The sequence below is a fragment of the Alosa pseudoharengus genome, unplaced genomic scaffold, assembly GCF_046254945.1.
Source record: "Alosa pseudoharengus isolate Yale_2024_CS ecotype anadromous, Long Island Sound unplaced genomic scaffold, YU_APseudo_1.1 YU_APseudo_1.1_scf_2, whole genome shotgun sequence".
Classification (NCBI taxonomy): domain Eukaryota; kingdom Metazoa; phylum Chordata; class Actinopteri; order Clupeiformes; family Clupeidae; genus Alosa; species Alosa pseudoharengus.
The window spans coordinates 15691045-15819258 of NW_027468663.1; the positions used below are offsets into that span (position 1 = coordinate 15691045).

Here is a 128214-nt window from a genome sequence, read left to right on the forward strand (position 1 = left end):
ATGGGATTTATGTTGCTTAACGTAATGCCATGGTCATTTGATATGAGATGCTTGTACTCGTAACTTCGTCACTCGTAACTTTAGGACTCCTATTTTTTTTTTTACTAAGAGTAATTCAGGAAGCATTTTAGCCATAAAAGTAGCGCCTGTCTGTGACAGCTTAAGCGAGGACTCCTAATAAGACCGATTCACAAACAATGTTTTGTGGTGGCATTTCACGTCGCGATGTTTTGAAATGCGTCTATCTAACAATCACGAGGGAACAATTTTGCATTGTAGGCATAACTAAGGGATGCAGTAACACCACCAACAACAACCAAAACTAGCCTACTCATTGTTTACATGTACATTAAATGTAACGTTTCATTGTGAATCAAATTAAAAGATTCTCCTCTTTGCAAACGTTGGCATAGGCATATGGTGACAGATTCATTTAATAATGTTGCTGCGTGAATCACGGTAAGCGCGAATGAAGTGGCCACTTCTTAAGGGACTCACTGTATGGAAGTAGGCTAAGTAAAATAGAGATGTTTAAAATAAGATAAAGTTAGGATATGCCCGCTTGACAACGGCAGAGATAAATGGCCTTTGGCCATAGCAACCATCCATTTAGAACGAGTGGCCTTCATAGCAACCAAGGATCTTAGCTGTGATTCATGTAGCTACAGTCAGAGCCATATAAAGGTAGAGTTGCGACAATGGGTGTTCAAAATTCCTTTATATGGCTCTGGCTACAGTATGCATGCAATGTGATGCCAAGTATAGAAAGGTGATGAAATATACAGAGACAGGTCAAGAAATATAGTGCAATGTAGACAGTAGTATACAGTTGATTTAAAGAAGGTGGTTTAGAGTAATATGAATTAAATATAAATATGTGCAGTGTATTAGCAGTTATCTCATACAATAAGTAGAATAATGTATGTAGATGTAGCAGTAACATTATAATAGTAGAAATAATAATAGATATATGCAGTGTATTAACAGAATATAATAAAACAGAATAAATATGGATATTCAATATGACATATATAACAGATATGTACATAACATACAGCTATGTGCAGTGTGGAAACAGTGTCATTGTAGTGCAGAAACAACATTATAATAGTAGTAAGAATAAGTCTATGTGCAGGATGAATAGTATAAAGATCAGTAGAATAACTATGTATAAATGTAATTACAGTAGATTTGTAAATAAATAGAAAACTATGGGTGAGAGGGATAAATTAATTTTATTTAATCGTAAAAGTAAATTGCATTGAATTAAATTGCAATTAAAAATCTTTCCAGTAGGCTTTAATGTCACGCAAAAAGTACAACCAAAGCTGAGTTTGATCACCTAGAACGTCTAAAGAACCAGAACTTGAGTGTAGTTTTTTGCTGGGTCCCAGGCCATGTTGGTCTGAGGGGAAATGAAAAAGCAGAGAGTGATGCTAAGCAAGCCCTCAATGAAGAAGTTACAGAATGTCAAATCCCTGCCCCAGACCTTAAACCTATACTGAACTCTTACATCTCAGATAAGTGGCAATCTGAATGGGATTAATGTACCAACAACAAGCAAGGAATGTGAATTTTGGCACATTTTCATGATCCACTGGGTCGTTATGGGCCACACAAAATACGGTGTTGCTAAAATTACTCCTATTGTGGCTATTAGAGACATGCGTTCATGAGTATCCAGCTACATTCAATGAGTTAAGTAAAATACATTCACACACACAAAAAAAACATCACTAATGTTGTGGACATTCCTTTATTCTGAGATACATCAATAGGCTCTCAAAACAATCCCAAACAGACATAAGGTCTTTATAGAGCAAATCCATATAGATTATTTGTCAAATAAACCAGTAAAACAGAATTAGGGGATGGAACATTCACACTCATAGCTCATATTTTTTAAAATAAATCAGTGAAAAAGTATCCTGACAAACAAGCAGCATTTTAATGCCTTAGTCATATTTCATAATTTCAAATTTTTCTCTAGGTTACCTGATAGCCCAGTTTGAGAGGTGCAAGACGTGTGACATTATTTATTTTTGCAGCCAATCACTGCTGTTGTTTTATTTTATTGATTTGGTTTTAGTCATAGAAGCTAAATTCGAAGGCAGGCCACAGGTAAAATCCATTCACCCCGCAAGGCAATAGTTGAATAGAGCTTTTGAGGTATTGCCACTGCTCCAACACTGAAAGGCAATGTTAGAATGCTTGGATCAAGCCAGGTTCAGCATAGCATATGTCACTGTCTGCTCATGTTGGTGACCGGACCAGGGCAAGCACGCTTTCGCAGTTCCCGCCGGAAATGCAGTCTAGTTAAATGTATAACGTTACAGTAAGAACATCATCTGTCTGTCTAAGTGCGAGAGAGAGATAGAAAAGGGGGAGAGAGAGACAGAGAAAGAGAATAGTTCAAAGTAGGCCCAGTGGTCCAATAAGCCTAGGCTTAGTTCAAAGGGAAAGCTATCATATTTATTTCGTTAACGTTTCGTAAAACGTAAAATTCACCCAAATAAAATGACAAACATATAGGCCTATAAAACAAACAAATACATAAATAATGCTAACCTAATGAGATGGATGGTGTTGCTTTGCAGACATTAATTTCTCAATGTCAGGTTCTAATGATGACAGCCTCAATCTGAGATCTGGTTCAATATTAAGTCTGTTTCGATATTTAGTCTTCAACATGACAAGGGATGAAAATCCTGATTCACAGAGGTAAGTGGTTGGAAAAGGCACAAGCCACTTCAGAGCTTTGTCGGACAGCTCGGGGTATTCTGTGGAAACTTTCAGCCAAAAAGCAGGCAGACATCTATCAGAAAAGTCAATTTTTAAAGCACTGTCACAGCCCAGATAGGAATTACCTTTGGACCGGATCCGCATAAAAGCCTCTAGATCCGGGCGTAGCTTACACACGGTTTCTGGCTATGGACCAGATCTGTGCCAGTTAGACTTTTCAGCTTAGCATTCAAATCCAAGCAGTGCTGTTTTTCTAACAGTCAGCAGATTTGGCCCAGATCCACTTACCACATCAGAACCAAAGCTTCCACAAAGACAGATCACTGATGTGGCCCACATCTGTAATACGGACCCAGACCACCTCTAAACTTGGACTTGTTGCTAACGTTCTAGAATATGCATATTTCTCACGCTGGTTTACTGAACAGAGCTGAATGCGCCAAGTGAGTGAGGTCCGTCCGCTTGAGAAACATGATGCTGATTTGGCCCTCATCAGTACCACGGATTACAGCCACAGGCACCAGAAACCGTTGGAAAAGAGCAAATAAAACTTTTGTGGGGGTGCCCATTGCCAATTTCCTTATTAAATCCTGATTTGTTAAATCTTACAATTGAACACTCCCAAGTAGCTTACACAAAAATGGTTAATTCACTAACAAAGTATAGGCTTGTCGTAAAATGGAAGATTCACCACATAACTAAAAAAAATACATTAGCAACTGTCCACTATCCAGGAGCAATGGTATTGCCATCGTGGGAAAAAAACGTCGTGGGGGGGTAAAAAACCGGCACTGGCGCACATAAGAAGATGGATGCCAACATGAGTACGTATATTGCTTTTTAATACTATATTTCGTTGTCAATTGTGTGATTATGGTGAATATAGTGTGAAATATGGGACTATGAAAGTTTCTGCTTTAAGTTTTTGTTTGCCCCATGCCACTATTTGCTGCTAGCAGCTATTATAAACGTGCTAATTACCAATCATTTCGTTCGAAAATTCTTAAAACAACGATGTTTTTTTAATACTTCAAAAGAACATTTGCTAAATGAATCTTACATTTTTCAGTAGCCATAGGTGTGTAGATTTGAACAAAATCTAGTTTGGTTCTTACCGGGACTTTTTACTGCCTGAAATATCCGATTTTGAAATCACAAAATCAGTTTTGTGACCTGCTAAAATACATTTCGTGACTCACCAGTTTGCGGAATGAATTAGCCAGTGGGTCCATTTAGAAGTGACACTTCATTCACAGAGGTGTGTGAAATATATTGCAATTTTTCGCCACGAGGTGGCAGCTTAAGTCCGCTGTAGCATTGCCGGTAAACAGGGCTGCTGACTGCATTCAGAGGCTTTGCAACGGCAGTGATTGGCAATGAGTGCTCATTCAAAGTCTATGCGCGTCTGTGCAAGTGAAACTGACAAACTCGTGTGTAGGCTAAGCAACGATATTTAAAACAATGAATGAAGTGGATTCCTGTTATGTTCATGAAAACAGTATAGCGATTGGATAGCCTAATAAATCGCGACTAGTTGTTGGCCTAGCTCATATCACTCGCCTCGCTGGAGTGCGCGCATATAGGCCTATGCGTACTTGCCCGTCCAAATAGAGGGCTTTCCTTTGTTTCACGGATCTCTGTGATTAACGGGAGGCGCGAATGAAGTGGCCACTTCTAAATGCTACCCACTGGCCAGTTAATTCTGCAAACTGCTGACTCACGAAATATATTTTAGCAGGTCACAAAACTGATTTCGTGATTCTATAATGCATTTCGTGACACATAATTCATTAAGTAGCCTATAGCCTAGGCCTATGCTAGGTTACGAACAATCAATCAATGATGCAACTATATGATAACTGAGCTATAATTAAAACTAGTTTCCTAATCTATGTGTCGAGCGGGATCAATCAGTCAAAAGATTATCATTTACTTTTCTATCCGGCTATAAAACGATCACTGAATGTAGCAGGGAGTTTCTTGTAAGGGCCTGTTTACACGTATCTAGATATTTGAATAAACGCATACTTTTGTATGCGTTTGGCCCTTTCGTTTACACGTAATCGGAGATTTATCTCCCTCAAACGCATACTTTTACAAACGCACTCCAAAGTGAAGATTTCTTAAAACGATGACGCGTTCAATTGTGTCGTGGGTCAATTCGATTTCATATGTGCAGCAAAGATTCTAGAGCGGAGCTTTTGACGTGCAATGCAGTGCCTGCCTGAACATTTACATTTCACACAAACTGTAGCCTACACACCACACGTGATATGCGATTATTTTTAATATTTCGCATACTATTTCGTGCTCACCTCACACAGGTTCACACAGCAACTGTCTGTTGACTTCTGAGTTAATTATAGAGTTGTTTAGTTGTTTACTTCATGTAGCTAAGTAAGTCTCGTCTTGTGACGCTAACATAGCCTAGGCTAGGCTAGGCCTACTCAATGGATTATAACATGTTGGATTAAGTAATCTTCATTTCCAAACCTAGAGGATGTACATGTATGTAGAAGATAAGGTAGGCTATGTTTGTTATTCTGGCCCGCTGTGGCATGATTAATTGCTGTATCTGAGAAGTTATGCTATGGTGAGTTTTAAATGGGTTTGCTATTCTGGTTAGTTTTGGCATGACATGCGAGTTTTTGCGTTATTAGCACATTGAAACGTGTTGTGATGTTGGCTCTGCATGCTTCCAACACTGTCATTAAAACAGCCTCATTCCCCCGACCTTCTCAGTTAAAATGTGTGCGTGCAGACTAGCCAGCAACTCATGGATACTCAATATCCTACCACACTTACATCACGGCAGTGTTATTACATGTCTTTATTAAAATGCAGATATATTCTCATGAATTAGCCTAGGCCTATTATTGGATGTAATTAAGATCGCAGGATGTGTGGGCGTACTGTATACACGCACGGCATTCTAAATCGCCTGTTTACGTTGTGGATAGCTAAATAAATGTAGCCTAATGTTTTTAACCAGTCTTGGGTGTCTTTTGGGTGTAAAACCAATGAGAGTGGCATTCGTCATTCCAGCAAGCAGTGCAACATAACAGCTCATCAGTGTTTTCATTACTGATTTGGTGTAAGTGGCGTTGATATAAAGCAGGCGTCGCCAACCTATTTTCATCCAAGAGCTGCTTTGACAAAATGAACATGGGCGAGAGCTAATGTTTATAGGCTATTAGTAGGCTAGCATGTAATCCGTGCCCTCTTGAACTTTCCTCACTTTATACTGTACTAAGAGAAAGTAGCCTAGTTCTACCTCGTCGGTCCACATGTAGGCTATGAGTTGCTTTATGAGTCACTTTTTGCCATAATTTCTCTTCGGTTTAATCAGCCTAAAACGCGTAGCCTTCTGTACATTTTAAATTTACCTAAGTTTATTCTCGGATATGCAATTGAACTTTGACTGGGATAGTGCAATCTGTTGGCCTGGCGTGTTACAGACGCCGAGTTGTGTAAAGTGAACAGTGAGATGTTGGTAGGCTTTTGCACATTTTAATCGTTCCTTGCCACGATATAACATAACTGACAACTCATCTCCATCTCATATTGTGTATTGTTGGCCTATCATAGCCTACTGTGTTGTGCATGTAATTTCTGCCAAACTGATAAACTAGCACTGGTAAACCAAAGCGTCTTTCCTCTCCTGCTATTAGGCTAATTGAGGGGAGTAGGGAGGGCAACGCAGACAAGTATCGTAACTCCCCCATTTCCACCGGTCCCGTATTTCCGCCGTCTTGCGTGTATGTGTCACTTAATATCCATTTCTATACAAACCAAGACAGCGGACTCCTATAGAAACGCAACTACCCACACCATAGGTGTATCTAAATTAGCTATGTACCAAAAATGACATTTTACCGTGACTCGAAGAGCTGTAAACAGTGTTTAAAGGCTGCGTGTACACAACCGCTTGGAGCTCCAGTGGAATTTTAATTTCACGACGAGAATTCTCGGTCTAACCGTCCATGTGCCGTTGAAACGGTGGAAATAGGCGACCCATCAGGCCAGCACTATAACTCTGAGCGTGGTAAACAAAATCGGATATTTCAGGCAGTAAATGGTCCCGTTAAGAACCAAACCAGATTTTGTTCAAATCTACACACCCATTACTACTGAAAAATGTAAGGTTCATTTAGTAAATGTTATTTTGAAGTGTTAAAAAACATCGTTGTTTTAGAATTTCTGAACAAAAGTGGCGATAATTGGGGGTGTTACCATAGATGACCTAGACGACACTTTAGGTTCTACATAAACATTCTCCTTTGGAATCATTTTGCGTTCTAGTGTGTATGGATATATTTTCTAATCGAATGTCGTGTAAACGCGATTAAAAAAACAAACGCATACAAAAATATCCGTTTTTAAAAAAAATCTAGATACGTGTAAACAGGCCCTAAATAGCTCCTTTAATGTGCACTTGTGAATTAAGTATTACCATGGGAACCGTTCTATTAACACTTAGCCTATGTTGTATGTTAGAATATTCCAGCCGAAAATTACTTGAGCCCGAGCTGTTGGATGATCTTTTTTTTTTTTTTACCGTTTAGGGCCTACCTGTGGTTTTTATACGATGTGACTATGCTTCACGATAGGGGTGTCATGTTTCATGGTCTAACAATACAATTAGCCTAGTTTAAGCCCACATTCGGTTATTTTTTACCGATCAACATTTCATCACTGATTGAAAATAAAGAAAGGGTGAATAATAAATTATATTTAGCATAGGCCTAATGTAAACCGATATTGCCTGCCCATAGGATGCCCTACAGTACAGTGCACACTAACGTATAATCTTGTTCAATAGGAGCGGTACGCAAGTGTCCAGTGACGGTCCAGGCAACAGACACAGACATCCAGACATCGGGACAGCAGCTGGAGCTACTCTGCGAAAGATCTGCCGAGGCCGCCGAGCTGTTTCTGACCAGTGAGCTGCCATGCCAACTGCCTGGAGTCTGGATTGAGCAGACTAACGTTAACGTTGAATGACTGCATTACGGACCAACTACGTCGCTGTTAAAAGTCCACCGAGTTGCTGATCTACAAGATCGCCCATGACTTCGGACTGTTATGCTTCCAGTGATCTCCAGACTAACAAGGCCTAACGTTCACGTTATCTCCAGACTACCAGTGAGATGAAGAACTTTGTTGGCGTTGCATGCATCGGTTGTGGAGACACAGCTGTGCGCAGTTTCACGCGAGTCATCATTGCCCTTGGACATTTTCAGCCGGTTGGAAATTGGACTAATTTTTATTTATTTATTAATTTGTTTGTTGTCTGTCTTGTATGTTTAGGTGTCACGGGTACGCTGGCGACTACGCCGCTCCGTCCGCTAATGTCTTTGTTAGTCTATGTGTCATGACAATGTCTTATATGTGGAGCGCTTTGGGTTGCACTCTGTGCACGTTAAATGCGCTATACAAATAAAACTGACTTGACTTGACTTGACATCCACCAGTGCGCGATACGCTGGTTCGCCCTGGCGCATGACCGGGAGGGGGGCCGTAGGCGCCAGCGCCAGCGTGAAGAACAAGAAGAAAGCCAGCTAAATTTTGGATTTTATGTTTTTTGTTCATGTTTTGAATGGAGGGGGGCGTAGCAAGAGCCAGCGCGATGAAAGAAGCCAGCTAAATGTTGGATCAATTGTTCTATGTTCATGTGATGTTTTAAATAAAGATTTTTTTTTTAATGTAAACATTTTCTTCGATTCTGATGGGGTATTGGGCTATGCAGCAAGCCTACAGCAAGCGACATGTGCTATGATTGTTATAGGGCAATTCCAAACCTTGGCATTTGTATGATAACATTAATTTTTTGTGCATTTTTTTTCTCATTTACATTCTTCAGCCAAAAATAGCAAATGCTCAAATTTCATGCAATCATTCACATCATAGGCCTACCATCACATTTTATTGGCGTTATAGATGTTACAAAAAAAAAAATTTCCATTGCCCTATATTCTGAAATGTATACTTTGTGGATGGCCTATGATTATTGCTTCTGGCTGTAGGGTAATTAAATATAAGGTAGCCTAAATGATAGACTAAACATAGGCTAACTATAAATGCCGAAAATAAGGCATATAGCTGGCATCGATCTGGTACGCGGATCTAAGCCGCTCCTGTACGGGACTGGGCCGTGTCCGTTTAACAGATCAGACGCGGATGGAATGTTAGGTGTGGGCCAGCTCCACCCCAGTGTGGTTTTACTGTTTTGGTACGAGAGTGGGCCAGCGCTGACCCATGTCCGATGCAGAGCCATGAAACGAATCCTGACCACTTTTGGCCCGTTGTGCGTTTGGACGCTGGACCATGTCCGTGAGATGGATCTGGGCCGAGTCGCATGGTAGGTGTGGGCCAGATCCACCCCAGTGTGGTTTTGCTATCTGGGAGGACAGTTCGGCCAGGCTGTCTTGGTCTCTGGGGGTGAGGTTTGTCAGGGTGTAGTCATCCATGGTGGCAAACGGATTTCTAATCCAGTTCGCTGTGGTGTCGGGGGTTGGGAAATAAATCCGTAGCTGAGTTTTAAGCAGGTGCAGGTGCTGTCTGATATCTTGCACAGCACTTGAAAGATGCGTGTCTGAGCTGTCTAAAACATTTCTAAAGATTTAGAAATTAGTCATAGTTTGCCTCCTCCACGCGCCTGGCCCACATCCCGATCTTCTTGATTGCTGCTTCAACTTTGTCTTGCGTGTGAAAAAGAGTAACCGACTTCCCCTGTAGGCTCCTATTCAGTCCATTCAAGTGCTCAAAAATGTCAGACAGATATGCCAACTTGGCAACCCAGTCTGCATCATTGAATCGGCCAGAAAGGTCGAACTTGGAATCAAGAAGAAACAGTCTCACCTCATCGCGCAACTCGTAAAGCCTTGCAAGCACCTTCCCTCTTGACAGCCACCGGACCTCCGTATGGAGCAGCAATTGTCGGTGCTCACTGCCCATCTCGTCGCATAAAACTGAAAACAGTCTTGAATTCAGCGGGCGGGCCTTGATGAAATTTACAGTTTTTACGGCTTCATCCAGAACAGTTTTGAGATCAGGAGGCATTCTTTTGGCTGCGAGAGCCTCTCTGTGGATGCTGCAGTGGATGGATTTCGCTTGCGGAGCAACTGCTTGCACACGTTTAACAAGGCCGCTGTGTTGGCCTACCATGGCTGCTGCCTATGAAGGTATATTGGGTGCAAAAGTGGCGAGCACATTTAACTGCAGATTTTGCATGTGCACACTAAAGTCGTAAATGTGTAACAGTAAAGTTGAAGTTGTACATATTTTTTTATATCTTGTTAACACAAAATAGGGGCTACGGGTTCACAAATCCTTTTTACAGGTACACAAATTCTTTTTACAGGTACACAAATCCTATCCTGTGAGTCACAACTTTCAAGAGTCACGCACTCGACACTTTTGCTCCAATCGTTGCAGCGCAGTAGGTGCGAAACACATTTGCACATCCGTGTTTCATAATCTGAGAACATGCACAACATTCGTGCATTTGTAAACCCAAATGTGAACTAATGCATCCGAAGTTGTGCATCTGTGAAATAATTTCTCATTAATAAAATTCTACAGATCGCTTTGATTTTCTTGCACGACTACAAGTCAATTGATACAAGTGCTCGAATCTGCTTCTACGAGTGACGATACTTTTGCTCCTGGCTAGGTGATATAATAGGAGCAAAACGATTTGTATGTGTGCACGTCGAGCGAATCGATCGAGAAAACAAGGCGGCCGGATCTGGATCGCGCTCAGAGTACATTGTCTGCTCATAAGGTAAGTAACATGATAATAATATGAAGAAAGTTATCTTGTTTGTTGGTTTACATTATGATGACAGCTATGTTTAGCTTAGTTTACCTGCTTGCTAAATCCTCCAGTGCCAGATCAAGCTAGCTATCGCTAGATAAATAACTAGTTTAGAAGTACAGAAATATAACACTGCCCGTCCAAAATCGTTAGGACACACAATCTGACACAATCGTTCTGCAATTTTCGAACAGCTGACTTGTATCTTGCACGAAGACTATTGGATAGTGCAAGGCAAGTTAGCAATTGTTTGCTGTGCAGACATTATGAATAATAAGGTCGTAGAACTTAACACCGCACACCGCAACATTTTTTTCCTCGCTTTGTGCAAAGAAAAACTATAAATCGTGTGTCCTTCATTGATAAGGAAACATGCTGAGGTTACTTACTTTATGAGCAGGCAATGGTAGTCTGAGCGTGATCCAGGATCCAGATCCGGCCGCCTTGTTTTCTCGATCGATTGCTCGACGTGCACACATACAAATCTTTTTGCACCTATTATATCACCTAGCTAGGAGCAAAAGTCACTCGTCACTCGTAGAAGCAGATTCGAGCACTTGTATCAATTGACTTGTAGTCGTGCAAGAAAATCAAAGCGATCTGTAGAATTTTATTAATGAGAAATTATTTCACAGATACACAACTTCGGATGCATTAGTTCACATTTGGGTTTACAAATGCACGAATGTTGTGCATGTTCTCAGATTATGAAACACGGATGTGCAAATGTGTTTCGCACCTACTGCGCTGCAACGATTGGAGCAAAAGTGTCGAGTGCGTGACTCTTGAAAGTTGTGACTCACAGGATAGGATTTGTGTACCTGTAAAAAGGATTTGTGTACCTGTAAAAAGGATTTGTGAACCCGTAGTCCCTATTTTGTGTTAACAAGATATAAAAAAATATGTACAACTTCAACTTTACTGTTACACATTTACGACTTTAGTGTGCACATGCTAAATCTGCAGTTAAATGTGCTCGCCACTTTTGCACCCAATATACCTTCATAGCTGCCCCGTCTGTGCTTATTCCCACGCATCTTGACCAATCAATCCCATGTTCTGTGATGAAACCGTTCAACAAAAAGTGCCTCTGCGGTTGTGCGTGTCTGCAAAGGTTTACAAAAGAGAAAGTCCTCCTCTATTTCTCCGTTGTATTCATACCTTACGTAGGCGAGCAAGTTGGCGAGGTTCACTATGTCCGTGGATTCGTCGGGCTGAAGAGCAAAAAATCGACTGGCTTTGATCCGCGATATTAGCTGGTCGTTTACATTGCTGGCCATCTCCTCGATTCTGCGCTGCACAGTGTTGTCTGATAATGGAATCAAGTCCATTTGCTTTCGCGCTTTGTCACCCAGCATGACACCCACAGTCTCTTTAATAGCTGGCAGCACCACCTCCTCCCCGATTGTATGTGGCATCCCTTTTTTAGCTATGATTCGGGACACCCGGTATGAAACTTGCACTGCTTTAGCAGTAGCACCACCTGCAGATGTCGATTCCATCACTTTCTTGCTTGAGCGGTATTCCTGAAGCTTATTTTGGAAAAACTCGACTGGCTTGGACTTAAATTCCCCATGCTTGGTTTCCAGATGCCGGCGAAGATTTGACGGTTTCATGCTCTCGTTAGCCAGTGCCTCATAGCAACAAACGCAAACAGGTAACGGCTCGTCTTCGGGGCCAGAGTAGCTGAATCCCAGTGCTAAGTAGCTTTCATAGTATTTTCTTTTCACCCTCCTTTTCTTTGTACCTTTATGAGGAATCTGGCCCGACTCACTGTCAATCTCTTCATTACAACTAAAGTTAACATCTGCCTCTTTTCTCTTCAGAGAACCTGTTGCCATCCACCGATCCATGTTGTGGTTCTTCTAACCAGTTCTGACCGTTAGCGGCACTGCACTTGAACGTCACAGCCTAGCGCCACTAGCCTTTTAGTCACACAATAATCACACAATAATGACTATTTAATTTAAATTTAAATTTGATATGAATACATATTCTTAGAATATATGTTAGAATTTCCTGGTAAAATGAAGGTTTAAAAAAAATATTATTTTATATTTTATTTTGCTTTTCCACGGACCACCTGCAGTACCCTCACGGACCACTAGTGGTCCGCGGACCACAGTTTGGGAATGACTGGCCTAGTTGGTGTATAGTAATTAATACACCTGCAGATATTAGCTCTACATTCACCATATTACAATACACTATTTAAATTCTGCGGAAATACATCCTGCACTAGCTGAAGGTAAGTGTAGTATTTCCACAGTGGAGGCACCGCGCTACTAAATTTGTATTTATAATTATTCATATTCATATTTACCATTTATACTCCTACTACACAGCTATACAGTTATATCTATGGTATCAGGAATCTCAGCCAACTCACTATTCCACCGCTGAGATTTCAGGATCCTGTCGCGCCATTATTTAGTGTCATTTAGTGTAACTAAGTTAACCTTTACTGTGCTGAGTGACTAACACTCGTTAAAAAGGGCTTTCACTTAACACATACCCCACAAATGCAGTCATCAGAGTATTTCTGCAGCTGACAGAGTTTACAGAGTTGTGCTGGGAGTCTGAGGTGTATGTGAAGAGGAAAGTTGAGAGTACAGTCCCCTATGGTGCTCTTGACTACCTGCTTAGGCATACATCCTCACAAACTGCGGTCTGTCTGTCAGGTCTATGAGCAGGGCCAGACTAGGACAAAAAAATTGGCTCTGGCATAATTGGCCCATGAAGAGACCCTACAATCGGTGAGGCACATCCACTAATAGGCTACACAATCCTGGCAGTACCCTTAAAGTGTAATTCCGGAGTATAAACAACAAAAATAAGTTAATTGGTTGAGTTTTGAGCCAAACCATTTATTTGCGTTATCACTGAATGGGCTTAGTGAATGCTAAGGGGATACAAACACGTCAAAAAACAAACGCTATTTCATATCAACAATGCTCAAAATAGGCTAATTACACTTCTGTGGTAGTGTGGTAAGGGTCTCTGGAAGCAAACTGCAGATCTGGCTAAATGTAAGGCATGTTTGTATTCAGCAAGATCTGTGCAGCGCTGCAAGATTGAACGCATCCACTGATTTGATGTTATCGGACCAGGAAGCCAGGACATTTTCTTCCTAGGTCTTGTTATAACCTCACTGTACACTTTCAAAGTGTACAATACTTTGGTTTGTCTGTTTGCTGTTCAGCTCATTGGCTCTATTAAGGTTTCCCTCAGCCTAGGCCCCATTCGCTTTGAACCCAGTGATGGTCTTCATTTCTAGCCACACATCCCTGTTGTTTTGCTGGAGCTTGCTCTCCAGCTTCATCCTATAGGCCTTGATCTCTCTCTCTCTCTCTCTCTCTCTCTCTCTCTCTCTCTCTCTGTGTTTTCCTTTTAGCTCCTTCTGCACATTCTTAGGTTAACTGTCTGTTCCTATCTCTGAATGCCCCCTTCTTTCTGTTCAGCAGCTCCTTTACATCAGTGGTTCTTAAACTTTTTGTCTGGCGACCCCCCCAAAAAACATGGGCCAAGTCACGCGACCCCCTTCTCTCTAACCGGCGGAATTTGGTTTTGAAATGTTGTGTGATGGGCATTGGAAGCAGAGGCAGAAAATGTCTTCTCTCATAGGTAGGCTATGTCAACATCAAAGGCATTATGTCACTGGCAGCCTTTGACTAAAAACCTTTACAAAAATGTCTTTAATTCAAATGCAAATCATTTCGCGACCCCTCCAATATTTTTGGCGACCCCCCTGGGGGTCCTGACCCCCCAGTTTGAGAACCACTGCTTTACATCATTGGTTATCCAGGGCTTGTTATTGGGGAAGACCACCCTGTCCTGGTAGGCACAATGTTATTGAGTCATTCATCCCATGGGGCTCACAGAGTACATCCCAATAGCCTCAAAACCCCCTAGTGTTTCAGTCAGTCCCGGAGACCACCTCCTAACAGTCTGTGTGGTCACAGACTGTTTCTTAACAACAGAACATCCTTACAGAAACAATAGGGCTTTGCGTCTTCAGTGCAGCAGTCTTAATTAAGCAAGTACAATGGCTACTTGAGGTCTATTTGTAGTGCCAATGCTCAGACTGATTGGTGTTCAGTTTTCTGTGTACGTGTTTTCAGGTATGTGTGCAGGTATTTCCAATTAGCAGATATGTTTTGCAAGAATAGAAGTGTTTTCCCAAGGATAACAAGAGATTTCATTTGTGAACATTGTCTAATGTAAGAAACAGTGTGTTGTGTTTTGCAATAAGTGTGCTGAATTGAAAGCAAAGTGCAAAACAGAAAATGTGTTTAAGGTACAAGAGGTTTCGGTTTTGAAGCTTTGGACTAAGAATGTTTATTTTTATTGTGTAAACAATCGGCAAAACTGTATCCTATATTGTCTCTGCCTGTATCTGTTTGACTTCCTCAGAAGCAAGGGTATTCTTGTAACCGCAAGGGGGAGCTGTTATAACACATTTAGTACTTACTGTATCTGGCAAAGAATACACATAAGCACACAGAAATGAGACATTTGAGGTAAAATTGGTGGATATGCCTTTTGCTGTCTGTAAGTCAGTGGCATTAAGTTGGGCAAAGTGTAGAAGTTATTCAGTCTTCCCTTAACTGTATAATGATTAATGCTATCCTCACATAAAAATAGAGTTGAAATAATAAACAGTTTACCTTATACTGTGTGGAAATGTGTAATACACTTCTGTTTTTTTCTCACCATCAGAATCAGAATGTTTCACCGTCAATCAACACAGAATGTTTATTTTGTTTTATCTCTGTACAGACAGACAGAAGCTCTGAGTAGGGATCGACCGATATGTTTTTTTCAGGGCCGATACCGATATCAATTATTACCAAAACAGGAGGCCGATAACCGATATGTAAAACCGATATGTCAGTTGTCAAAAAGGGGGGTAGATAGTAAAGACGATATGCTGCAAAAATTTAATTCAAAAGCATTTAATTATGCAAACTTTTCTTTCTTCTTTTGATACACAATTGTCTATCAACTTGCATCACTTGCAAGTGTATATCCTGTGTATCATGTTCAGTGTTTCCCACAGAATTGGATTCAATTTGTGGCGGTAGCTGACTTTGACAACGGGGGGGGATTAAGATCGTCTTGGTAGTGTATAGGTCTAATTGAGTGCCTGTCACTTTAAGACGTTTGAGGGAACCCTTGCAATTGTAACACAGTTGAAAGGCTGCTGATGTGTGGATGCAATTCATAACGTTTTCTACATAGTTAAAATAAAGGTTCGTACTTCTCCTTGGGACAAGCACTTTTGAATTTTGGAAAACACTTTTCCATTTACATCGGGATTTTGCAAACATTCAGTGTCAGAGTCAATAAAATGAGCCCTTCAACGAAATTGACAAGCAGCTGTAAGTAGGCTAAGCATGCTAAATTAGACATCCAAACAGTATTCTAACGTTAGCTTTGAGATACTGCTTGATTTCATAACTTAACTTAGTTTAGTCTCTTCAATGTGGCCTACTATGTTGTGATAAGACCTTAGCAGAGTTCACTTCAATGCAGCAGTTTTGAACAAATTTGCGCAGCTAAGCGGATTTAATAGCCATTTAGCCAGACGTCTTCTATGCAATGCTTCTATGTGGCAACAACAATCCTTCAACAATCGTGAATATTTTGTTAAATGCACATGCAGAGAAGTGACAGCGGGCTACGAGAGAGAGCGGGGCGGGGCAAGGAAAGGCTGCGTGCTCAATGGCAATGCAAGGATTTGACTTTATATTTAATTTAAATTAAATTAAATTAAACATAGAAAATTCATCTGTGGCGGCCGATTTTTATTTCGTGGCGCCCCGCCACAGATTAGTCAATGTATGGGAAATACTGATATATGCCTTTCAGCGTGATTTATTTTTGTGGAAAAAATGTGCTGGACTGGGCGGCGGTCATATTTTGTACCGCTCTGCGGTACATCTAGTTATAAAAATGCTAAATATCGGCCCTAATAATCGGCCAGGCCGATAATTGGTCGACCCCTAGCTCTGAGGCCATGTGTTAAATTCCCTTGTATAAGTATATAGCAGTGTTTTTCAACCACTGTGCCGGGGCACACTAGTGTGCCGTAAGAGATCATCAGGTGTGCTGCAGAAAATTACCCAAATGTCACTCACTGGTCCAGAAAAGCAACTGTTGCATCAAAGAATTTATAACCACATGCTCTCATTGATTGTATGATTGCACTATTTGTGGTATGCAGGCATTGTACAACGGGGGCCCCATATCCAGTATTCACAGAATCATCACATATCCAGTTCATAACAACAGTTAAATTAGATATAGTCACCTACAAATGAAACAGCGCGCTTGTTTTATTGAGCAGGTCTTGCATAGAAGCCATAATAAGGCCATATCTGTGTATTATTTGAAATTTTAGGCTATGGTATGTTTATTTTTTATTCACACAGGATGTTAGTGTGCCATGGCACAAAAAAGGTTGAAAAACACTGGTAGTATATATACTCTTTTGATCCCGTGAGGGAAATTTGGTCTGTGCATTTATCCCAATCCATGAATTAGTGAGAAAGTTAGAAACACACTCAGCACACAGTGAACACACAGTGAGGTGAAGCACACACTAATTCCGGTGCAGTGAGCTGCCTGCTACAACAGCGGTGCTCGGGGAGCAGTGAGGGGTTAGGTGCCTTGCTCAAGGGCACTTCGGCCGTTCCTACTGGTCGAGGTTAGAACCGGCAACCCTTCGGTTACGAGTTTGAAGCGCTAACCAGTAGGCCACGGCTGCCCCGTATTAGTGTTGCATCTGATAACATGAGGAATTAGGTGTGACACTGGCTAATTGCATTAATGCATATTGCATTAATGTTAATTGCATTATTGCATATCTTCACCTGCACTTGCATCTTTAGCAAACACTCTTTCAATGCAACAGCAGCTATTTATTTAAAGACACGTTAGCTGACCAAAGCGAGTGCTTATAGTTATGAAGAGGTCTATCGAGAACCCAGATAAGATGATGACATCAACACGTGACATCAGCAAGTCTAGTCTTTTACTCAGCCTATACTGAGTGACTGGGTGACATGCCAAAGTCCTCTCGGTGGATATTGTCTGCTCCTCATTTTTTCACATTGTTTGTGTTGAAAAGCTATTTTATCTCATTATGAGTATTTGATAATGATTTGTGACCTTATCAGTTATAATGCAGATAACTGTATTCTTCTTTTTTCTTTTCGTCGTTCAGGGTGAGTAAATGTTGAACACTCCTCTTTGAACAAGCAAAGTTTTGTAGAAAAGCAATGTCTTAATATACTAACAATCAACTAACAGCTCACGATCTTTCATTTTGTCAAAATGTTCATTCAATAAATTCAATGTATTCAATAAAGACACACACACACATACACAAACAAGAGGTGGGAGGAATGGAGATGTGTCTTTTTGAGTATGTATATTGGTGAATGTTTTGCATATAAATACAAATGTGATTATGTTATGTTAAAGTGTCTCCAGGTGTGACAAGTGCTGTTCAGCACACAGTGAGAAGAAAGGAAGGAGATACCGTTACTCTGCAGACACAAGACACTGGAAACAAGGATAGGATCACATGGCTTTTTGAAGGGAAAATGATAGTGGAGAGTCCAGCCACAAAGGGAGATGTCTACAAAAATGATACAGACCCATTTAAAGGCAGACTGCAGCTGGATAATCAGACTGGAGCGCTCACTATCAGATCTGTTAACTCTGATGATGCAGGCATATATAAACTACAAATCTTAAAAAAAGGAGTCATGTCCACTTGGGAGTTCAACTTCTCTGTGTACGGTGAGTCTAACCTCGGGTTATGTTGCTGTATAATTGTATAAATAAAGTTACACCAATTAGACTTGTATCTCTGTTAGCTCCTGTAAGGTCTCCCACCTTCAGAAGGGGAATTTCTCAGAAATCCTCTCAGTGTGCAGTGGAGTGCTATGTGAAGAATGGCAGTGAGATGAGCCTGTCTTGGTACAAAGGGAATGAGCTGCTGAACGAAACCAGCGGTCCAGATAACAAGACGGACCCTACTGTCACTCTGATGACTGAGCAAGAAGATAACGGCACCTACTCTTGTTTGGCTTCTAATCCAGTCAGCAATATAACAATCCAACTCAACATTTCTGAGGTCTGTGTCCAAGGTAAGTCAAGCAGCTATTCATAGAACATTTATGATTTTTCTTGCCGTATGGTTTGTGGAGCATTACTAATTATTTGTTAAGTCATGCTGTAAATACAATTCGACATAGCCCACTGTAAGCCCATTTAAATTTAAACCCCATTTTCATTTTATATTTATTTTAAGAGATCTTGAGAGTTTGTCTTTATCTTGAGATAACGAAACATGCGGGGTGAGGTAATGACACAATTAGACTTTTCAGGGAAAAGATAATTGTTTTCCAATGAGTAAAGTAAATGGCCCATGTGTGGCATGCTGCAGGCTGTACAGAACCTCATTCTGGGTAGACTGGGGAGCAGGAGTAGCTTATATCAATTATTGCATCACATTTCTCAAGGCTTGGTGCTAGGTTGCCTTGCTAGAATATCCACATTGGAAATTTTGTAATAGCCTGACAGAATATTGGCTTGACTTCACATTGACAAAGACAAAGTCAAAGATACGATCGAGATATTGAATTAAATACATTGTTATCTTGAGAAACAAATTATTCATTATCTTGTGGTAATGACATTTCAAGAAAACATGGCATCTTAAGTAAATATGAACTGATGGCATCCTGTTTCCATGGTACCTAAGCTCTTTACATCTTTCACAGCTTTAGACATTGCCACAGGTTCTACATTCCTACAAGTCCTTGGAGGGCTATGCATAATTCTGCTGGTTGGCCTCCTTGTGATGGCATTATATTGTATACAAAAGAGAATCTCCGTAATTAAGTTTGAAGGCAAGTGAAACATCTTATATACAAAATAAACAAATACAAATACCATACATTATGTGAATTATATGGATATATCCAGGCCTATGATAATGCAAACAAAGAAATAACTTACATACCTTTTCCTATTTCTTAGCTGACCACAGTGTTGAAGAAATAAACTATGTTGATATCAACATTCCGGGAAATGCATTAAAACCCAATGTGCAAGTAAGTTGATAGCTGCAAAGAGGAAGTTAGATATCTGTATATTTCATTTTTGTCATGATTTTTCCAAATAATTTAATATCTGTTATGTGTTTATTAGTTTATTAGTGAATTTAATAATGAGGTTATTAGAAACTCAGTATTATGCAAATAAAATCTCCCCATGTGCTCTTCACAGATCGAATTCACCAGAGAAACTGAAACAGAGAAGTTGGTGCAGTGCTCAGATGACATGGTAGTGTACTCAGATGTTAAGACTCTGTGAGGTGGTGAGAGATTATATTATAATATAATATAATATAAAAGTAAGTCACATTGTGTTAGTGTAGGAACAGAAATTTGTCTAGAGATTGGAGAAATTAAGTCTCAGCCAGCCGGGAGTAGAGTCAAAAATCTCAGAGAGCTTTATTCACGGAATCCGGAGACCTACGTCGTGTTGCTAACAGATGCAGTCTGATGTTACAAACAAGGAATCACTTTTTATACCCTCATGACAAGACAAGACATGACATCTCCATTAATGGTACGCAAACCATTTTACGACCTGGGGCCTCATTTATAAAAGTGTTGCGTAGAAACCATCCTTCAATTGATCTTAGATAATTTCTGAAATGATCGTACGTGTGATTCAGAGAAAACGAACGTACGCACAAAAAAACGTGCGTACGCCACCCTTCCAGATGTGCCCATTATAAATCACAAATGAACGTCAACATGTACGCAGCCAGATGGTTTTAGGTCTCCGCCTTGTAAACACCCCCTCATCAATATCAGTAGCATATGTTTTAATGAAATCAATGGCCTAAAAGCTGTAGCTTATGTAAAATTATATATGGAAAACATTGTATAGGCCTAGCCTACTGTATGCCATCTGATGTTAACTAGCCTATATGCGTCAGTTTGAATAGCTTAACTAATTATGTTTTTTCCAGCAAAGCTTTCTGGAAAGAGATCGTATGCATCCATGTCCATTGTCCTCTGCTCGCTTTCATTCCTTTTGCTTGCAGTAATGTGAATAATCAACATTTAGTATGTTAAGGCCTACTTTGTAGAAGAAAAAAAAATGGGTAGGCCTAGCTTATGAAGGAAAGACCTCTAGGCCTATATAATCCTGTATGTTATGGTACAGTAGGCTACTGTACGTTTCCAATATGACCCAGGGTAATATGCTGATTTAGCCTACAAAACAGAGGACTAAATTATAAGCATGATATGTCATGTAGGCTTAACGTTTCTTTTAGGGTAGGCTATGTTTTTGCTGAAAAAGTAGCCTAGTTCGCCGGTCATTATTCATTCATTCTGCATATCTTTGCTATCATTTTCTTTCAGTAATGTCCAGTGGCTTAAACATTGTCCTTTATTGTTTGCTTTAGGCTTACCTTTATATTTTATCCTACATTATTCAACTCATGTATTGTCATCTGATCTTGGGCACTGCCAGTCAAAAAAAGCAAACAGGTGCGCGCTCTGCACCTCTTTACGCAACTCCGACGCAACACTAAATATGAAGATGCCCTGCTTTCAGGGGATAACTTCCGTCCCTTGGTTGTGTAGGCTATATATGATATAAAATATCTATAGCCTACATAGCTTACATTCAAATATTACCTTTCTGTTACGAAGCTGGGAATAGGCCTATGAGCGCAAATTAGGATGCTTATTGCTTATTGCTTATAGATTGCTTATTCCAGGCACACTAGGTGATGCTGTGGTAACATTTTGATATCAAACTGTTACCCTTTGATAGCTTACTCATTTGCACTAGGAATTTTGCTGAGCAGACACACAGCATTGAAGTGAGGAGAACATTTTTAAATTTCATGGGTCAGAGTAAATTTTCATGTTGGTGTTGTTTTTGTATTGAGAGCTTGTAGGATATTAGTAGTTCAAAAACAAAACACTCATTAAAAAGCCAAAGGTAGTAGCTTTATTTTGAGTCATATTTTTGCTATCAAGTTAAAGCCATGTGGCAGCTAGGTTAACATTTTTGTCAAGAGGTCAGTTGGGGATGGTTGTCACATAGCTCGTGGGGTTGGTTGTCACATGTGTTTGTTGTCACTGTGACACAGTTGTCACTGTGTTTGCAACTTTGTTTGCAACTTACATGATAATAAAGAGGTTTTAGCACTGAAAATTATTTTCATTTTATTTCTCAACACAGTAGACAATTCAAGTAACTGATCACCTCCTTTAATCCCATTGTTTAAACATAAGGGGCATTGATGACAACTATCATAGGGGTGGTATTCATATTAAAACGTATTTGCAGTTTCTAGCTTAAAAAACTAAAAAGTTATACATCATTTTTTAAGATCCCATTTTAGCACTGAAATCCCATTGAAACTCTATAGGGACAACCAACCCATTACCCTGTGACAACCAACCCCGTGATGGGGTTGATTGTCACATTGTGTCAGAGTGTCTTTGATGGTTAATTGCTCCCTGTTACAATACATTCTAAAAGTAAAAATTATACACATTTAAAGCCAAGACCCCAAGCTTTCATTTCATGTAGGAATTACTGCTGAAAGAGTTTTTGAAGATGAGCAATTCATGCATGAGTAAAAATTGTGACAACCAACCCCGGTCTCCCCTATCCTATATTCCCAATACTGCACAATAACCTTATCAAACTGTTCGAATGCCTTTTTTGTGAGAACCGGCAAAATTGTAACACTTTTTTATTTTTCCAATTCAAACTCGATTTACACAAAGACGATAGACTTGAGAGATGTGAAATTTGACCAGAACAGAGTCGTACATGTCTACTCCATGAAAGTTGAAACAGAATTTAAAAAATATGTTATAGTTTGTCAATAATTTAACATGTACCTTTATTACAACCTTGACGCAGCCATAAAAAAGTGCGGTACAGTTGTAACAGTATAGCGTCATGAATGTAACAGTGCTAAAATCATGAATCCTATAACATATTTTAACACAAAACACTGCTGGGTTAAACAAAGAGCATCTCTTTTCATATAAAATCAACAAAAAAACTCCAAATGTATGACTGTTACAGCTAATTTATTGCATTATTGATTAGCCATTGCAGACCATATGTTACGGTGTTATGCTAGCTCACAATAACCTTTATGCTTATTTTGGCCATATCTATGGAGCCCAGGAGGTGTCACTGCAAGATATTTTTGTGTATCGAGAGAATGTGCACTCATTTTACTAAATCGTGCACACGTTTTACTAAATTGTGCTCTCAATTTAGTAAATCGTGCGCATGATTTAGTAAAACGTGCACACGATTTAGTAAATTGTGCGCACGTTTTACTAAATAGTGTGCTCATTTTACTAAATTGTGCTTTCAATTTAGTAAAACGTGCGCACAAGTTAGTAAATTGTGCGCACGTTTTATTATATTGTGCGCTCAATTTACAACAATTTAAATGAGAGCACAATTTAGTAAAATGAGCGCACAATTCACTAAATCGTGCGCACAATTGACTAAATCGTACGCAGGTTTTACTAAATCATGTGCACGATTTACTAAATTGAGAGCACAATTTAGTAAAATGAGTGCACAATTTAGTAAAATGAGCCCGCGCTTTCTGGATATACCAAAAAATACCTTGCAATGACACCTTTAGGGCTCGTACATATCCACTTGATAAAACCAGTAAAGTTGATAAACTGCTTATTTCTTACATGTCTGAAGCATTTGGTCCAACAGTGATATTTCAAGTTGCTGTGTGAACTTTAATTGGGTGGTCGCAGCACAAAAATCATAATCCATAACTCGCAATGAGAATGTTCGCGCATGCGCGATAAAATCAGTTCATTTTGCCATAGAGACTGGTGTTACAACTGACCCGCACAGGTCATGTTTTTATTTTCATTTAATTGCATTTGCTGTGACTATATAAATCAAATGGCACTCATATTAACTTGAAACAGAGGGATTGAAGATATGAATGACATGCTATTGAAGTCCACACGCTGAAATTTCACGAAGCAAACTTGAACAAACAGTTGCGGTTAAAAAATAAATAAAAAATCGCGATGCTTGAATTTTGCACCTTTTTGCTTAATATCTCTGGTCGTATTTATAGTAGACCATTCATATTTGGATGGCTGTAAGATTATACATAATTACATGATATGTGTCTGTTTCCGTTTCCGTAGTACACCATATCTTGAGAATAAAACACTGTTACATTTGTACCGCTGTTACAATTGTACCAGTTCTCCCCTAGGTCTTGGTGTTTTTTTTTAGATATTATGAAATAAGTAGCCTAAGCTATATGTTTTTTCACTTTCTTAAGTGGGCTATAGTTCTCATTAGCAGTTTTATGCCAAACCATGAATTAAGCTGCGTCCAAAAACGTCTTTAAAAATCTTCTGATATTGATCATGCATGGCAAAGAAAGACATGAGATCGTTGGTCTTGGAATTTTGAAAATGCATCGCACTTAGACCTCAGATTACTTGCAGTAGGCCTACCCCGGCATTACCACAAGGAAATGGTCGTACATCAAGTTTGAACCTGACGTGGAGATAAGCAGTTTTCCACGTCAAAGACGGTTTTATAAATCTGAGCGTTGGCATGGATTTGAGCGTAGGCTACGCACGGTCTAAGATCAAATCTGTGCGTAAGAACGCTTTATAAATGAGGCCCCTGGTTACTCAAGCAGTTGACCATATCTATAAGTTTGTATCCCCTAACGACCGACATCTATGGAATCCAGTCAAGATTGACCCCAAGACAGTAAATAAGGTCTTGGGCGCCAGCCCGCCGGAGCAGAGGCCTGGCCGTCCTTCTCTAAGGCACACACAAGCAGCATGATTTCAACACCTTGAACATGGCATTCCACATAAATCTCTCCTTCTACTTTCTGCTTACAGCAGCATTTCCCTCTTTAACATGTTCACAGAGCACACCAAAAGACTAAATGGATGAATATAGCACACACATATATGGGGAACACCTTTAAGGCCACAATTTCTTACTACATTAGTTCGCTGTGCAGGCTAGACATTTGATAATTATGAACTTAAACCTTTTGCTTTTCTCTTTGTGCTACTCTAAATTTGGTGTATTTGGGGTCCACAGTCCTGTATTTCATTTACACATTCGGTAGTTCTGTTACTTATGTAACAAATTCAACTTATATTTTTGTATTTTAATGTAAGATTCCCAGACAGGGCTTTTGTCCCGACTGAGAAAAAAAATTGTACAATTTGTTTATCCATACTAATGTATGTTACAGTTTTTCTCAGTCGCTTTGGTGCTTTTCTCACATCACTATTAACATTTGCACAGCAGTTAGTGCAATTCTCAAAACAATTAGTGCAAACTGCAAAACCTAGTGGATGACCTGCAAAAGCACGTCACTTGCTTAAAATGGATAGTCCATTCCTCAAAAGCAGGTATTCATGTCAATGAAACTGTCAGTGTCATCAAAATGAGAAGTCTTGACACCATCGTTTATGAACAAGATAGTCAAATGGCTTTGTCATGTTTTCATTATGACAGTTCTCTCAGTGTTTTCCAATGCAAAAAAAGGTCAGAACTCGGTGACACTACCTGAACATGCTCAAGACAGCACTATACAGTACTTGTACAGCCATTTGAAAACTACAGTAAAGTTACACATTGCTGTAGTTAGGTGAGTAAGTGAGTACAAGACACTGAATACGTACATTTTTACTGTATGCTCTTTGCAATTCTACAGCATTGTGACATAATTTGATAACTAGTTCAACAATTTTGTATGTAATGACTCAAGCAATGAAATGAAGACTATTAGTTTTATTGTGAACGACTATTCAGCATTCATAAGTATAGTTCATTTTGACTGACATGACATAAGCAAATGATAATGTTAAAAAACAGCAGAGAATTGTATGAAAGCAACTGATACATGTCCAAAAGTATTTGCAATTTGTTCAGAGGAAGGATAAATTGCTACTATGATGTGCACAAATGACTAAATGTTGTGGAGGTTGAACTAATAGTTATGAGAATTTTCATTCTGATCTGAAAAAAGCACCAAAGCGACTGAGAAAAACTGTAATGTTGTGAATGTTAAGTCCATACATAAATGCAGTGTTGAACCTGAAAACTCCAAAGGGTCTTGTCTCAACTTTATTAATATGTTCATGAACCATGAGTTGTGCTGCAGCCGCTGTGGTTGACTTAGAATGTACATTCCTTTGATCTCACAAATGGCATCAAAACAGCTTATTTAACACATAGTGTTGGTGACTATGATGACACACAGTGAACTGTTTTTACTAGCTGATTCTAGTGTTCGAAAAACATTTTGCTAAAGGTCCTACCCCTGATCACACAACCTCATCAACACACAATATATATATATTTATATAAAAATATAAAATATAAAATCAAGCTGGTATTTTCGTTGACATATACTTGAACCTCCTCACCACCCCAAGCTGGTTAAGCACTCTTAAGTCAAGGAGCAACACAGGGGAAAAGATACATATCTAGACACATACTGTTTACTCACAACGTTTTTTGTTCCTGAGATTAACACAAAGACAAGTCACATTTCCTGCAATTTTTGAAATCTCTACTTCCTGACAAATTACTTACAGAGGACAGGCAAACAGTCCCAATGATAGAGTACTGTTTTCGCATGTTTATTGTTATTCATGTTCTCTCATATACCGGGTATGTGTTTTTGTTTTCTTAGAGGCTTACTTCTTACACAAGTTATAACACAGGACATAACAGAGAGGGGAGATGATGGTCTACTTTTCTTTCACCCTGTTTGCAGTGGGTACACATATCGCAAGACCGCACATTGACATTGCTCAGTTGATGTCAGTATATTTGTGTTGATGTGTTAATATTGTATTTCTGTAGCCAGTGCAAACAGTTTCATCATGTGAATAGTTAGGTCAGACAAATTTGTACTGATGTGACACGAAATAACACAATTGAAATACTTTCCGCTGTACTTAATCTGACAAGGCAACTGAGACCAGGGTCTTAGTGCCAGCTGTGCACTCGAGACTTCCTGTAGATTAAAAAAAAAAAAACGGCACAGCGGTCCCTTATATCCTGTGGTTGGATACACAGTAATTTGATGATTCATATCATGGTGGGAAACAGTTTATGCCTCTTTAAATAAGACATTTATAAGGTCATGTTATACCTTTAGACAGATTATAATAACTGAAGATTACTTTATTTTTTTATTGAGAAATTACACAGTATGTCAGTGTAGCAATATGGCAGTTGCTTAAAACATCTTGGATTCAATAATTTATTGAATTATGATTTAATGTTTATTCAGTCACACTGTCTTTGTGCAGCCCATATTAGCCTATCACAGGGGATAACAAATATGTAGCAACACTATTTGGAGAGTTACTGTGGATTGGAGTGGAGTTTTGTGGATGATAAATAATTATTCCTGTGGGTGCCTATAATTTTAATGTTTGCAAAACAGTTCTGACCACTGACAACTGTTTCCTTGTTTTCAATGTAGAATGTAAACTGTTGCCATGTCAAACTAAAATAAACTAGCTAAACAAAGGGCTTAAATGCAATGTAACAGTCCCTGGTTCAGAAAAGGCACACACCACAATATGGAAAGTACCAGCTCTTCTCAGATGTCTCTTCTCTGTGGCTCCTGATAGGTTTGTAAGACTTGTTCATGCGATCTGCATGAAACCTGCACCATGGCTACATTTAAAACCAAACAGGAAGTCACCGCCTTGTGTGCTATACGGATGACATAAAGTAGCTGTTGCCCTATATTCGGTGCAACATAGATACGCTGTATGTTGATTACCCGTCAGCACATATCTAACGGAATTACCCAATCTGATTGCAAAAATAAAGGCTGTTTATTATTCATTATTACACAAATGCTTTACATAAGAATTTATAACAATAACAGAGGATATGTAAAAGTGAGTGATAACAGAACCTGTTGGCTTTGTTTTGTTAGACCAAAAACCAAGACCAATGATGCACCCTGCTATAAACATATCAGTAGTAATGGTCTTAGTACAGCCCTGTAGGTTGATTATGATTGATTTTAAAAGGCAGAAATAAGTTCACAGCATGTCTAGAGACTATCTGGAAACTCTTATTGTAGCAGTTCCAGTAATCAGAGAGCACTGATTGGATGTTTTGATTTCCTGTCAGGAGACATCAATGCCAGTGTACTTATTGATTTATTTAGCAAATATTTGAATTCTTATTTAGCATCTTTGAATTATTATGTCAAATAGACTATACCATCTGATTCACTGCCTCTGAAGTGCTCCACCAGCAGGGCAGCCATGACCACAGTTACCAGGGCAGATAGCACCAGGCGCACCACAATAGCGTCGCAGCACTGAGAACACTTTCCACCTGAGAGAGCGGAACAGAGAGAACAAGGAACATGCAGTGAATGTTTTTTCTATCATTGCATTTTTGTGCTGCACTACAAGCTGTACCTGTGTGTTGTGTGTAGAAGGAGGTCCTCTGTACCTAGTAGGACTGTTTGGTTGTTGACTGGATTAGCAGCCACACAGGTGTAGACAGTGGTGTCCTGCTCTTCAACCACCAGGGGGAGCCTGAGAGTGATGTTGATGTCTGGACTGCTGGTCTTGTTCAGCAGCTCATTCCCTCTGTACCAGGATAGGGTGACCTCTCTCCCATTCTCCACAAAGCACTCCACTAAAACAGCCGATGGCCTGATGATTGATTGATTCCCTGGTATGGTGCTCAAGACAGGCTTGGAGACTGGAGCTGCATGGGCAAAGAGAAACTATTGGCAAACACAAGCTGTCTTGCCATGAGAAGTTAACCCATGACTGGTAAGCATCTGCTTACATGTTCAGAGAAATAGTGGAAAGGAAAACATTTAAGACACACCATAAACTGCACACTGAAACCACGTGACGTTTGAAAACCCTCCACCTGTTACATCAACGCGATAGATTCCTGAGTCTTTGGCTGTGGCATTCCTGATGGTCAAACATCCTCTTTCTTTGTCCAGCTGCAGTCTGTCCCTGAATCTCTCACTGAGCTCTGTATTTATGTCCATCTGGTAAATCTGGGCTATCAGAGTGCTTGGATTCAGATGACCATATGACCAAAGAACCTGGTCATCTAACTGAACCTTCTTGTGTGCAGATGTGTGAAAAGTGAAGCTCTCGCCTTCCCTGATCTTCATCATCTGTTCTTCAGATTCCAAAGTAGGCAGCAGAGCTGGAAACAGAATATGAAAACAAACCACAGGAATGAGAACCAGGTTGGGTTTGAGCGGAAATCACAATAGCCTGTCCACTCCACTGCGTGGGAGGTCAGAAAGAGGTCATGGAAATTTCACATGTATGTTTTGTGAATCCCTTCAAGCTTTCTATTCACTTATATGAAAACAAACAGTAATTTAAATGTGAAAACCATCCTCAAACCAGATCCATCTATTCACATATATTAAATATCTGAATATATGAAAGAATGAAAGTGGTCCAGATTGATATGTTTTGAGTTGTATTCTAAGGTTAACATGTTCATAATGTCACTAAATTTGTTGCTGTGATACAAATTGATATGAATTAATGAATTAAAGTTTCAAAATCTATTTTCTTTTTGCCTCAGTTCTGTATTTCAGAAGTAAAATATAAAATCAAACCAAATCCTTTACCTGTAGCAAAAGACAGGAGAGCCAGAGTGACACGAAGCATCTCTGTGACGTGATGGTTGCATATAATACAGCCTATTCATTCTAAGTGCAAGTTTAAGTTGAGGTGTTTGAGGAAGTGGGGCTATTCTCCTCCATCACTCAGACTGTTAATGGAAAATGAGAATGCTAAAAGGGAACTAAATCACCACAAAGTCTGTCTTTGAGAAGAGCATTTGAAAGGTGTAACTAACATAACATGTACATTACACTTTCTTCGACAGGTGTCAGATGTACTTGTGGTATACAGATGTAGACAGGGTTGAACAGCAAGTCTATGGCAATTCAGTTAAGGGTTATATAAGGAGTTCACTGGGACAGAAATGCTACTAAGGATCCTATGTAAAAGAAGTCAGAAACCAATTTGACCACCGTAACTGTAGTGCTATTTAATTTAGTATGGTAGTTCAAAACCATACCGTATCAGCTTTGGGGGTCATACGGGGGCTTCAGTTACATCTCTGATTGGCCAGCAGAGTTCGGGAAAGTGCCCCCTCTCTGAACTGGAGCTCACCGCCGCCTGGTTTGGAATAGAAATTTGTGTGATGGTAGAGATGGACATGTTTTTCAGAAAATATCTCACACCCTCACACACATACTGAACATTCAAATGACCCACTCATCCTAGATACAGTATATTTATTTTGTATACTTACAGTTGCATTTGTTTTTAAATACTCAGGAGTCAGCAAAGACCCTTGTTTTTATTATGACATTGACATTCACAAAAAGAGGCTGTAGACACACAACAGTATGTAGGTATCATAAGGCTCATAAATAGACCAACACAAATGTTACACAAATAGCAATTTAAATGAGTTTACTGTGAAAATGATGGCCTCTGTGCTGTCAGTGAACACAGGATGTGGTGGAATGGTTCTTGCTTATCCTGTAAACTAAGTTCACATTTAAGCTTTTCACCCTCTCTTCTTCACATATCTGTTACACCATTGAGTAACAGTCTATGCATAATGTGTGTCTGCACGTGTGTGTATGTATACACACAATACATTGAAGAAGGAGTATCTAGAAGGTATATATACGTATGTTGAATGAACAGTAATTTAATTTAACAGCCTACATTAAAATACTTGACAGTATCAATCAGACATATAAGACAATGTCATGACAGCAGCTGAAAAACCTTCAATTGGCATAAGAGGCTTCAAAGTCTTTTTCTCACCCACGTTTTATCTTCCTTTTTTACCCCTCCCACCTACTGTCTTCCTTGCTCTCTTTTCTGCATCTATTTGCCCTGGGCTGACTTGCTCCTTCAAAATTCTGGCGGTTTAATTGTTTCCCCACCCCCCTGAAGTTCAGAGTAGTAAAACAAGCAGCAGTAAGGTGAGTACACAAATTTACATTTATTATCCTATCTTTCCGTAAAGCACTGAGCATCTTTTAGTTCACTCTGTTTGCTAAACATTACATTTTGTCTCTGAAGGATTGTTTTATTGCATTTCTTTCCCTATTCCCATTTTAATATCCATCAATGAACACGTCTTCAGGAACCTTAGGTTTCCAATTTTAATATTACATGTTCTAGGTAATATTTACATGTTTAAAATAACTACACACAACATTTGTGTGGAATGGTTTTAGCGTTCTGACACAGAAAGCTTTGATAATTATCACAGCCTCAGCAGCATCTTTTTTTGTCTCTGAGGTTATCAGTTCTTCTGGTAGTGTGCACTCTGACCTGTGTTTGTTGACCACCACAGGCCATGTCTCTGTGGTGACATCTTTTTTTTTATCTATATCAATATCCTGTTCTGTAGCTTATAGCAGACCATGTGCTTGTGTTTGAGGTTTGCCGTTAGTCTGGTCATAGTGACAGTTGTAGTGATTAACCAGTGAAGAGATTGTGTGATGAATCTGTACACAAAACACAACATGGAGAATACATATACAGCAGAGGGAAATAAACATTCTTTTCTTGATTTTGGCATGTGTGGGTTGAGCAGGAAAAAAGTAGAGGAGTGAACCATATCTAGCCATACTCGTCTCAAATCGTGTTTGCTTGCATTCTGCCAGTAGTCTCCTAAAATATGCAGGTATAAACCCCCACAAGTGCCTTAAATCAGCACTCAAATAAAGACTATGATATGGTATTTGAAGACATATTGTTCCACCGAAGACATTGCAACAGTGGATGTGAATGACGGTAGGCGTGCCATGTGCACTTTTTATTTCCTGTCTTGCTTTGCAGATGGAACAGCAAAGAAGCCACTTCCTGTGTGTGTTTGTGTAGGTGTGTTCACTTGTACTCAAAAAAGGCAAGACTGGTTGCTGCTGTGACCTGTACATCTTTAGACGTTATTCCTTTAATAGTTTCCTTGGTCTTCTGATATGGAAGCCACAAGTTAAGTTCAAAACTCTGAAGTCATAGTCTTGAGACACTAATTCAATATGCTGAGGCTAAAAAAAAAGTATGGCCAGCAGAATCAATAGACATTACCCCAAAGCTTATCATATGGAGGCCAATCCATTAACTTTTTGACGTGAACTGCGAAATTATTTTTCTAAAAACATCTCTATGGAGAATCACATTCACTTCACTCAGGGTTAGGAATGAAACCAGTAGGGGGTGATGATATTTCTCTGCCTTTATTCTGCTCTTAATCCGCTATAGCTACGCAAAAGTAATTTTAGGCAAGTCCCTCCACTCGGCGGCCATATAGCAACGCTTTTTGGGCACTAATCGGGCATCCTATTCAGTAGAAATGCGTGAGCGCAAGGCTTCACAACACCAATCTTGCTCCAGCGGCGAGTTCACAACACATGATCGGCAAGATGTCTTCACAACACACCATATGATTGGCTCAATGTATTCACATGTCGACGTTTTGCCGAGGAAGGGGTGTGATATGTGTTACAAACTAGCCCCATGCATTTCTATGGAGGGTATTTTGAGTGCTGTGTCTCCTCATTAGAAAGTCTCTGGCTACGCCTCAACTCTGTAGTCTGTACAGGAATGCTAAGTGCAGACTGATGGCAGAAATGTGCAGAAAACGTCATTGCTGACCTGTTGAATGTAAACCACAACGGTTAATTTAAACACCATCATCATTTATCATCAGTTATTATATTTATTTTAATGAAAAGGAAAGGGGATGTCAAACTCATATTAGGCAGTGAGCCGGATTTGTTGAAATGAGATGTTGTGGGGGCCATCATTGTCATTATCATTTTTCTGCATGGGTATCAGTGTTGTTTGATGATATACTCCTTTACTATGCCCACTTATGAGCAAACAAGTACAAATCATGTACTGCAGTCATATACTGCTCGTTCTCTCTTGAAATACCCGACTTTTTTCAGTTTTTTCGGCCTCTTCTTCCTTCCTGAGGATGGTTTGTAGTGTTAGGTTTAATCAGTTATTAAATCATAGATATTTTTTATTAGACATTGTTGAAGACAACTGGATGCGAATACCAAAATATCTGGGGGGAGCCTGTATGAAACCTGCTGACGGGCCTGATCTGGCCCACAGGCCTGACACCCATGCGTTAGACGTTAAGTCAGCTGCACACAGACCTAAGCCATAGTCCTTATGGGCAAGTCCCCCCACTCAGCCCTCTTGGTAACACACTGCGGGCAGTTAATCAGGCAGCTATTTTCCTATTCAAGTGAATGAAGAGGCATACAGGAAGGGGTGGGATATGTGTAGACTACTGCCATATTGATGTTACAAACTAACCCCATGCATAGATGATTCTTTGAGTGCTGTGTCTTCTCATTAAAAAAGTCTCTGCCTAAGCCCATCTGGAATGCAGCCCACGGCATGTTTCCTTATTGTGGTTTGCTCACCTGCTCACTTAGCTCTTAAGGGGAGAGGTTAAGCTAACAGGGGAAGTCACTGCATCAGAACACTGATAATGATGTCTAACCGCAATTTAGTCTTTATACGTTTTCAGAAGTAGTTTTCCAACAAGGTGTTTTAAAAAAATACATAAATATATTTATATATTTGTAATCTGCAATTCATATTTTTCTTCTCCTCTTTCAGATATAATGAAGCCCATCATTTCTTTAAGCTGGTTGAGTCTATTCTTCCTTCTGACCCTGTCTGCCCTCCAAGCTCTACCTGTCACCACACCAACCACCACCAATCTGTCACGAACACCAGCAGTCAACTTAATACAACCCTCAGGCAGTTCAGAAACTCACAACAATACAACTAATAACACATTACCCTCCATTATTAACCCCAATAACAGGACCCAAGAATCCAACCATTCCACTATAGAGCCGGCGAGGGCCTCCAAAACCCAGGTGACTACAACAACAAACAATCCCAGAACCATTACTCCTGCCGGAGTAACTACTGCCACAGAAACTTCTACCACAACAACTACTACCACAGCAACTACTACTACCACAAAGGCTCAGACCTCAGAAAGAGGGGGAGCTGGCACGGCCGTGGTGCTGGTAGTTATTGTGCTAGTGCTTTTGGTTGTCTTGGTGATCGTCTTCAGGTGGACGACCCGGCAGAAGGGCAGAGTAGGGGATGCCGCCCGTCGCTTCTCCACCGGCCTGCAGGGGCAACTGAGGAGAGTTGTCACGGCGATTGAGGGATGTCTAGGTGTAAGTCTGTGGCCTCAGAAACGGATGGAGAATGAGGAGGGGGGAGAGGAGGAGGAGATGAATGAGAACAACGATGCAGCAGGAGGCAGGAAGGTACAGAGAAGCAGCCAGGAAGATGATGATGAGGAGGAGGAGGAAGGGGACCAGAGAGAGGAGGATGGCGACTCTTCTGATGACTATTCAAGTCTGGAAGGCACGGATCTCCGGGAACGAGCCAGACAGAGACAGGAGGAAGACGGGAACAGTGAAGAGAGGGAGAGAAAGACAGAAGCAGAAGAGGAGCTGACGTCGGTTGCCCTGGACGAGGAACACAAGGAGGGGGACGGGGGGATTGATGTGACTGAACTGTGAAGTAACCGGTGACCAGATAGGAGGAATATTTGGCATTTGTTTTTTTTTTGAAAAAGGAAAATTTTAATGTTTGAGTATTTCAAAATTTGAACATTGTTGTCAGCTGAGATGTATCGTAAAAGCACCTATTACCGCACCTTTCGTTCGAAAATTCTAAAACGATATTTTTTAATACTTCAAAATAACATTAGATAAATGAACCTTACATTTTTCAGTAGCCATAGGTGTGTAGATTTTAACAAAATCTGCTTTGGTTCTTACCCGGGCTTTTACTGCCTGAAATATTGATTTTGTTTACCACGCCCAGAGTTTAGTGCTGCCCTTTCACACGGTTATCAACGGTTAGACCAAGAATTTTTGTCGCAAATCAAAATTCCACTGGAGCTCTTACAACACTGTTACAGCTCTTCGAGTCATGGTAAAATGTCATTTTTGGTACATAGCTAATTTAGATACACTTACGGTGTGGGTGCTTGCGCTTCTTTAGGAATCTGCCGTCTTGGTTTGTATAAAAATGAATATTAAGTGACACATACACGTAAGACGTTGGAAATAGGAGACAGGTTGTAATAGGTGACGTTCCGATATGTATTTTAACCCTCATGTAGAGTTTGACCAATCTTTGTTTTATTTTAATGTTTGAATATTTCAATATTTGAATATTGTTGTCAGCTGAGATGTATGTATTTGAACCCTCATGTAGAATTTTATCAACCTTTGTTTCAATTAATAAAGTGATATTTACATTCACTTTTACTATGAATGTACAACCATGACTTCTTGACAGCCTTAATATGATCATCTTATCCATTTCATTTATTAACATGTCACACCCCAAAGCCCTTTTCAGATAAATTAGTGATACAAGAAAGTAATTGAATTGATACTGAAAACAAAGAGAGTAAAATATCTTAAAACACTCTCCACCCCAGAAAACCCACGTAGATCAGTTAATAAATTCACAATAATACTTTTAAATTAAATAATATAAGGATAGAACCTGTATAACTATACCATGTACAACAGCATATGATAATGCATTCCACACCTTCTCATTCCAAAATCTCACAGCGAAATAATAGAATGTCCAGTGGGTTCAGGTTCCGACCTACTGTAATGAAAAGCATCACATACACACACGGATCTGATAGCATCACAGTGGTAGTAGCAGCATGGACCAGTAGTTTTCCAGAATGAAAATGTCCATAAACACAACCATAATTTCAGCTGTGGTCATCTGTTTAGTGAAAATTTCATTCAGACAGGTTCTTTTTCATTTAAGTAAAGAATACTAGGAAATTGTGTGCAGAACCATGATGAGTCACAGGCACAAATCAGCACTACCTAATGGAGACATTCATGAAATGGTAGTCACATCAGTGACAGTGTCAAAATGCTTTGGCAGTAAGGAATTGGTTCTTGACCCTTGACAGAAGTGGATTGTGATGCAGAAACCAGCACAAGAGAAGAAACGTGGCCCCTGAGATGCTTCCCTGGTCATGAGGCGTGATTGGCTGCTTCATCTCCTGTGGCCCTTCTTCTTGTTGCGACCAGGCGTTCTGATTGGCTGAGTGGCACTGTTGTCTGTGGGCAGGGCTGGGGGCGGGCTCTGAACGGGAGACTCGGACTCTCCGTCCAAGCTGGTCTTGAAGGGCTCAGTTAGAGAGAACTTCAGGGGACTGAAGAGCAAGAGGGGAAAAGACATGACTTCCAGGCTCCCTGGCAGCATACACACATCCTGTCTTGACAGTGCCCGAGTAAGACCATTACTAGCCTGTCCATCTGATACGGCATGCTACAAATTGTAGATAAGCTATGAGTGCTCATTGTTTACATTGCCACAGTAGAAATGGGTCATTCTTTGTTAAATCAGACAAAATCCAGGAAAATGGTTGCTGCACAGTCTCAGATTTTGCTCGAAGTTTGTCTAACTAATATTTAGGTCCCAAAACTAAGACCTATAAAATATTTTTGTTAAATTTTTTCACCCTTGATTTTGTATCATTTTTACTCTCAGAAATGCCTCATCTTGGAGGCAATGTTTAGGCATTCATATCTTGAAAAGTATTATTCCTAGCCTGCCCACATTTTGTAGAATGGGAGACAGACATGTTCTTGGTATGATAGGACCACTAAAAGTTTGTACTGCATGCACATTCGTTTTATATAAGGCCCTAGATATGGAAGAAAGTGCAAAGCTGGTGAAATTGTGGAGCTCAAATATTTGATGCAACGATCAATAGATCGATAGATAGATAGGATAGATAGGATAGATACTTTATTGATCCCCAGGGGAAAATTCAAGGTCTCAGTAGCATACAGACAACACACACACATTCACTAACAGCAGAAAAAGTAGCTAAAAGTATATAATAAAAAAACATAACTAAGCAATAAGGACAGTAGAAGATAAAGAATATACTAAATATACTAAAATACAAATTATACTAAATAACACTTAATCTAAATCAATTCTAAAAAACAGTATCCACATAGTGGGTGTTTAATCAATCAAGAGGCGCTTGCAATGAGGCAGGGACTGAGCCTGTGATTCTCTGTGCATAGTAAGGTAAGGTGCTCTGTGTGAGTGAGTGTCATGGTGATGGTGCAAATGAGTAAGTCAAACAGTGCAACAGTGCAAGAATAAAGTCTATATATCTATATATATAACTATATTAAGAAAAGGTATAAGTGTGGCCACAGTTCGGCTGTGACATGGAGGGAGGGGTTATGCATATGTGCTAATATAGCTCGCAAACAGTGAGGCAGAAAGACAGTGGTAAAAAGTGGCTAGTGGACAGATAGTTCAAAACATGGAGGGGGTGAAGAGGCAGACAGACTATGCGGAGAAGTCTATTGCTCCTCTTCCCTTAAGTGAAGCATTGAACAGTTCAATGGCCCTGGGGACAAATGACTTCCTCAGTCTGTTTGTTGTGCAAGGCAGTGAGCGAAGTCTCCAGCTGATCAGGCTCTTCTGCTTAACAATAGTGCTGTGGAGTGGATGACACTCATTGTCCAAGATGTTGAGCAGTTTGTTCAGGGTCCTTTTGTCAGATATTGAAGTGATGCCCTCCAGTTCAGCTCCCACTACAGAGCCAGCTTTCCTTACCAGCCTGACAAGTCGCCCCACATCCTTCTTCTTTGTGCTTCCTCCCCAACATACCATTGAAGGACCGCAGCCTCCTCAGGAAGTACAGCCTGCTCTGCCCTTTCTTGTAGAGTGCGTCAGTGTTGGCTGACCAGTCCAGTTTATTGTCCAGGTGAAGACCCAGATACTTGTAGGTGCTTACTAGCTCTACATTGACCCCATCAATGGAGACTGGTAGCAGAGTGGGCTTAGACCTGCGGAAATCCACCACCATCTTCTTTGGTCTTTGAAGTGTTGAGTTGAAGATGATTGAGTTTGCACCATTGCACAAAGTCCTCCACCAGGCTCCTGTACTCCTCCTCCTGCCCGTTCCTGATATACCCCACAATTGCAGTATCATCAGAAAACTTCTCCATGTGGCATGACTCGGTGTTGTAGCAGAAGTCAGATGTGTACAGGGTGAACAGGACTGGAGAGAGCACAGTTCCTTGTGGCGCTCCGGTGCTGCTGATCACAGTGTCAGAGAGACAGTTCTTCAGTCTGACGAACTGTGGTCGCTCGGTCAGGTAATCTGTAATCCAGGTTACCAGGTGAGCATCCACACCCATCTGCAAGAGCTTGTCTCCCAGTCTGAGGGGTTGGATGGTATAGTATGTAAAGAAAAAAATAATTATTGATACTAGCCTGGGAAAACCCAGACGAACTTCCGGCATATTTGAGATATGGTCTGCAGGTCTGTCTGTCCAAGAGCCCATTCAAGCCCATTTCCAATTTTCCTAAATCCAGGCACCAATCACCACTGTTGAGGCGACGACAGAGCACTGATGTTGAAAGCAGTTTTTTTTAAAAATCAAAGATGGCTGCTGCCGAGGAACAGCGGCGTCACTCCCTGATTGCTACCGGATGTGAGGTGCGCATGCTCATCTAGATGTGAGGTTGCCCATCTAGCTACGAACCAAGGACATCACTGCTTAGCTTTTGACTTAGACCATGAACATTCATAGGTGCCACCTACGTCACTATCAAATAGAACGTCGCCATATTCACGACAGATCTCGCCCAGTATGGCCGCCTACACTGCACATTTGAATGTGTGAGAGAAAGAGAGATATGTGGAGAAAATTTAAATTTTAGGCTCCGATCCTTATTTGTTACCCCCAGATTTCTTTTGTCCCTTATTATCTGCCCCAGGCTTGCCCCAATTGGCTTTCCACTATATATACATCTACCTTGTTCATAACCCCTCCCCTTACAGTGGGGATAGCTTGAAGGCATTCAAGAGTAGGGGAGAGCCGGGACGATTAAAACACGGGACGGGTTAGCCTACACAGCAAGCCACAGACTTGAATGTCATTATTCTCCCCTACAAAGTATTTAACAACTAAGTTCTACCATATAAATATCTATAGCTCTGAGGTGTCGAAATAGTTTCGAAGCCTCGAAACAATTCCGGCATAGTTGCTTTGAACATTTAAATTACGTTGAATTCAAAAGTGTTGCATTCTTCTGGGTTCTAAACCAGGGGTGGGCAACTAATTTCCCCAAGGGGCCACATGACAAACTGGGACTGTTGAGGAGGGCCGGACCCAAAATACCGAACTCAAGTCTGAACTCAATTCTGTTCAATTCTATTCTGTTCTTGTATAACATTAAGTAAATCATATGGTTTTGTTTACTAGTCGTAAGAACAGATGAAAATGTGAGGGAGACAAAGGAAAAACAGCAATATTTAATCTATGTCCAGTATTTAATCTCGAAAATGATTTTTTGACATTGACATTTTTTTTCAGTTTTCAAAGACTGATATAAAAAAGTACTACAATATCTATATAATTAGGCTAGGTCATGAAAATGTGAAGGAGTCAGTACAACCGATAGGCCTGTGCCACCATTTCATCAACACTCAGCAATATTTCATCATTAAATCATTGCATCATTAAATTAACTCTATGCAGAATTAGACTATACGAAAATGTGGAGCAGACAATAGTAGGCTGTCATTAGTTAATCAACATGCACAAAGAAAACTATTTTAAAAACGTAGGCTATGTTTTTGCTTTAACTTTATGCACATAACTGTGATTGGTCAACTCGCTCTGTGTGTTGAGCCGGCTGCTTCAAGCAACCTGTGGGTAGTAGCATCATACTAGTTCGCTAACAAATAAACTCAGACATATTTTGGTAACAATTACGGGGTTATCCGATTGTAAACTGTCTATCTGCCAGTAACGTTTTGAAATGAACTGCTTCGTACGAGCAGCAGTAGGAGTTCGTTCTAACAACCTTTGCGGTGGTGAGCGACGCAGACATAAGAGACACAAAACTTTGAAAGGTTTACGCCGACGTAAAGGCAACTACATTGTGTCGACGCAGAAGCATAAATTCACCAGCACATCAGTGAGGCTGTTTACGTCGTATGCATCCACGCACAAATGTATGGGCGTACAAATAGCAGTCGCTTTCAAAATAAAAACAACGATATTGATTTGCATGCATTATCTCTATGCTAGGCTCTTGACTATTGTTCTTTCACGGACCTTACGCGGGCCGGTCAGGGAAAGCCCACGGGCCGGATGTGGCCCGCGGGCCGTATGTTGCCCATGTATGTTCTAAACGGTTGCAATGCTTGTTCCTGTCGCTCTGCATAGGTCATCTCTTTCGTTACTCTGATTGGTTTTTGGTCTCTCCAATTGCGTCCGTAGGCATTTTGATCGGCGTCCGTTGGTGGCACCCTTTTGGAAATGGGAGGTGAATGAATCTTAGCCAGACATTTGTATTGAGAAGACCAGGCCAGGCTAGATTTATACCAAATGCATACAAAAGTTTATACTACTCTTAATGTCACTCTTTTTGCACCTTTTATTCCAAAACTAGGGCCTTGTAGAAAATGAATGAGAATGCCATACAAACTTTTAATGGTCCAGTCATACATGAGAACATGTTTGTCTTCCACCCTACAAAGTTTGAGCTGCCTATGAATAATACTATATTATTGCCCAAATATATTAATGCCCAAACATTGTTTACCAGACAGTGTGATTTTCAGGCTGTAAAACTGAAGTAATTTCAAGGGCTGAAAATAATATCAAGACATAGGATTTGAACAGAAATATTTTACAGGCCTTGGTTTTGGGACCCATTGTTGATTAGGGTTGCAAAGGGGCGGAAAATTTTCGGTAAATTTCCGGAAACTTACCATGGGAAGTTAAAGGGAAATTCCGGTTTTTAGCACTTTAAGGCCCTTTTCTGGTTTGTTTTGGATGAACTAGAGTGGTGGACACCGAAATTTTGACGATTGGTCCTGTCTCGACTTTTCTGACTCGTTTTGAATCGCCTTTTCACTTCTCAGGGTGGCTGGCAATGGGCATACTGTAGTAGGCTACTCAAACATGTCCTAAAACAACGTTCGTTTTCAAAACTGTGCAACTCATCGAGTGGTTAGTGGTGTTTGTTGATGTTCCAAAACAAGTAGCGTAGCGAAATACAGTTTCTGTCGTCTTTTATTTGGCATTTTGTAAAATCCCATTGATTTCTGTCATTGCACGTTGATATTACTGCGCCACCGTCTATGCTTCAGGTTCAAATACGAATCATACATTGTGCCGATATATTTGCTTTTAATAGTCAACGAACTCCACTAAACACTCTGAGTTGCACAGTTTTGAAAACGAACGTTAAGGGTTGTTTTAGGACATGTTTGAGTAGCCTACTACAGTATGCCCATTGCCAGCCACCCTGAGAAGTGAAAAGGCGATTCAAAACGAGTCAGAAAAGTCGAGACAGGACCAATCGTCAAAATTTCGGGGTCCACCGCTCTAGTTCATCCAAAACAAACCAGAAAAGGGCCTTAAAGTGCTAAAAACCGGAATTTTCCTTTAAGCTGGGGAATTTTGGAAATATTCCAAATTGGAAACTTTCATGGAATTAACTCATTGAGTGCCAAAAACGTAATATTACGTTTTTCCTTCCCATGCATTGAGTGGCAAAAACGTAATATTAAGTTTTTAGCTTTTTTTTTAAATTACGAAACTAGACACTCTAACACACCTTATATGTGATTTGGGGAACTCTGTGATGAATGGAAATGAAATATATGACTATGGAAAACTCATGAAAACGCACAATCTGGATATTTTATCTGGACATTTTATCATAACTCGGTTGCCGCTTTGGGTCGAATCAGTGACGCATTTTTGTGGGTCTATCACTAGGTGGCAGTCCCGCTGATCATCCCGGAAAGTTTACAGGCAACACTTCATATTTCATGAAAGACGATATATCTCCATTTCTAGAAAAAAACAGCGATTTTGATGAAAACTAGCCACTGTTTAGCTTGGGATTTCTCAGGAACAGAGGCGTGTAGAAATACACGGTTTGCACCCACTGAGAGCTTAAAGTCTCACCTTTTAAACGAGCCATTGTATGTGTTCATAGCTATAACACAGAATATGCTGTGGCTGTACAAAAATCATCAACAATGGTCTAGATTGCTGGCACTCTAGGACAAAGCTTCCGAAAACAGCTTTGCATTCAATGAGTTAAAAGAAATTATGGGAATTAATGGGAATTTACGGAAATTAACATGGAATTTTGGGTAATTCATACAAACTGTTTCATATACAAACATTAACATTTTGTTTCGTAATAAGCAATATGATTTGTATGTTTGGATTTTTGCTTAGCTTAGCATACAAAGCTAGCTAGCATGCTAGCGGGAATCCCATTCTCTGCCTATGGTTTACTAGTGTGCTAAACTAGCAACACTAAACTGCCCAAGATACACTACACCACTCAAAACAACAAAATCCAATTGTTTGGAAAAAAATTTCCCCATGCATATGAACGCACCATAGATTTCCTTTATGTCTAGCAGCCTATGCCGATTGCTGTGTGCATGTGATTGACATATGTACAGGGTAGAAATTTGACTAAATTGCATTAAATCAGGTTGTTTTAACTAATATTATGCTGCAAGATGGGGTTTTGTCCCCTACATTTAAGTTCCCTGTTATAGACTAACTTGCCATATTAAAAATTCCCAGTTTATTCCCATTAATTCCCGTTTATTCCTGTTAATTCCCATATATTCCCGTTAATTCCCATGGAAAGTTTCCAACTTTAAATATTCCCAGAATTTTGCAACCCTATTGATTGTTGATATATACTAGGTTTGAACAAAATCTAATACAGTGCAGCAACCTTATCTGATTTGACACGGAATGACCCAATAATAATAAGAGAGACGTACTTGTTTCTACTGATGTACTGTAGGTCAGTGTGCTAGCCTAGCACAGTTTGATGTGCAAGAAGTGTGAATTTCTTAATGGACTGTGTTCAATGATTTAATTGTCAGTAATTGATAGTGTTTGGTATGTACCCAATGGCAAAAATAAGCAACACCACACTTGACATCATGTCAAGCAGCGTATTAATATATCGAGCACATCAACATCGCAAAATATAAAACCTGGGTTAAAACCTGGGTGTTCACAAGCCTCCACTGCTTCTAGAATAGTTGGATATGCAGAAGTGACTTCTTACCTAATAGGTGTGTGAGGGCTGCTGGTGTGGCGGCGTACAGGACGGGGTCGGGGCTCAAAAGAGAAGCCCTCCTTCAAGCTCTCCAGCACTGAGGGGGCCACATAGGTAAAGCCCTGACAGAGACAAGAGGGTTCACGCCAAATCCCAATCCGTGCAAAGCAATCTGAGCAAGTTTTAATGTGATGAAGTACTGTGCAATACATGCATAGTTCATTGCCAGCTATGTGAATGTCAGGACAGTGTGAACGTGTGTGTGTGTGTGTGTGTGTGTGTGTGCGCGCATGCCTGTGTGCATATGAGAGAGACTTACAGAAAAAGCATGATCTGCACTGCCACTCAGAGTGGTGTCATCAGGGCTGTCCACTGGAGTTTGGCGGGTGAAGCGACTGTCAAACTGGCTTACATCCTCGTCTGATTGCTTAAAAGAGAATGGGAGGGGAACCAAAAGCAAGAGACACAGGAAGGAATGAAAAAAGGGAGACAGATATATATGAATATGAAAGAATAACAGAAAAGGGATAGCTCTTAAAAGACTGCCAAAGTTCTCTGCAGCGGAACAATTGGTGAGTGGTGCTCTACCAGGGTTGGCTTGTAGGGTGGCTCTATGCTCTTGTTCAATAGATCGTCCCAGTTGACATGCCGGAAGAAAGGATGCTTCTGTCAAAGTCACAAAAATAAAACATTTATACATGATGCATAGATAGTTTATCCATGCCCTGCAAGCATCCAAGCTATTCTCACATATCTGTTACAATAGCATCCTCGAGAGAGGTAATGTGATGATGGGTGCACTTGTTCACCTTAATATCTTCACAGTCGGCCTTGCTTGAGCCCAGCCTCTGAGATGGGCTCTTTTTCAGCAGCTATAGAGAGCGAGGGATAGACAGATACAGAAAGGAGGGAGGGTTGAAAAGGAGAGTGATCACAGATAAGAAGTATAGGAGGGGAAAGGGAGAACTGATGAGTAAACAAACCAGGCTAATGTAGCAGTGGATATTAGGATTTAGTTGCACCACATTTTAGAATAGAGCAATATGCACAACATGACACTGACAATTTGCTGCAACAATTTATTGATTAACTGATTAGCAGTCAACTACTGTAGTAAATTAATCGCCAACTATTTCCGTTTTTGGTTAAATCGGCCTGAGTAATTTTTAAGGAAAACCCTCAGAATTCGCTGAATTCTGACTCACTTACTGCACTATTACAGTAAACTCAATATCTTTGGTGTACGGACAACACTGATCAATGTTTTTTCACCATTTTCTGAAATATTACAGCGGGGAAAATAAGTATTGAACACGTCAACATTTTTTTCAGTAAGTATACTTCCAATGAGGCTATTTGCATGAAATTTTCACCAGACATTACTATTAATAATAGTAATCCACCCATATAAAAAAAACATTAAAGTCCATAGGTAGAGTATGTGTAATAAAGTGGAATGACACAGGAAAAAAGTATTGAACGCGCCTGCTGAAATTTCTTAAATACTTTGTGGAAAAGCCTTTATTCGTAATGACAGCTTTAAGGCATTTCCTGTATGACGAAAACTAATCAGTCACAGTATTCTGGTTGATTTTGGCCCATTCTTTTAAACAGATAGTTCTTTAATATTGAAGATTCCAGGGGTCCCTCTTGTGAATCCTGATCTTTAGTTAACGTCCAAAACTGTTCAATTGAATTGAAGTCAGGGCCTAGATTTCCTTTCTCTGAAACCAATTGAGAGTTTCCTTTGCTGAATGGTTTGGATCATTGTCCTGCTGGAAGGTCTAGCCATGTCTCATCCTCATCATCCTGGTGGATGTAAAGATTCTCCCGGAACAAAATGACTCCATTCATCATTCCTTCAACTAAAGGTCTGCTATGAAGTCTGCTAGTACCATGAGATGAAAAACAGCCCGCACCATGATGCCACAACCTCCAAACCTCATTGTTGGTATGGTATTTTTAGAGTGATGCACAGTGCCATTTCTCCTCCAAATATGGTGTGTATGTAGACATCCGATGTAGACATCCGAAAAGTTCAATTTTGCTCTCACCAGACCAGAATACATTCTCTCAGTATTTCATAGGATTGTCCAAATGTTGTGTAGCAAACTTTCAACGAGGTTTGACATGTTTTTCTTCAGCAATAGAGTCATGCGGGATGAGCGTGCATAGAGGCCATGGCGGTGGAATGTATTACCTATGATTTTCTCTGTAACAATTGTACCTGCTGCCTCCAAGTCTTTCTGGAGCTTTCTCTGAGTGGTCCTTTGGATCTTGAGCTACTCTTCTGACTATCCTTCTGACTTCCTGGTCAGAAATCTTGCAAGGAGATCCTGTGCATGGCCAGTTGATGATGCAGTGATGTTCCTTCCACTTGCAGATAATGGCTCCAATACTGCTTGCTGGATGATTCAGAAGTTTTTAAGTGCATCTGTAACCAGTTCCATTGATATGTTTTGCAACAATAAGGTTGCAAAGGTCTTGGGAGGGCTCTTTGCTTTTACCCATCATGAAATGTTTCTTGTGTGACACCTTGGTAACAAAAAAACTTTTTATAGCCCACCAGTATGTACTAACCCAGCTTATATCAATTTGCACAGATAGGAGGGATAATTTCTCTAATTACTGATAAATTCCAGTTTGTTCCTTGCCATTCCTTGCCTTTGTGTACTGCTTTTTCTTAGCGTGTTCAATACTTTTTCCCTGTGCCATTCCACTTTTTTACTCTACTTTTAGACATCGATGTTTGGATTTTTATATATGTGTGGATTACCTAAGTTAATACTAATGTCCGGTGAAAATGTCATGCGAATAGCCTCACTGGAAGTATACTTACTGAAAAAAATGTTGACGTGTTCAATACTTATTTTCCCCGCTGTATATACCAAACAACTACCGTATTTTCCGGACTATAAGTCAGAGTTTTCATAGTTTGGCTGGTCCTGCGACTTAGTCATCAAAATCAAAAATATATATCATTTAATATGTTTTTAAATGTTAAGTCAGTATGAATTAACATGAACCGTGTACAACCGCGAGAGGGCACCTTAGGCTTGTAGAATAAGATCGGGAGCTTGGTGAACTTGCGACAGGTCAGACACTTTTCCGTACTTAAGCCCAAAAGTTAGAGGGGGTTCGGGGGTGTCACCACCGGGAAATTTATTAAATATTGTTACGTAAATGCACAAGTTCTGCGCACACTTTCAGTCAGGGATTAGGGCTTGCACTATGCCTAAAACACGCGTGCATACCATAAATCCTCAAATTATGGCCGAGCCTCAGATTCAGACAAATAAAGGACGGCCCCCAAATAGCCTACAAGCCAGGGTAATAATTGCCTACATTGTTTCAATTTACCTCAATGAAATAAAAGAGCTCTTCTTAATATTTTATATTGTTGGTTGGTTTAATACTGTTACCAATGAAAAGTCACTGTCCTACACTGGGTCTCCAACATGTTGCTCTCAAGCTACCAGTCGCTTGCCGCCCCCTTCTGAGCTTGCCAGAGGCTGAAGCAGTACTAGCCTACATTTAAACACAATTGTTGCCGCAAGGCATTCCAACCTACGAATTAAAAAGTAAATCATGCATAATTCAAAAATAACTCAATTTCCATTACAGCACAGCGCACGTTCAATGAATGAATGAAAGCGGATGCCTTGTCTCGCAATAAACAGCGGGTAGAAATCTCTTACAACTACATGAAACTTAATAGTGAACCATCAAATACCCCCCAGATTTCAGTGCCCATCAGTCCCAACATTTAGCAATATAGGCCTAATCAAACAGTCCAAAAGTAAATTAAATCCCAAACCAAACTGAACATCTGCTTTTGATAGCCTACCAGTATGCTGCTCCAAATGAAACGCATGTCTCAAAATACAACATATGTAGGAAATAAAGGCCTGTGCTTTGCACAGCCATAAATAAGGGGCAGCTGTGGCCTACTGGTTAGCGATTCGGACCTGTAACCGGAGGGTTGCCGGTTCGAACCCCGACCAGTAGGAATTAGTGTTGTCACGATACCAAAATTATGACTTCAATGCGATACCTGCCATAAATATCATGATGCTCGATACTGAAACGATACTACGGCGAAATCCTAAGATATCTGGAAAAGAAAGGACTCATACCTCCTCCAAGTGTATCGAGTCATTTGTGTTGAATTCGGTGCACTTTTGTAGTGTGCAGGTCTATTCTGGGTTCTAAACTTCTAAACTTCCTACATAATTATTATTTTTTATAGTCAGTAAAATAGTAGGCCTACTTTGTGTGATTAAGTCCTTGTTATAGTTCATTTGTTGTGTTGTGTTTTGGCAATAAAGTAGCTTTAAATAGCCAAACTAGGCTAGATCTAGGTCAGTGTTGAAATTACTGCATGCAAATCACTGAATGCTATGCAGAGGGGCCTAATCTTTAGGCCATCTGATGTACAGTATAGGCTACCCTAGGCCTTCCCGTGTTCATGGGATTTCTTTGACAGTTGCAAAGGGAAAAATGTGAGGATGGTCTTCTTTGCGCCCAGTGTACAAGTACGACGTTCCAACCACTCAGGTCGTCAGATATGCTTACACCATTACCTGCAATATATCTGTGTGCATTACATTACGTCTATTTCTTTGATAACATGATTTGCTACCACGTAACAATAAGCCGCTATTATTATTAGGACTCAACACGCTTTGATGGTAATATGCTGTGGGCTTTAATTAGCGCATTTCGGGTAGCCTATCCTACATCTGGGCAATAATTATTGAACAAATTGCAGTCTACATGCCATGACAAATATTACCAGTAGTACTGACCGAACATGAAATAGATTGTTTGGTAGGGTTGGTAATGTTATTCTGGCGTGAACATTGCGCTTTCATCACGTTAGCACCCTATGATTACAGCTCGTTATGTCTCGTCAAAATTCATTGATGAAGGAAGGTTCGCTTTATCCCAGAGAACCATACTCGTTTCACTTTCACAAAACAGAAGAGAAGAACTTGCCACTAACCATGTAGTTGTGTTTTCTAGCATATTCGTTAACCTGTCGTTCTTTGAACTCTTTAAAAATGTTGGGATATGTCTGCGAGGTGTTTAGCCAAGTTCCATGCGTAGCATACTGCTTTGACTTTGAAACAAATTACTTTGAAACATATTTTACAAATGGGCCTCTGTGTACCTGATGGCTTGCCTTCACTATTTGCGATGTATCCGAAATAGTTCCAGATTTCACATCACCTTTTGTTTTATCCACAAGGCCGAGGACTGTCGGCAAAGAACTATGTTGACGTTGCTGCGCACTCACTCACTCAGAGCTGCCTGCTTGACACGCCCACTTGCCTAGATGCGTGCAGGAGCAGTGAGAGCAGCAGTTCACACAGACCGTTATTATTTTAATAAAGTATCGATTCTAAAAACGTCGGAAATCGTATCGTTTTTTGCGTGAAGGCATCGTGATACCTTTTTAGTATCGATACACCGTGCAACACTAGTAGGAATGACTGAAGTGCCCTTCAGCAAGGCACCTAACCCCTGACTGCTCCCCGAGCGCCGCTGTTGATGCAGGCAGCTCACTGCGCCGGGACTAGTGTGTGCTTCTGCTCACTGTGTGCTGAGAGCGTTTCACTAATTCAGGGATTGGGATAAATGCAGAGACCAAATTTTCCTCACAGGATCAAAAGAGTATATATACTTATACTAATAAAAGACCCCGGCCATAATTTGAGGATTTACAATAGTCTGCCTCCTAAACATTCCTCACCCGTTATCCAGACATGCATGGAATCATCTGAAAACAAAACTCAGAGCCAGAGGTTATTTTGAGAATGAAGACGTTCTCTTTTAGCATTGTCCTAACCGTTAAAACGAAGCAGGTATGACAAGGCATTGCAACAATGTTTACACGATAAGGTTGGCTGCAAAGATTATGCAGACTGTTACGATTGATTGACTGACTCACACACACACAGAGATTATCGAAATAAAATGCTGGACGCTTTAGGCCAGTCTTTCTATGGGTTTAGTTAAGGATGGGGCTATAATGAGACCACACTTTCAGTGGTTGGTGTAAACCGGGACGTTTTAGTGTCCCGACAGACTTGGACACACAACTTGGGACATCTGGTCGCCCTATTCTGTGTGCTAGTTGACTAGTTAACTTGCCTTTCCAGATTACATGTAATGTCCATACTGGTTAAGAAAGGTACTGTATGTGAACAGTCTCTAGGGTAGCTTCCTTATTATAGCGTCAGTGAAAGTTTGCACGCTCTTTTAAAACGCACATCTTTTTTTCTCTCTCGCTCTCTTGGGTAGCCTGCCGAGAATTTGCTCTGCTGCCGGCTTGTCCCTCCACATCGCCCAAAATGCTTGATTGCATTGCATTCTCCACATTTTAGCTAAATTTTCATGTACCACATCAGCATTTTTGTTCAGTGAATCTTTTGTAAATTGTTTTACAATTAGCCTACCATCGGGCCCTCCTCGCCTCAGCTTCGCCATTCACTCCTTCGTCTGCACGTCCTTTTAAAAAACGCATATTTTTCTCTCTCTCGTGAGCATTTAATCTGCTGCTGGCTTGTGACTGCACATCGCCCAAAATGCTTGATTGCATTGTATTCTCCACATTTTTAGCTAAATGTTGGTGTACCACATCAGCATTTTCGTTCAGTGAATCTTTTGTAAATTTCTTTACAATTACCTTCGGGCCCTCTTGGCTGCCTTCGTTATCGCTGCCATTCGTTCTTTCGTCTTCATTAAAGGAACACGCCACCCAATGTCAGTAGTAATATATGTTCTTACCTTAACTTTCACGAGTTGAGTCATACCTCTCCCGTGTCCGTACGTGCACTCAAACGCTCTGGTGCGCGGCTGGACTGTGTTAGCATGTTGCTATGCTATCGGGCTTTGACGGCAACTAAGCGTAGAAGTAATCAAAAACATCCACGTTTTAGCAACTTAAATACAGTTGCACGAGTAGTTGATAGAAATGCTACGGCCACGCAACGTGAAACGTGGCGATTTTCCAAGCGAATAAACCGGAGAACTACAATGTGTGGCGCAATAGCACTTGGGAGTACTTCGACCTAGCGTAGTAGTATTGTTAACACCTAATTGTAGATCCTACCCACCACAGAGTTTAGAATCCATGCTGGATCGACCCTCAGCCTCTCCCTCCCCTCTGAGCGAGAGAGAGGCACACACACTAGAGATGCGCTGATGGGCTATTATTTCAACCATAACTGCATAGCAAAACTTATCATCCATCAGCCATCCATCAACACCAAAGTTTTTTGACCAATTTTGACCTGGTTGTTTTAATGTAGGCTATATGGGTGATGCAGCGCTGCTGACGTGAGGCTAGAAAGCCCTTGCCTGTTCTAGGAAGACTGATCCAATGCAGCAAATATATTAAAAGGCTAAAGTCGTACATTGGCTATGTTGTAGCCTATCCCCAGAATATCAGCAGCAAACTCAGTCTCTGTCTCGCAAAACAGTCTCCAAATAAAACGCACATCGGCCTGTTGCCTTTTCTGCCAGCTTGTGAAAATATATCGTCCAAAATGCTTGATTGCATTGCATTCTCCACATTTTTAGCTACATTTTCATGTACCACATCAGCATTTTTGTTCAGTGAATCTTTTGTAAATTGCTTTAAAATGAATTGCGCTGTCTGTCTGAAAAAGACGCGCTCCTGCAGTCAAAATGAATGGGAGTCTTCAGAACAGGCTTTCAGTCACCCTGACATAACAGTGTGTAAAGTAGCCTATAATGTGAATGACTTGTTATTTTATCAAGGATTTCTTTCTTTTTGCAAAAAATAAAGTACAATAGGCATTAATTAGTAGGCCAGGAGCATGTTGAAATTATGTGGCAAATTGCGTTTTTTATTACAATGATAAAATTGTAAAAGGACGTGACCGAAGCTGAGGCAAGCCAGGCAATAGGCCTATAGGCCCGACGGTAATTGTAAAGCAATTTACAAAAGATTCACTGAACAAAAATGCTGATGTGGTACATGAAAATGTAGCTAAAAATGTGGAGAATGCAATGCAATCAAGCATTTTGGACGATATATTGTCACAAGCTGGCAGAAAAGGCAACAGGGCGATGTGCGTTTTATTTGGAGACTGTTTTGCGAGACAGAGACTGAGTTTGCTGCTGATATTCTGGGGATAGGCTACAACATAGCCAATGTACGACTTTAGCCTTTTAATATATTTGCTGCATTGGATCAGTCTTCCTAGAACAGGCAAGGGCTTTCTAGCCTCACGTCAGCAGCGCTGCATCACCCATATAGCCTAGCCTACATTAAAACAACCAGCGGATGGTGGGCGGGTGCCGTTTCGAAGATTGGTCAAAAAACTTTGGTGTTGATGGATGGCTGATGGATGATAAGTTTTGCTATGCAGTTATGGTTGAAATAATAGCCCATCAGCGGATCTCTAGTGTGTGTGCCTCTCTCTTGCTCAGAGGGGAGGGAGAGGCTGAGGGTCGATCCAGCATGGATTCTAAACTCTGTGGTGGATAGGATCTACAATTAGGTGTTAACAATACTACTACGCTAGGTCGAAGTACTCCCAAGTGCTATTGCGCCACACATTGTAGTTCTCCGGTTTATTCGCTTGGAAAATCGCCACGTTTCATGTTGCGTGGCCGTAGCATTTCTATCAACTACTCGTGCAACTGTATTTAAGTCGGTAAAACGTGGATGTTTTTGATTACTTCTACGCTTAGTTGCTGTCAAAGCCCGCTAGCATAGCAACATGCTAACACAGTCCAGCCGCGCACCAGAGCGTTTGAGTGCATGTACGGACACGGGAGAGGTATGACTCAACTCGTGAAAGTTAAGGTAAGAACATATATTACTACTGACATTGGGTGGCGTGTTCCTTTAACATTAATATTTTTGGCCTCTATGTGTCCAGTTACATAGTCTCCGTCTGTTCTTGGTCTTGGATTTTGTGAAATACCTTTCTAAATAAATGCGACTTATAGTCCTGTGAAACTTCTTTCCTCTTCATGACTCACTAATCTGACTTATAGCGACATATAGGGTGACCAGACGTCCTCTTTTGCCCGGACATGTCCTCTTTTTGAAACCTAAAAATGTGTCCGGGCGGAATTACAAAGTCGTCCGGGATTTTGTTTATTTTAGCCTCAAACGTGTTTACAGCGAATTTGCATTGCTCTCTCTTTCATTCATGTTTCCAGTGCCGGTGTTGTGTGCCTTCTGGTTTTTCCCACCTACTGGTTTCCTTGCGCGTGCTCGCGTTGCTCACCACAGCTGTCGCATTTCATATCTATCCCATTATCATTACACTACAATCACTCGTAGAAAATACATGTAAAATAAAGGCTATCATTTTGCACTTTATAGCATTAAAATGGATTCGAACCTGCAATAAATACGCACACATATGAACCAAACCGACCTATTCAGCGCATTATCTCTTTGAGCCACTCCAATTCGCTGAAAACCGTCATCAATCACCTATTAATTAACCACACAAGCAACATTTTGTCTTGCATTAGGTGACACAAATGGTATTGCCTTTATCTCCTTATCTGAGCGACTATCAGGCCTATGGTTTTGAAAAGTCAAATGTTCCCTGACAAAGATATTCGTAAGAATGTTTATTGACTTGAAAAATACGCTAATTTTTGCAAACTCCCTTCATTCAACCCTTGAAGACATCGCGGTCTGGTGCGCTAAAATGTAGATCGTTTCTTCTGTCGTACCATTTAATTTCTAAGAATTTAGGTCTACTAGACTACTACTACTACTAGGCTACTAGACCTACAATAACGTCATCACCAATTTATTTTTATTTGATCAACCACAAAGAGTAGCATACTGTGCACAGTGCACTGACGGCCGTAGCAGCCTACGGTATAGTTGTTTTAGATGAAGGGCAACCACTTGTTTCAGATAGCCTGGACAACATGTTACCTGGGTGTTGCCTACGTTCTTAATTGATGGTAGCCTACAATAGTTAATTGTATCGCGTAACAGCCAGGTATTAGTTGGCTCAAGGAGTAGGGAATCAGGCTGGAGAGAGTCGTGCATGTATTGCTTTTGCGGTATCGAATCCAGTTTAATGCTAGTTTTCAAAACATATTTTGTCCGAGTGGCTGTAATGTAGCCGAGCGCTCATGGCGTATATGAAAAGCGACTTCAAACCACCTAAAAACAACTTGTTTGTGAATGTCTGACAACTGCTGCAGCGCATGCACGCGCAAGGAAACCAGTAGGTGGAGAAACCAGAAGGCACACAACACCGGCGCTCCGCACACGCACATCACGCACTGCGCGTAGGGTACCAAGTGCCTGGGGGGGCACCAAAAAAATCTTGGTCGTGAAAAATCATCACAATAGGCTACTAGTATAAATAACAAATAAAATATGTATAAAGCATGTTAATATACAAAAGCAATACAAATGTAATAGGCCTAGACTAAATTAGTCAAGAAAAAGGTGAATCTCCTGTGAGGCCCTCTCTCCAGTCTCCCTCTGGTGCCCCCCTCCCCCACCTCCCAGTGGTCTGTTCGATAACGCCTCAATCTTTAGGCAGACACCTTTGACATGGCCTCAAGAGTCGGGGGCGGAAAAAAAGGAAAAAGAAGAGACAGCCAGATGATACTCGTGCGGCGCTTGCAGGTAAGACAATGTTTTAAATAAAAGAAAAATGTTAGTTTTGTGGCCCTTGCGTGTATACATGTCTATGCTTTAAACTTTGTAACGTAAGCTCCTACTAGCCATGTTCATGTTCAAGTGTTACGTTGATTGATGCTGGCTAGCTAGTTATTTTACGTTGTGGATATGGATGGATTATTGAATGCAATTCAACACTCGGCTGTTTTCTGTTAACGTTAGCAATCGTTGCATAAGACTAGCAATCCTTCCTCAGGTTGCTAGCTAGCAATGGTATTTCTGATTATGCTTCTTGCTATTTCTTTTAGCCATCAGATATAGTCAGATAACGTTAGGCTATTAGCCTAGTTTGCTTTGCATTTCAGGACGCTTTTTCGGCGTTTGTTATCAATTATGATCAAACGATCTGATTTTGTAGTGAAAAAGTAACGCTAGGCTACTGTGACACTTTCATAACGTAGGCCTAGATGAGTGGGAAACGGCTCTTGTTAAGGTGAACTTTGGAAAAACCCTGTAACTGAACGTGATGTGATTTTGCCAAATTAGACAGCTTTAGATAAGTTTAGTTGTTCTATGTGGTTATTTTCAAGAGGTTCATAGAGGGCGACATGTGTTGGTGGAACTGCAATTAGGAAAAAAAAAAACACACTCAGTGTTTGTAGATTTCCATATTCACAGAGTTGTCAAATTATGTACAGAATTATTATATTGTGCCTAGACCTCTTTTAAAGGTAAAATAGAGTTTTGAATTTACATTTTCACATAGTGTCACATGTGACACATATAAACCTAAAAGACTAGCCTAATGTGTGCAATATCTTTGTATGATGGTTCAATCAAAAATGCATTTCAGTAGAATCCCTGAATATTTTGTCTTGTATTTCTGAATGCAGGGTCAATGCTAAGATACATGCAAGGAGCAACTCAAGGCCAGGAGGAAGCATTAGATCAACCATCAGTTCTAGTCCACAACACCAGCCACCAACCAGCTCTGCAGACTCTGCAACAGCACTCAGCCCTGACCAACAATCATCAAATAACCCAGGTACAGATACAAGTCGACACACAACCGCATCTGCTTCTGAAGGCAGAGTGAGTCCTGTCACTGAGGGGCCATCAGCAAGTGATCTGCCCCCTCCAACTGATCCTGCTCTATGGTCAGCTCACATTTTAGATGCTGATGTGTGGAAAATGTGCGGAGAGGGCCTTTTAAAGTCAGCTCTGATTTTGTAAATAAAGAGAACCTAAGACATTCTGAATGGTTGTTATTCCTTTGGTGGTGGTGGTTGGTTGGTTGGGGGTTGGGGGCACCACCAAGCATTTGTGCTTAGGGCACCCAAATGGCTAGCGCCGGCCCTGCATGTTTCATTCATGGATAGCCTATATATCTATGTCTTTCATTCACATACTAGTCACGCACTCCCCCTACAGTTCGCTTCGCATTGAGTGGAAAGTGTACGGTGTTGAGCCTGACCTTAGCTACCGTCATTGGTCGATAGTAATCTCAAACATTTAATTGGTCAGTCAGTCACCTCAATAGCGCAAACTTCCTTGTTTAGTGTAAGTTCACTGACGAATTAAAAACGTAAATTTCCATGTTTTTGTCTCGGTCGATATCAACAGCTGAGTGCCTAACCTGCAAAGCAGGCACTTACATGTCGGTCGCAAATAAAAGGTGCCAACGACCGACCTACAGGTAGGCTACACAATATTCAACAAAGCATCGAACGGCAGCGAGGGGTGAGAGCTCATCAGCTAAAGTGACAGAGTTTTTCGACCTTTTAACATTACGTCTCCAAAAACATTTTGATGGCACATCAAATCATAACCATAGACTGTAAAAAACATAACATGACGAACACTTCTGCCATTGTCTGAGCGGCCTTCTCTGGACGATTGCCGACCTAGCAACTTTCTAGCTTTGGTTAGGAAACTGCACTTTGGTTATCCCTTTAAACTGCCTTTAAAGGATAGCCTGCATACTGACAACAGCAGATGTCAATAATCCTCTATGTAGGCTACTGTAGCCTATATGCAGGTGAATTAAATATGTTGGCATAACACAAGGGATAGATGTAGGCCTATTTCTTTACAAAAAAATATCTAATAATAATGGATTGAAAAGAGGTAAGCCTAATAATAGACCAGACATGATTGAATAGATATAAGAAAATGGACAACATATCCACATCAGTCCCCATCAACACAACTGTTTTCACAAGTCAGGATTATTAAGCTCTAAAACAGATTGTTCAAAATTATAGAGCTAGGCTACTGTAAAAGATTCAGTTTGTATTTTCAGAAAGACCTTGGATCAAATTCAGAGATATGCAACATTAAAGATGGGTTGCCATCCAAATATATCTTGCGCGTATAGAGCTAGCTTTAATTGTAATTATTGTTCTTGCACATTGAAAACTTTCAAGTGTTCAAAATAGTCTTTTGAGGCAGTGTTTTTCTGTTAGCGTTGGGCCGGCCAATCAAGCTCATTATCATACATAGTCACCATGTTATAAGTTATGGTTTCATTGCCCAGTTAGTTAGGCAGTGCCCTGTTTTTTTCTTTTGTTTGGTACAGGAAATGGATATTGTAACAGAAAGTATGCAAAACCACACAGTGAGCAAGAGCCAAGTTCAAAGGAAAAACTGAGAGGTAAGAATCAGCACCTTTTTGATCATGTCGCGTGCATCTGGAGTGAGGTAGGGTGGCAGATTCAGCTTGCACTTGAGAATCTTGTCAATTGTCCTCTTCCTGTTCTCTCCAGTAAAAGGAGGCTAGTAGACCAAGAGAAAACACATAATTATACCTGACACAGTGACTTTCCAGGGCTAAATAATATAGAACTACAGTACAACACACAGGTCAGTCAGAAATTTCTGAAGATGGAATTATGACTCCTTCTTTCTCAACAATCGATTCCTCTTATACTTCTTTCCTTACTCACCGAGCCTGTCATCATGTCATACATCAGGGCCCCAAGGCTCCACCAGTCCACTGCTCTGTTGTGTCCTGTGCGTGTGAGGATCTCTGGAGCCCTGGCAGGCAGAAAGGCAGACAGGCAGACAGGCAGACAGACACAGACAGACACTTATTTCACCTCACAAGTCTTACAAATGGGTCATGATCAGTAACAACAGTAACATACATTTCAATCAGATAATAGTCTATCAAATTCACTAACATTAAAAAAAGCAGCGCCACTTAAGTTGACTTCAGTGGAGTCTTTTTTCCATTATGGCAATGCATGAAGCAATGCCAAAGTTCCAAATAAGTCATGACAAACCAAGGCAATGGTATCTGTTCTAATAATCATGAGTCTTTGTTATTGCTGACATCTGGGTAGGTAGATGGTAGTGATGCAGGTCAGAGTTTTTTTATATCCCGCAGCCGCCCAACCCATTTTGGAGATCCAATCCCCCCACCCAACCCGACAATATATGCATTTAATATCGACCCAAACCCGATCCGCCAATTCCTAATTAATGTAATTGCATCAATATCATGTAGCCAAAATGAATGTTAGCCTACTTTACTTCACAAGACACATGTAGGCTAACAAATAAATAAATGCAGTCAATGTAGCCTTGTCTAAAACACTATAAGCTATGTTAAACTACCTATTACAACTGGAAACATCTGGGGCCCTATTTTGACGGTTGTTTTATTTTTCCAGTTGTTTACCCTCACTTTTTGTAACTACCGGTATAATAATCTAAAATAGGACGTAAATGATCAATAATGGAAACATATGATTGTTATCATGTTTCTGACTATATCACCAAGACCTATGTACAGGACCACAATAAACAAGTCGTCTTGAAACATCTATGATCATAATGCCATGGCAAAAAGACTTCTGTAATACGAATAAGATTATCAGCAACGTGTGCGTGCTTGCATATGCGTATGTGTGTGTGTATCCTCTGTGTAAAGCTGAACTCACATGTACTCTATGGTCCCACAGAAGGTGTGTGTGACTGTCCCGTCATGAATGGACTCCTTGCACAAGCCAAAATCAGTGAGTTTAATGTGTCCTAGGAGTCAGAAGGAAAGCCATGTGAAAGGAAGGACATGTAGAAGCGGTAAACAATATAGGACCCCAAAGCCAAGGCTCCTAGTCATGCTTCATTGCATGACCGTATGGACATACTCACACACACACCTTGATGGTTCAGCATAATGTTTTCCGGTTTCAGGTCTCTGTATATGATACCGTTAGAGTGGAGGTGGCCAAGAGCCAACGTTATTTCTCCCAGATAAAAGCTATTGGGACACACAGAGCGAGGCAAGGGTAGTTAGGTTAGGTTACAAAAACAATTACTCATACATAACAATAAATACACTGTTCAATTCTGGTTATGTTAAATCAGTTTATGTCTTATATCTAAATGAGAATTTAAATTTGAGAGGGAAAGATAGAGAGGGGGAGAGAGAGAGAGAGAGAGAGAGAGATTTGTTTGTATATGCACACAGTATGTTTTCAAGTTCCAAGTTTCCAAGATTTTTATTTATATGTTTCATCTACTTCTTGTGAATGCCAATCCATTAAATCTCACTTAATTTTCTTGAGGTGTAAGGCCCTTTACTCACCAGGCTGTGTCTTCCATGAAAATTCCCTCTTTCTCCAACTGCATGAATAGCTCCCCTCCTAAAACAAAACAAGGAGACAGAGCTGAAATCTAAGGGCTTTTCTCTTATCGAAACGACAGAAAGAAAACATGTTTAAGTCAGACTATGCATCTCACACATGGATACAGACAGTGGTAGCACAATTTCAGGTAATGTTCATAGTTCGGTCAGTCCATGGATATGTTATAGACAGACAGGCTATGGCTCTTTGCACCAGGCTGTCTGAGTAGAGTACGCAGAGTTACACTTCAGTGCAGATTTCACATAATGACTACCGGTATGTGGAAGCAGGCCAAGTGCCAGTCCTGACCATCTGTAGTTAGAGACCAATGCCACACACACACAGAAATACATTTAGATCAGCACGAAGGATCCTTGTCATAATCAGGGGTTTCCCTCACTTCCATCCTCTTTATGACTCCTTCTACCCAGTTCATTTCTACATTGCTGTTTCCATTCCCGAACTCCCTTGCTCTTTTATATGTGGCCCCGTTTACATGGACAGCTTTTTTTTTTTTTTTGTCATTCCAATGAAACTATTCCGAATAAAAAATATTGTGTCATCTGTTTACATTGGGTACTGGAGAAGCTACAGCAGGCAACCTGATTGGCCGTATACATGGCTGTTCAATTGGAATAAGAACCGAATACACCACCCCTTTCATTCTGATTAAAATTATAATCGGATTAGCAGTTATATGCCGATCGAGGTGTTTAAATGTGTAATTTTTACTCCAATTGAGCCATTTTTCCAATTCTAATCAGATTAAAAGTGTCCATGTAAACCCACCTAGTCATCAGTCTCATCACTCACCACTGAGACATTCCAGAATGAGGTAAAGTTTCCCTCCTGTCTGAAAAGCATACCACAGTTCCACTATAAATGGATGCCTCACTGTCTCCAGAATCTCACGTTCTGCACGAGTGTGTGCTGTGTCTTTTGCGTTGCATACAATCTTGGCCTAAAAGGAATAGATTATTGAGGAAAGGAGAAAAGGAGAATGAGAAATATGAAGCAGAGTAAAGATATCTAAATTTGCCACAATCTATAAGACAGAAATACATCTATGATACCTTCTTTAAGACCTTCATAGCAAATATTTTGCCTGTCTGGGTTCCCTGGACCTTCCTCACTTGGAAGACCTGTCCAATAAAAAAAGTCCTTAGTGCAAGCTTCATGCTGAAGAAATACTACTATACAGAACATTGTACTCTGACATTTCCAGTGAGTTTGCCATAAGTCAACAGGAGGCATCTCTCCAAACAAATTTAACACACCCATGATTTTCACCAATGATGTCAGCAAGGCTTGCTATTGTTAGTTATATTTAAAATGTAAAACAAACGTTCCTTGAGCTAAAGGGGGCCGGTTGACATGCAAATGCAATGAAATACAGAAAGCAAAAAGATAGGCACCTTCCCATAACCTCCTTTTCCAAGAACCGTGAGTAGCTCGAAACAGTCCGGGCCAACCCTCTCGCTATCTCGGTTCACGCTGGCACTTGTCAGTTCCACCTCCTCTGTTTGAACCCTTAGGGTTGGAGATTAAAAATCAACGCGTGTGTTATTTCTTATACATTAATAAACTAAGTAAAACAAATAATACATACGGTTCGGTTTCGGTTACGGTGAAGTCACAAACTTCATCCTACAGAACGAGGAAAGGGGAAACAAGCAGTCAGTGACTGACTACGCAGCTGTAAGCTGCATGTTTAGTTCAAGAATTTCACTAACTTCAGATGCTGTGTGTGCACCTACCTCAACATCACTGACGTCTTCCGACTCCAGGTCAATGGCGAACATTCCAGCCATCCTGAAACAATCAAGCCGAGGGCTTTAATGGCCTGTTCTCGAATGTTGTTGTTGTTGTTAGCTAACATAAGGTGCTTGGTAGACCACATGCTAACTTATGCTACGGATTAGCTAATGCCTTAATGACAAAAAATATACGACTGGTCAGGCAACCAAGCGTTCACAGTGGCCTAACGTTAACGTTACCATAAATGCCATGCAAACCTACGAAACTAGCGAACCACCAATGCGAATGGAAACTTATCTATATCTAAATCTATACTAGCCTGAGCCCTCTGGACGAACATGCTTCATTTTAACTTAACATGAACGTTATCGTAACAAAGTCAAATATATCCTAGCAGAAGGTCACAATTTGCAACACGTGCTATTAACTGAGACAATCAGCCATCGGCTAGTAGGGCCATTAGTCAGTGGATCAGACCAGCAAGTAAAGTGATCATGAAGACATTAACGTTACACCCAAGCTTCAACTAACGTTAACGTCAACAGTTTAAGGCTAACGTTACGCCATAACGTTGAGACATAACGAATGGCGCTGGAACAATTTCCCCTGCATTGTCCTTTCCATGCGACTCCTGGGAATGAACATGGACGTTATCTGGAAATTAATAACCACTACTGACAACCAGGATTGCTTGATTTGATTTGACATATTCTGACTAAGCTAAATGCTAGCTAGTTAACCAGCTAGGTAACACTGTTTCGCCACTATGCTCGCCTGCATCTGCCTCTTGAAACGACTTCTACCTTCTGCTCTTTGCCACCTGGTTGCCTTTGCAAAACTGTTGGGGTAACATTAACGACAGCGCACTTACTGTTGAATTAATTCAGAAATAGTCCGGTCTGCTCTGGAGTTCAGGGAACTTCAGCACTAACTCATTGAAGTGTACGTCATCAATAAGTGACCTCGAGCTCTTGATTCCGCTCATGCCAGGCGCAAGGGGGCAGGCGAACGTTCGGAGAGTAGGGGTAGGGGTTAGAGCCAGCCCGTCTAAATTTCGTTGGCCGAAAATCGCGAGGTGTTTCGCTGTGTGGAAACACACCGTAACGGGAATTTCGCCTGGCCGAAAATCGCGAGGTGTTTCGCTGTGTGGAAACCCACACCCACAACCCAAAAGATTGTTAACGCGGAGCAAGATACCCCTGAGGCGAAATTTCGCTGGCAGTCTTTGGTCTCATCAGTGTCGATTCTGGCGAAAGGTTTATTTGACATTTGAACTCAACAGCCAGGCAAATGTATAACACTCATCTGTGCTTCTGAATCAACGTGTTGATTTGCTGGAATTTTGATTGGCTCAGTTTGAGCCAAACTTTCCAGAGCCAGGGCTGTAAACACACACACAGAACCTCTGCATCTAGAATAGCCTTGCCTATTTTGACTTAAGTGTAACCTGACTGGTGTGCCCTCAGTCAAATAACATGCCTGTAAGTGCAGGTAGTGTCACAACATATTTTTCAAAAAGTGAGTGTCCCAAATAATGAAGAATCTTACTATGCGGATCAGTGAGCGTTACAAATGTATTGTTCAACCAAAGATTGTTAAACCTTTATTTATGGGGCCGGCCAGAGAATGCCTAATCTGTAGACGGGTTTATGGGCCCCCCTCAGTCAAATAGGCTACCAGGCTTACGCTATGTCTGGGGTCCCTGATCACCGTTAGGTGTGGGGAGTGAAACTTGGCAAGGTTATGTCATGTAGGTCTTATATCTGTCTATCTCTTTCCACAAAACTTGCCAGAAATAATAATTTAAGGGGTTATTTTAAAAAATGAAATAGGCCTAATGCTTCCATTTGAAAGCTTTGATAATACCAGAGAGTTTGGGTTCCGCAAATGCCTATTTCCTGTTTGTATAGGCTACTTCACCAGCATTGGTCACGCTTGATTTTCCGTGTTGAAACCATAGACCTCTTTCAATTCACTGGAACAGAGACACAGCCTCAGAATGCCATATCTGTATATCATTATTTTAGGTAAGTTTGAGTTATGTTATGAATTATATGATTTGATTTCATTGGTTGTTTTAACTTGTTCTGTGTCTTTATTTGTTTTTCTAAGATAAATAACAGAAACCTCCATTATATGTATTACCAGGCTACTGGATGACGTTGAGGCGACTAGAGGCCTTCGAGATGAGAAAGGTTGATCTGGGAGGTACAATGGAAATTGAGTGCAATATTTCCTTCCATCATGACATTACTTGGTTAAAGCTGAACGATGGACAACCGCCTATTGTGTTGATGGTTACTTCGGTCACAGACGGAGAGATAACTGTTGTTTATCAAGACAAACATCATGTGAACAGTATGGCCCATGTTAAGAGAAGAATTGTGGCAATGACAATCACAAATATTCAAATCAATGACCTGGGTCTATACTACTGTACAAGGGTAAAGGACAAAGTGTTGACGTTTGGGACAGGAGTACATATATATGGTAAGAATGCTTTCAACAACAGCTTGTGGTGGCATGAGGGGGTTGGAAGTGAAAAGAGCTTTTATTACTTCAGGATACCCATCTATGACTTGTCTTACAGCTTTTGGAAATGAAATGGAACCACCAAATTCGAGCCAAAATTATAACAGATCAGTGCGCTCTGTACATTGTGAACAAGGTAAGTGGTTCTCAACAGACCTGCAGACACTCCTAATTAAACCTATTTACAGGAAAATAATGTCAGTATTAAAGTAGATACACTTGCTATAATGTTTAAAATATAAAGTATCTGGTGCAGTTGAACTTTGGCATTTATATTTACGACTTGTACACAACAGTGATTTCATTTTTATTTGTTAGTAGGACCTGCACTGCCCTCCACTGGTGCTCATCTCTCTCCCTTTGGCTTGGTCTACATGGCTGTGTCGGGCTGTGGGCTGCTTGCAATGACTGGAGCTGTAATTGTTGTTCACCTCCAAACCAAGAAACAGCGAGTTCACTGAAAGGAAAGGTTCCATATAATGTACATCATTTATTCAAAGTGGACAATATCATACAATACTTTATATTTTCTTACTGACACCTGTACTGCTAAATCATAATCATTGCTAAAAACTATAGGCCTAAATATTTGAGCCATATTAAATATGAAGTAATTCTATATTATTTGCCATAGTTTTTTTTATGGTTTTACTTGGATATACATTTTTAAAAAAAATAATTATTCTATAAATAATTTAATTATGCCATTTGCTCATTGATTGATTTTGTTGTTTTTACTTTTTGTAAGTCACCTTGGGCAAAAATGTCTATTGATCCCAAAAAAATCTGCTTGAAAAGGCTTTGTGGAATAGGGCATATTTAGTTGTTTTAAGGCACAACAGTCCTGTAAACATTTCATCAAATTCAGTAAATTGTTTTCCATGGTCTTTTCATGTGTGTGTGTGTTAAAATACTAAGGTGTTTGGCTCTGTAAGTGTGGGACAAGCATTGTGGCATGGGCCATCAACAATTCCAGCCTGTGAGCAGGTTACTTAAGCACAGAAGGGAGGCATATAGTTTGATTGATTGTTGATCTCAAATATCAAAAACCTTTTGCCATATGACATAGATAACCTTAAAACAATGATGTAGATGCCATCTGAACATAAAGTTTGTTCACAAAATGGGAAACCCCTGGCATCATGGTCAATCACAGTCCAGGGGCACAATGCCTAACATTATCTTGGGGCATAACAAGTTTTATTATTGTAATTGTTTTGTTATTGTATTTTAAGTGTGACAGGTTAAGTCCCTTTGTGTTTTGTTGGTCTTGTGCTGTTTGTGGTGTTGTTTTCGGTGCACTCACCCAATTCCAGATATGGACAATCTGTCTTTGTCTGACATATTCACTGTGAATGAACAGGTTCAGCACTAGTAAACACGTCTCTGGAATAATCACAGGCCTAGCTTATCTAGTGGAAAAACGGTCTTGATTCACATAGGCACTCACATCAACCATCTCTACTCGTTATAAAAATGTATGGATGTGGAATAGATGTAAGACAAGACTCATTGTACTCTTGGGAATCACAAACATTCTGAAATATCATGGACAAATGGTTGGTGTACCCATAAAAAAGATGATTAACTATGGAATAGTAATGTTTCAAACAAAACTTTTAAAACTTTTTCACCTTAATTAGTTTAACACATGTACTCAATCTTGTATTAAGTAGGAGACAATGGACATAAATGGAGATAAGTTGCTCTGCTGTTTGGCATCACTATGTGCACCATAAATATGGAACAGAGAAAGCAAAGGAAAGAGTTGTCCGAAGAGATCAGAAAGAACAACTTTTTGGACAAGAGTGCACACCCTGGAGGAATCCACTGTTGAAAGACGAACATAAAAAAAACACAGATGGAAACTAGCTTACATATTGTGAAGTCACAATCCTGGGAGAATTTGGGCAGACACAATGAAAATTGAGCTTTTTGGCAGCTCACAGACAAAAAAATTAACCTTTAAACACCAAACCTACTGTGAAACGTGGAGGAAGCTTGGCTATGTTTTGGGGCTGCTTTTAGGGCTGAAACGATTCATCGAGTTAATCGAATAACTCGATTACAAAAATTACTCGAGGCAAAAACCCTGCCTGGAAGCCTCGTTAAATTCCTATGACGCGCACTATACGCGCAGGGATCTGATTGTTCCACAAGGACCGTTGTTCAGGAAGCACACCACTAGCGCGTGAATCGTGATAGACATCAAGCATCTGAACCGAAAACATCTACTCCATGCTGTTTCACCAAGCGTCAATAAAGTAGCCTAGGCTATTTATCATCTACGTAGCCTATAGCCTACATTGATGTTGGCTGATTTTAATCACATACTGTATTTGTAGCGATGTCGTGATATAATGTTTAGCTTTGATGTTTTTAAGAAGTAAACTTATTCACGTTCAATTGCAAGACAATATGCCTAAAAAATAACCCCTTCTTATACACACATGCATGCACCCTCATCTTCCCTCACGCACCGGCGTGCACACACACACACACACACACACAGGTTGCTAGGTTACCATAGCAAATAGGCTCACCCCAGAAATTATTTTTTAGTAGCCTAATGGTAGGCTATTTGTTAGTAGCCTAATGGTAAAATTATTTGTTAGTACCCTAATGGTAAATGCTGCAGGTGTAGAAATCTACATAAAACGGATATTTACTTTGATGTCAGGTCTAGATTACAGCATGAAACTTGTGCATATTAATAGCCTACTGTAAGCCATTGGTTCCAACGGAGATTTTATTTGGGTCGCCAGCATAGCCTAGCGACAATTTGTGTTGTGTAATAGGCCTAGCATAGGGCCTACCTTATATAGCTTATAGTTTGTTAACAGTCACGGTTTTGTCATAACTCCCTCTATGCATTTTTGCATTTAGAATAGCTCTAAAACCGGGGGGCGAACACGTCGCAGGGGGGGCGCCAGTGCGTGGATATCTCAATCGCAAAATTAAACAATATTTCTATCGGGCGCCTACCATGGACTAGGCTGGGTGAAAATCAAAAGATTGCGTCAAAAGATTGAGCTTAACCATTGACCTCATGGTTGCAAAATGCAGGGGAACATGAATCAGCATATTATTTGCACAAACAATAACGGAGAGTAGCTCTTCAACTTTGCCCGTTAAAATGTGTATGAACAGTCTCGCAACGCATTTCATGAAGGCCCTTTGGACATGTCAGTTATTTGCACCACTGGGAAAAACGGCATTTTGTTTTAGACTACTGGTATTTCATTTGTGCATTGACAATAAAGCTGAATATCATTTGAACTAGATGACTAAACTTATGCATATGTAGAAGAAGAAACATTCACAAAAATCCATGACCTCTCTTCTTGATAGCTGTTGAAAACTGCATGGAACTGACAGGGATTGTTTTGTTTAATAATAAATAAATAAATACATTATGCTGCTACCTTCTGCTTTTCCCAAATACAATGTAGCCTACAGGTGTACCTTTCATCAGTCCAGTTGCAATGGATGGACTGTGATGAACTGCCCTACTTGTGATTGTTTAGAGATTTTAAAGGTTTTATAACAATGTTACAGATTTTTTGGCCCAGAAACAAATCTATTCACCTTTGCAGCGCCAGTAGGCTACTTTGTGTGCGGAATGTGTGCAAACACACATTCCAAACAAGCATACACAAAAGTTTCAAGAGTGGGGAATGGAGTAGAAGATGGAGACAAATTCATTAATATGATTTATTTTCGCGGAATGGATGTGCAGGACTGAGCGGCGGTCATATTTTGTACCGCTACGCGGTACATCTAGTTTTGAAAGCGACAGCTATTTGTACGCCCATACATGTGTGCGTGGATGTATACGACGTAAACACCCTCACTGATGTGTGTGAATGCTTCTGCGTCGACACAATGCAGTTGCCTTTACGTCGGCGTAAACCTTTCAAAGTTTTGTGTCTCTTATGTCTGCGTCGCTCACCACCGCAAAGGTTGTTAGAACGAACTCCTACTGCTGCTCGTGGGCGATACGAAGTGTTCTTTTCAAAACGTTACTGGCAGATAGACAGTTTACAATCGGATAACCCCGTAATTGTAACCAAAATATGTCTGAGTTTATTTGCAAAGCTTATGTTAGCGAACTAGTATGATGCTACTACCCACAGGTTGCTTGAAGCAGCCGGCTCAACACACAGAGCGAGTTCACCATTCACAGTTATGTGCATAAAGTTAAAGCAAAAACATAGCCTACATTTTTAAAATAGTTTTCTTTGTGCATGTTGATTAACTAATGACAGCCTACTCTTGTCTGCTCCACATTTTCGTAGTCTAATTCTGCATAGAGTTAATTTAATGATGGTAATGATTTAATGATGAAATATTGCTGAGTGTTGATGAAATGGTGGCACGGCCTATCGGTTGTACTGACTCCTTCACATTTTCATGACCTAGCCTAATTATATAGATATTGTAGTACTTTTTTATATCAGTCTTTGAAAACTGAAAAAAATGTCAATGTCAAAAAATCATTTTGAGGAATGAGGATTAAATACTGGACATAGATTAAATAGGCCTATTGCTGTTTTTCCTTTGTCTCCCTCACATTTTCATCTGTTCTTACGACTAGTAAACAAAACCATATGATTTACTTAATGTTATACAAGAACAGAATAGAATTGAACAGAATTGAGTTCAGACTTGAGTTCGGTATTTTGAGTCCGGCCCTCCTCAACAGTCCCAGTTTGTCATGTGGCCCCTTGGGGAAATTAGTTGCCCACCCCTGGCTTAAGGCAACAAAGAAAGGCTAAGAAAAACACAGTGAAATATTTTAAGTGACCTTCTATGAGCCCTGATCTGAATCTTACCTCTATGGATATTTCCCTGAATTTCAAAAGAAGAGATCAGAAGTACATGGGTAATTGTTACTCAACCAATGGCAGCCTGACAATATTTCACTTCCCTTTTCAGAGAAAAATTCTAAACAAAAAAGATCACAAGGAACAAAATATATGTAAACATTGATTTACTATTGCCAAAGACACAACAGCATTGTCTAGTTCAGCCAAATAGCTTCAGTTTAAACAAGTTTAATTATTTTTGTAGATATCAGAAAACCAAAGGGAGAGAAATGGTCTTACACTGGAGATACTGCTAATTTTGTATATGTGTAATATATTTCATTATGTCAATGTAACACTTAATGTAATATTTTCAACAAGCTAGTCCATATCAATGGCCATGACAGAGTTACACACATCTTCTTTTGCAACAGCTTGAATGATCAATGACACCAGCTCAACTACAGTCACTTTGTCTTGGGTCTCCTTGTCCTTCTGCCCTTCATTTAGAGGTAGTGTTTCCATGTGGAGGCTGCTGCTGTGGTTGCTGCTGCTGCTGCTGCTCAGCCAGTGCCTGCTGGAGACGAGTCCGCTTGCGGGAGTAATGCTGCCAGTGCAGGAGCTGCTGCTCATCGATGAACTTGGCGCACTGCGCATTCACCAGCTCCTTACGGAAGTGTTCATACTGCAGTAGTTCCAACATGTGTAGGCTGTGGGGGTACTTGAGAAATTTGGCATACTCCGGCTCTTTCCAGTAAAGCAAGTACTTCAAGTAATTCACAAACACCTTCTCGCGCAGATATCCTCTTTGAGCAAGAAAGTTCAGGTAATTGGGGTTGGCCAGACACTGAACGAATTCCAACTCTGATTGAAACCGGTTCCTCGCTTGTTCGTCTGTGGAATACAGTCACACAATCACATAAATAATTCATTACTGTTAAGGATAAATCAACAACTATAAGACAAATACAGGTGACAGGGCAACAGGGCATGTCATTGTCTTACATGGTTTCCTAACATTATTAGGGCAGTTAAGTGCGCCACATACTCGACGCCATAGACATATGCTTAGAACGTCTAAGACAACTAGTTAAAAAAATAAATATTACTATTTTACGTTTGCCTCCCAAACTCGAAATGCTTCCAACACTTCCAACATTCTAGTAGCCTACGACGTCCACTAGGCAAGCATTGTGAATGTCGGAGCTGATTTCAAGTGTAAGCGAAGGTTTGGCAGCACTGAATCAGGGCACAGCACGGGTCAAGATGCTAGATGTTTAGGGCTGCAGCTATCGATTCTTTTTGTAATTGATTAATCTAGCACTTTATCGATCGATTAATTGGATAATTTTTTTTTGCATTTTTAAACAACCAAAACAAATAATGCATAACAAAAATGACATGGCTGTAAAATGATCAAGCAGTTGGCACAGAGGTATTTATTCTAACTCCAACATTAGGCTACAAAACTAAGCCCATTTATTGCAATTTACCCATTTAGTGTTTATAAGTGCCAGTGCCAACAATTAAATAATGTTCAAAATGCTCTCTGTAAAATTGCAGCCTCTTGTGCATGACTTAGCTGTCCATACTATGTTGTGAAGTGCTGGGAGGGAGAAGAGGGAAAGCAATATGTAGGCTATTAATATGCACAAGTTTCATGCTGTAATCTAGACCTGACATCAAAGTAAATATCCGTTTTATGTAGATTTCTACACCTGCAGCATTTACCATTAGGGTACTAACAAATAATTTTACCATTAGGCTACTAACAAATAGCCTACCATTAGGCTACTAAAAAATAATTTCTGGGGTGAGCCTATTTGCTATGGTAACCTAGCAACCTGTGTGTGTGTGTGTGTGTGTGTGTGTGTGTGTGTGTGTGTGTGTGTGTGCACGCGTGCGGTGCGTGAGGGAAGATGAGGGTGCATGCATGTGTGTATAAAAAGGGGTTATTTTTTAGGCATACTGTCTTGCAATTGAACGTGAATAAGTTTACTTCTTAAAAACATCAAAGCTAAACATTATATCACGACATCGCTACAAATACAGTATGTGATTAAAATCAGCCAACATCAATGTAGGCTATAGGCTACGTAGATGATAAATAGCATAGGCTACTTTATTGACGCTTGGTGAAACAGCATGGAGTGGATGTTTTCGGTTCAGATGCTTGTTCTTTTCCTTTTTGAGTATGTAATGATCCTAAAACTTTACTTGAAAACTTTAGACCTTCTCTGCCATTTATGGACACCTTGACTCCGCCATCGCGCCAGCTATGTATCACGATTCACGCGCTAGTGGTGTGCTTCCTGAACAACGGTCCGTGTGGAACAATCAGATCCCTGCGCGTATAGTGCGCGTCATAGGAATTTAACGAGGCTTCGAGGCAGGGTTTTTGCCTCGAGTAATTTTTGTAATCGAGTTATTCGATTAACCCGATGAATCGTTATAGCCCTATAGATGTTTCAATTTTATCATGTCTGACATCAACAAATATTCCCTGTATGTAGTTGGCTTGCATAAAATTAGCAGTGGCTATTCAAAATGACATAAAAATGATGTGCAATGATGTGCAATAAACTGACACTTTGAATAACCCAGGGCTTCTTTGGACTTTGAATAAACAAACGACAATTCCGACTGCAAGCGATAGGCTAATGGTCCCGAGTTTATGATGATCATGAGCATCTTTCTGCAATATATTCTTCTATATAATTAGGTTATTCAATAGGCTAAACATACAGCCTTACATCAAATATTTAGGCTTATTATGTCATTTGATAAGTTACAGATGAGTGGCAGACAGAGTGTGATGTCACTTATAGGCTACCAGAGGTTGTTGAGTCACATCGTTGCAAATTTTATTTTCATTTTGCAAAATGGTTTGTCTTCTCCATCAGGAAGTTATTCAATAAGCTTAACAATAAACATATAGCTTTAACTCAAAACGGCTGTTAGGCTTATTTCATTTTGATCTGTAAAAATGTCATATGCAGTCATGCCTAAATTCTGCTTACTGAACATTAATTATAGTTTAATATATTATAATATAATATTCAGTATTCATCGAAAGATGAATAATATAATATTCAGTATTCACTGAATGTTTATCTGGAATGATGTTTCCCCCTTCATCATCCTATTTTTAAAGCACACATTCCTGCGGGCATTGAGCCATCATCGTGTTTTCTACAGGAATGGCATATTAGTCAGGGGGCCTATGTGGTTTCTGTGGGATTGAAATGTTAATTTTTGGAGAGTGGTTGGACTGTCTTTAGAGGTCATTGAACATGGAGAAAAATGATGTCTCCATTTTTTTTAACCTGTTTTAACCCTATTTTTGTGAAATTGTATATTTCACTATAATTAACACCATAAATATTGCCTAAATCACTGGCTATGTTGAATAAAGTTCACAAAACAGTTATTTTATTATTTTCAACAGTATGATTGTATGTCAGTATTATGATTGTATGTCAAACAATTAGAGATAAGATCAATAACCAATCAGTTTCACCAAATACACATACTCCATTGCTGAAAGATAGCAAAATCACTGAATCACAGATGAGACCTCAAACAACATTTAATTCATTTACATATACACAACATATTAGATCTCACCTCCACAATGTCCTCATCAAAATCTACAACTAGTCTACTAAACCCTATTTGTACTCACCTTCTTAAGACTGGTCTCCCCTTCCTGGATAATGTTTTGCTCTAGATTATAAATAATTCTGTCAGGGCATGTGTGGGATAATTTTTACTTTTCTCATTGAATGTTCCAACTAGGATGGGGGGTTGTAAACATTTCACTGTGGGTAACCCTCAGGATGGGGGTTTGTAAACATTTCTTATCTCTGTTAAAATACCAGATGGCTAAGTGATTAATGGAGGGTGACAACTTGTGAGTTTCCATGGGTGTGGGGTAAGGTATAAGAATTGGCTTCACCCACAGATGTGTGGGCTTGTTACTTTGACATTTCATGTGTGTAACATGCTCCCGGCGTCGTGAATAAAGCTGCAGTCTCACACCAGTTGTCTTGGATTAATTTTGACCACACATGTACCACAGTCGTTTAAGACATCTGTTATTAAGCTCTCCCTCAAAAAACCTAGCCTTGTATCTATACTGGTCCTCCTGGACCTCAGCGCTGCCTTTGACAGCATAGACCATGACATACTACTTAGGCTTGAAAATTTGATAGGCATCAAAGACTCAGCACTCGCTTGGTTTAGATCATACCTTCCTAACCGTCAACAATTTGTACAGGTCCATAATAAACCATCTACTCAGATTATGGTAAAATATGGAGTGCCTCAAGGCTCAGTACTGGGGCCCCTGTTGTTTAGCAGATGATACATAACTATACCTCTCCATAAAACCTGATGAATTAACCCCGTTAGCCAAACTTGACACATGTATAAGAGCTATAAATACATGGATGACGAATAATTTCCTGCTTGTGAACTCAGATAAAAAAGAAGTCATGGTTTTAGGTTCAAAAAGATGAGGGATATCCTATCCACATCACAGGCTACATATAGTGATCTTACACTGACCTCATCCACAAGTGTTAAAAACCTGGGAGTTATAATTGACCAGGACCTAGCACTAAGTAATCACATAAAACAGATCACCAAAACTTAATTTTACCATTTAAGGAACATTTTAAAGATAAGGAAGTCCTTCTCCTTACCAGATGCCAAGAAATTAATGTTTTGTCATCTCAAGGATAGACTATTGCAATGCTATTGCAATGCTATTATGCTGGTTGTAATAATACCTGTCTAAAGAGCTAACCGTTTATTCAAAATGCAGCTGCTCACACACACAAAAAATATGAACATATTTTCCCCATCCTAGCATCTTTACACTGGCTACCTGTTAAAAGTCATTGACTTCAAAATATTACTTATAGTTCTTGGTTGTTTGCCTGCATTGAAAGAGGACACCTCATGAAGAAGCTCTTTTGTCTGCTTCTGACAGAAGAAGCACTTATCTATGCTGGCAGCAGCTGCTGCTGAACAAGTGTACAAAGTCCCTCTAGATGGACTTGATGCAGTTGCAGGTGTTGCTGCAGGTTCAGAAGATGGTCTACCACGTCTTTTCTGAAGACACTGAGTCTTGCCTGCTTCACATGATTTCTAGTAGCGAATCTTAGCATGCTGCAGATGCTCACTGTTACAGGTGGATTTGTAGCAGTTCCTGTGCCAAACTGCTTTGTTCTCTTGTAAGATAACTGCACTGTAACAATGTAATCGTTGGCTGATCTGTGATCCCCATCTCTATACTCTCTCATGGACAAAAACAAGAAATTTGGCGTATGTCTCTAGTGATGGTTCATTCACCAGTACACACATATCTGCCACTGGATACATAGCCCAAAATCTGTTTCTTTTAGAATATGTGTGCCATCACCTGACTAACAGAAAGACACACCTCAGAATATAACCTAACTAGACTGTGCCACCATGGACTATGAAAATGTGCTTGCTCAAATGTAGAAGGATAGAAGGTCACTAATATCACCAACAATGAAGAACAGAGCACTATGTGCTTCAGGTTATTCTATATTCTAAATTCTATCACTGCCAGCTATCATCAGCCAACTGTTAAGGGATGGATTACTGCATGGGCCTACCGGGCCCAAGCCCAGGGGAGACAAGGAGTCAGGGGGCCCAAGCCATTGCATGGAATCATTGCCTCAATATCAACACATCATATCAACATATAGGCTATGAATCTGATTGAATTAAAGTATTGGCCATCCCCAAAATGCACCAGAATATAGGAAATCACATCAAATACATTTTTTAAAATGTCCCCCGCAACAATTAGTGGGTGGCCCTTAATACATCTGGGCCCAGGGGCCTGAAAGTTCATAATACATCCATGCTGGTAGTGTCTCACTTTCTCTTTCTCTCTCTTACACACACACACACACACCTGTCTGTTTGTCTATCTGATCCTTTACCCTTTCTTTTCATCACACTTACATAAGCTACGGAAGGCCTTACAGACTTCAGCTGGTACTATGTAAAAGTCTATTAAGTCTATTAATCTTGATTTAACAGAGATCTCTGCACTTTGTGCTCTGAATGGGTGTAGACAAGAACTGACAGAGCAGGCTAGGCCTACACTCAAGAACACGAATAGGCATGAATTGATTGTATTGATATTGAAGTATTATTTTTTTAGCGGACAATTTCGAGAATTTTAGGCACAATTTCTTGTTAAAGAGATCATCAGCCTAAAAATGTTTTATAATGTTGTATTGTTTATGTGGCCCACTTTTGCACACCTTGTAGGCACCAAACCCTATGCTATAATACCAGCAATGTGAGGTTTATGGACAAAACACCATATTTGACCTTTTCTGAATTTGACCTTTGATTTGGGTCCTTCAAAACCTTCAAAAAAAATGGAGACATGTTTTTTTTTACTCTTAAGAACACCTAGAACAAAGATATAATAGTCTCCAAAAATTAACATGCGAATCCCACAGGCCCCCAAATTAGACACATAGGCCCCCCTACAATACGGCATTTCAGAATGTTTGTAAACAATAGGCTCCAAGATCCTTCCGGGTGGCAGAACGCAAGCGGCTTCCACTGACCTTACATAGTTAAAACATTGTTGTTGATCAAAGTTGAAACAATAACGAAAACGTGTTGTGTTTGGGGTTGTGCCGCCAGATATACAGCAAAAAGTGTAGGGTTTTTATCGATGTCCTTCAGAAAGAAAAAAAAAATATCCAGCGGAACCTGTGGGTGAAGTTTAAAGCTAGTGGACGTCGTCAAAAGTAATGCTGCAGAGGAGATGGCAAGACTGCCTGGTGGCGGAGTAGCCACTTCTTACATCTGTATCCGATCCGAGCAACAAAAACCCGATCATAGACTTTTTATTTAGATAGCAGGGAAATACACCATCTAACAGATTGTAAGTCAAACAGCAACAGTCACTAAAATAACCACTCAATGGCAGGCTGAGGTTCATTTACACATAGGCTATAGTAGACTAGCCTAGGCTACTAGATAGATAGATAGATAGATAGATAGATACTTTATTGATCCCTAGGGGAAATTCAAGGTCTCAGCAGCATACATACAACTATATATAACTATGCATTTAATTTAACGTTATTGCTATCTCCTTAGGGCCGTTTGCACAAAGCACCTTAAGTTTTGTCCCTTTAGTATCAACCACGGAGATTGTTTGTTTGCTAATTTGTGCTTGCTTTTCTGAGGATGCAGATGTTGGTCAATACGGGACTGTCCAAAATAATAGCAAGCTGTTTGCACATATTGTTGATAAAATCAGATAGTGAATGACGCATTACAAATCTGAGTAGGCCTATAACTAACTAATTCATTTTACGATGTTAGCTATAGTTATTAATGCACCTACTGTAGGCTTATCAATAGCTAATGTTAGCAATGAATAACTCAACTGGTAGGCTACGTTCAACGGAGTTGTAACTAGCTTGCTAAAGTTATGCCGTAGTCTGCAACCCAAGCTTATGATCTTATCTTACCTTAATAATTTTCGGTGACATTTATCCATTCATCAGTAAAGCCATATATAGACATGAATTGAACAATACTAGCTAGTTAGATTTTATCCTGACTGTCATCAGGGCACCAAAATAAAAAATGTTTTTTTTACGTTTTGCCTGGCGAACCGAACCTCGTGTGGTTATTTAGGCTGCTAAGGTCGTTTGTGCAACGGAATTTCTTATAAGATAAGAAAATTAGAAAAACTTAAATACTTGAGGGAAAATGATAAGGAAACCGAAGTAGAATACTTAAATGTGTTTGTGCAGCCGATTTTATTTTAAGGGGGCCTTAAATCAGATTTTAAGGGAACCTGAACAAGGTGTTTTGTGCAACCGGTCTCTCATGTTATAACTATGTCTGAATATCCACCACGTCTGTTTTTGAATTAACTTAGCCTACCTGTTGAAATGTATTAGGCCTAGGCTACGGCCGACGGCGGGTTCCCCAAGCAATTTACCTCACGTAGCATTTTCATCATTTGCCTTTGATTTCGACTGACACTTCACTTCGTTCAAACTACGGGGTAGAGTGGACGCAGCATGGCTAGAGACACGTATGACTCATTGCATATTAATGAGACTTCCCATAACCGTATGAATATGAATGAGAAGTCCCGTAGCACCCCGCAAGACGAAAATCATTCATTCAAGCCATTTACTCTGTTTTCTTGATTGCTCTGCCCTGGTCAAATGACATGGAAGGGTATGTTTACTAGTAGTGCCAATGGAGAATGCTTCAGCTTTTGCCACCCAGAAGAATGTATATTGGTATTGTGACGTCATGGTAAATTCTCGTATATGTTTGAACTGGCACTGCACTATTCACAATAAGCGCCGTCGGACACACGAAATATTATTTGAATGAATGGGGGTCTCAGACTAGCGGTGTGAGGAAGGACAATTTTGCTGGATTGCGTGACGCAAAGCTAGCTTCTAACGTTTAATGTTTTGCGCAAAATGGGTTTCATCACATTTTTGAGTGAATGTTTTATAAATATCGTTACTTTTTTTTAATGCAAAGGAAAGAGAATGTAGAAGATATTCTAGCCTCTACGAATGTAATCTAGCACACAACAGAGTAGCTAGGCTAAACTAGGTTGGTTGCTAGCTCACAGATGTAGCAGAAAGCAAAACATTTAGGTCTAGAAGGTTTTAACATTAGTCTACAGTCTGTTTGAATGGTTTCACGACAACATGAAATCATAGACAGTAAAATAAAGCATGAAATAAGCCTAACGTTAGCAAAACTTACCTGTTTCCATAATGTCTAACATTAACGTTAGATCCACGTTACACAAAGAAAGATTTTAACTGAACGTTGAGTTACACACCCATATCCAGAGTTAGGTCATTCTTAATTAGCAGCTAATCCATTTTCATTGCTGCTTCTATCTAGAACGCTAAATAATGCTCATAACTATCAATGCCTTTCGAAGAGATAAGTCTTCAGATAGCCACAGTAGAGAAACTGAAGCGACGATGACGTAAATATCAATATGGCCACTAAATTATTCAAAATAAAAGCACACGGTTTTTTGGTCCACTTATCAACCTTTTCATTTACTAGGCCTACTACATTGGGACTCGTATCAACGATAGGCTATCTGAATTGATCTGACAATGATTTACCCAATGTAAGGGATTACCTTAATTGAAATAAATAAATAGACAGACAGACAGACAAGGCTACTTTATTCATCCCGAGGGAAATTAGGCATCATCTTATACAACCGTAACACAACAAACACACACACGTTATCTCATACATAAAAATCACTCACAGAAATTTAAAAATGTAAAGAGTTAAACATTTGTGAAGTGATTACAAAGGTCTGGTATGGACTGGCCATGTGATGCAATGACCATGATGAGGTGCTATGGTAGAGTGTGTGCAATGGTGGTAGTCCAGAAGTGAACAGTGGCTTTGTTTATTATTAAATATTAACTACTATGAAAAGACAATAATATAGACATAATAGAATTGCTTGAAAACAAGAAAAAAATAATATATAGGCTACTTTAAGAGCGATATTCCTTGAATTTTCCCCTTGGGGATCAATATCTATCTATCTATCTATCTATCTATCTATCTATCTATGTAACAGGGAATAAGTTGGTATGACCACAGTCCAGATTGTGTAGGAGGGCTAATATAAGGATATAAAGGATACAAGGATACAAAGAGGTTTATTTGTCACATACATAGTAATATAGCCTGTCACATCACCCCTATTCTTTCTTCAGCTTCACTGGTTACCGGTTCTGTCCAGAATCAAATTCAAAATTCTACTTCTCACTTTCAAAGTAATGACCTTGCCCTTCCTTACCTCTGTGACCTTCCGATCCCTTGCACTCCATCCCGCTGCTTCATTCATAACCAGAATCTCCTCACTGTCCCCCGCACCAGACTCCCCATGACTGTCCCTCCTTTCCTTTCTTCAAAGCTCTTCACATGACCTTTCTGTTTCAGGAACACTTCTTATCTTCCGCCACTGCATAGACTGTCTTTTTTTTCTGTCTTGCATTGTCTTGCTCTGATTTTGTAAAGCGACCTTGAGTTTGAGAAAGGCGTAAATAAAACATATTATGTATTATTATTCTGTCCACAACATGCTTTCTCCACATCAAAATATATTAGTCTCTTTTTTTAAATCGAGGCTTTCTGTAGAAATATTGGAGAAGTGCTTCTTCCTTCTTCAATAATAGTGCTCATTAACCTACCATTAACCAACCGTTCTATTAGTTTAGCCTATAGATGTTAATGCTATTGGTCCATAATTTCCTACAATTTGGGTTGCTAGCGTCTTTTCCTGGTTTCCTAATAGGGAAGATAACGGCCCCATTCCAACCAAAATTAATCTGTCTTTCCTTTATTATAACTTCAAAAGCTTCTAACGTTCCTTACCACTCAAATGATAACACACATAATCCTGCCCCAGAGCTGACTTCTTGTCCAATGCGCTATTTAATTCTCAGTGTGAATGGTACACTTATATCCTCTGATTTGTCTTTTCTCTGAATGAATTCAGCATAATCCCTTTTTGTTTCTGCTTTGCAGCTTTTCTCTTCTTCTGACAAATTAAAGGAATTAGTATCCAGTGTGCTAACCATCATTTCTACTTCCTTTAAATTTGGTATAGTAAAGAAAACCTATTTCATCTAAAAGTTGCATTCCGAATACTGCCTCCAGTATGCTCGCTTAGTCTGATGTAACCTTTAGTTTTCCCTCACTAGGCCTACTGCCTGTAATTATTTATATTCAATCAAATGAGTTCTTTTTAAAGTTCTGCACACTTAATTCCTGTGCTTGACTGCCTCTTTACATTTATCATCCCACCATGTAACTGCTTTCCTCAGAAGTCTTTTTTTAGGAAGAGCGACCATTGCAGTCCTATACCTTTCTTGAATCAATCTAAGATTATTGTCATTTTCTTCCACAAATCTTTCCCAATTTGCCCTTTTAAAAATTCATCTCCTATAGGCCTATATTTTCTGTAAGCAAGGAAATCTTGATATACAGTAATTGGGTAGGCCTACTTTTTACTTCCTGTTGTCCCCCTTTCATACATCCCACTCACTTTGGTACCATTCTAGATATTAATGTCAAATCTACAGACACCTTGCTAGTATCTATCCTGGTCTTCTGACCATCATTCGTACATAGGCTACTGAATTATGTGAAGGACGGCCGCCGACGTAGCCTGGTTAGCACGCAGACCTTCTCAGTTGTAACTGAGTGGGTCTGGAAAGGGTTCATTGACTTACGACTTCCAGGGCCTGTGTTTTAGGGACATTGGAAATGGGCTTCAATGGCCTCTCGGCCAGATGGACATGCGGAGAGAGCGAATCCCACATTTTATGTTGTGGTGGCCGGCCACCTCTGGCCACCACTTGGTGGCGCCCCAGCATGTTGCTACTACCCACGGCAGGTTGCTTGAAGCAGCCGGTTGTCAACACACAGGGCGAGTTTACCAATCACAGTCCTTGCAGTCAGTGTTGCCTCAACGCGAAGTTACAGTTTTTTGGAGGTGTACTTCAAGTGATGGTGTAGGGTTCGGAGGGGGCAGAAGCATGAAGCATGAATTTAGCCTTAGGACACAAACATTTCTAACATCCAAACATCTAACATTCAAAGGTATGAATGCAATTAAGGTAGCCAATACAGATTTTTATATTCACTAGCATTGCTATTGGGGATGATAGCATTCAAAAAACATCACCCTGTCATCCCTAAACCTGTGTGGTATAGGAAATTAGGGGCTCCATAGAGCATCCAAGAGTTAGGCTACACAATTGAACTTGACCGACTGTATTACAGACCATAAACGATTAGTGGTTATTAAAGCAAAGGAGAGAGATGAGGTTATTGGTGAGTGGTGCCATGACAATCCTGCAATATTGCCTATCAGAGCACATTATAAAAATGTCCTCTTGCTTTTGGTACAAACTGATGAGTGAGGTCCAGATGGGTTTGAGAACATCATCGATGCCATGCAAGACAATTAAAACAGTGGCCCCACTGTTGCAACCAGAGGAGCAGGAGCCCTGGCATTTAATGTAAAACCTGAATTGTCCTCATTAAAACACTGATTGTTTGTTCCTTTTATTTTATCAGGTTGACAGGCCTCAATGAACAGTGGACAGTGATCTACCTTTAGACTGACACCCACCAGACATCACCTGAAACTTGATTTATCGTTATAAATATCTTCAGGCCTAAGTTGCAACACACATTATATTTACACTAATAAACATGCTGTTTTCTCTGGAATTTATTTGTTTGACAGTGGTGGTACGGATTTCCAAATGTATGGACAAGCTAAATTTTACAATTTAAGTGAACCAGCTGATATGAGATATTTTAGAAATATATATGTCATTTGAAGAAAATAAAGGAAGGTCACATCATAGTGGACACCCGGGTGGGACACTCGGCTGTAGCAGGAAGTTATTTGCCTCCGCCTCGTCCATTAAAGGGACACCAGACAACGTTTTTGTGTTAATTACTCATCTTTGTAAGTCTGTATATGGTTAAATGACTCATTACAGGGCGAATGAAGACTCTCGCCCGCCCCTACTGCCTGTAGGAAGAATATCCCGCTTGCAAGTTCAGTGTATCGTACCCGCCGACAGAAGCAGGATCAGTTTAGGCCTACATCCTGCATCCACAGCACAGAGGCAGGCTAACAAAACGCTAGTGATTGTTGCAAACGTGTGTATAATGGCAGAGCCGGCAAAGAAGCAGCGAAAACCCTTGACGGAAGATGCAAAGAAAAGGAAAAGAGCTTCAGAACGAGCGAGGGGGAGTTTCGTAGAGAAAAAGCATCAGGCTTGCCTGGTGTCCCTTTAATTCCGTATAACGGGACAACTAGCGGTGGTTACTTAATAGCCACCCACCAGCCATTCAGAAAAGAGTATTTATTGGGGTGATAATTTAATTTAACATCTCCTCTATTAGGGTACCTGACCATTATCACCTGTCTTTTCCCCCCCATAATGTATTTTGAGCACCACACCATTTTTATATGGTGTTTTGGCATTACATTTGGCACTGATTGGGTGAATTCAGGTAGCCTAATCTGGGACAATTTTTGCAATTTTGATATCAACATAGTCTACCTTTCTGTAATCCCCAAGATGTTTTCTAAGGAAAACAATATCATACCCAGAGGAGACATTATATTCCTTGCACCAAAAAACAAAAAAATGGCAAGAATTTGATAATTTGGGCATGATAAAAATGTCGCTTGCTAATCTGGGACAATCAAATCTAATGGAATATATATTAGATACTACCATACTTTATGGTGCTACTTTGAAGCTAATTTATAATGGGAAAGGCTAGCTACCCTAGCAATAACCAGACTTTTAGTGTTAACAGACTGTTAAACAATGTCTGATCTGCAGTCCATAAATGCCATGTTTTAGTTTATGCAACTTCATTAGTCCCTATGCATATTTCCCTCATTTAAAAACTTTAAATGACTGTCCCAGATTACCCAAAACATGTTGTCCCACATTAGTAAAATCATTTGATAAAGTGAAACAGCCAAATATATTGCATATGCATATATGGTATTGTCTCTTGAACAGACCACTAACATAAATCAATAAAAAATAAGGAACCTTGTTTTATTTATGACAAATTTACATCCTTAACATTAACCTTATAAATCTAATTTATGACCACTATCTTCTTATTTTCAGCTACTACTACTTCCACTTCCTTTGATTAGGATACACCGCGCGCTGTCTCCATCTGGCGCTCGTCCTTAATCGACGACGTAGGGGTAGGCTATAAAAAGTTAAATATTATCTTAGACCATGACTCCGCAAAGCCATAACGTGAAAGTTGCTCAGTCTGGTTAGAAGTGTTGGTAAGTGTCTGCTTTAAAACATTTGGATACTCTTCGGCTACTTCTTCCGGTGCTGTTTCTCTCAAGGTAGGCTATGCTTCTTTGGGTGTGGGTCTTGAGAATTCCGCTCGTTTTGGTGAAACAGTGAGAGAGCTACTTGACAAAATAGGCTATGGAGTTGTCATTAGCCCACTACAACAGTCTTGGTTAGCTCTCAATTATGTTCACCAGACGTCATGATCCAGATGACATCGAACTCACTCACTGTATAACGAACAGTCTGTACCACCATAATCCATTTTTTAGTAGCCTAACTGGGAGATTCAGGAATAACTCCCTCTAGGTTTGAAGACGCTGCTCAGGGCGTTACAATCGTTCTTGGAACACTGAAACATATAATCTGAAATTGAGCACAATATAGGGCCTATATAGTGTTAGCAATAGGCTACACTCATTATTTAATCATGATGAACTTTGAAACCAGGTTGGAACGGAATCAGCATACTAACTGTTAGGCTACACTGGGGGGGTCTATTTTGTTGCTGTTTCACGTAGTTAGGCCATGTAGCCTACCGCCGTCATTCTCAGACTTCATCCTAGTATATTATAGGCTATCAGTGCCATTAATAAAAAATTCTGTAACCCTATAGGCATTTTTGAAGAAAGGTAGGCAGGCATGATATTTTGAAAGTTCAATGTCTTCTGATTATGAATCTACTGTATAACATTGAAATAAGGGTCTCAGTTTTTCACAATTGTTATTGAAACAATATGTGTAGGCCTATTGGTCATAGGCGAGACACTACAGGTGAATAGTGTAACATTTTTAACTTATAGGCATCTGTAGCTAATACCATGAAACTTTAGTTTGATACTTACATTAACACAAGTAACTTTTGTATTGCAAGTTTTCTGAAATTTAATATATGTAATATATGCAAATGAGTCATCCAAATGAAGTAGGCCTAATTTGCATACACTTCCAAAAACGGAAATCTGAACATTGGATTGAAGACTCAAAGTTTAATTTTGTTGTATTGACACTAGATACGTTTTACTATAGGATCATTTTGGATATCTCTTTTCATCATTCAATAAATAAAAAAGTAGTCGTCTGAATATTGGTCATTCAGTAGTCTTATATCGATTTTCGCCATAACATAAAATCTTATATTATTCAAGCTATGATCTAAACAAAATCTGCTGTAATAGCCTTCAGAATATAGATACATCTGGAGACTTTGATGTAGCTAATGCTATTGAAGTGTTTCAGAATGTGAGGAAAAACTAATTAGAAGTCAAATCAGAAATATCAGAAGTGTAGTAAAGCACCACTGCCTGCGGACGACACCAGGATGGATAGCTGCTTCTTCTGACCTCATTCCATGAAACATGAGCATCCACACCTGGCCTTTCTGGAATTCACTTACAAGATCTAGCGCTCTGGGGAAAACCCACTCTCTGCTTGCGCACTCCATAAAGCTGATGAGCTTGGTTTTCGCATTTAGAGGTGGTGGTTGTTGCCTACCTCACCAACCACACAGGGTCAGCGGTAAATCTACCTGCTATTGCTCCTCGAGAAGACTTATGCAGGAGTTAATGTTTTCAGGCGCGTGCATGTGGGCAGTCTTGCCAAGCTCTCACCATGACACTGCCTCAGGCCTTTTCGTGCTGGGCATTTTCTGAACGCTATGATGGATGCAACAGGTTTTGCTCATTCCAGGCAAGGTGGACCCAGTTGGGCAGCCCTCTGCTGTCTGCTTCGTCTGACAGGCAAAGTTAGACAGGCAAAGTTATCAGCAGTTAGCAACATGCATTTAAGAGCAACTCACAGTCACGTAGTGACAACATTAGGCTATCAACTGTGACATGAAATGTTTGCGCTGTCAACACACCTCTATGTCCAGGTAGAGACAACACAACACAATGTGTTGTTTCTAACACAGTCGTTTTAAGAGTGCCTGGTCTTGATGATGCTGCACTGGAATTGGCACTGGCAAGATCTGTGGCTACCTGGGCTCCATGCTTTTAAAAAACTGAGCTGATAAAATTCCCAACCCCCTTTTTCTACTGACTGCACACACACAGCAAGTCCATTCTTTATTTTTCAATTGAATGTTTCCTGGCCTTGTCCTGGTATAGCATTGTGAACACACCCTTTTTACAAAACACCGGAGCCTCACACCTTTAATGTTCCAATTCAGGGAGATATGACGCAGGCCAAGGTATGGACATTGAAACAACATTTCACTGGCTTTCCAAAGACCGGTGATTTTCAGCTGAAGGATGAAAGGCTTTTATCTCCAAAAGATGGAGGTATTTTTTTATATTTACATTTTCACTATTCTAAATTGGATTTATTTTTGAAACTAGTTGAAAAGATGGAGGTAAATATGGATTAACCAAGTATGTTTAATATTATATTATCCATGTTAATATTGTTTGCATTGAACAAAAGTGCTAATAACCATAAACATAAACATATTATGGTCTGTTCATTTCAGAAGTATTGGTTGAGGCTGTCTATCTAAGTGTGGATCCTTACATGAGGTTTGTAATGCTATATTCAGATACAGCATTGCAATGTTTTTTGTTTTTAAATATACAGTTAAGAACAAAATTATTCATACCCCTGGAAAATATTAATATTAATGTTGGATTTAAACGGATTAAACCACACAATGATCCAAAATCGTTAACAGAGAACAATATCAACATTTTAGAGTGGCCCAGCCAAGGTTCAGACCTCAATCCGTCAAAAAAGTGAGCACATGGCCAGAGTGATGGCAAAGAATTGTTCCTGCCTCAAAACTCGGATTGCTGCTAATAAGGTGTGGCTAGAATCATTGTGGAGACATGGAGAGGCTTGATAGGTATTATAAGAACCATTTTGAGAGCTATGAATGCAAATAAAGATGTTTCCATTTATTATTTCAAAAGGGTATGAATAATTTTGGACATTCCATTTTTCATAAAAATGTTAAAGATGAAAAAACACTTTTTTGATTCCATGTTTCTACCACATTGTGTTACAACCTTTAGCCATGTGGCAGTGTAATTTTCAGTCAGAACAAACATATTGGTTAGTTGGGTCATAAACCTCAATTCCGTGACCATTCTCTGGCTAATATGTTTTGACGACTGATTTGACTTCTACACCCTTTATAAAAAAATTAGACCCCATGTCCCAAGCAAAAATGTCGGCATTTTTTACTAGAGGGCCGAATCCAAAATGGCCACTGACATCATCATATAGTTATGTATGAATACGCTTTTGTGGCAAATTGACCATGAGGATTGTGATTCTGACATCATTTTGAGATTTAGACATCATCTTGGCCCTGAAATCCAAGATGGCCACCATCTGGTAGAGCGAAAACATAATTTCTAATATATTCATTTACTTTTTAACCAGAACACCTAGAATGATGCATGAAGACACTTTTTGTGGTAAATTGACCATAAGGATCATTTTGACATTAAGACATCGTTCTGACCCCAAAACCCAAGATGGCCACCATCCAGGAGGGCAAAAATATAAAGTTTAGAAGAAGTAATAGAAGATTAGTCCAGAAGATCATTTTCCTTTTCATCACAACCATACTCGCTCTCATCTTCCTTGCTGTCTTCAACTGGCCTTGATGCAGGTAGATGAGTTGGAAGAGCAGGGCGACAATGACCATCCACCAACTCCCATCCATGTCCGATTGGCATGGGGTGGTGCTTCAGGGAGGGATGGCGTACTAGTAGTTGGCACGCACGGAGGCAGTGTTGCTCGCGATGGTCGTGCTGATCGTATCATCTGTGTGAATGACCCACACGATGCAGCAAACTCAACTAAAGATGATGAGAGAGACCTGCGGGCACAGGGAACCCCAACACCTACATGAAATTGGATGATCCATTTCCCTCTGCCAGAGCATTTAACACACTGCTTTGTAGTGTTAGTACAAAAGTTAGTACAAAAGTTAGCGTCTACAAAAATTGATATGCAGCTACCTGACTGACATTGCACAAGTTCCACCTTCAACACAATCCAACGTCACCGGCTCATCGAGAAATTGCATCACCTCAACATCCCCCACCTCCTGCTCCTGCTCTACAAAAGCATCATCCAACCCACCCTGCTGTACTGCTCACCCTGTTTTTACACAATGTTAACCACCACCTGCAAAAACAAACTCACTAAAATCACACATACAGCGGAGAAAATAAATTTACTAACACGTCAACATTTTATTCAGTAAGTATACTTAGTGAGGCTATTTGCATGAAATTTTCACCAGACATTAGTATTAACTTAGGTAATCCACACATATAAAAAAATCCAAACATTAATGTCCATAAGTAGAGTTATGAGTAAAAAAGTGGAATGCCACAGGAAAAAAGTATTGAACACGCCAACTGAAATTTCTTAAATACTTAGTGGAAAAGCCTTTATTTGTAATGAGAGCTTCAAGGCATTTCCTGTATGACGGAACTAATCAGTCACAGTTGTGATTTTGGCCCATTCTTTTAAACAGACAGTCTTTTAATATTGAAGATTCCAGGGGTCCCTCTTGTAAATCCTGATCTTTAGGTAACTTCCAAAATTGTTCAATTGGATTTAAATCAGGGCCTTGATTTCCTTTCTCTGAAACCAATTGAGAGTTTCCTTTGCCGGAGCAGAATACATTCTCTCAGTATTTCATAGGGGCCATGGCAGTGGAGTGCATTACCTATGATTTTCTTTGTAACAATTGAACCTGCTGCCTCCAAGTCTTTCTGGAGCTTTCTCCGAGCGGTCCTTGTCTCTTAGGCTACACGTCTGACTATTCTTCTGACTTCCTGGTCAGAAATCTTGTGAGGAGATCCTGTGCATGGCCGATTGATGATGCAGTGATGTTCCTTCCACTTGCAGATAATGGTTCCAATACTGCTTACTGGATGATTCTGAAGTTTTGAAAACCAGTTCCATTGATATGTTTTGCAACAATAATGTTGCAAAGGTCTTGGAAGAGCTCTTTGCTTTTACCCATCATGAAATGTTTCTTGTGTGACACCTTGGTAACGAAAAACCTTTTTATAGCTCATCAATACTAACCCAGCTTATATTAATTTGCACAGATAGGAGGGATAATTACTCTCTAACTATGTATAGATTCCAGCTCGTTCCTTGCCATTCCTTGCCTTTGTGTACTGCTTTTTCTTAGTGTGTTCAATACTTTTTCCCTGTGCCATTCCACCTTTTTACTCATAACTCTACTTATGGACATCAATGTTTGGATTTTTTAATATGTGTGGATTACCTAAATTAATACTAATGTCTGGAGAAAATGTCATGCGAATAGCCTCACTGGAAGTATACTTACTGAAAAAATTTTGACGTGTTCAATACTTATTTTCCCCACTGTATTGCCTCTACGATAATCAGTCTCCACACACCCAACCTATCAGACATAAATGACAGAGCCACCACATGCCTATAGCACATATAATAGCAGCTGACACAGACCATCCCCTGAACCAATTCTTCACACTACTTCCATCTGGCCACAGATACAGAGCACTGAACTGGACTAAAGCCACTTTCAAAAAAAGTTTTGTCCCCACCACCATCACATTGCTGAACAAACTGTAATACTGTCACCACCACAGTTGCTAGTTTCTCACACTGGATGTGTCTATGTGGGTGTCCTAATGTGATGTGTCTTTGTACTGAATGGGGATGGGTAATGCTGGGTAGATGAGATATGTCACATAGGTAGATGGGATATACTGTATGTGTTACATGTTTTTATATGCTGTGTGGATGAGATATGTCACAGGGGTGGATGGATATGTGTTACATGTTATATGTGTTTTTATATATGTTGTTGTGCTATGGAACATGATGGAAGAAGATGTGTGGAAATGATTATCCCTGTGGGACAATAAAGACTCTTCTATATCTAAACTGTTGATGCAGAGATTGTTTACTTTGTTGGCTCCCACTGTACTAACTTGTCAACCCAGCAACCAATCCAGAACTTTTGCTTTCATCAGTCTGAGGCATCTTCTATCATCTTCTCCACTTATGCAATGCTGCGAGAATCAGGCTATCGTGGACCCGTATTCATTGATTCTGCTGATACTGATGCCTATGTCGCAGCAGCGTTAATCTCAAAGCAAATTTCTGGTATGTTCTACACCAAGAGAAAGCAGAAGATGGCAGTCTGCAGTGATCTGGTAACTGACGAGATGGCAGACTGCATTGTGTAGCTGCACTGTATGACCGGATGTGATGCTAACTCTGGAATATGGCAAGGTTAAGAAGTCAGTGTATGACCAGGTGGCAAAGAACCCTGTGGCACGACAACAGCTCTCACGGTGTGGAGAGCCTTGACTTTGAGGAGGTGTTACAGGAACTGTTCAAGTTCACAAGACATGTCATCTATGGTGACCACAAGAGTAGCACCATGGCTGAGGCATGTGCAGTGAAATGGAAGAGCATGAAAAATAAATCATTCATCCGTCTCCCCCCAGATGAAGATGGCTTACGCCAACAGTGCTTACTTGGCATATCTAGTACACAATCCCTCCCTGAAGCACCACCCCATGCCAATCGGACATGGATGGGAGTTGGTGGATGGTCACTGTCGCCCTGTCCGCTATACAAGACCTGCTCTTCCAACTCATCTAACTGCATCAAGGCCAGTGGAAGACAGCGAGGAAGATGATAGCGAATATGATTATGATGAAAAGGAAAATGATGATGTGCAGAGTAGAATTTCATCAGATAGTGGTGAGTCTAGTGAGGCAGAGTGCTCTGATTCGGATTAATCTTCTATTACTTCTTCTAAACTTTACATTTTTGCCCTCCCGGATGATGGCCATCTTGGGTTTTGGGGTCAGAACAATGTCTTAATGTCAAAATGATGTCAAAATCACAATCCTTATGGTCAATTTACCATAAAAAGTGTCTTCATGCATCATTCTAGGTGTTCTGGTTAAAAAGTAAATTTGTATATTAAAAATTATGTTTTCGCTCTACCAGATGGCGGCCATCTTGGATTTCAGGGCCAAGATTATGTCTAAATTTCAAAATGATGTCAGAATCACAATCCTCTGGGTCAATTTGCCACTAAAAGTATATTTATACATAATTGTAGGTGCTCTGGTAAAAATAATACTTTTTTAATACTTTATCAAGATGATGCCGGCGGGCATTTTGGATTCGGCCCTCTAGCAAAAAATGCCGACATTTTTGCGAGTGACATAGGGTCTAATTTTTTTATAAAGGATGTATAGAGGTCAAATCAGTCGTCAAAACATATTAGCCAGAGAATGGTCATGGAATTGAGGTTTATGACCCAACTAGGGTTAGGAGAAAATCAGCATTAAATCAATATTTGCCAGGGGTATTAATAATTTCGTTTTTAACTGTATGTCATATTTTAAGATGATTTTGAATTACAGTATACTTGATTATGTTTTAGGCCCTACAGTAAAGTCTGGATGAAAGAGGGGGATGTGATGATCGGTGCTCAAGTTGCCAAGTAGGTGCCTATCTTATAAAAAAGTCCTCCTTTGTTCTAGTCAGAATTAAACACTTACAATTTACAGTTAGTGTTCTTATTATACCAGCACATTCTGCCTTTTGTCTTTAAGGGTAATTCAGAGCAAAAATCCCAACTTCATTGTGGGCAGTCATGTGATCACACACTGCGGCTGGAGGACCCACAGCTTATCCGATGGCTCAGACTTGACCCCATTGCTTTCTGACTGGCCACAAGATCAGTCTGTCTCGCTGGCAGTAGGTGCCATTGGCATGCCTGGGTAATCACCATTTCAGTTCACCACTAACATGTTCTCAAGTTTAGATGCAAGTTGCAAAATGCATTTAAACTACAACACATTAAAGCTGTTATCAAATGCATCAAATTTAGCCAATTGTTCTTCTAGATGTCTGTTAAGTGTGTATGCTTTAAGACATGGCTGTTCATACACAGTTCTGGTTCTGTAGATGGGGATCAAACTGTAATAAACTTTAGTAAATGATGCTGCAGAAATGTCATACCTGGCTATTAGGGCAGCCGTGGGGCAGCCGTAGCCTACTGGTTAGGGCTTTGGGCTTGTAACCGAAGGGTTGCCGGTTCGATCCCCTACCCAGTAGGAAAAATGTGGGCAGGGCAAGTGGTTGAGTACTGCTCTCCCATGCCCACATCCACGGCTGAACATCCACATCCACCTAACCCCGAGCGCCGCGGTAGCAGGCAGCTCACTGCTCCGGGTTAGTGTATGCTTCAACTCACTGTGTGTACACTGTGTGCTGTGTGTGTTTCACTAATTCACGGATTGGGATAAATGCAGAGACCAAAAGAGTATATGCTTACTTACTTATTAGGTCTGATTCATAGTCTACACAAGCAATGCAAACACGAACACACCCAGCTAGATAAGGAGGGCTTGCCATGAGGGTTTTTCATGAAGCAAGCAATGCCATACCATTATGTTTCAGATGGGGCACATTGTCTGTGTAGCTTTTGTAGACTGTGAACCAGCAGTCTACCAGCTGTTGCAGATGAGATGAAAGATTTACAGTTATAGTTATAAAGATGTATGGACTCAATAAGTGGACTCCTTGATACAGCTCCTTGAGTCATTTACTTGATTCAACAGGGTCGTCCGCTTAATATTCATCATGCCATTTTATCAGGATTCACTCAAAACAGGACTAATGATATCCTGACAACCATTATGGTGGTGGTAGGGTTTATTTGTTGTGCCAATAATATGTCAAATGTCTTTTTCAGTCTGACTGCCCTCTATGGCCTAGAGGAGGTGTGTAGCATTAAGGAGGGAGAGACTTTGCTGGTCAATGCAGCGGCTGGAGCAGTGGGCTCGGTGGTGGGACAAATTGCCAAGATCAAGGTGTGTGTCATTTGGGTAACCTGCCAGCATTGAATGAGTTTTTTTGTTGTTTTTTTACCAAGACAAAAGACAAGCATTGAATCTTTTATCAGCCATTAAAACAATCTGGATGTGTTTCTAGTATTCAAATATTGGCTTTGATCCAACAATTATTGTTCAGACTGCATTTACATCACCAGCATCAATATTATCTTTACTTCTCTGCAGAACATCGAAGATTCAGTCTAACAGACAAGCAACTGAGGCAAATAAAATAGTTCAACGCTAATGCAAGCAATGCAGCAGTTGCATGTTAAAGAATAGGCATTTCCTTGTGTTCCCCAATGCAGGGATGTCGAGTAGTGGGCTGTGCAGGGACAGACGAGAAAGTGTCTTACCTGAAGGAACTGGGTTTTGATGAGGCCTTCAACTACAAGACAGTCAGCTCACTCCAGAAAGCTCTAGAAAAGGCATCTCCGGATGGATATGACTGCTACTTTGATAATGTGAGATTCCTGCCTGTGTGTGTGTGTGTGTGTGTGTGTTTGTGTGTGATAGAATGATGTAGTCAAGGGCCAAATATATATTTACAGTATATGTTGTAATTTTTGTCAATTTTGTAACAAAATGTATTTTGTATACTTAATATGTGTTCAGCTGTCTTTGTTTAAAACATACAGTTTGTAGGCATATAGGCATGTGGGTTTCCATGTGTATTCTACTCATTGACATTAGTGGTGACATTCTGTCCAGGTGGGGGGAGACTTCTCCAGTGTAGTAATGCCACTTATGAGACCCTTCGGCAGGATTGCTGTGTGCGGAAGTATTTCTATGTACAATGACATCACTACACAAACAGGTACTTTCATCTGGATTTGTTTGGGAATGTAATGACTAAAAAATAGGATGAATGTTTGATATTTCATACAGTATTTGACCTGGATGGATACCGAGCCCATTGTACATATTACACCATCATCTTTTGTCTCAGCACCTTGTTCCTGGGAGTGTAGTGGGGGGTATACAAATAATAGTTACCAGTGACAGCTGTGTTTGCAGTTCTGACTTCTGCAGTTCAGCCCGTTCTGCCAGTTTGCTGGTGAAACCTAAAAAAGGAAGTACCACATGTGTTTATGTACTACATCACCCATGAAAAGGCCTGCTGCCCTATGCAATTATACTCACATCACTGACTTCATCATCATTGAAGTGAATAGACAATGAATAGACAGTGAATAGACAGTGAACAGACTGACTTCATTTGCTGTCTGACTGTGTGACATAACCAGTGTTGGGTATCGTTACTTTTGAAAGTAGTTAGTTACGTTACTACGTTACTATCAATTAAAAGTAATCCGTTACGTTACTACGTTACCTATAAATAAAAGTAACGCCTTAGAGTACTCGTGCGTTACCAACAATTAAAACGTGTTTGGGGTGCGTCTCCGCCTGCAGCAGCAACACACATCTCCTTTAGATGCACCAACGGTGCTGACTGTTTATGAATCAATCATGAACCTAACTGTAGGATAATGACAGGAAAGACAGTCAGCATATTGCACGTTTTATTTAAAGCTACATTGTGTATTTTTTTGAGTTAATTCTAAGCAAAAACCCTTTTGTTCTTTCAAAAATATGTGCTCATTCATGTGTAATTACTTCCACTTACTAATCAAAGTATTCTCGTAAGTGTAGAATCTGCTATTCCAAATACATACGCGCGAGTCGCGCGATGGCTGAATCCATGTTGCGCCTCCATCTTTGAAATACATTCGCCAACGAGGGACATTCCTGGAAATTCAAGCTTCGCCTTTCGCGCTTTTAGGCTACACTCAGCTGCACCGTGACGTATGGCAGGGGGAGATTAGTCTACTCCTGACTGCCGGCAGATTTGAAAGGTTGTTGAAGATGGAGGATCACACATATTCTTGAGGTCATGAAAAGGAGTCGCCAAGGAAGCGAAAACGAGAATTAAAAAGACAACGCGACAGGAAAAACAACAAGACCAAAGTAAATATTGGAGTGGCTTTTCCAAGATGGAAAGAGCTCATGAGGAGCAAGGATTTCAAAAGGGACGCCGAAGTTGCCTGCTTTCTTCTCGACAGGTAATTCGGCCTATTCGTGTAAACCTATACAGTCTATGGTGTAAATTCGAAGTTTTACAGTTGCTTGGCTAACTATAGCATAACGCTAGAATGACGTCTAGGATACTTTTCGCGTTGATGAAAAAGGATTGTCTAGGCTATAACATAAATTTGTGTGCTGTGACGGATCAAAGGGAAAGGGCACTGTAAATTGTAGCCTAGTTATTTTTCATTGCTTTTGCTTTGTAGCCTACACAATGTATCCTAATCTGATAATGCTGGGGTAGCCAATTCCAAGGGTGACGTTTACCTCCTGAGGCCTGTCCTGTAGTCTTATTAATTTTAGATGTAGCCTACTAATTACTAGATTGTCTGAAGGGAAAGTTTTTCACCTGTAGCCTACACCTGGGAATGGGGGAAGGGTAGACTAGTCCATTACACTTATGAATGGAGGAAGGGTAGGTCATTACACCTAATGGGGGAAGGGTAGACCAGCCAGCCCAGAGACTGATCAGACTGAGGGTCAAAGTCATTATCATGCAGAACAATACAAAACTGAACTGACAGAACTGTTTTGATTGAACTTTAGTCAATTTACTATATGTATATGAGGTGCATCTACCAAAATACATTTTCTTCACTGTCATAAAATGAATGCACTTTGTTTGTGGTTTAGTGAGACATTCAAACATACTGCTCTTTTTTGTCCAGCTATGAGAGAGAACTTCGAGCAGTCACATCAACACCACTGAAAGGAAAGCCCTCTAAAGTATTAACTCCAGCAGTGTCCAGCATCTCTAGTGGGACAGACAGGTCAGTCACTGCATGAAAATTATATTTTTAATAATTTGGTGTTTACCATTTTATGTACTGTCATATGTTGTCATATGTTGTGAAACACTTATTCATTTCAGAGATGAGCATCTTGGCGCAATTGCAGAAGCCCCTGAAATTGAGAGCCTTGAACAGAGGTAACCCATCAATGCTCATAATGTCTATACCCTAACCCTACATGTGTTCTCTATTGTATATTTTCATGATATAAGCATTTATATATATTTTTTACAAAGCCTACATGACATGAGCATCGCGGAGGAGGATGTGGATGAAAATGTGTTCAATGACCCCATGAACAGTGTGTAAGTAGTACACCCTATAGACATACCGGTATGTTACTATTTGTACTGTGTGGAAGTTCTTTTTTTCTAAATATGTTATTTCTTACAGAATCGACTGGACAGATGAAGGATCTGCATTCCATCAAAGAGATGATGGAGAGAGGGATGACAGCTCCGACGAAGAGTATCTTCCACCAATTTCTATACGGTGTGTGCTCATCTGTTGTTACTTGGCCATATTTTGTGTTGTGTTTTGTCATACATTTTTACATGGTGCCCGTGTGTTCTGCCTCCACAGAATGGGTGGAGCATTAAAGGCAGTGCAGACTGTTGACCATCTTCCTGTAATTGGGCTTGATGAAACTGTGCATGACCTTTCTGCTCATGAAGACCCTACTGACGAGCCCTTGCCCAGTGTTGAGTTGCCCAGTTACCCAGACCCTTTGAAGGTCCAATGTGTAGATGATATCATCTGTGTCCGAGCGGCAGTGTTGTATGAGACCTGCTTGAGGCAGCTTGTCACACTAATGAAGCTGCCGGTGGACAGATGTACAGGTGTTCTCAGGACTGGTCTGGTGTGTGATAGTGTTGCCCCCTTTCACATCAACATCACCTATAAGGGCACGGCAATGATTGCGGAATGGGTAAGTCCAGGCAGTAACAACATAATACAACTGGTACTGGTAGCAATACCAAGCACATTTCTTGTGACAGCCAGTGTTGTATAATTCAAATCCATTTATCAATCTTCTCTGACTTTTAGATATGTCCCAATGGACATAGCCTGTGGAGATGGAATTCGCAGCCTGTGATGAAGTTTGGGATGCAAGCTGGGGATTTCCTTCTATCCACCAACATTTTGTTGTCGGGGAACAACTATGGGAAGGTTTCCCTATTGTTTAAATTCATGAACATGGGCATGGTGAACCCAAACACATTTTGCACAATCCAAGACACATACTGTGTTGACGCAGTCAAGGAATACTGGGAAGAAAGGAATACCGAGGCCATCCGTCGCCTTCAAGGGAAAGACGTTGTGGTGCTAGGTATGTTGAAACGGTGCATGTATAAATTACTTGCAGCAATGACGTATGTTTATTATATAACCTTACTACGAAATATGCCTGGGTTTTTACAGGGGATGGCAGAAATGATTCACCAGGGCATTGTGCCCAGTACTGCAGCTACACCACGATGGAGCTTTACACCAAGGAAATCATTCATGTAGCAACAATAGACAAGCGGCATACATCGTGGAACTCCAACATCATGGAGAAGGAGGGATTTATCCAGACTGTGGACAAGCTTTCCAGAGAGATAAAGCTGGTGGAGATCTGCACAGATGCTCATATCCAGATTGGAGCCCTTATGAGTAAGTGCTCCTCTGATAACATATATGAATACAAATATTGCAAAAAGAGATGTTGTGAAATGCTATGATTTCTCACTTCACAGACCCAGACAAAGGCAAATACAAGGACCTTGGAATTCATCACAGTCTGGACATGTGGCACGGTGCCAAGAATCTGGCCAAGAAACTTGCTGCTGTAAGTTTCAAGACTCATGGGAATCATTGGCTGTAGTTTACTGTTGGGATGAAATATGCATTTTCTTAGCTCTCCATGGACAATTTCTGAAATACCTCAGTATTTTGTTTTTATTTCCCAAAGGCAGGGAAGGTGAAAGGACAGTCCATTCTCCTCCACTGGTTGAAGGACATCGTCAACCATTTTTGGTGGTGTTGCAAGACTGCTGACACCAAAGAGCAGTTCCTTGTAAGCAGGATTGTTATTGTACTGATTGTAGCTGGTAGCTCCCACTATATCTATATATATATTTGTACTATGGGGACCCTTTTCTGTATAACAATTTGTTTTATATATTATGTATTATATTTGTATTTTTTGCACAGGCACTTTGGATTGGCATTTGTCACCATGTCTGCAACATCCACACGTGGCAAATGGGAAGCTGCCAACACAGCGATCTGGGAGAAGGGAAGGAGTGGATCGAGAGAGATTCTAAGTCTCACAAAGCCTTAGTGGACATTGTTTTCAACAAGCGTTGGCTGAAGGATGTCCACAAATATCTGCGTTTCAGGTAAAGCATGTAACATTGTACACAAATTGTGTGTGTGTATGTATGTATGCACACACTAATGTGGATGTGTGTGTGATTTCTTTTCTATTCGAACAGATCAACAGCAGACCTGGAGTCATTCCAGAACCATGTTCAGATGTATGCCAGTAAGCGCTTTGCTTTCACTCCCCCGGTTTATGAGGCAAGAGTTCTGCTGGCAGCTCTTGACTACAATTTCCACTGCAACAGACCAACAAGAACTACATCTGAGGGCAAACAAATGTAAGTTTAATACATGCAGTATTGTCTTGTAAAGTAAACCCACAGGCACACAGTGGTTTGGGATTGGTATGTGCTCTCCAGTTTGTCAGTTGTTGTAATGAGTAATTGACCTGTAATAGTTTACCTTTGTGCCATTACAGTTTCCGAAGACTGTACAACAAACATGCAAGACGATACAGCTTGTACGCCCTGAAATCTGAGAAAACATATGAATACATCTCAGAACTGCAGGGGAAAATTATAAACAAGAGACTCACGAGTGGAGTTGGGATGCCTCGAAGGAGGAGCCTTCGGCCCAATGACCCAAGAAGACTTGGTGTCGTCCCCCCTATACCTCCACCCCCTATATCAGAGCTGATGCGGACACAAGTCTTGGTATGTGATGCACTTGCCTTTGCCTGTAACTCAGTCTAGGCGAAATAGCACTGTACAGATTAATAACAATATGTTGAACTATAAAATGGTGTGTATGTCTAATGGCACCTCATGTCTTCCACAGGAGCAGCTTTTCAGGAGGCTGCGCATTTAGAATGATCCCTATTGCTGGTCCATGTTGCTTCAAAGGCACCATGAAAAAGGAAGGGTTGTGTAAATGGGTGTAAATACCATAATTTGTTACTTTCTGTAAATAAATATATATTGCAAATAACATTATTGACCATGTTACTGTCATTTGGTGTTTCAAAAGGTAAATTACTACAGCTCCTTTTTTATTATAAGTTTGTGGATGTAATGTATAAGAAATACAGCATGAATGGTCTCATAACAAAAATATTTTATTTTCATAAAAGCAAAATACACAGCAACTTGGGATCACTCTTTTTATATTACCCTGTCCTAGAGACCCATGCAGCCAGAAAATGAAATGTCTGTAGGCAGCATATCTGAACACTCTTGTCACCTGGCTCTCTTACATAGCCTAATACTGTGATGTCCTCCCTGTGAATCCGGAGAAAACCTTCATCTAGGCAGTACTGTGTGAAGTGAGGCAGAAGGCTCACACAGGTTTTCTCTCGATCGGTTGGCATGTCTCTGCAGTGTGTACAGGTACACCAAGGCATCCCTGGCACAGGTGGGGGGATGACATGTCTGCGCTGATGCATCATCAATGCATCAAACACCAGACCAGGCTGCCTCGCTAGCAACTGTGTGGTGAGGTCCCTGTGCTCTTGCAGGCTCATTCCATCCACAAATCTCTAAAGAAATAAGACACAAAAAATAAGATCAGATAGGCTTGTTTAGGTAGCAAAGTTAGATGGTTAGCAAAGTAGTAACAGTACTCTTGTCATTTTTCAAGTGTTTACACAAAATGAAGAATACTATGTGTATGGACAATGAAAAGGTGAAAACATTTTCTATAGACCATAACGTAATCATATGTGTCATGATTTCACTGGCAGACAACACATCATGCAGTTGACTGGCAACAGCTAGAAATTGCTACATATAAACAATGGAGATACAAACAGGGAAGCTACACCAAGCGCGTAACTGAAGCGTTCCGTTCGTAACGCGTAAAATCAATTTTAGAAGAATGGTCTATTTTTTTCTGGTGTATGCTAGTTGCAGCAGACGCAACGAAAACGAACGTGCCTGGTGCAGCTTCCGAGCTAATTTCGGTGTCATTGAATTGATACTGTTCAGAGAAATATATTAAAAACACAAACCTCCGTTGCTTCTCTCCTTTGTCTTTGAAGTTCTTCCACTCTCTCCTCGTCATCTTTGGAGAGTCTTCTTCTTTGCCTAGGAGGTCTCACCGATCCTCTGCCTTTTGGCTTTTGGCTTCTCTTTACCTTTCCCTCTTCCTTTTACCTTTCCCTCGCACCTCCGTAGCATCGACTGATCTCTGACTCTGCTCACTGAGAAAAATAGTAGGCTACGCTGTAAACATTGCCTTACACTATTAATCTCGTACATACAGAATAAAGATAGCACTGATACTGTACTAACATTAGCATGCATTCGTTTGGGAATAGCTGATGCTAGCAATGAAATAGTAGCCTACCAAAATAACGAAAACGTAAAACTATTATTCACTTTACATAGGTCATAACCAACATGTTTACTGGCTATATAATTAAATGCAATGTGTAATGTTTTCTAAAGTAACCTCATCGCTGGAAGGAACACTGGACGAAGTCGTAGTAGGCTACTGGAAGCCATGTTAACCTTGGCATGAAACGGCCACCGTAGGAGTTAAAATGCGCTCGGAATGGGAGGGGCTAGAAAGTAATATTCAGTTGGTTGTCATATAGAATTTCACCGCTAGATGGGAGAAGTTCTTACACAAGGTAGCTTTAACAGGCATTCATCCTTTGAGAATTAGAACAGCTTCCATGAATAGCATATACCGGTAATAGGCAGAGTAATAGCCTAATAAAAACAAAAACAAAAAAACAGTAAACATCCTTGTCCGATGTCGTTTCCTCTTTTTTCATTTTAACATAAGAATGTAGCTTACCGTATTAGGCTGCGCACAAAAGAACAGTGCATCACACTATTAATAGCCTAAATCAACTTTACAAGTGCAGGCCTATTAAGTGCTTAACAGGTAGGCACGCAACCTTCAAAATAATGCGCGTACCTCCAAGAATTAGTCAGGGGGCCAAAACTGATATTAAAACTCTGTCGGACACTTTTTGGTACAAGCATACAACCTATCCAGTATTAATATTTAACCCCTTAACATGTGTTCTAGCCAGGTTGTCAGCTTAGAAAATGTTTTTTTGTCCATTTTAACACCATATTCTTATAAGTGGTAAAAGCGGATTTTTTCTGCCAAAGTGCTTTCATTTTCTTCCATGTTACCTACTGTAATTTTGGGCAAATGTGCAATATAATCCAATTTATGTGCAAGCATGATCATTAGGGTGGTTGTCAAGCTGATTTTTGTTTTTGTGTGTGTATGACTTTAAGCAATTTCAGGCCAATTTGTTGGTTTCCTGCTCAACATGACATACCAACACTAAATGTTGAATATCTCCACAACCATAAGGACCATATACATAGAAATGGTATCACAACACTCATGGGCTGTCTGCAGAAGTGTCAGAATGAACATGTATTGTACAGTGTAAGAGAACAGAACTAGAACATGAAAAAAACAATCTTCACCTAAAGAGAACCAGTTTTCAAAGTGAATATCAGCTTGGAAATCCCAAAACCTCTATCAATCAGTACCCCTATCTATGGGAATGCCAAGTTTAAGTCAAGCCAAGTTTAAAGCTTGTAGGGAGAGACAGTGCAATGCTGCACAAGTTGTAATTCTTTAATGTCAAGGCAGCAATGTAGAACTGTAGATGGTAGTCTATGGTGCTATTTGACTTCATTAATGTACCAGGTTGTAACACAAATTATATTTAATTGACATATCACTATAGTTATTAATTCCATCCTAACATAACTGCTCTCTCACTTCTTTAGGGTAAGGGGTTAGTAACTAGTTAGTAGTAATAACTAGTCTTGCTGATCCTAGCACTTACCACCTGACTAGAACTGACTCTCGATTGTTTAAAAAACAGCACTCACTGATGCACTTATTCTTATTGTACCAGAGCTTTTTAAAATGGTCCTATAAGTGTTCAGAGAATTGCTTTATAAAGCTTAAACTGTTAACCATGTTGTTAGTTGCTTTGGTTAAAAATGCGTCAGCCAAATGTAATGTAATGTAATAACTAATAGTTGTATGGCAAAGGTGACGCAGTGACACTCAGGAAGGCACTCAAGCAGTGACACTCAGGAAGGCAGCCAACAGAAGGCACCCAGGGACCATGTCCATGTGCTCAATCTGAGTCCTAGTCAGGGACACAAAAGAAGAGTTTACCGTTTGGAGAATGAATACATTCCCGATACAAAACATGCATGCGTCCAAGGGCATAATATAAATCTAATCTACAAAACAAGAAAAACAATATCATGCCAAATAATCTGAAACAATGTAGTTGCATATAATGTGGCAAAACTCAATAATAATGATGCGAGTACCTGAGTATTCTTGCACCGAGCTGCACAGGCACATCCACATGCCCCACTACAAAATATTCCACTTTTTTGACATTGCCTGGTACTGCACTGACTTCCACTTTCCTTGCATCCACATATCGTCAGCTCCAAGCATCTGGCCTGTACAGGTTCTTTGGTTAAAAGCTGGGGGACAAGCATTCCATCCTTCATGTGCCAACCACAACTGGTTGGTAAGGGCAACTGTGGATGGGTCACTGGTGACTGTTTCCACTGAGTTGGTGGTAAAGTATCCACATTGGCTTTCACTTTCAAAAACAGGGCACAGCGAACATCATGGGAAGTGCTGGTCGTTTTTAGATCATACAGTTTGCAGACAAATGGTTCTGCTGAGGATAGAATAGCTGGACTTGGTACTTCATCCTCACCAAAGTTGTGGAGAAGATGAGGGCACTGCTGGAACACTTTCCACGCCATCCTTTTTCATATTCCAGTGACCTGACTGGTAGTGTCACATCCAGTGATGGCATGAAATGCCAACAGACCATCCAGAATCTCATTTGACATTTTAATATCATGCACTTTAATGTAGCGTGGTTTCTTGGCAGTTCCTGCTTTCATCCAAATTTCTGGGCTCAGCAGGTTGCAAACACAAGCTGCAACAACAGTACATCTGTGTCATTGCACTGAATGATGAGCCTCTCATACCCTTTGGTTGTGGCATCATGAGGTTGTGCCTTCATCTTCTCCACAACTTTGGCTATTCTATAAGTATAAGTATATGTACTCTTTTGATCCCGTGAGGGAAATTTGGTCTCTGCATTTATCCCAATCCGTGAATTAGTGAAACATACTCAGCACACAGTGAACACACAGTGAGGTGAACCACACACTAATCCCGGCGCAGTGAGGTGCCTGCAACAACAGCGGCGCTCAGGGAGCAGTGAAGGGTTAGGTGCCTTGCTCAAGGGCACTTCGGCCATGCCTACTGGTCGACAAACTACAAACTGTATGATCCAAAAACGACCAGCACTTCAATCCATGATGTTCACTGTGCCCTGTTTTGGAAAGTGAAAGCCAATTTGGATACTTTACCACCAACTCAGGATGCCTTGTCTCTGCACCTAATGACGGCCCACTATCAAACAAAGGTACGTACGTACGTACGAAAACGCACGTACCATGCGTTTTCCCACCAGCGGAGCTAGTTGGCTAGTTCAAACTTTTGCCAACTTAAAAAAAGCTTAACTCGTGTCAAGCTGTTTGCCAACAGCAAGATCCATCTTCTAGCCCTGGCAGCAAATGTAATTGCCGCTAGGGTGCGTCTAGATTTCTAGGCTAGCAACTATATTGTTTCAGATTATTTGGCATGATACCGGTATTGTTTTTCCTGTTTTGTAGATTAGATTTATATTATGCCCTTGGATGCATGCATGCATGTTTTGTATTGGGAAGGTATTCATTATCAAAACAGTAAACTCTTCTTTTGTGTCCCTGACCAGGACTGAGCACATGGACATGGTCCCTGGGTGCCTTCTGTTGGCTGCCTACCTGAGAGTCACTGCTTGGATGGGGAAAAACATACCTTTGCCATACGACTATTATATAGTTATTACTACTAACTAGTTACTTACCCCTAACCCTAAAGAAGTGAGAGAGCAGTAATGTTAGGATGGAATTAATAACTATAGTGATATGTTAATTAAATATAATTTGTGTTACAACCTGGTACATTAATGAAGTAAAATAGCACCATAGACCACCATCTACAGTTCTACATTTCCGCCTTGACATTAAAGAATTATAACTTGTGCAGTATTGCACTGTCTCTCCCTACAAGCTTTAAACTTGGCTTGACTCATTCCCATAGATAGGGGTACTGATTGATAGAGGTTTTGGGATACTATGTTATGTTTCCAAGCTGATATTCACTTTGAAAAATGGTTCTCTTTAGGCGGAGATTGTTTTTTTAATGTTCTAGTTCTGTTATCTCTTACACTGTACAATAAATGTCAATTCTGACACTTCTGCAGACAGCCCATGAGTGTTAGCTTTCATTTGATACCTTTTTTATGTATATGGTCCTTGTGGTTGTGGAGATATTCAACATTTATTGCTGGCATGTCGTGTTGAGCAGGAAACAAAAAAATTGGCCTGAAATTGCTTGTACAAGTCACACAAAAAATTCAGCTTGACAACCACCCTAATATCTTACCTATGGGTGTCTTCTACCTAAAAAAATAGGGTGACAGCTTGTACCAAAACATGTCCGCAAAAGTCTTAACGGAAGCCCTTTTCAGAATTGGCCCCCTGACTAATAGCATAACAACATCCACATGCAATAATACAACGACAATGTCTACAATGACCTACTCATTTGGACAACTTGATACAGCCCTATACAGGCTAAAGTTACCTTTAGTTTTGTTCTATTTTGTTCTAGCGTAACGTGACGTCTGGCTTTAGTACAGTCTAACATTCTGACAAGCACACCAATTGCCTACCTTGTTCTTGCCCATCTGGAATAACTCCTAGCTTTGCTGCCTCCATCCTTTGTTTTCGTTGTTTAAACTTGTGATATCCATTGATGAGTATTGAATTAGTGTATTAGCTCAACATTGTGTGCTGATAACCATATATAGATAGCCTAGTAAAAGAAAACAACAAGTAGCCTATTGCGTGTCTGCGTGCGTATTCTCTCTCCTGCTCAAACAAAATGCATGCACGTTAATTTTGATAAGGTGTTCACTAACTTTACGTAATAGAAAATGGTAAATAGCCTAATGGCATGCAGCTAAAGGGATACTGTGCATAGTTGGGAAGGTATGGTAGGCCAATTTGGTGTGAATACACACACACACAAGGGAAATTTTCTGTTGTTGAGTAGCTTGATGGTACGCACAGTGTGTATGGACGTACACCTGCAGGCGCGCCTGCACACACACACACACACACACACACACAGAGGCAAGGAGCAGGGCACAGACGCAAGCAGCCACATCTGACTAAATGCAGAAAGGCAGGGACTTTACTTTCCTTATCGAGGGAAATTCTTAAAGTAACGGAGTAACGAGTGCTTATTTTGGAAAATAACAGAGTTACTGATTACTGAATTCGCAAAACTAACGCGTTAGATTACTCGTTACTGAAAAAAACTAATAAGAGTACTCTAACGCGTTACTTGTAACTTGTACTTAAACACACGGTTTCCACACCGTGGTAATCAACTGCGATAATTATGATATTTGAAATGAAAACGGTAATTGTTATCGTCAAGATTTTTATCGCTGTTTACCATTATACCGGTAATCGTTACATCCCTAGTCATGACAGAAACCGAATGACACTTAATGACAGAAGCGTTATGTCGTAAATGCATTTTAAAAGTTAGATGATGTTTATTTTAATATAATATAATAATTAATAATTTAAATAGTAGGCCTATAACCCCCCCCCCCCCCCCCCCCCCCCCATTACAAAAGCTATGGCCCGCGATGCCATTGTCTGAAAAAAAATTGGCCCGGGTCCAAACGTAATTGCCGACCCCTGTCGTAAATGTTTATGACTTGTTTATATTGTTCATGACAGTGTCATGTCACTCTTATGTAGATACCTTTAAGTAAAGTGTAAGACTAACAGTAAACTTGCGTTTGCGTTACTTGTAACGCGTTACCCCCAACACTGGACATAACTGAGTATGCTCACTGCACCTATACAAATGCCTTGCCCATGACCGCAGTAAGCAGGGCTTAATCTATTTCGGATCTCAGCTCTGGGTGGGAACTCTGAGTTTTGGCCTCCTGTGCACCATGCAGGACCTTTAGGGAGGACGCACTCTGTCACATCTAGCAGTGGCATCACTGGCAAAGACATGCAAAAATAGATGAATGAATGGTACCCCACTTAGTGTAGGTCTCAGCAAGTTTTGATGAGATAGATTAGAAGATCGGTCACGTGCCATCGTGTGTATGAACTGGCAGTGTTATAATTTTATTCAGCCAGGTGAGCTATCAGAGATATCAGCTAAAGCAAGCTGTACAATAAGTAACACGGATCCAGTATAATAGGGTGATGGAGTCTGTTATTTACATTTTGATTGGGTAGATAATAAGAGTTGGTCTTTTGTATTCTTTAGTATTCAAAAGATTAAGAAAGTGTTGACAAAAGTTCTGGCAAGCATTCTCATGCATTTGTAATATTGGATGATTATTTCCCCTAAGCACTGGGAGTAAGTCATAAAATAATTGCCTGTTTCCTGATTTCTTAATGTTTTATTACCACAAGATGGCGCCACTGCTTATGACATGTTTCCACATAAACAGTGGCGTCATCTTGTGGCATCCTATCCACTCTCTTCACAATTAAACATGCAGTCAATGATTGCATAAGAAGTCGTGTTTGTTTATGTTTAAAATTATTAGCAGACACTTTTGTCTAAAACAGTGTACATTATATTTCAACCAAGGACCAAACGAAACATATCAAAGAGGTAGTTAAGCTCACCCATCCCTTCAGTGGGCCTATTCCCAGAGAAACACCACACAGGGTTTTGTTTTTGTTTGAGGGACAGGATGCCCCCACTTTGTTTGTTTCTGGTTTTGGAAGCGTGGATGTTTTATGGTGTACTGCAGCTAGCGGATCGTGAGGAGATGATTGCTGAATGTGACAAAAAAATGTATGGGCTGGAAATCGCCTACGACCGCTGACTGCACCCTTTAATGCCATTAATATTACTGAAAATATAACTGCCCTCTGCCCTCTCTTAACCTATAGGTCCATACATTCAGTCACATATGATCTTCAAGCAGCTGCGCATGGAGGGATTCCTCTGTACGCGCTGGGAACATAGGCACCCGGAGTCACTGAGACGGCTTCTGACCTGGACAAGAGAGGCAAGCCTGTTAACTCTCTCACGCTAACACACACACACACACACACACACACACACACACACACACAGAGGGAGTACCACAGGTATAATGTGAAATGTACAGAGTATAAATCTATTTACAGCTGTGTTTTTCAGTTAGCCTATTAGCTGGTTTGGTGTTCACTCCAAATCAAACCAGCTAATAGGCTAACTGAAAAACACACCATGCCAATCTCTAGGTATGGTGAAGGGTATGTGATGATGTAGGGCTATTTTAATTCCAAAGGCCAAGGGAACTTAATCAGGATGCATAGTATCCTGAATCCATGAAATAAGTGGCCTTTAAAAACAAAAAATCTGCCTGCCTCTATGGGAATTTAACATGGGTCAAATACTTATTGCCCCTGTAATTTAAGAAAGAACATTTATTTATTTAATTCTTCATTCACTAAGGAAATTGGTGTCCTTAAAGATTGGATTTTTACTCATTGTTTTGATTAAGGCATTAAGATCAATTTCTAACATATTATTTTATATTCCTCATTTTAGTCAACTTTAGCATGGGTTCAAATATTTATTTTCCCCACTGTAACAGTGACAAGACACCGTCATGACACATGAACTCTAACCCTAACTTGTCATGACTAGGGATGTAACGGTATGAACATTTTACCTCACGCTTAGTGACCAAAATTATCACGGTTTTCGGTATTATCGCGGTATAAATAGACGCAGAGTGGCTACAGTACACGTTTTGCGGTGAAAATGTTCCGCCTTTTAAAATCAGGTGTAACTTAATCCATATCGCAGTTAAATCCATCAATTAGACAACAGAATCAGTAGGGTACCAGTTTTTTTTCATTGTACCAGGCCTACTGTATGTCAGAAGCAGGCTCGGATGAAGCTGGGAAGGATTAAACACACGGTTTCCACACCGTGGTAATCAACTGCGATAATTATGATATTTGAAATGAAAACGGTAATTGTTATCGTCAAGATTTTTATCGCGGTTTACCATTATACCGGTAATCGTTACATCCCTAGTCATGACAGAAACCGAATGACACTTAATGACAGAAGCGTTATGTCGTAAATGTTTATGACTTGTTTATATTGTTCATGACAGTGTCATGTCACTCTTATGTAGATACCTTTAAGTAAAGTGTAAGACTAACAGTAAACTAACAGAGTAAAAGTTACAGAGTCATATTGACAATAACACAAAGCAGTTTAACTACTGACATAAACAGTGGCGTAAGTACTTGTCATTTTGATTGCACTGACAGTTTAATTGTTATAAATATTAAAGAGACATAAAATAAGTATTTTGAGCAAGATACCCCCCCATTGCAGGTAATCCACCATGTGGTACAGTTAATGATGATTTGAGAAATGTACTAACTGTTGTGCAAACGTTAATGATGATTTGAGAAATGCACCAAAGAAAAACTGTAACAAGGCCCCCTGACCGGCCCCGCATTCAATCAGCCATTTCCTAAATGCTTATGGGGAAATTAATTAAGTTTTTCTGTGTTTGTCACTTTTCTGCCCACTTGAGGCGTATTTTCTTCGCAACAAGCGTATTAAAAACATGGTGTGGTATGTACTAACAGGCCGCACTTAGGAAAAAACGCAGACCGCCTTTCGCAGGACCTGAGAATGGCAATTTGCGCTTTTCTGTGTCATGCATATGCATTCATTGGAGAGTCAGGGGAAAGTGGGAGTTTTGTGTAAAATGATGGGAGGAGAAGCGTAAAATGCACCTAACCAGGAATTCCCTTGTATGTACAAAAACTATACCCATGAAATCATGTCTGTTTTGCGGTGAACTATTTCGGCCTTGTAAAAGCAGGTGTTAGTCCAAATTGTGGTTACATGTGTCAGTAAGAGAAGCGTTCAAAGACAACAGAATCAGTATTATTCAGCGCACCGGTTTTGCTTCTTTGTACTAACCTTAACTTTAACCGGCCTTTCTAATGTCTATAGATTTGGCTATTAAAGCCTACGTGCACATGTAGTTTGAGTATTTGAGTACTTAAGTTGAGTAGAATACTGTTCTGCATTATCTCTTTGCTTGTTGATATCTTCTTATCATATATTATTTCATGACCGCTAAACTTGACTCCTTTTAATGTTGTCATCAGTTGACATCGTTCAACTGCGCTTGTGATTGAATCATGCCGTTCAGTTGTGAGCAGTGCAAATTGGGGTTGGGGCCGAGAAAGACGCTGACCCGATTAGCTACAGGTATGATAAATAGCACGTAAAATGAAGAGCCACGATGTGTGCTTTCTGCGGGTTGGCCATGGCGCTGATGAAGGGTACTTAACATTGCACGCGGCATGGGCGCTGCGCTCGCCGCTAGATTGCTCTTGGTTGAGTTTTTTTCTGTTGTGCTTGCCGCCAGGCTCAGCGCAAAATACTTATGATTTACAGTGCACCCTTAAAAATGCTGCTTGTGCTGTGCTTTGCCCGATGCATGCAGCAGACCAGTTCTTGCACATGCAAGCCATTGAAAGTAATGTGTTTCATAGCCAGTGCTGCTGTTTGCGCGTGCAATGTGAACCTTGCTTAACGTTGCGTTTGCAAAATGTACGTAAATCTGCCACTCAGTGTATATATTTTGCTATTCAAGATTAGTAGCTTTCCTGTACATGCCTAATGTATTTAACTCATTGTTACTATTCACTGTATTTTATGGTATGTTACCTTGTGTTTGCTCCACAGGGGAAAATCAAATGTAGGGAGCACATCACCGAAGGTTTTTTAAACATGCCTTCCGCCTTCATGGGCATGCTACAAGGGGACAACATCGGAAAAGCCATCGTGAAGATGTGACTCATCCCAAATACATTATCCCAAATGCATCTCACTATCAAATGCAACAAGTGCTGTAGGCTTTGCAGCGTATGGAGGAGAAAGAATGATGACCTAGTCAGCATATATCGAGTGCATAGTGGAACTAATGGGGAAATCTGTCCTTGTCAATCAAATAACTATTTTAATTCGTATCATACTTTTGAAATGATGTCACAGTTTGATATATTGGTAATTGTACTTTTCTGTTAGGCCTATTTGTTTTACAGCTTTAGCACCACAGTATGTGTTTTTTCATGTCCTGAATAAGATGCATGCACAGATATACATTTACATTTATTCATTTAGCAGGCGCTTTTATTCAAAGTGACTTATTTGTCAATAATATTACAAGGGTCATCGCCCCCAGAGCAATTTGAGGTTAAGCACCTTGCTCAAGGGCACAACAGTGGAAGCTGAGAATTGAACCCACAAGTTCTCTGGCTATAAACATTCCTAACTTTAGGATGACCCATAACATATGATGCCAGTCATCTCGACAGATCTCTGCTATCTCAATGTATCGCAATGGCTGTGGGGTCCGGGGTCGTCTTTTGTAGCTCCTCCCACTGGCATCACATCACAATCAAAATCACATGGACAGTCAGGCGCAATCGATTATTTAATAAATAAATGTATATTACGAATAATAATAAAAAGGTGCTACCTAATGAGACTATTTTTTTCCATAGAGTGTAAAAGAAAAATATTTGTTCCTGCTTTATTCTCCATAAACAGTAAAGTTTTGTTTTTGCCTACCGAATAATCACTTCCAGAATGCTGTAATCCATATACATCGTACACCCCCGCCCGAGTTGCTCTTACGCACGAATGTGACATAATTTAGCGTGTAGCACTTAAGGCAGGGGCGTCACTAGACCTTATTCACTGGGGCACGTGCCTTAGTAAAAGTCTCCAGTGCCCCAGTAAAATTCTAGCGCTGCTCTCGCTCAAACGGCATTCAGGAGCGCATCTCAGTACCTGCTTTAGTCATGACTCGCGCCTGTCACTTACCAGCTATAATAAAAAAAAAAACAAGGGGGAAAAAAGGAGGCCATAATAGCCAATCAGGAAATAGCACCTCTGTAGCTTGGTAAGATTGAACGCAACAACCAATGAAAATCGTTCACATGATGCTTCCGAGTCTTTTGTTGCAGTGGAAACCGCTGGAGCTCATCACATCACTTTGAGCGCAGAGTAAGTCGTCCCCTGTTTTAATGTTACAACAAATTCACAACTTGTTTGACAGAAAATATGACAAGTTGATCAATGTTAGAGAATGTTGCCCACATAATTAGCATCTGTTTTTCAATGCTTAGCGTCATTGTAGCCTAAATTTAGCAACAGTTTACCAGCTTGTGCTCTCTCCCTGACACACACACTCACACCATGCGTATGCTGCATGCACACATGCGGACAATTAATAATGATTTACGTATACTGTAGAGAGAGTCCTGTAAAAGTAGCCTATACTGTTTGTGAAGCTGTCCTACTGTAAAACTAAACATAGCCTTCTGATAAACTATTCAGAGATGGACATTAGAAAATTCTTCCTGAACAGAGGCAGAATGAGAGGAACAGTGAGGAGAGATGAGGAGGACGAGGGAGGTATGATAATTGCCCACATTAACAGTAACATTAACATTTATGTTGGTAATAGTCAGTGCTGTGATTTGATCAATAGTTTAATGGCAAACTTAAATAAGTTTGCTGCATTTGCAAATATAGCCTATAATAATCTACACAGACTCTGTGTAGATTATAGGATACATTTGGAAATTATCACCAAAAGTCAGTATGAAGGCTTTAGTAGGCTATTTAAGCTACAAAGAACTGCAGTATTGCCAGGATGACTATAGGACCCTTGCCTGGGAGGGAAGTATATCTCAATTTTGACTAAAAATTAGCTTTCCCTTGTGTTAGTAGGAAAGCCTATTAAATTAATGCAGTGAGTATAGGCCTACTTATGCCTATGTGTTTGGATGTTGCTGGATAGTGGCTCTTACAACAATTGAGGGAGAGAGTGCTGGTCCTACAATATGACAGTGACAATAATGATTTTGAAGCTTGTAGCCTACCCGTAGGCTAGCCATTTGTTTCATATTGCGCGCACATTTTTTTTTTTTTTATGTATTGGGAGTTGGGGGCCTGTGCCCCAGCAGAGCTCTAGGTCTAGAATCGCCCCTGACTTATAGCGTTCCCGTTTGTCTTTGTGGGGAAGAACATGGACGCCACCAGTGCAGCAGCTGTTTCGGTAATGCTGTGCGCTTGCCTAGAACACGAGAGCAAGCTTGTGGCTCTAAACTAAACAAGCTACAGAATGATACACACTTGCATTCCGGATTAAAGCAGCAATGTAATCAAGTGTGCAAGAGCATTTAAAGGGACACCAGACAAGCCTGATGCTTTTTTTCTACGAAACTCCCCCTCGCTCGGTCTGAAGCTCTTTTCCTTTTCTTTGCGTCTCCCGTCAAGGGTTTTCGCTGCTTCTTCGCCGGCTCTGCCATTATACACACGTTTGCAACAATCTCTAGCGTTTCGTTAGCCTGCCTCTGTGCTGTAAACTGATCCTGCTTCGGTCAGCGGGTAGGATACACCGAACTTGCAAGTGGGATATTCTTCCTACAGGCAGTAGGAGCGGGCGAGAGAGCCTTCATTTGCCCCGTAATGAGTAATTTAACCATATACCGACTTACGAAGATGATTAACACGAAAACGTTGCCTGGTGTCCCTTTAAAATCGTTGGTAAAACGACCAAAGTAGTACAAATACAAAGAAAATACATCTCAATTACCAACAATTACGGGCGCAGCCATCTTTGTTTGTCAAGTCGTACGGTTATCCTCGTTCTGCTCGGTGTACTTTCAGGAGCCCTGAGCGGGACAGTTGATATTACGACCAAAAGGGTGAAATGTCGCGAGACTGCTGGGAGATTTCACACTTTCCAACGCGGGCAGGGGGTGTACGATGTATCTGGATTACAGCATCAGCATACAGCATTTTCATTTTGGCGCCTTTGAGTCACTTGCTGCTCGTATGTCAGTCTCGTCTGTCAGATCTACTGCCAATCTGTTCACTGCATGCCTATCACCTCCATAATCAACTGCTGATGTACCCTTCCCCCATGTTGCTATCACAGACAGTGTGGCTCCATGCACTTCAGCCTTCAGCCACCATTCACAGATGCACCTGTGGGGATCTACACAAACAGGCACACATAGCTGCATCACATCCACACAACACCTAGGATCACATGATGTCTTGGGAAGTCACATGACCAATTAGGAAGTGTTTGCTGGCGGCAAGTCAGAATCTCTTTGTGTTGGTGCTGGACACTGTTGTGTGAGTTGGGCTCCCTTTTCATGCAGGTACTGTTGGTCATGGTAGAGCATGTTTAATCACTGCCATTTGAATTTGAATACTTATTTATTTAATTTGATCAGGGTAATTTCTAGAAGCGTGTGTCTACTCTTCACAGAGGACATAGTACAGTACGCTGTGTTTGGAAAATAGGGTCCCGCTGGATTTTCATGTAAAAATTGAATTTCTTGCATATTTTGCTAATATAGAGACTAAGGAACAAGATTGTTTTTGTCTTCAAATTTTCACGATTCATCTTTAGTGTTTTTTTCTGTATGTTTTAAATAAGCGATTATATCTAGTCCGAAAAGTGATTTTTACATTTTCTTCTAATTTTTTGACAATTAATTCCACTTTTTGTGCACAAAACCCACAGATAATGTAGAAAGGTTGTTGGTTCTAAAACAATATCCATAGTTTTCAAACTTTGAGTGTCTGAAACCACCCTTGTTGCCTATGTCAAAAACGATTTCTTAATCTTTGCTTTTCTTGATGCTTTCCTTGACCTGCCATGTCATTCTATTGTCTACCTTAAGAGAAATTTGTCTTGGAAATAATCTATAATAGTACAGGCAACACAGTACACCATTAGGTGTCATAGGCATGGGTAGTTGAGTAACAGTAGGCAAAATTAACAAACAAAAGAATATAAGGTACAAACAAACAGACAAACCACAGGCCCTCTCAGAGCCTGAACTAATACAAAAAACAAATAACTCAAGGGAAAACATTGCTCTGACACTAAACCATGTGCATTTGCTCTCTTTAAAAGCAACGGGTTATCCACAGCCAACAGGCCGGGCGTGCAAGAGAAGCAATGAAGTCTTAGAATTAAGAATAAAGCCATGTTCTTCCAACAACAACAACCACAAACACCCATGCGGCAAAAATATCAAATGACCGGCTGTGTTCTTCCAGAGAGGAAGCTACGTATATGATCACCACCCACGGGTGGGCGTGTGCGCCAACGCTGCAGGTCAGCCTTTCTGCATACACACCTGGCTTTAAAGTTCACCATCCTGGTAGCATACCTATTTACTGCCAAGGCCTGAAGGGGACGGGGAGAATATTTACTTCTGCTACACTGGCAGAGAACTCATGTGAAACAGACTGTGGGAGGTGGAAGGGGTTTGAATGCTGTCCGGCAGTATTATGAGTGGAACGTCTTAAGGGGGCCCTTTTCCCCATACAGCCTGATCTTACAGTGTGTGCCAATTCCATCAAGACACTCCACAATTTCATACTTGGTAGACACCCATGTATCCTGGATTTTGTGGCGACCGTGAAAATGGTTCTTGCAAAAGAGTTTACATGTACATTATATTTAGCAGACACTTCTTGACCAAAATCAGTTACATACTGTATGTCGGCTATATTACAAGGGATCACATTGTCCCCTGAGCAACTTGGGGTTAAGTGCCTTGCTCAAGGGCATAACAGTGAAAGCCGGGAATTGAACAGTCAACTTTCAGGCTACTGCACGCTAGCCCAGCTCCTTAACCACTACACTACCACTGCCCACTAGAAAAAGACTAGAGTGCCAGGTGGTAATATGGGTACAGTGTCAGGACCGCACACTGCAATCTCGCAGAAGAACTACATTTATTGAGTTAAAAACATAACACAACGTTTCAACCCACCAGGGTCTTCATCAGGCCTGATGATGACCCTGGTGGGACGAAACGTTGCATTATGTGTTATGATTGTAGTGTGCGGACAACTACTCTTCTTTCCTTGATAAGCTTGTTTGTCCTGCACCTGGCCTGAGTGAGGTGGGATGTGCATACAACCACTTTGAAGAAGACTACAGTGTTAGGACCACCATGCCTATGATATGCCGCAGCCTCTTCTAAGTGTCTCCTAGCACTTGCATAGACAGAAGTCAGGTACTCTTGATGTTGCACCACCCAATCAGTCGGTGGACTGTCCCTGTGGTCACCTCCAGTATTTCCTAGTAGGTGGTCGACTGGTAACTGTGGCTTCTGACCGAACATCAGCTCATATGGGGAGTGCTGTGTGGACTGGTACACGGTGGTATTATAGGCGAACAGGAGCTGAGGGAGCAACTGGGGCCATTTACGCTTCTTTTCAGGGGGTAAGGTCCTGAGCAAGTCATGAAGTGTCCTGTTGAAACGTTCACATTGACCATTCCCCTCTGGATGATAAGTGGTGGTTCTAGTCTTTGTTATGATGTTCAACAGCTCCCCCTCAAAGCTGTGCCCCTGTTCAGAGTGGATTCTCCTTGGCACACCATACACATAGAACCATCTCTCAGTTAGAATCTTAGCTACGGTGGAAGCTCTCTGATCAGGGGTGGGAAAGGCCTGGGTAAACTTTGAGAAAACATTTGTGACTACCAGAACATTCTCTTGTCCTGTGCTAGACCAATCCAAGAGAGTAAAGTCAATGGAGATTATCTACAAAGGCTTAGCGGCTAACATATTTCCCAAGAAGGTTCTGGCTTGGGTTGTCTTGCTTTAGCAAGCACAGTGCTCACACTCAGAACACCACTTTTGCACCTCATGCCACATCTGGGGCCAGTAGCACCTCTGTCATATCAAATCTGTGGTCCTGTCCACCCCCAGATGGGTTGTTGTGTAGGCTAGTGAGCACTTCTACTCGCAACACCTTTGGCAGTAAAAGCTGCAGCACTGGATCCCTGGAAGGAGGAGCCTGGATCGCTCAGTACAAGGTCCTATCCACTTCCTGTATCTGGTACCACTTCCATTGGTTCACTCCACTTGTCTTAACGGGTATGTGGTCGTCCCTGTCACCAAAACCACAGGTATCTGGAAATACAGGGATCAGTCCCTTGCAGGACTTTCAGGTCTCTTTTGGTTTGACCAGGGATGGTGTCCACCATACAAGATTCTGTCATCCAAGAGTCTTGGATAGGTGCACTCGAGGCTTGCATGTTGGCTATGGCAAGCGGCAGGGGGACGACCAGGCCGTGTGACACAGATAGCAAAGTGTTAGTGGGGCTTGTGGGAAGCCTAGAAAGGGTATCGGCATTGCAATTAGCTGTCCCAGGACAATATTTGATGTTGTAATAAAGAGGGCAAGCTGAGAATCCCAGCAATGTTCCAGAGCGCCCAGTTTCGCTGACTGCAGGGATTTTGAGGGGATTGTTGTCAGTGTACACGGTGAACGTGTTGCCCACTCACTTGGCCACAAACCCTGGCTAGCAAAGGCTATTGGTCGCTGTAACCCATCCTTCTCCTGTGACAGAACTGCCCCCAATACTGCATGGCATGCATCCATCTCTAAGATAAAGGGACGACTGAAATCGGCATAACCTAGGACTGGTGCTTGAACAAGCCATTCTTTTAAGGCTCTGAATCAAGAAAAAGTTCTGAAGGCAAACCTGGATGTGACTACATTCAATGTTAACTATCCAATATTCAGATGTCTGTAATTGAAATGTATGCAAATTAGTGCATAATTAATGAGATATTGTTAAATTACATGCATAAACATATATTTTCGGAAAACTTGTAATGCAAAAAAATATTGTCTCTACATAAATAAATCAACTAGTAAAGTTTCATAAGAATATCAAGGAGTTAAATTTTGTACCCTATTTTTTTACCGTTCTATGTTGCCTATGGAGGCCAGTTTTATGCTGCAAATGCTAATTAGCAGGTTTAAAACTAAAAAATCAGCTAAGTAAATATGATATTCAGAATCAGCACCCAAAAATTTGGCAGAATACCCTCTTTACCAATGTTTTCTCACATTTGACCCCCAAGAGATAGTAGTCCCAGTCTTAATTATGCATTATATAAATGATGATGTCATCTAAGTGTGAAAATGGATCGTGAAAATTTGAAGACAAAAAAAATCTTGTTCCTTAGACTCTATACTAGTAAAATATGCAAAAAAAAAATTTTACAAGAAAATCCAGCGGAATTACACAAGACACCGTACTAACACAGGCTTCTGCAGTTTTTAGATTGCTGTGATCACCTCATTGTTACCTGAGCTGCTGGGCTGCATTGGTAAATTCCCTAATATGCACATTTTCTATTGAATGTTTTATACTTGCATTGGAACATGTTTTAAACTACTTTCTCTGTCCGTAGCAACGGAACGTTCACTTTTTTGTCTTCATGTGTCAATGAGCTGTGGGACAGTTGAGCACACTGAAAAGTAGGCCTATATTTTCTAGCTATGTTTGAGTTGACTATGCTATGCTGTTTAATGAGACTGGCAACTAACATGCTTGTTTATCCTGAAAAGGGACCAGGCCAGCCACTGTTTTCCTGTAATTAGTACACATTTCTTTATTGTGTTTGTTTGTTTGTTTGTTTGTTTGGCTATCTGTGACTTTGCCTCTGGGCCTACCACCCATGTGCCCCGATCATAGTAGCATTGTACATTAACAAGTGGTGCTACTGATGCTGGTGGTTCTCCTTCCTAACTATGTCTTCTGCTTGGGCTATCCCTGTACAAGGCCGGATCCACACTGATGCTTTGCCCCTTCTTGCCAAGGGACCACATTGGGAGACACTGTCTTGGTGTGTACTATAACTACAACACGGTGTGATATTTTGTAGTGGTATCTGAAGATCTTGAGTGTGTAGTGCTTGCTGTGTTGCATGCTTCGTCTGGTGTTGGGTTGCTGTCTCCTGTTTTTCTGTCTCACCAGGGTCCTCCTGAGCAGGGGTTTTGCATTGGCTGATCCGACCTTCCTAGACTGAGGAAAATCCACCAGTTGATTATAGCAGTATTTTAAGATCTATCCTTAACTTTTCTACACCTTTTGTACTAAATTGTAATAAATTTGAAATACATTTACATATCTGCTTTTGTCAACTGTCCCTTTGCGGGGAACATGTAGAACTAGCCACACTACATTCAGGGAAAGATTTGTAGGTCCTCCTGCCCGTCATCAGGGGGTGGCGTAGTCAGACTGTAAAGAAGGTATACCGCTTGTCAGGTACCACACACCCCTCCCCCCAACACACAACAAATTCCTCCCATCATCACAGCGAATCAGGTCAGAGGAGAGCTGAGGAGACTTCACCCAAGGAAAGCAGCTGGTCCAGACCCATTGTGTCCTAGACTGCGCAAAGCCTGTGCTGTGGAACTGGGGGAGCCTCTGCAGCATGTCTTCAACCTGAGCCTCCGACTGGGGAAGGTACCAGCACTGTCGAAGACATCATGGTTCATCCCAGTTCCAAAGAAGCCTCATCCCAGTGAGCTAAATGACTTTTGGCCAGTCACTCTCACCACACATGATGAAGACCATGAAGCGACTGGTACTTCACATCCTCAGACCCCAGGTCCGCTATACTCACTCATCAGGCTCCAGTTTGCATACTAGTAGAAGGTGAGCGCAACCTCACACTCTACTGCACAGAGCGCAATCTCATCTGGACAAGGGGAAAAGTGTTGTGAGAATCATGTTCTTTGATTTCTACCAGAAAGACTCGAGGAGGTACAATGAAAGTTAACACATATTTTAATCCATCAAAGGAAATACAAAAAACATAAGCAACAATGAGATGGTCTTTGGCATTGGCCTCGTCCTTGGTCCAGGTCACTGAGTGTACAGACCCTTGCAAATGCCGGAATGAGACAGCAGGGGCGGAGCCTACCCCCTGGACGTCTGGACAAGGCCAAACTGGTGGTGGTTAGGGAGGGAGGGTGGGAACATCAAAAATCGGCACCTGAAAGCAGCAGGCAGGTGCAAAGCCATGTCATTATAAAGACTCATGCAGACTGGTGATTGGTCGTAAGTAATGAATGAATGAGTGATGTATAGAGTCTTCCTGGCAGAACTTTAACGCTGACGCTTCCATTTCTCCAGCACCTTTAACACCATTCAGCCTGTCAGATTGAGAGACAAGCTTGTGCAGATGGGGGTTGATGCTCACCTGGTATCTTGGATCACAGACTACCTGACTGAGAGACCACAGTTTGTCAGGCTAAAGGACTGCTTCTCACAGACTGTGATCAGCAGCACTGGAACGGACTCTCACTGTTCCTGTTCACGTCTGAATTCAGCTACAACTCTGAGTCATGCCATATGCAGTAGATTTCGGACGACACTGCAATTGTGGGGTGTATCAGGGATGGACAAGAGGAAGAGTACAGGAACCTAGTAGATGACTTTATTCAGTGGTGCAGGCTCAACCATCTGCAGCTGAACGCAACAAACAACGTCGGTTTTACTTCCTGAGGAGGCTGCGGTCATGTCTGCAGTAAGCTCCTTTGGATATTTTACCAGTCTGTCATTGCCATTGTCCTCTTTTATGCTGTGGTGTGCTGGGGAGGTAGCATTAAGAAAAGGGATGTTGGGCGACTGAACAGGCTGTTAAGGAAAGCTGGCTCTGTTGTTGGCATTGAGCTGGAGTCACTCGCAACAACTGCAGAGAAACGGACCATGAGCAGGATGCTGGCGATCATGGACAATGACCGTCACCCGCTACACAGCACGTTCAATAAACAGAGGAGTAGGTTCAGTGGCAAACTTCTGTCACTGTCATGCTCAACAGACAGGTTGAGGAGGTCATTTGTCCCCAGGCTCGGGGTCAAAGGTCATACGGAATCGATTAACCCTTAATGGAGTACCAATGTTGAGAAATGAACGTTCTAAAGAATATCTGGGTTCATTGAATTCAACATAGAATTTTAGAACCTTCAATTGTTGCGGAACTTAGAATGTTCAAAAACCTACACCTTTACTGGGTTTTAATCTTGACTTTGTTAGTTCTTGTGTGAAGTACTATTCTAACCTGCAGTGTTCTTAACCCAACTGCTTAGGGATCCACTGCCTTTTGCTGTCTCCTGCAACTCCTTCTTTTGTGCATGCATTGTCTTAGACTGGCAGCAACCCAGTGAGCTTAGCTTAGCATAATGAATGGAATCTAGCATTTTGTGAGTGTGCCAACAACAACTAAAAAAAAACCTAATTACTTGGCAATTCTGACCTTGACGCCCAATACTTGAAACTATCTCAGCAACAGAGACGAAACTGCCCCATCTGGTCCCTGACAAGTCCAGAGGGGTATTCCAGAAAGCAGGTTTACTGGCTTAACTGGGTATGTTAACACAGAGTTAGTGGTAAACCTGTGATTTCAGTTCCAGAACGCTCAAATATGATCAGGCTCAGGGGCAGATTATGAACTTTTGGGCCCCTGGGCCCAGATGTATTAAGGGCCCCCCACTTATTGTCGTATACAATGTTTTTTTAATTTGTTTGATGTGATTTCCTGTATTCTGGTGCATTTTGGGCATGGCCAATACTAAATTCAATCAGATTCATAGCCTACATCCTGATTTGTTGATATTGAGGCAATGATTCCATGCAAAGGCTTGGGCTTCAGGGCCCCCTGACCCCTTGGGCCTATGGGCCTGGGCCCGGTAGGCCCGTGCAGTAATCCATCCCTGATCAGTAATCCATCCCTGATTCATCAGGGCTCCCTGATGAAGGCCAATATGGCCGCAACGCGTAGGCCCATGTGCTTTTAACCAGTTCTTGCTTGCCATGATGAATTAAAGGCTTTTTATACTTTTTCAACCTCAGAGTGCCTCTGCAAACTCTTTTTTCTTTGGATTCTCACTTCACCCGTCGCAGAAGAGCACCTGAGCAAGTAATTATCTGAAGTCTCCTGAGCGCCCTAAGCCCTTTTGTGTAATCTTTTATGGTATGTTGGTCTCAAGGGCCCACATCAATCTGGCCCATAATCGCTCATTTGTGATTTGCACCCCCCCGGTAAAAAATGAAAATGCAATATTATTCTGCTTTAATCGCCCCTATCTTCAGTTAAGATGTTCAGAACTGCACCAAATTTTATGTGTATGATTGACTTGGCATTCTCTGGGGGTATGCCAAGTTTCGTAGAATTTCATCCATGGGGGGGGGTCTAAAAAAAACTAGGTTTTGTGTACATTTAGTGACTGTACACTCATTGGCCTGTAGATGGCGGTGCACACATACACATGCACACACACACAGGCACCCACATACTATCGGTATCAGAACGGCCGATACATAATTACAAATTTAGTAGCATTAAAAGAAAGCCAAAATAAATATTCATCATCATCATCATGGCTGCATTTCCAGTATTGGCGATAAGTAGTCGTTTGTCCACTAGATGGCGCATTGTTGCAGTGAGACGTAATTTTGTTGGAAGTTAAAAGTGGGTTGGAAAAACAATGGACGCTTCCTACAAGGACTAGTTTACCGCAGAGAACGTCTAATAAGGATAGGATGATGTTCACATGAAATGTAATTCCCATTTCTTCTTGAAGCCGAAATAAATCTGAGGATGTTTATCGGACATGCTTGGTTTTTACTGCAGGTACGTTAATCTTATAATATCAAAAAGGACCTAGGTAATGTTACCGTTAGCGTTGGTTGAGTGATGGAGGCCAATTTGATTGATTGTATTTGTAGAAAACTATAAATGCGGTTATACCAAGCAAATTGATAGCAGCACTGTAATTGTATCTTTCGACTGTCATTTGTTGCACGTGCTACAAAAATCATTCTGTGCAATGGAAGATTTACCAACGTTACACCGGTCTGATACAGTTTTGCCTAGGCTATACATGCGTGAGACTGAGACGCCTGTTTATTTTGTTTTAAGTGCGTGCAGGGTGTGAGAGGGGAATCAATGTGCTTTGATTCCAGCTTGGTAGTTGTAGTCTGTGAAATTAAAAAGCACGTGTGTGTGAAGTATCCAACAATGACACCTTCATTTCATTATGGCTGCTTTAGCAACACACCTTAAGCTACTGTGTAGTGGGTCCCATTTAGAAGTGGCTACTTCATTCGCGCTTTCCTTGACTCATGGAGCTGCGTGAATTTTATTACAACTTTTCGCCACGATATGGCAGTTTAAGTCCGCTTGATACTGTAAGGCGTAAGCCATTGGTTTCCAAAGGAGATTTTATTTGTGTCGCCAGCATAGCCTATTGACAATTTATGTTGTAAATAGGCCTATAAGCCTACCTGTAGCGTAGGCTAACAGCTTTCTATTAGGATCTAGTTTGTTAGTTACAGTTTTGTCATAACTCCCTGATGCATTTTTGCATTTAGAATAGCCAGAGCGTGGATATCTCAATCGGAAAATTAAACAATATCGGGTGCCTATGAACTAGGCTGGGTGAACCCAGCCTGATCTGCCCGCTATTTATTTTTTGATTTCTTAAAAGATTGAGCTTGGTCTGGTGAAAGACAGACTAGACATGGACCTCAGTTACACAATGCAAGGGAACATGAATCAGCCTATATTTGCACGAACAATAACGGACAACAGCTCTTCAACTTTGGCCCGTTAAAATGTGTATGAACAGTCTAGCGACGCATTTAATCAAGGCCCATTTGGACATGTCAGTTATTTGCACCACTGGTTAGATGTAAAACAGCATTTCGTTTCAGACTACTGTTACTTAATTTGTGCATTAACAATAACGTTTCAGACTACTGTTACTTAATTTGTGCATTGACAATAAAGTATTACATGAACTAAAGATGACTAAAATCTTATGTAGAAGAAGAAACATTCACAAAAAATCCATCCATCCAAAAATGACCTTTGTTTTTGATAGCTGTTGAAAACGGTGTTATACGGTAACTGGCTTTCATGTTAACTGGCTGGACTGTTCACTTTGCCTCTGGAGTTAACGTAACCGCCCCTTTCTCTTGCAGGTGTGTTCAGTTGATGATTTAGCCTCCGATACCTGGCCGCAGATTCGTCTGTTTAACTGAAGTTCAAATAGACATGTTTGTGATGCTCCACTTTGTTGTTTAGGCTAATAAAGCTTTACAACACGATGTGTCGGCGTTGGAAGTGTCAGGTTGTCTGTAGTAGGCTAGGCTACATGCGCTGGACCATGAATATATGATAACCTGACATTTACCTGCTTGCGCCACTAACCAAGCTGACACAACCTGGAGAAATTGGCCATACTTATTTACTAGGCCTACAAGTAAAATAGGTCACCTAGTATGTTTTGTGTTTGTAGCAGGTTAACACAGTGGATCATGGTAACTGGCTACTGTGTTATCTTGCTGCATTGCCCAAGCCATTTAGACCTTCAAAGTATAGCCTAGGCTTAATGGTTTTTACGTTTCACTGACTGTTGGTCAGGCTGCCCGTGACCACCTAGTCTATCTTCAGCCTAAATTGAGGAAGCATTGCTTGTCTAAAAATGTATACATTTAAAAAACTGTGAATGGCGAGGATTGAACCCGTAGGCTAGACTAAAAAGAGCCTTATCAACGCATCAACCTGTTGTGCCACATATCTTATCACTTGGTGAGAAATAAATTATTAAAATATATATAAATCCAATACACCTCAAACCTATGTTAACATGTCAAAATACGAACGTAAATAGCCTAGACCTACGTGTATCTTGTGATATTTCATATTACATCTCTTTTGTGATATGTAAAATTTTGTGTAAAATGAAGACACAGACTTCTGCACATTGTGCGTTTCAATGCGTGTTTCACGTTCGTTGTGATATGCATCAGGTTAATATGCAGATTATAGTTCTAGTTTTGTCATTCGAGTTCAAACCTTTTTGATTTATTTTATTTATTTGCTGGCGTTCATAATAAGACACTTCACGTAGAGGCGGCCTGGCAGCAATCAGTGAAACGTTTGTAAACTGAACCATGATAGCTATACTTTGGGCAACATTGCAAGATAACACAGTAGCCAGTCACCATAATCCGCTGTGTTAACCTGCTAAACACAATAACATACTAGTTGACCTCATTTACTAGTAGGCCTAGTACATATCACCAATTTCACTGGGAAGTGTCAACTAGTGGCGCAAGCAGGATGGTGTCACACTGTAAAAAATAACATTACATCTTACTGCAGTAACACAAGTATACTTTACTTACTAAAGGCTGAGCTAGTGTTCTTACTAGAGTAACATTAGTAATGTGCCGAACTTGCATCAATGGGGTCTAAAACTTGAGATACACGAGTAAGCTTCACAACTCAGACCTGAGTAAACTGGACTCACGCAGTGCACACCACAGTCAGCAGAGGGAGCATTCTGGATTCCACAGCCAACGGTCGGCAGTGTTACGGTGTGGCTGACTTTTGGGATGGGAGTGTAACGCAGCTTTACCAGTGACTTGCTCTGTCCGGTAAGTTTACAGTATGTATTAATGTGTCAAATGTTTACAGTATAGGTTGAACTAACAGCATTTGTGCAAAACTGTACATTCGGTTTCATTAACAGCTGGGGTAATGTTAAGTTCAACTTGCTAAGTGGCCGATATATGCGCTAGCTGCTAACAGTTTGCAGCTAACTGATAGCAGCTATGCGAGTTAACATTGCCTCAGACCATGCAGAGCAGAAAACAAATATTCTAGGTATTCAAGCCCTTTGATATTTTTTGTTATCGAAGTTATGATGAAGTGGTGGCGCCTGGGGTCTAGAACTAGGCTGTATAAATTTGCCAATAGCAGTTGTCTTCATGAGCTCTTAATGACGTTTAGTTCTAACGTTTCTCATGAGAAACGCTTGCTAGCATGCTAAGTTGATTCAAAACGTGTAAAGATTAAACTGTGTATGGTTTACGTCGATATTCCTACTGTATTGATAAAACAATTAGGATAATTGGACTCATAACCTTACTGACTGAGAAAGCCATGGTCTTTTATCTAAAATCTTTCGTTGTGATTTAGCAAGAGGACTTAGGTTGCAGTGTGTGGAATTTAAACGAATGTGCCGTTATTGAGGTGCAAAATGGCGTCATATAATTCCAACCTATGATTGACATTTTAAATTCTATTGTGATAAATGTACTAGGCCTGAAGCAATAGAGAAAATTCAGTTGCCAAATCATAATATTTTTAGCTTAACAGTATTAATTAGGTCTCTGGAGAAATAATTTAAATGAACATTTAATGTGATAAACTTAATCAGCTGTTTTAGTTAAACATGGCCAATAGATGCATATTGATAATAATTTTGCCCTCTTTTTCTTTTTGCAGTTGGAAAACTGAAAATGCAGAGCAATGAACTGGACATGTAAGTTGTGCTTGTTTGGATGTGAAGTCAGAGGTCAGTTGCTCAAACACTACAGATTGAAACATGGAGGTTACACCAGAATACGACCGAAAAAAACTGCAGAGGGTGGTGAAAACTGGCCAACGCATCACCGGTTCCTCACTCCCCTCCATGAAGGCCATCCAGGGCAAGTGATGCTTGCGTAAAGCGCGCAGCATCATCAAAGACTGTTCTCACCTCAACCACAGACTGTTCACCCCACTCCCCTCTGGGAGGCGTTACAGGTCTCTCTGCACCCGAACCAGCAGGTTCAGAGGAAGCTTCTTCCCTGCGGCTGTCACCCTACTGAACTCTAGCTCTGCATCCCGGTGACAACCAACCAACTAAGCCCCCGCCCGATGCCTCCTTGCCTGTGCCTGTTGAGGTGTCCACCATGACCATGGAAACCTTGACGGGGGACACCCACCCCCGTGGACAATTGCACTACTCTATCCCACCCATAGTGTTCTATTTATTTACAAATGTACATACTGTAATTACACTTATACATGGCATTTTCTACTGCTCTTCATACTATTCATCCTGCACATACACATATTTTTACTACTGTTATAATGTTACTGTTTCTGCACTACAGTACTGTTACCACATTGCACATAGCTGTATACTGTACATATATGTCTATATGGTTCATACCGAATATCCATATTTATTTTGCTAATACACTGCACATATTTATACCTAATTTATATGACTCTAAACCACCTTCTGTAAACCAACTGTATACTACTGTTTACACCGCATATTTCTTATCCTGTCTATGCACCACCTGTCTTTGTATATCACATTGCATTTTTCTGCTTTTTTTGCACTTCTAGTTAGACGCAAACTGCATTTTGTTGTCTTTGTACTTGTACTCTGCAAAATGACAATAAAGTTATCTAATCTAATAGTGGCAACTATTTGTGTACATTCTGCAAGTAAACTTTACTATCCAACATAAAGTACCCTTTACAACTCAAAGTAAGGGTAACTCATTTAACAGTAGTAAATACAACTTTGTTTTTAAGCAAGCTTTACTCGAGGGCATGAAGTAAACTTTACTAGTTGGAAGTAAGTAACCAGAACTTTAAAGTCTTAAGTAAGGATAACTTCTTCTAAGTAAGCAATACTTGTAGACATAAAGTAAACATAACTTGGAAGAGAAAAGTTTTGTTTACTTAACTTATTTAAGGCAACGAGTTTCCACCCTTTTTTCAAGTAACCATTACTTATTATTTTTTACAGTGTATTAAATTAAACTGTTTGCATGATAACATGCACTGTAAAAAATAATAAGTAATGGTTACTTGAAAAAAGGGTGGAAACTCGTTGCCTTAAATAAGTTAAGTAAACAAAACTTTTCTCTTCCAAGTTATGTTTACTTTATGTCTACAAGTATTGCTTACTTAGAAGAAGTTATCCTTACTTAAGACTTTAAAGTTCTGGTTACTTACTTCCAACTAGTAAAGTTTACTTCATGCCCTCGAGTAAAGCTTGCTTAAAAACAAAGTTGTATTTACTACTGTTAAATGAGTTACCCTTACTTTGAGTTGTAAAGGGTACTTTATGTTGGATAGTAAAGTTTACTTGCAGAATGTACACAAATAGTTGCCACTATTAGATTAGATAACTTTATTGTCATTTTGCAGAGTACAAGTACAAAGACAACAAAATGCAGTTTGCGTCTAACTAGAAGTGCAAAAAAAGCAGAAAAATGCAATGTGATATACAAAGACAGGTGGTGCATAGACAGGATAAGAAATATGCGGTGTAAACAGTAGTATACAGTTGGTTTACAGAAGGTGGTTTAGAGTCATATAAATTAGGTATAAATATGTGCAGTGTATTAGCAAAATAAATATGGATATTCGGTATGAACCATATAGACATATATGTACAGTATACAGCTATGTGCAATGTGGTAACAGTACTGTAGTGCAGAAACAGTAACATTATAACAGTAGTAAAAATATGTGTATGTGCAGGATGAATAGTATGAAGAGCAGTAGAAAATGCCATGTATAAGTGTAATTACAGTATGTACATTTGTAAATAAATAGAACACTATGGGTGGGATAGAGTAGTGCAATTGTCCACGGGGGTGGGTGTCCCCCGTCAAGGTTTCCATGGTCATGGTGGACACCTCAACAGGCACAGGCAAGGAGGCATCGGGCGGGGGCTTAGTTGGTTGGTTGTCACCGGGATGCAGAGCTAGAGTTCAGTAGGGTGACAGCCGCAGGGAAGAAGCTTCCTCTGAACCTGCTGGTTCGGGTGCAGAGAGACCTGTAACGCCTCCCAGAGGGGAGTGGGGTGAACAGTCTGTGGTTGAGGTGAGAACAGTCTTTGATGATGCTGCGCGCTTTACGCAAGCATCACTTGCCCTGGATGGCCTTCATGGAGGGGAGTGAGGAACCGGTGATGCGTTGGCCAGTTTTCACCACCCTCTGCAGTTTTTTTCGGTCGTATTCTGGTGTAACCTCCATGTTTCAATCTGTAGTGTTTGAGCAACTGACCTCTGACTTCACATCCAAACAAGCACAACTTACATGTCCAGTTCATTGCTCTGCATTTTCAGTTTTCCAACTGCAAAAAGAAAAAGAGGGCAAAATTATTATCAATATGCATCTATTGGCCATGTTTAACTAAAACAGCTGATTAAGTTTATCACATTAAATGTTCATTTAAATTATTTCTCCAGAGACCTAATTAATACTGTTAAGCTAAAAATATTATGATTTGGCAACTGAATTTTCTCTATTGCTTCAGGCCTAGTACATTTATCACAATAGAATTTAAAATGTCAATCATAGGTTGGAATTATATGACGCCATTTTGCACCTCAATAACGGCACATTCGTTTAAATTCCACACACTGCAACCTAAGTCCTCTTGCTAAATCACAACGAAAGATTTTAGATAAAAGACCATGGCTTTCTCAGTCAGTAAGGTTATGAGTCCAATTATCCTAATTGTTTTATCAATACAGTAGGAATATCGACGTAAACCATACACAGTTTAATCTTTACACGTTTTGAATCAACTTAGCATGCTAGCAAGCGTTTCTCATGAGAAACGTTAGAACTAAACGTCATTAAGAGCTCATGAAGACAACTGCTATTGGCAAATTTATACAGCCTAGTTCTAGACCCCAGGCGCCACCACTTCATCATAACTTCGATAACAAAAAATATCAAAGGGCTTGAATACCTAGAATATTTGTTTTCTGCTCTGCATGGTCTGAGGCAATGTTAACTCGCATAGCTGCTATCAGTTAGCTGCAAACTGTTAGCAGCTAGCGCATATATCGGCCACTTAGCAAGTTGAACTTAACATTACCCCAGCTGTTAATGAAACCGAATGTACAGTTTTGCACAAATGCTGTTAGTTCAACCTATACTGTAAACATTTGACACATTAATACATACTGTAAACTTACCGGACAGAGCAAGTCACTGGTAAAGCTGCGTTACACTCCCATCCCAAAAGTCAGCCACACCGTAACACTGCCGACCGTTGGCTGTGGAATCCAGAATGCTCCCTCTGCTGACTGTGGTGTGCACTGCGTGAGTCCAGTTTACTCAGGTCTGAGTTGTGAAGCTTACTCGTGTATCTCAAGTTTTAGACCCCATTGATGCAAGTTCGGCACATTACTAATGTTACTCTAGTAAGAACACTAGCTCAGCCTTTAGTAAGTAAAGTATACTTGTGTTACTGCAGTAAGATGTAATGTTATTTTTTACAGTGTAGTGGTTCGAGACCCACGTGGAGTTTATTTAGTTTTATTTATTTGGTGGCATATTCATGGTCCAGCGCATGTAGCCTAGCCTACTACAGACAAACTGACACTTCCAACGCCGACACATCGTGTTGTAAAGGTTTATTAAACAACAAAGTGGAGCATCACAAACATGTCTATTTGAACTTCAGTTAAACAGACGAATCTGCGGCCAGGTATCGGAGGCTAAATCATCAGCTGAACACATCTGCAAAAGAAGGGGGCGGTTAAGTTAACTCCAGAGGCAAAGTGAACAGTCCAGCCAGTTAACATGAAAGCCAGTTACCGTATAACAACGGCATGGAACTGACAGAGATGTTTTTGTTCATAAACAAACAAACAAACAAATAAATAAATAACATTATGCTGATACCTTTTGCTTTTACAATGTAGGCCTAGCCTACAGGTAAGTGACCTTTCATCAATCCAGTTGCAATGGATGAACTGTGATGAACTGCCCTACTTGTGATTGTTTAGAGATTTTAAAGGTTTTATAACAATGCTACATCTTCTTTGGCTATTCTACAATCTATTCACCTTTTCAGCACCAGTAGGCTTCTTTCTGTGCAGCCGCACACACACTCAGGCATGCCAAACAAGCATACACAAAAGTTTCAAGAGTGGGGGATGGAGTAAAATATGGAGACAAATTGAAGTGTGATTTATTTTCGCGGAACGGATGTACAGGACTGAGCGGCGGTCATATTTTGTACCGCTATGCGGTACATCTAGTTCATTTCCCCTTGCGTTTGTCCATAGGCAGAATACATGAATCCAGTGGAAGTGAGTAGGGCTAGATCGAAGTAACTAGCTTCGGAAAGGGGCCTCGCCTGTCCGTAGGACTTTCAGTGCGTAGCGAAGCATCTTGAACGGTGTTTTGCTTTTCTGTCTGGACCATCGGCTGGGCCACTCGGAGGCTGCGTCTGGGCCGCATGCGGCCTACTGTAGCGTGCATGTCAGATAACCCTTCCCCCTCCTCTGTTTTTCAGCAAATCATATGACGACGTTTCTTGTGCTGGCTGTCGGAAGGATCAGCAGCACAAATAAGTTCGCTAAAATATTGGTGGGGACAATTTTGTCATCTTAAAATATTGATTAGGACTAGTCCAGCGTCCCACCCTAAATCTACGCCCATGCCGACAACATCAAACAGTCAAGAACCTTACCATGCTTCAAACAGGCCCTCAAAACTCTCTTCCAACTTGCTTTTTCCTGTTAATAGACTTTCTCAGTTTTCCCCTCCTTTTCATTGCCCACCTCTTGCTGCTTGTCTATGCACTCACTGGCGCCTTAATGCAGGGGCTTACCTGGGCTTCAGCCCAGGGGCCTCGACCAATGAGGGGCCTCCTAATAATAATAATGATAATCAATAATAATAAACGGCGTGTCTGTATTCGCGGCGTCATTAGCCTACTCTGGAGCTAGCCTAAATAATTGAGCACATCGTACTGCTCTACAATTGCCATGCAGAGGCCCCCTTTGTCTTCTCCAATTCTAAAATGTAACAAAATGTAACAAAACGTAATAAATCCCAACGGGTGTAGAGGAGAGGCTGAAACTGACTGACAAACTTATCATACAAACTCTGGAGATAACGTGGGTAAGATTGAAGCAACGATAAACGAATGACGTGGATTCCTGTAACTGTCCATGAAAACAAGGCATAGCAGGTAAATATCGTAACAAATAGCCTGGAAATGAAACGGCTTTAAAAACATG

At 40.5% G+C, this 128214-nt stretch overlaps 6 protein-coding genes and 1 long non-coding RNA gene across 18 annotated transcripts; 4 read left to right on the forward strand and 3 right to left on the reverse strand.

Moving 5' to 3' along the window:
- The first annotated feature begins 17621 nt into the window (after positions 1 to 17621).
- On the forward strand, positions 17622 to 35045 carry LOC143133952 (CD48 antigen-like). Of its 6 annotated transcripts, none has more exons than XR_012988570.1 (9): positions 17622 to 17790; positions 18050 to 18370; positions 18448 to 18720; positions 19357 to 19485; positions 19616 to 19689; positions 19865 to 19955; positions 28856 to 28999; positions 30667 to 30695; positions 33361 to 33405. XR_012988570.1 is itself a non-coding variant. In XM_076293946.1 (8 exons), the coding sequence occupies exons 1-8, from the start codon at positions 17748 to 17750 to the stop codon at positions 33533 to 33535; spliced, it is 1101 nt and encodes a 366-aa protein (XP_076150061.1). In that variant the 5' UTR covers positions 17622 to 17747; the 3' UTR covers positions 33536 to 35045. The 6 variants fall into 6 exon arrangements, 4 of the variants coding, with proteins under 4 accessions (XP_076150061.1, XP_076150064.1, XP_076150062.1 ...); XR_012988571.1 differs by having other exon boundaries at positions 19865 to 19921; XM_076293946.1 differs by lacking the exon at positions 28856 to 28999 and having other exon boundaries at positions 19865 to 19921; positions 33361 to 35045.
- On the reverse strand, positions 27501 to 31919 carry LOC143133953 (twitchin-like). Of its 3 annotated transcripts, XM_076293952.1 has the most exons (5): positions 30535 to 31919; positions 29771 to 29871; positions 28541 to 28876; positions 28120 to 28414; positions 27501 to 28033 (listed from the first exon to the last, which is right to left on the reverse strand). In XM_076293952.1, the coding sequence occupies exons 3-5, from the start codon at positions 28842 to 28844 to the stop codon at positions 27925 to 27927; spliced, it is 708 nt and encodes a 235-aa protein (XP_076150067.1). In that variant the 5' UTR covers positions 28845 to 28876; positions 29771 to 29871; positions 30535 to 31919; the 3' UTR covers positions 27501 to 27924. The 3 variants fall into 3 exon arrangements, with proteins under 3 accessions (XP_076150067.1, XP_076150065.1, XP_076150066.1); XM_076293950.1 differs by lacking the exons at positions 29771 to 29871; positions 30535 to 31919 and adding an exon at positions 29316 to 29755; XM_076293951.1 differs by lacking the exons at positions 29771 to 29871; positions 30535 to 31919 and adding an exon at positions 29316 to 29754 and having other exon boundaries at positions 28154 to 28414.
- A 37-nt stretch (positions 35046 to 35082) lies between the features above and the next one.
- Positions 35083 to 60930, reverse strand: LOC143133951 (ribosomal protein S6 kinase beta-2-like). 2 transcript variants are annotated; one of them, XM_076293943.1, is made up of 16 exons: positions 60815 to 60930; positions 59943 to 59997; positions 59795 to 59832; positions 59601 to 59715; positions 59259 to 59327; positions 58999 to 59146; positions 58146 to 58203; positions 57718 to 57818; positions 57499 to 57589; positions 56500 to 56590; positions 56222 to 56329; positions 43719 to 43781; positions 43498 to 43575; positions 43229 to 43336; positions 42919 to 43031; positions 35083 to 35968 (listed from the first exon to the last, which is right to left on the reverse strand). In XM_076293943.1, exons 2-16 carry the CDS (start codon positions 59994 to 59996, stop codon positions 35809 to 35811), a joined length of 1395 nt encoding a protein of 464 aa, XP_076150058.1. In that variant the 5' UTR covers position 59997; positions 60815 to 60930; the 3' UTR covers positions 35083 to 35808. The 2 variants fall into 2 exon arrangements, with proteins under 2 accessions (XP_076150058.1, XP_076150060.1); XM_076293945.1 differs by lacking the exons at positions 59795 to 59832; positions 60815 to 60930.
- Positions 60931 to 61757: 827 nt separating this feature from the next.
- LOC143135083 (uncharacterized) lies at positions 61758 to 63362 on the forward strand. 2 transcript variants are annotated; one of them, XR_012988789.1, is made up of 4 exons: positions 61758 to 61970; positions 62092 to 62433; positions 62534 to 62611; positions 62797 to 63362. It is a non-coding gene; the product is annotated as an uncharacterized LOC143135083 (long non-coding RNA). The 2 variants fall into 2 exon arrangements; XR_012988788.1 differs by having other exon boundaries at positions 61759 to 61970; positions 62794 to 63362.
- Positions 63363 to 67451: 4089 nt separating this feature from the next.
- Positions 67452 to 76316, reverse strand: LOC143135084 (mediator of RNA polymerase II transcription subunit 31). The gene is made up of 2 exons (XM_076295808.1): positions 76101 to 76316; positions 67452 to 68177 (listed from the first exon to the last, which is right to left on the reverse strand). Exons 1-2 carry the CDS (start codon positions 76120 to 76122, stop codon positions 67786 to 67788), a joined length of 414 nt encoding a protein of 137 aa, XP_076151923.1. The 5' UTR covers positions 76123 to 76316; the 3' UTR covers positions 67452 to 67785.
- A 4796-nt stretch (positions 76317 to 81112) lies between these two features.
- LOC143133955 (prostaglandin reductase 1-like) lies at positions 81113 to 108972 on the forward strand. Of its 3 annotated transcripts, none has more exons than XM_076293955.1 (10): positions 81113 to 81291; positions 83409 to 83520; positions 83709 to 83754; positions 88662 to 88721; positions 88834 to 89001; positions 89979 to 90096; positions 90426 to 90581; positions 90829 to 90934; positions 104372 to 104490; positions 107196 to 108972. In XM_076293955.1, exons 2-10 carry the CDS (start codon positions 83415 to 83417, stop codon positions 107304 to 107306), a joined length of 990 nt encoding a protein of 329 aa, XP_076150070.1. In that variant the 5' UTR covers positions 81113 to 81291; positions 83409 to 83414; the 3' UTR covers positions 107307 to 108972. The 3 variants fall into 3 exon arrangements, with proteins under 3 accessions (XP_076150070.1, XP_076150071.1, XP_076150072.1); XM_076293956.1 differs by having other exon boundaries at positions 81113 to 81225; XM_076293957.1 differs by lacking the exons at positions 104372 to 104490; positions 107196 to 108972 and adding an exon at positions 101101 to 101724.
- LOC143133954 (uncharacterized) lies at positions 91814 to 96182 on the forward strand. Its single transcript, XM_076293954.1, has 14 exons — positions 91814 to 92180; positions 92871 to 92972; positions 93074 to 93130; positions 93230 to 93298; positions 93387 to 93485; positions 93576 to 93921; positions 94041 to 94323; positions 94416 to 94649; positions 94733 to 94824; positions 94948 to 95052; positions 95190 to 95377; positions 95474 to 95638; positions 95779 to 96013; positions 96138 to 96182. Exons 1-14 carry the CDS (start codon positions 92125 to 92127, stop codon positions 96165 to 96167), a joined length of 2061 nt encoding a protein of 686 aa, XP_076150069.1. The 5' UTR covers positions 91814 to 92124; the 3' UTR covers positions 96168 to 96182.
- Positions 108973 to 128214: the final 19242 nt, after the last annotated feature.

Excerpts from the sequence above, each read along its gene's own strand:
- LOC143133955 (XM_076293955.1), top strand. The coding sequence starts at position 83,415 with ATGACGCAGGCCAAGGTATGGACATTGAAACAACATTTCACTGGCTTT. Across the intron at positions 90,582-90,828 it reads ATGACTGCTACTTTGATAAT|GTGGGGGGAGACTTCTCCAG; the intron begins GTGAGATTCCTG and ends CATTCTGTCCAG. Across the intron at positions 104,491-107,195 it reads TTCTGACCTGGACAAGAGAG|GGGAAAATCAAATGTAGGGA; the intron begins GCAAGCCTGTTA and ends TTTGCTCCACAG.
- LOC143133952 (XM_076293946.1), top strand. The coding sequence starts at position 17,748 with ATGCAGATAACTGTATTCTTCTTTTTTCTTTTCGTCGTTCAGG. Across the intron at positions 19,690-19,864 it reads CATTAAAACCCAATGTGCAA|ATCGAATTCACCAGAGAAAC; the intron begins GTAAGTTGATAG and ends TGCTCTTCACAG. Across the intron at positions 19,922-30,666 it reads TGCAGTGCTCAGATGACATG|TTCAGAGTAGTAAAACAAGC; the intron begins GTAGTGTACTCA and ends ACCCCCCTGAAG.
- LOC143133953 (XM_076293950.1), bottom strand. The coding sequence starts at position 29,355 with ATGCTTCGTGTCACTCTGGCTCTCCTGTCTTTTGCTACAG. Across the intron at positions 28,877-29,315 it reads TCTCCTGTCTTTTGCTACAG|CTCTGCTGCCTACTTTGGAA; the intron begins GTAAAGGATTTG and ends TTCTGTTTCCAG. Across the intron at positions 28,034-28,119 it reads CTTCTACACACAACACACAG|GTGGAAAGTGTTCTCAGTGC; the intron begins GTACAGCTTGTA and ends CCGCTCTCTCAG.
- LOC143133954 (XM_076293954.1), top strand. The coding sequence starts at position 92,125 with ATGAGGAGCAAGGATTTCAAAAGGGACGCCGAAGTTGCCTGCTTTCTT. Across the intron at positions 93,299-93,386 it reads AATGACCCCATGAACAGTGT|AATCGACTGGACAGATGAAG; the intron begins GTAAGTAGTACA and ends TATTTCTTACAG. Across the intron at positions 96,014-96,137 it reads TGATGCGGACACAAGTCTTG|GAGCAGCTTTTCAGGAGGCT; the intron begins GTATGTGATGCA and ends TGTCTTCCACAG.
- LOC143135084 (XM_076295808.1), bottom strand. The coding sequence starts at position 76,122 with ATGTTAGACATTATGGAAACAG. Across the intron at positions 68,178-76,100 it reads GTTAGACATTATGGAAACAG|ACGAACAAGCGAGGAACCGG; the intron begins GTAAGTTTTGCT and ends TGTATTCCACAG.
- LOC143133951 (XM_076293943.1), bottom strand. The coding sequence starts at position 59,996 with ATGGCTGGAATGTTCGCCATTGACCTGGAGTCGGAAGACGTCAGTGAT. Across the intron at positions 59,328-59,600 it reads GAAAAGGAGGTTATGGGAAG|GTCTTCCAAGTGAGGAAGGT; the intron begins GTGCCTATCTTT and ends TTTATTGGACAG. Across the intron at positions 56,330-56,499 it reads ATGACATGATGACAGGCTCG|CCTCCTTTTACTGGAGAGAA; the intron begins GTGAGTAAGGAA and ends TTGGTCTACTAG.